This window comes from Dermochelys coriacea, chromosome 10 (assembly GCF_009764565.3).
Source record: "Dermochelys coriacea isolate rDerCor1 chromosome 10, rDerCor1.pri.v4, whole genome shotgun sequence".
Lineage (NCBI taxonomy): Eukaryota > Metazoa > Chordata > Testudines > Dermochelyidae > Dermochelys > Dermochelys coriacea.
The window spans coordinates 51030157-51142080 of NC_050077.1; the positions used below are offsets into that span (position 1 = coordinate 51030157).

Sequence of the window (111924 nt, forward strand, 5' to 3'; positions counted from 1 at the left end):
AGCTTGAGTATGACCTGGCAGGCAGCTAACACCGGGCACAATGGGCTTGTCCGTGTTTGGACGCTGTGCTGCACATCTGTGGTCAGATGGGGTGTATGCCATGTGTATGAGCTTATGGCAGGCATCACAGGTGGCCTTATGTTGGGACATCATGCCAGACGTGTACCATCCTGTTGCCCCCGGGCTTTGCTGCTCTGAGCAGCATGCTAAAGGTGGGGTTGGATAAGGGGCAAAAGGTCCTGGGGGACAGGGAGCAGGGGTAGCTGGATGGGGGCGGAGGTTTTGGGGAGGGCAGTCAGGGGACAGGGAACAAGGGGTTTGGATAGGCATGGGAGTCCTGGGGGGGGCCTCTCTCGGGGCAGGGGTGTGGATAGGAGTCGGTGCAGTCAGGGGACAGGGAGCGGGGAGGGTTAGATGGGGGTGAGATCCTGGGGGGCAGTTGGGGCAGGGGTGTGAATAGGGGTCAGGGCAGTCAGGGGACAGGGAGAAGGGGGAGTTGGATGGGGCTGGGGTCCCAGGAGGGAGTGGTCAGGGACAAGGAGCTTTGGATGGGTCTGGGGTTTTGAGGGGGGCGGGAAGTGGGAGGGGCAGATAGGGGGCAGGGGCCAGGCTCTTTGGGGAGGCACAGCCTTCCCTACCCAGCCCTCCATACAGTTTTGCAACACCGATGGGCCATTGGGCCAAAAATTTTGCCACCCCTGAGGTAGACCCTCCAAAGCCATGAGTACTTTAAAAACATTCTACTCTGAGTTTTGCTTTTTGGTCTCTCTTCTGTTTTTTATTCCCCCTGCTCCTCCGGTGTATGTGTGTGAGAATTAATGTGGCTGTCTCTCCCAGATGTTTTGATTTTGAGCCCCACTGCAGCAGCTGTCCCTCTCACATCTGTCCATCTGCCTGCCCAGCAATTAATTCTGCCCCCACAACCCCTGATCAATCCTGTCTCCCCAGCCCCCACATCAGTTCTGCTCCCTAAACAACCCACTAATTCCATCCACACATCTGATCCTCCTGCAACTCCAGTGGGCCTCACTCTCCTCCCAGCCCTGAGTGGGGACTTAGCAGTAAAACTGATTTTTAAATGCTTTATTGATTTTTCCTTTATCAACATAATATATACTTTTTAAGATACATATGAAAACAGAAAATAGAAGTAACTGACATACTCAAACAATATATTTCTGATGTGAGGTATGACCTGATAATACTTTTCAGTTTGTCGAGAGAAGGAGAGAAAAAAATAGGTTAAATGACTTTAAACACAATATTTATTAGCCACAATGTTTATTAACCATTATGTTAAAAGTTGTTTTGGGTACTAGTATGAGTTGTATCTACTGTGTGTATTTGTGTCTCCAGAGACTCTACTCTCAGAAAACGAAGAACATTTTTAACTCATATCATTTTTAGCAATTCTTTATCTCCTTTTCAATATGTTTATTATATGTGTTTGGGATTTCATTGTTATACCTATTGTCAATGATCAAAACTATATTTTATATCAATTATTTGTTTTAAAGAACAGATCAGTGTGCCTATTTGTACACATCATAAAATTTTTGGTCAGAGTAGCAGCCGCATTAGTCTGTATCCACAAAAAGAACAGGAGTACTTGTGGCACCTTAGATACTAACAAATTTATTAGAGCATAAGCTTTCGTGGGCTACAGCCCACTTCATCGGATGCAAATATTAAACAGTACTTCATGATGTCAGACACTGGTTTACCTTAATGAAAATCAATACTTTAACACTTTTATATTATTTTTTTCCTGTATGCTCTTTGTTTTAATATGCCGAATGTCATATTGAGATTATTCACGTCTGCAGAAGGCATAATGCAGTCAGCATAAGCCATCCAAAGAGCGATTGCTTACATGGTAGTTTTTCCAGTGTAGTCGTCCAGTGGCCTGTTACATGGATTAGAATGATCTGCAGTAAAAAATGACATTTCATACATTGGTTTCAGAGTAGCAGCCGTGTTAGTCTGCATTCGCAAAAAGAAAAGGAGTACTTGTGGCACCTTAGAGACTAACAAATTTATTAGAGCATAAGCTTTCGTGAGCTACAGCTCACTTCATCGGATGCATTTGGTGGAAAAAACAGAGGAGAGATTACCCTCTGATCCCACTGAGAATTACCAAAAGAAACTACAGCATTTGCTCAAGAAACTCCCTGAAAAAGCACAAGAACAAATCCGCACAGACACACCCCTGGAGCCCCGACCTGGGGTATTCTATCTGCTACCCAAGATCCATAAACCTGGAAATCCTGGACACCCCATCATCTCAGGCATTGGCACCCTGACAGCAGGATTGTCTGGCTATGTAGACTCCCTCCTCAGGCCCTTCGTTACCAGCACTCCCAGCTATCTTCGAGACACCACTGACTTCCTGAGGAAACTACAGTCCATTGGTGATCTTCCTAAAAACACCATCCTAGCCACTATGGATGTAGAAGCCCTCTACACCAACATTCCACACAAAGATGGACTACAAGCCGTCAGGAACAGTATCCCCGATACTGTCACGGCTAACCTGGTGGCAGAACTTTGTGACTTTGTCCTCACCCATAACTATTTCACATTTGGTGACAATGTATACCTTCAAATCAGCGGCACTGCGATGGGTACCCGCATGGCCCCACAGTATGCCAACATTTTTATGGCTGACTTAGAACAACGCTTCCTCAGCTCTCGTCCCCTAATGCCCCTACTCTACTTGCGCTACATTGATGACATCTTCATCATCTGGACCCATGGAAAAGAAGCCCTTGAGGAATTCCACCATGATTTCAACAATTTCCATCCCACCATCAACCTCAGCCTGGACCAGTCCACACAAGAGATCCACTTCCTGGACACTACGGTGCTAATAAGCGATGGTCACATAAACACCACCCTATATCGGAAACCTACTGACCGCTATTCCTACCTACATGCCTCTAGCTTTCATCCAGATCATACCACTCGATCCATTATCTACAGCCAAGCGCTACGATATAACCGCATTTGCTCCAACCCCTCAGACAGAGACAAACACCTACAAGATCTCTATCATGCATTCCTACAACTACAATACCCACCTGCTGAAGTGAAGAAACAGATTGACAGAGCCAGAAGAGTACCCAGAAGTCAACTACTACAGGACAGGCCCAACAAAGAAAACAACAGAACGCCACTAGCCATCACTTCAGCCCCCAACTAAAACTTCTCCAACGCATCATCAAGGATCTACAACCTATCCTGAAGGACGAGCCATCACTCTCACAGATCTTGGGAGACAGACCAGTCCTTGCTTACAGACAGCCCCCCAATCTGAAGCAAATACTCACCAGCAACCACACAACAGAACCACTAACCCAGGAACCTATCCTTGCAACAAAGCCCGTTGCCAACTCTGTCCACATATCTATTCAGGGGATACCATCATAGGGCCTAATCACATCAGCCACACTATCAGAGGCTCGTTCACCTGCGCATCTACCAATGTGATATATGCCATCATGTGCCAGCAATGCCCCTCTGCCATGTACATTGGCCAAACTGGACAGTCTCTACGTAAAAGAATGAATGGACACAAATCAGATGTCAAGAATTATAATATTCAAAACCAGTTGGAGAACACTTCAATCTCTCTGGTCACTCGATCACAGACCTAAGAGTGGCTATACTTCAACAAAAAAGCTTCAAAAACAGACTCCAACGAGAGACTGCTGAATTGGAATTAATTTGCAAACTGGATACAATTAACTTAGGCTTGAATAGAGACTGGGAATGGATGAGTCATTACACAAAGTAAAACTATTTCCCCATGGTATTTCTCCCTCCCCCCCCACCCCCGCCCCACTGTTCCTCTGATATTCTTGTTAACTGCTGGAATTAGCCTACCTTGCTTGTCACCATGAAAGGTTTTCCTCCTCCCCCCCCCCCCGCTGCTGGTGATGGCTTATCTTAAGTGATCACTCTCGTTACAGTGTGTATGATAAACCCATTGTTTCATGTTCTCTGTGTGTGTGTATATAAATCTCTCCTCTATTTTTTCCACCAAATGCGTCCGATGAAGTGAGCTGTAGCTCACGAAAGCTTATGCTCTAATAAATTTGTTAGTCTCTAAGGTGCCACAAGTACTCCTTTTCTTATTTCATACATTGGGAACATATATCTTCTTGTTTAGTCTTGACAATTTCTTGCTTTACATATGCTGAGTGATTGATTCTGCATTCATTGCACACCAGAATTCCCATTAATTTTAGGTGTTCAAAATGTAGGATTTAATCCTTAGTTTGCAATTTGTAGTTTACATGCAGATTTCAACATAAGATTATAAAATTAGGCATTTTGGCCTAATGTGTCATGAAAATATGTGCTGTTCTCATGTTTAATATCATTAATATAAATTTGGAGCAAGCAATTTTCTAAGCACTCCAAAAATCAGTCAGCAACATTTCTATTGTTTATCACAAATTTAAGGTTCTGACTGCGATTGGTCTTTGACCACATTGCACTGTCTGTGTTCCTAAATCAAATTTGCTTTTTAAGAGCTATATATATATATACTAACCTTATGTAGGAATTGCATGAAAGATATTTTATTATGGTAGTTTCTGGTTAAAGGTATTGGATATAGTTTATTGACTTTCCAGCACATAAAAGACAAATTATTTTTAATTCATACCCATGAATTCGCTTGCAAATGGGTACCATTTGGGTAAAATAGATGTTGCAAGATTGAAAAGGATTAAAGTCTAGGTACATGCCCAACATTATGCTAAATATATCAAGGGTCATCTGATCAGTGGCGGATATAGAGTTAGTGGGGCTCTCTGTGCAGCTTCATTTTCGGGGGGCCCCCCCTCAGGACCAGCTAAGAAAAAGAACATTCTCTCTTATCTCCCCCGTTTTTCATTCTTTTTTTCTTCATCCTCCTCCTATAAGTAATGGGAAATAAATGAAAACAAAGTGAGGTACCTTGACTGGGACAGGGAGTTGGGTGCAGGAGGGGGTATGGAGGGCAGGCTCTGGGAGGAAGTTTGGGTGCTCGGTGCAGTCTCTGGGCTAGGGTGTGGGAGGAGGGGTTAGGGGTAAGGGGTACAGGCTCTGAGAGGAAGTTTGGGTGCAGGCTCTGGGCTGGAACAGGGGGTTGGGGTGTGGGAAAGGGTAAGGTGTGCGGGCTCTGGGAGGAAGTTTGGGTGCGAGGTGCAGGCTCTGGGCTGGGGCAGGGGATTGTGGTGCGGGAAGGGGGCAGAGGGATAGCGCTTCACTCGGGCAGCTTGGCTCCCAAAGCGACCGGCACACACACCCCTCCAGCAGCGGCTTCTAGGTGGGGGAGGGGGACAGGGTGTCTCTGCGCACTGCTGCCTGTAGGCTCTGCCCCTGCAGCTCCTATTGGCCACAGTTCCTGGCCAATGGGAGTTGCGGAGTCAGCGCTTGGGGCAGGGGCAGCGCGCAGACACACACACACACACCGAGGGACCGCAGGGACATGCTGGCTGCTTCCAGGAGCGAAGTGGCGTGGAGGGAGGGAGGCAGAGCAGGCAGGGAGCTGCCTTAGCCCTGCTGCTCTCCCCTTGGTGGGAGGGGACAGCAGGTCTCCGTGTGCTGCCTGGGGCAGGAGCAGCATGTGGAGCCACCTCCCCTACCCGCCAGGATACGCAGACACATACCAGTAGCTGGGCGCTGTGCGGCCACCGGCCACGGCATGCAGGCAGCGTGCCTGCCTAAGCCCTGCTGCACCACCAGCTGGGACTTGGGGGCAGGTTGTCAGATATTTGTCCTGCATTTTGGAGGCCCCCATGTCATTGGGGGCTCTATGCCACCACATGGTTGTTTCATGGCAAATCCACTCCTGGATCTGGTGAATGTGTAAATATTTTTATGATAGTAAATAACATATATAAATAAGAAACTAATTTGCCACTGGTGTTTTGAACTTGAACAAAATGTTAATATTGCAATAGCTAGCATTAAGCATATAATTGTGCATATCAAAATAACTGCATAAGTAATACCTGAAATCAAAGTTTCTTTAATAGGGTCCACTTAACCAGAAATGGAGATTCTTAAAGTTCCCACTAAAGTGACTTCTATGAATCATCCACCAGAGCCAGTAATGCAAAAAGTAAATTGGAAGTTAATTACAGATAAAAATAGCAAACTGCTCAGTTCTATTAGTAAAATGTTTTTCACAAAATTCTATGAAGTGCATTTTTTTTTTCAGACTAAAGCAAAGTAGTAGGAAATTAACAAATGGGATACTAAAATCAATCCTTTTAAAATGCTAATTTAAAAGCCCTGTCTGAAAAATCTGTTATAATAGAAGTGAATGAAACAATTAAAACTTGAAAAGCAGAGGTCTTTAGAGTTTGAAAGTCCTGATGGAGAGTATTTTAAGTTTTTGAAAGAAATTGGGAAAATGTTTGGATGACATTTTTTAATTAGAAGTCTTGTTGAGACTATAAGAAAGAGAGAATATTTGTACTACAATTATCTGGAAGCATAATCTCATTGCGCCAAGGTGATATATACTACTCACTTGTCAGTAGGTGTAAGGGAGTTTATTATCTCTCTGTTTAGGTACTTGCATAGTCTCCATTACCATATTATCTGTGTGCCTCATGATCTTTAATGTATTTGTCTTCATAGCACCCTTGTGAGGCAACCAAGTATTATTATCCCCATGGAAATGAGGTATTATCTGATGGAAATGAGGACCATCAGACTTAATCACTTACCCAAGGGCAGACAGGTGGTTTGTGGCAAAGCGGGAAATTCAACCTGGTGCTCCTGAGTCCCATGCTAGTGCCATAACAACTGAACCATCATTCCTCTCCTTAATCTGACATTAAAGATCTAATTCTGCAAGATAATCAGTGCAAATGGTCCCCTGCATCTGTATTGAGAGCCACTGAGGTCAGTGGTGTTCTGTGCAGGTGGATCCCTGTACCCATGCAGAGCTCCATTATAATCAATGGGTCTCCATACAGGTAATAAAAGATCATCTGCACAGATCAGCCTGCAAGATCAGGGACTTAACTGCTGTAACTCACACATTAAGTGGCAAAAAGGGAGAAGTGCAGCAGTAAAGAAACTAAGACAGTAGGATACTTTCAAGTAGTTCTTCTCTCTCACTTAAATTTAACTTTCTGACATTTGTTCAGCATGTAAGTTACACCAACATAGGTTGCTCTTCAGTCATTTATATTCCTTACCCGCACTTACTTATGTGTAACTTATACCACCACATGATTTCTGTATTTTGCCTCTCTTTCTTAATGCAAATACCTATTGATTTTGAATCATATAGTTGAATAGTTTTGGCCTTGATAGGGGATATGTACTTCCCCAGTATCAAAGGGATTAAACATGATTAATAAGAATAAGTCAAATAATGGACAATGTTATTTTCATTATTTATATAGCGTTATGATATACATGACTTTACAGATTTATATAAGTTGCTGGGGTGGCCTTCTTAATTTGTATGCTTTTATAATTAGATACCAAATAGATATTTGATTGGACCAAGAGAGTATATCTGAGAGAAGTTCTCGGTCATCTACCCAGGATACATTGCTATACACAGGCAAAATACAGTAGGTCAGACAAAGAACGTCCACAAAAGTGAATAGAGCATAAAAAATAAAGAGAGCATAATAATCTGGAGAACAAGTTTACTGAGCCCTTGGCATTGCTCCTTTTTCTAATTATTACGGTACCGTTTCTGTAGAGGCCAAAGACAGTAGAGATATTTTAGGAACGATTACAAGGAAAACGGGAAAGGTTGCATTTTATGCAGATGATATACTGATTATAGTTAGTCCGAATTTGCTACTAAAGAATTTAAATAACTTTTGTATTACAAAAGGACCCTAAGATTTCTAACAATTCATTAGGGAATACTGACTCTAACCAGTTCCAGCATCCACTGAAATGAAAAATACACTCCATTCTATTTTTATATATTATTGTTCAGTATCATCATATAATGCAAACATTTCATTTGAAACATGAACCTTAGCAGACAACACCACATGAACTTACATGTTGGAAAATAACACTAAATTTAGAGGGACAGCTAAATAGAATACTTAGGTACTAGTATATTGTAAACTGTTCCTATTTTGTGCACTAAAAATAAATATGTAAATAGGTAGAAAGACAGTGTGGATTATTAAACCTGAAATAAACATATTGTTAAAATCTGTTTTTGGTATTTATAACCTGTCAAGGTTCCTTCCCCACTCTGAACTCTAGGGTACAGATGTGGACCTGCATGAAATACCCCCTAAGCTTATTCTTACCAGCTTAGGTTAAAAACTTCCCCAAGGTACAAACTTTGCCTTGTCCTTGAACCGTATGCTGCCACCAGCAAGTATTTTAAACAAAGAACAGGGAAAGAGCCCACTTGGAGACATCTTCCCCCAAAATATCCCCCCAAGACCTATACCCATTTTCCTGGGGAAGGCTTGATAAGAATCCTCACAAATTTGTACAGGTGAAAACAGACCCAAACCCTTAGATCTTAAGAACAATGAAAAATCAGTCAGGTTCTTGAAAGGAGAATTTTAATTAAAGAAAAGGTAAAAGAATCACCTCTGTAAAATCAGGATGGTAAATACCTTACAGGGTAATCAGATTCAAAACATAGAGCATCCCTCTAGGCAAAACCTTAAGTTACAAAAAGACACAAAAACAGGAATATACATTCCATCCAGCACAGCTTATTTTACCAGCCATTAAACAAAAGGAAATCTAACGCATTTCTAGCTAGATTTACTAACTTTACAGGAGTTGTAAGGCTGCATTCCTGATTTGTTCCTGGCAAAAGCATCACACAGACAGACCAACCCTTTGTTCCCCCCTCCTGATTTGAAAGTATCTTATCCTTTCATTGGTCATTTTGGGCCAGGTGCCAGCTAGATTACATTCGCTTCTTAAGCCTTTACAGGTGAAAAGGTTTTGCCTCTGGCCAGGAGGGATTTTATAGCACTGTATACAGAAAGGTAGTTACCCTTCCCTTTATATTTATGACATAACTCATTCCTAATTTAGCTCTGAAAGAGGCACAGATACTGTGGTCGGTACAAGAAATACATTCTTGCAAGGCTAAGGTATGTAGACGGTAGGTTTAGCATGGTCAAATATTAGATATACTTCTGGGAAAAGCAGGTAAGAGTCAGGGCATAGTGTTAATATACCTGTACAAGGTTCTCTGGCATACATTTAGTGTTGAATATACCTTTCTACTTCTGATCAAAATACAGCCGGAAATTGACTCAAGTGTACTATAACTTTTCGGACAGGTTTCAGAGTAGCAGCCGTGTTAGTCTGTATCCGCAAAAAGAAAAGAAGTACTGTGGCACCTTAGAGGCTAACAAATTTATCTGAGTATAAGCTTTCATGAGCTACAGCTCACTTAATCGGATGCATCCAATGAAGTGAGCTGTAACTCACAAAAGCTTATGCTCAGATAAATTTGTTAATCTCTAAGGTGCCACAAATACTCCTTTTCTTACAACTTTTCTGTATATTTCAGAAGTTAGAGGACTGCTGGTTATTGAATATCATGTTGCTAATGCTGCAGACCTACATCCATTTCAAAATGTTAAGGGACATTAATAGAATATTGGCCTTCTCTGTTACTATAACAGTTTAAATAAAAAAAAACAACTTTTAAAAATGTAGTATTACTCATCATTTTATTCTAATTATTTGCATTACTATAGTGCCTAGGAGTCCCAGTCATGAACCAGGACCTCATTCTGCTAAGGTGCTGCACAAGCACAGAACAAAAAGGTAGTCCAAACGCCAAAGATCTTATAATCTTATAACATGAGACAGTATACGAATACTAACAAATGAGAGTACAAGGGAAAAAAGCAGACATTTGGTCAATGGGATTTAGGCTGCTAAGTGCCTAAACCTCTTTTGGAATGAGATTTAGGCTCTTAAATCAGCTAGGCATTGCAATGCTGAGAGCAGTAATGTCCAAATACTTTTAAAAATCTGGGCCAAAGACTTTTATCAACCTTATAAAATGTTATAGGCATATTTATGGGCTTGTTAGTGATTGTATTCCTGGATCAGTGGGTGAGCTAATGGACTTAAAGATACTTGGGGGTAAATAATGCAAATTCCCAATACTGAAACAATGCAGATTAAGTCTTTTGAAGCTACACCCCCTGAAGCATATCTTGTGGGCATGGGGCGTGCCTGGCTTCAGGACATGTTTGCCTTGGCCCGCAAACATGCCCCCTGCATCCTGTTAATTGATGAGATCGACGCCGTCGGCCAGAAGAGGGATTGGGGGAACTCAGGAGGGCAGAGAGAGCAGGAGAACACCCTGAACCAGCTGCTGGTCGAAATGGACAGGTTCAACTCCCACACCAATGTGGTGGTGCTCACAGGAACAAATCGCCCCGACATTCTGGACCCTGCACTGATGAGACTGGTTTGACCTGGTTTAAGATGACTGAGACAACAAAGGACTTGAAACTATAAAATATCAGCCCTGACCTTAGTATATGGTCCTTAACACCAGCTGGTAAACCAGGCATGCAGAACAGCTGTTGGTTGTTTGTAAAATGTTCTCTCTTAAATGCTTGGTTCTAAATAAATAGTACTTTTCTTCATGAACCTAGTTTGGTCACTGAATAACCCTGTTATTGCCCGGAGAGACAAGAATTGCAGCTGCTGAAGTCACACCTGCTTAGATGATCACAATGAACTGCAGGAATCTGGAGCCTAAAACCCTTGGAGGGAGACAGACATTTTGTGGGATCCCATCCTGAGAAAGGTGTGAGTTAGACTTAACACCTGACACTTAAGTGGGGTGCCCTTAACTTCAACTGTGACAGCCCCTCCACAAACTACTATATTTATGCTAAGACAATAGTTGTGTGTACGTCATTTATAGAGCACGCACACAAGCCAACTGCTGCATAAGATTCCCAGCAGCCAGAGAGAACACTTACTGTGCATACCCTATCTTTATCAGATGGTGTTAACATCTTCAAAAATAGTCCATTACTTTTGGAACTATCACTATTGTGAAATTAGGTACTTATAAGGCCCACATTACTGTAATATGTGCGCTTCTGTGAACTTAAGTGAAAAGGCTCAAAACTTCTGGCATTTCTTCACTAGTCTAGATTAATGCACCAGGAGCAACTCCATTATGTACAAGAGTTTAAGCTTCATTTTTATAATGCCCATATATAATGAAGGGAATTTAATTCTTTGCATTAGTCTACATATAATGAGCAGTTTTAGTCAGGATTTCATTTTTTCAGCAAACTTGCTCTTATGGTTAAAGGTGAAACAGAACATCAAAAATTCTTCCTAGTCTAACTACACTTAGCTATAGTTAATAGTAAATCAGTACATAAATCCAATTAATGTAAAACCTTGGGATTAAAATATTTTTAACTCCACTTTGATATATAATGTGCTACTAAATGTTGAAATAATTCAGTATAACGTACAGTATCAACTAGGTTTCAGAGTAGCAGCCGTGTTAGTCTGTATTCGCAAAAAGAAAAGGAGTACTTGTGGCACCTTAGAGACTAACAAATTTATTAGCGCATAAGCTTTCGTGAGCTACAGCTCACTTCATCGGATGCATCCGATGAAGTGAGCTGTAGCTCACGAAAGCTTATGCTCTAATAAATTTGTTAGTCTCTAAGGTGCCACAAGTACTCCTTTTCTTTTTTAGTATCAACTAGATAAGTCTTAAAAAACAAACAAGAAGAATGTCATCTATTAGATGGGCACAAATGCCTCATCTTAAAATAAATTATAGTTATGATCCCCAAACCATTTAAACTTTTAAGGCAGGATGTTTGGAAACAATCTGACAGAATTCTATGTTCCTTTGAGGCAACAGGCTATATAAATTTACTTTTGTTCAGACTGCGGGCTGTTTTTGGCCACATTTGGAGGTGGTACTTTACCAGTCAAAACTATCTGGGATAGATTATACAAAATAAAATGACACATGAAACTGAACTCAACTTTTTTCAGATCAAATTCAATCCTGTGAACCTGGTTTCCTTTAGAGGAACAATAAGAGATACTGAATATTAAACTAAAGGCCCAACGATCAATATTACAGCTTGAAATGCATCCGTTAAAGCCCCTCAGTTAAGGAACAATCAGTTAGTCCTATTTTTTAAAATTACCCGTGATATTCTGGGATGTGTCAGAGAATTGAGACTATTGAATAGAAAGGACAGTAAAAAGGCACATCACCACCTATACAATACCTATTTGGCTGTTTACCCTAGATGAAATCCCTTTAGCACTGAAGGAAAAGTTAGTTGTTCTAAGTCATAGGACTTCATTATATAATATTTGTTCCATATGGATTTTTATTTCATAGTGTGTTGAACTTTAAGTTTAGGCTAGTTCTTTTGGTTTTGGTTTTTTACCTTTCCCAATAATTTAAATGTCTGGTTTGTCACTACTTAGTGAGGAGTATTAAAAGGGGAACTGCACATTGATTTAAGCTTATTCAGATTTTTTAAAAGTATTTTCATAACATTTTAAAGCAAATGGACACAGCTGCTGGGAGTGATTTAATACCTCCCTGCAATGTCAGAAAATCCAATAGCATCAAGCTAGGGCATGAAAACAAGACAAAAGTATTTAATGCCCTTGGAATACAAAAAACAAACAGTCAAACAGCCCAAGTTCTGTGGAAGTGGTTGATTTACAGATAGTTTACTTTTTCTTACAAATTCTTACCTTCCTTAGGGAGGGCCATGTTCCTTTCTTGTGAGAAAATAGCTTATTTTGATATCTTAGTCATTTAAACTTGGGCAATTAGTTTATTTGAAAGTGTATACTTTTCTGGAAGATTACGTTAAACTAACAGTATTTACTACTAATTAGAAGTACTCTTGCTGCTTACAGGAATATTAGTGGAGCAGCCTTAATCGATATTATAAAATTTAATATGCCAAAAAATTATAGATAATCTTGTGTGACAAGTCTACTTTCATTCAGTATTAGAATTTTAAATAGGAAATGTTCTATAAACGTGTTCTAAACTTCTGAAAGGCTTTATTTTTCACAGTAGTGTCATAACTCTGTTATTTACCAAGTAGCCACATCTAGGCTCTAGACTGATTTAAAATATTTAACTTCCCTCAAGAATCAGTGTATTTAGATGTTACTGATGAAATAAAATTCCCATTACTATTCTTTTTACATTTTATTCTTTAATACAAAACGAAAAGATGTAAGAAATAAATGAATCCAGAATTAAAGTAATAGTAAGAAGCGGTAAATCAAGTATTAAATTTTATAATGATTGAGGGCCTGGCTCAATAAATATTATTTCTGGCTTTTCCACTGTATCAGATTTGCAGGCTTTCATGAAGTGGAAATCCAAATCTTTCATTGAAGCAGGTCCTATATAATCTATAAAATGCCTGATTTCAAGTTCTATTTATCTTTTTCTTTTTGTTCTTTTTCTTTCTTTTCACGCTCAGATTTTGCTTCTTCCTCCTCATGTTTTTTTATCAACTGTTCCACCTCTTTTTGCTTTAGTACTCTAATTGTTGTCTTTCCATTCTCTCTTGTCAATGTTGCAATTTCAACTGAAACAGACGGAAAATATTTGCATTGTCACTTTTATCTAAAATCAGTAATATTTAACAGCCAAGGTTCTTTATGGTTATGATTGTCAAAGGAGCCCAAGGGAGTTAGGCACAAAACTCAAAATAGTCTCCTTTGAAAATCTCAGCCTAAGGCCTTGATTCTGTCAACACTTTTGTACATGTTACTCACTCATGTGAGTAGTAAAAAAATAAATGGACTACTCTCATATACAGGGCTGTCCCTAGGGGCGTGCAGGTCCCGGGACACAGGCACAAATTTTCTATCTGCTGGGGGGTGCCCCCCCCGCCCCTTCCCCAAGGCCCTACCCCACCCACTCCTTCCCACCCAGTTCCACCCCCTTCCCCCAGCACCTCCAGACACTGGGAAACAGCTGATTGACTGCGTTGGGAGGGAGTGGGAAGCACTGATCGGCAGGGCCCGCTGGCAGGCCAGAGGCACTAGGAGGAGGAGGGGAAGGTTGATAGCAGGGCTCCTCCTTGCCCCCCTACCATGAAGCAAAGGGCCCCCCAAAGCACGGGGCCTGCAGCGGTTGTCCCAATTCACCACACCCTAGGGATGGCTCTGCTCATATAAACAAAGTTAAGCACGTGCTTGTTCGAAGGCTCAAGGTTGAGAGTAAGTAATTCCTGCATCTGCAAAACTGGCCATTGTCCACCATCTCTCTCTATTATACTGTCGAAACTGAGTGGCAATATAATAGAGAGAGAATGTGGGAGAGGTAATATCATTTATTGGACCAATTTCTGTTGGTGAGAGAGGCAAGACAGAGCTGTGTGTGGCTCAAAAGCATATCTCTCTCACCAAAAGAAGTTGGTCCAATAAAAGATATTACCTCTCCCACCTTGTCTCTCTAATATCCTGGGATTGACACAGCTACAACTACCCTGTGTGGCAATATAATACACTAGTTTGTTCTCAAACTCCATCATCACAGACTTATTTTTGACTAAAAAGCAATTGTTTGAAACACATCCAGTTTATTGTAATCTTTTTACAGCAAGCGTTTGGGTTTTTCAGCAGCAAGGAGTTAAAAGCAGTTCACCTTTAAATATGAGAGAGCAATATTGCTTACCTTTCTCTGCAGAAAGTTTGCTAACATCCATGGTTTTGTTTAGCACTTTAATGGCTAAAGCAAGTGCAGATTTCAAGGTCATTGCTCCTTCTTTATAGTCTTGTTTTAACATTGACACAGCTGCCTGTAAGACAAAGAATGGAGATTTATTTAATGCAAAGCAATGCATATAGGCAATTTAAAGTTCTGTTGTGTCAGACGTCAGAGATCATTAATACAGCTGGCATTAACATTACTGTAGGAAATGTTTACAACTATTTCTGCTTGTAGTAGTAATGAATATGGAATTGTGGTTAGTACAGTCCAACTGTAAACCTATTTATCATGGACAAGTTCATTTATTTTGTTTTATTAAGAAAAAAATCTTACAGCACTATTATTCCCAATGCATGTAGCTTTCCATCCTCCATAGTTTCCACTAGGATCACTCTGATACAACTGAAATCCATAATGCTTATCCCAGCCAATGTACAGCAATGAAACACCAAAAGGACGTTTTCCTGTTAAAATACAAGGGTATTAGTGATCTAAATTTAGTAACAAGATTGGTCCTGAATGCTGCTTTAAAAAAAAGCAGTCAAGGAAAATGTTAAATCCTTTCCTCGGAGCTAGGATTTAATAGACTGCTCTGTACTTCTGGTATTTTAGATAAGCTCTACTATAAATCCTTTTATTGTTTACTTCTAAGATGTGACGAAGAAAAGAATGCTTTTAGAGTCTTATTTCAATCTCTTACCCTAGCAGCAATTTATTTCCATGTAAAGAAACTGGAATTTACCACCTTAGTATCTTAAAACAAATCTTCAATGAACATCCTTAAATTTATAGCATAAGAGCTCCAGAAACCAAAAGTACATTAATGGTCAAGTCACACTACAAATATAATGGAGGTTATCAGCCAGCTAGGGCCGTCTGTGTTTTATCATTGTTATTGCTTGTGTTTGGGGAAACATCACAGTTCCATGTATGTGGAAACACTTCATAGGCCATAACATTGTTGTCTAACAGTCACAGAACCATGTTGTCTCATCCGCACTAATAATTAAAAAAAAGCGTTTGAAGACTGATGCCCCTAGCCACAGCTGCTGGTCCATAGTTACACTGGTACAATATATGGGTCCTAGATTTAAATAAATAAATAAATATTCCTGTGCTCAAAAAGCCCTACATCTCAGCCACCAACTTTTCAACAGTGATTAAGGGCTGTGTCTATATCAGCAAATTTAGTATCTATAAATTTATCATCATTGCAGTGCCATCATTTGGAAACAAAAGTTAATTCCTTCGGCAATTTTTCAGCGGTCATTTGCACTTAGCAATTTTATAGGTCAGTAACCAAGTTATGTAAATAACTTCATAAAATCATTCTTTAGAAATTTAAAAGTTCAAATATGTTTCATTTATTACCTCCAAACTGTGTATAAGCTTGCTTGATATCACACAGTGCTGTTACCAACTGCTCACAAGGAATTGGTTCTTGATACTGCAATAGATACCTAATATTCAAAAGAAATATCAAAAATAATATATTTTTCAAAATACTCCTTTTGTTTGTTAGCTCCATGATTCAGGTACAGAGCTCAACACAGCAATGCTTAAGATATTATTTTGATTCACAGTTTTATCAGAATGAGAATGGAAATTCCAACACACACACAATTGGTACCACAGCATAAAGTATTAGGCCTCCCTATTATTTAGTAATTCTTATCAGCCAATTTGCAATGTGGCTGTGATAGCAACCTCCATGGAAACTACTTTTTTGCAAGAGGAGAATGAAAAGTAAAATTAACTAGTGGAAGGATTAGAATAAACAGAAGGTAATAAAAAACAAGTCACTGAACAAAATCCCTGGCACTGGTGTCTTTATTATCAAACTTTATGAATGGAGAATGTTTGTCAAAGTTGTTTCACAAGACTTAATAAAAAACAAATCACTTTGAATTTTTCCATAATGATTAGGTTGTACATTTCTCACAAGAGTGAGTGGGCTCAGTATATTACCTGATGATGGCCCATGAGCAGAGACCAATGAATCTGGAACTATCTTTTTGGAGCAGGATAAATTAGGAGAGAAAACATGTTGGCAAGACAGGTGTATTGTAAAAATTAAAAAATAAAAGCAGCATGAATCTTAAAAGAATGGAACAAGTAATCAGTTATCCAAAAAGGATTGAGATTAGCAATTTAGTAAAGAGCAAAGCAATTTAGTAAAGAGTACACGCCTGTAACTTTAATTTTCAACAAAAAAATGTATTACTTGTGACATTACCTGTAAATTTACTATAAGACTACATATATAATAATAAATTGAGAAAAATGTATTAAAAGAAATGGACCAGATCCCTGGGTATAATGAAAGTGTACCCTTCCACAGTTCTGGGTGATAGTCTGCAAACGTAGTTTAAAATATATGAATGGCTTTGTACTCCATGAGGTGATATGGCAAATAAAATGTTTCTTTAAAAGAAACCAAATTTATATTTGAGAACACTTTCTGTGATTACACATTATTTCCTTATTTAAGGAATCAGACAACTTTGAAGCTGCACACGTTTATTAGGTCTTTACCTAGCTTTCCAGTAGTTAAAGGTATTTCATTTTTTAAAAAGGACATTTCTGAAGTAAAGTACACAAACTACCTCTAACACATTAACAATAAATTGATTAGCATTTCACTGGAACAGGCTAAATCTTTAGTGGACGTAATCCAAGCATTTTGGTTATCTATTTTATTCAATGTAAACAAACGGGGGAAATGATACTATTTCCTTTATTGCTTTAAATGACTAGAGATTCAGCTATATACTGAAGCTGTCTGGAATACATAAGAGAATGTAAAATGCAGTTTGACAAATTGTTATTTTCCATTTTCTTGGCTTGGTCTGTCAAATCATCTAAAACTGAATAAATCTATCTTCTGCTAGTATATTTAATTATCTGAATAGTGTTAAAGTTGGGTATACACTCTATATATATAGGCCACAAAAAGGAGGCTCACATGCAAGGCATTACATTTTATAACATTTATACAATTGGACCAGAATAGTAAATAAGAATTATAAAATAAGCAGATCCAGAGTTCAATTTGTTGACTGGTATCAAGTATTCATTAAACCATCGGTTAGGTTCTGGTAAACGTTAAAGCTCTTTTAGAGCTACTCCTTTTAGTTCACATAAGCAAACCATACATGAAAGTAAAAGCAAAACTTAATTTGGGCAGGGGCTAAAATGTAGAACATTTATTCCTTTTGATTAAGCTTTAAGACATATACAGAGAATAAAAAAGAGAAGCATTTTCCTTGTTAGAGGATTGAATTTGAAGTCAGGGTTAGTCTTAAATCCTTATTGCCACACATTACAGCTCTTAAGTAAAGCTGCAAGAATATCTGTAACCATACCTTTGTGCAATAAGTCTCAGTTCATTTGTTAGAACATTAGCATCTGAAGTTATCCCTGCAACACTGCAAGCCATATCCCTGAAATATAAATACACAAGTTCACTGGGTTGTTATTCATTCCCGAGCAATAGTTATATCATTATGCAACATTTCAGAGGAAGAACACAGTTTCATACCTATGATCAAACCCACACACTGTAAAACAAAAAAGGCCATAAGCTCTTGCCACTGCATTATGTCAGACACATGTTGTAACCACTCCCATAACACTACAACAAAACAGCAATCTTGAAATGGTTCACTAAGTTATACATTTACTTATGATTCTACAAACATGAGGATTAGTTCACGGATTATTAAATTACAGATACTGACAATACACTCTGGACGTGTCTAGAGGAAACATATATACATTACCATTTTGCAGGCCACCTTTAACATTCTGACAACCTTTTATTTGGGTCAAACATACTGTGCAATGACCAACTAAAACAAAACTTTAAATTCTTATTAAATGGAGAATCTAGAGCAGCGGCGTCCAATAGAAATTCAGTGCTAGCCACACTCGTGGTTTTGAATTTTTCTTATTAGCCACATTATAAAAAAGCCACATGCATTAGCCACAGTTCAGTAGCCTATTAGTCACATGTGGCTATTGGCGAATATATTGGACACCACTGTTCTAGAGGATATTCAGTGTGTGCACAACTGACAATCTGGTTAATTGTTACTGGAAAAACAATTTCAGAGAAATAACTGATTCAGATGAGAACAGATGAGAATTTTCTTAGCTGTATTTATTTCTAACAAAATATATTGCATATCCTTAACTGTGCCAAGTAGCTTAAATTTAGTGTTTCTCCTGCTGAATTTGAGATGGCTATAAAATATACACTGCTCAAGCAGACAGGATCAAATACAAAAGTAGAAAAATAATCCAGGTAGTGGATTTAGAGGAAAAAAAAGTAGGAGCAGACACAAGTAATCACTCCTTTGATTGTAGGAAACAGGATTCCTGAATAACCCAGTTCTTTCCCCCTGCTAAATAAACCCCTGGCTGCCCCCGGGATTGGGGAAGAAAGGGTGGGGGAAAGAGGACAAAGTCACTTATGCCTCACATGCACCGAGCAGAACTCCAGTGAACATGAGTATCCAGACCTTTATTGGGCGGAGTGGAAAACAATCCACGGTATGATTCTTGTTGATAACACTGGTAAAAAAAATCTGAATAATTAGAAAGAAAAGAGACTGAGAAATGGAGATATGGATCATCTCTACTAGAGTTATGTCATAGACTATTAATGCATGCTTTACTCATAACCACAGAAAATACAAAAGATAGAACAAATGTATGATTTGAAATGTGACTTACAGCCTATACGAACTAAAGATTACATTTGAACAAGACAGGGACCAATTTATTGCAGAAATAATGAGCAGAATTGTTCAGTTTTAAAATAGAACAGAGAGCAAATGAAGAAAAACAATGGAAGTGGAAGGTAATGTACGTAACAGAGTGCACATCACTGAAATATGAAAACCTATCAGCAATAGAAGCAACGGATAAATTTGTTCAAGAGCAAATCTGAAAATTAGGAGAAATGAGGGAATCAGAGCACTGCTCTTGATTAAAAGATTAGGGGATTTTTTTGCAAGACTTTTTGCTTTTTCATAGTACTTGGTAAGGCTGGGCATTATCACATAAATGCTAATGCAGTGATAGCACCTTGTATTGGGAAATACGAGCTCCCATTATGAAAAATATTCCCAAATTAGCTTTAACATATGGGTTATTCTGTCTAGAAAAGAAAAAGGTTTTGCTTTAACCATAATTTTTGAAAGCTGTTAAAGTTAACACTGAAAATAATTTCACTCAAAACTCCTCAAGTAACAAAGAAAATCAGTTTTAATTATGTTGTTTGAATGACAGAGGTAATTAAATACCCTATTAGCAATTATAACAGCAGTAAACATCTTTCACCAACATCTCAACTTACTCATTAAGCTTGTATATTTTCTCTGAAAAAAAGACTTCATCAAGAAGCTTGTGGATGTTGCGCCGTTCTGCTGCTAACAATACACCATCATTTGCTAAAATTCCCAGGCAAGTGCCTGCATGCCCAATTGCTTCCATAGCATATTCAACTTGATACAAACGACCTAGGAAGAGAGGTTTCGATTGGTAAATTCAACCATTTAACTTTGAAGAGGGGCAATCCTACAAGATGTTGAGCACTTCATACAACATACTAAGAAAGCATAACTCAACCAACTCTCACTGAAGTCATCACATCACAGGATCAGGTTCTAGGTCTGTCACTGATGGCAAGTTAATTGGTCAGAATCAAGTAGGAAATCCAATGAACACACACAGTGGCAGATTCAGATAGAAACAAGCATTGCCCAATTTACAGAGAATTTTAAATGCAAGTTATCTACAACAGCGGTTCTCAACTGGCGGTCCACAAATCCTTTTAGGGGTCTGCAGGGCTCCACGGATAAAATCCAGAGCCTGAGCTCCAGCACCTCCTGCAGGGCTGAAGCCAGGAGCTGCCGGGTTGAAGTCCCAATCCGCAGCATCCCCCCACAGGGCTGAAGCCTGGAGCAGCAGGGCTGCATTCCAGAGGGGCAGAAGCCCTGAGCCCATGGGCAGTGTTGGAGGGACACAGGGGTGTTCCCCCCCCGAAACGACAGTGCAAGAGCAGGGCACTCCTGGGGCAGCTACACCCCTCTCCTGCTGCCCTCTGGCCAGGTAGGAGGTGGGAAGCCAGAGCCAGACAATGTGGGACAGCTGCTGCTCTGGCTGGTGCCATGGAGCAGGCAGCTGCAGTGTTCCCTCATCTCCTGCTGCTACTGGTGCAGGGGGTTGAAGTTGCTTCTCAGCTCCCAACCCCCTTTGCTCACACAGCTGGTCAGAGCTGCCTGGGCTGGGGGACCTGGCTCCATTCCTGGCAGAGCCCTTGGGAAACAGACCACAAGAAAGGCCTCGTGGCACACAGGCCCTAGCTATCCCCTGCCCTGCACCCTAAGCTACTTCTCTGCCCACACACAGCCCCTATCTACTACCTCCCTGCACCATGACTGGTTTTCAAACTTTTTGAGCTGAGCCCCCACCTTTGAGTTATAATTTTGGTTGCGCCTCCATCCCCACAATCTATACAGGCAGGTGGGTGGCCTGCTGACCTGAGTCAGGGCGTGGAGGTGGTGCTCCCTCTCCAGACCCTACTGTGCAGAGCTGGCTCGAGCTTCCCTGCCCAGAGCCCCCTCCTCTCCGCACTGGGCCCTGGAGTTTTTAATAGTATGTTGTGGCGGGCCTTAGAAAAAAAAGGGTTGAGAAACCCTGATCTACAAAACTAACTGAAGAAGAAACTGAGACAAAAAACATGGATTTTTCAAGATTCAAAAAGGAATTTTAGACACTTCCATGAATAAGTAGTGTCAAATGTTACACTAGGTAGGATAATATTGTATGGGCTATTAATACTCATGTGTCAGGGCTTAGCCAACAGCCAAAAGATATTTTCCTTGTATCATTCCATTGCCTAGGATGTACAATCTTTTTTTAAACACAAATTTTCCAGTTTAAATAAAGCATTTTGTTAAATGTCTGTGCAGTGTTGTTCAATTAGAATATTTCAGGCGGGATTCTTGAACGGGTACTTTTGAGGGGCGGGGGCAGGTCAGTGTACTTTGAGTATTGAATAAAAGGTAACCAAATTTTTTAATATATAAAATAAAATAGTACTGAACAATGGTTTGAATTTTGGAAGGTTAACACCTTCCTCTGATGCATTCAGCATTAAACACTGTTGACAAAAGAAACAGGATACTGAGCAGATAAACCTTTGGGTCTGTTCCTCCATGAAAATTCTTATGGTTTGCAATTCATACTTTTCTGCATTGTTTCCATAGCTATAAGGATGAATGAAGTTGTCTTTCTGGAAACTGGGGATGTATCCAGGCTGGCACAAGCAACTCTCCAGCTGACAAAGTTTACTGCAAAATCTCACTGAACTTTGCCCAAAGCTAGACTGAAAAAATGTACTCAAACTTACTACCAAAAGGGTGGTGGCAGTCAGCCCCTCTGGGCATGAGCATGTAATTCACTGCCAATGGAATAGGCAAGAACCATATATAAATTAAGCTGGAGAGCCTTCAAAAAGAAATGTAAAGAAGCAGATCTCAATTAGATAGAGGAACTTTTATACTTTATTCTTAAAATTATCTCAATTTGCATTAAAATTAAAAGCATATCTCCACTATAGTCATGAAATCCCTTATAGTTTTGGGCGTTCCTCTTAACGTGAGGATCTGACTTCTGTGTCACAGATGAATTCAGGCAAATTGTCAACACTCAAGACTTCTACATATTTCAGTTGCTATTTAAAATTCTTAGGGAGGCATAAGGAAAGAAGTTGATCGGTCATGTGGTTCCCATTTACAGAACAATACCTTCTGGAGAAAATATAGTAGTTCTGGAATCATATCTTCGAGACTGTAACAAAAACATAACAGAACTCGTTATTTTTTCCCCTTTAAACAGAAGAAACTTTATTCAGTAATATTGGCAATCATGTTCAGCAGTAATAGTGATTTCAGTTTAATATCTCAGACGTATAGCATTATAGGTAGTTTTGTTACCATTATTGTATTAGTTACCTTTTGTTACTAGTCAAGGGACGAGTGCTCAATTTACATTTACTTCAATGCTTTTTCCTCTTATCCCTATCCCTCACAAAGCTTTACAACTAATGCTGTAAACACTTCTGCACATGCTTAATTTATGTAAAAAAATCCCAATTTAAAGTGGGTAAAGTTAAACATGTGTATAAGTATTTTCAAGACTGGAGCCTCTGTTATTTAAAGTCATTTCGCTGCAGAGAGCTTAATGATACTGCTGAACTCAGGCAACAAAAGGGATATATTTCATGCATAGTAACTCACCATCTTGCTTGTATGTTACACTGTAAAAAAAAAAAAAACCCCAATCAATATAAAGAATGGGTTTGTAGAACATAACTACACATATCTATCACTTAGACATTGAAAAACGATGTACAAAAGTACTAATTACAGTAATTAGCCCTCAATAATAGAAGAAGGTTTTTTTAAAAAGTTTTCAATACACATGAATCTCACTGATGAGATAATTAAAAGGGGGTCGTGGGAATCACCTTGACAGCTGGTAAGTAAACCCGATTAAAAAGGTCCCTTTTAATGAATTATATCAAAGTAGAAGTCGTTGTAATGGAGCAGATCAGTGCCTCTACCTACTGGGCAAGTGTTGAGGCTGGGGCAGGTTTCTCCCCCTCATTCTCCTTGCAAATCCTCCCTATTCCCAGAGAGAGAAATCTTGGGACAGAGAAGACCTCATCCCCCGCACGAGAGGAACTTGGGAGCTAAGTCCCCCCCCCTACATCCCGGCCCACTGAGAGGGCGGGGGGAAGAGAAGCAGCCCCTGCCCAGCCCCCCTTACGCCCCGACCTATCGAGAGGGGCTGGGGACAGCCGTAGTCCCGTGAGAGAGGCTATGGGGTCCCCCCAGCCCAGGGAGGCCGGCTTGAGCCCGGTTCGCAGGCGGCTGCACTGCAGAGTCATCCCCCCTCCCCCCGCAGCACGGGCAGGCCTCACCGCCCCGCCCCCCCCCCACTTCACACCGGGGGTTGCTACTCTCCTCGGGCCGGGCCCGGCCCGGCCCTGCCCCTCGGGCGGCCGCCCCGCACTCACCGCCGCACTAGCGGGGCTCGTCCGCCGGGAAGAGACCGTCCTGCCACCGGCCACTGACTCAACCCTCACCGCTCGCCAAAATGGCCGCCGCGCAGGCGCGCTAGCGGGGCCTGGCCCGCGGGTCGGGGCACTCCCGAATCCCGGCTCGGCGAGGCGCTGCCTGGGGAGACAGGGCCCGGTGGGGGATCGCTCCGCTCCTAGCCCAGGCCTTGCCCGGGCCAGGCGCCTCCGAGCTGGAGCAGGGAGCGCGCTGTCTCAGCGGCAACGGCTGGGCTCCCGCCTCGTCATTGCGGCAGCTCCGGAACTGCCTCGCTAAAGCCCCTTGTCGCTGGGAACGCGCCAGCCCTGGGGGGGGCCTTGAATCTGCGCGGCCACCTGGGCCTGGCGCCAGGGCACTGCCGGCTCCTCAACTCTTCTTCGGTAACCAGATTGGAGAGAGAGAAATAGGGGTGTCCCCGGGGGCCTGACCTGGGCGCAGTCCTGTCACTATATTCATCAGTGATCTGGAAAAAGGGGTAAACAGTGCGGTGGCAGAGTTTGCAGATAATACAAAGCTACTCAAGGTAGTTAAGTCCCAGGCCGACAGCGAAGAGCTACAAGAGCATCTCTCAAAACTGCATCCGATGAAGTGAGCTGTAGCTCACGAAAGCTTATGCTCTAATAAATTTGTTAGTCTCTAAGGTGCCACAAGTCCTCCTTTTCTTTTTTCTCAAAACTGGGTGACTGGGCAACAAAATGGCAGATGAAATTCCATGTTGATAAATGCACAGTAATGCACATTGGAAAACAGAATCCCAGCTATACGTATAAAACGGTGGAGTCTAAATTATCTGGTACCACTCAAGAAAGGTCCGGGAGACGTGGTGGATAGTTCTCTGAAAACCTCCACTCACTGTGCAGTGTCAGTCAAAAAAGAAAAGGAGTACTTGTGGCACCTTAGAGACTAACAAATTTATTAGAGCATAAGCTTTCGTGAGCTACAGCTCACTTCATCGGCTCACGAAAGCTTATGCTCTAATAAATTTGTTAGTCTCTAAGGTGCCACAAGTCCTCCTTTTCTTTTTGCGAATACAGACTAACACGGCTGCTACTCTGAAACCAGTCAAAAAACAGAGTGTTGAGAATCATTAAGAAAGGGTTAGATAAAAGGACAGAAAATATCCTATTGCCTCTATATAAATCCCTGGTATGCCCGCATCTTGGATACCCGTGTGCAGATGCGATCGTCCCATCTCAAGATATATTGGAATTGGAAAAGGTTCAGAAAAGGGCAACAAAAATGATTAGGGATATGGAAAGGCTGCCATATGAGAAGAGATTAATAAGACTGGGACTTTTCAGCTTGGAAAAGCGATGACTAAGAGGGGATATGATAGAGGTCTATAAAATCATGGTGTTGAGGGCAAGGGGTTGGGGCTGAGGAGGGGTGTGGGGTATACAAGGGGGCTCAGGGGGTTGGGGTGCGGAGTGCAGGAGGGGGCTCAGGGCAGGGGGTTGGAGTGCAGGAGGGGTTTGGGGTGTGGACTTCAGCCTGGCACCACTTACCTTGAGCAGCTCTGGGGTGGCAGCAGCACACGGCGGATCTAAGACAGGCTCCTTGTCTGCTCTGGACCCAGGCTGCTCCTGCAAGTGGCCGGCACCATGTCCCTGGAGTGGGGCATGGGGGCAGAGGGCTCCTTGTGCTGCCCTCCCCTGCAGGTACCTCCCCCAAAGCTCTCATTAGCCACGGTTCCCTGTTTCTGGCCAATGGGAGCTGTGGGGGGCGGTGCTGGCAGCCGGAGGCAGCACGAGGAGCCCTCTGTCCCACCCAGTCCCACAGGAACCTCAGAGATGTGGTTCTGGCTGCTTCCGGGAGTGGTGCGGGGCCCATGGTGCCACAGGGGTGACAATCCTGCGGGCTGGATCCAATGCCCTGACGGGCCAGATCTGGCCCACAGGCCATCGTTTGTCCACCCCTGCCCTAGGTTCTGTTTCAAAAAGCTGGGAATGGGCGATGGGATGGATCACTTGATGATTACCTGTTCTGTTCATTCCCTCTGAGGCACCTGCTATTGGCCACTGTCGGAAGACAGGATGCTGGGCTAGATGGATCTTTTTTCTGACCCAGTGTGGCTGTTGTTATGTTCAGCAAGGTTATGCCAGCAACCACGGTATTAGTGTGAAGGACTGGCACCTTGATACCACTTAATTTTGGGTGTATCCAGGCGGAATTACTGCTGTGTCCTTGCAGTACATTTGAATTCTCCAACAGACATTGTAAAAAAGTCCATATGAAATAAAATCTCAACTGGCAAAGATTAAAATGATAAAGTTTGTGTATTATGCCAAAATTAAACATGGGGAATTTATCTGAAAATACACTTTATGTGATCAGGCAAAGATGGACAAGTAGGATTAAGAACTAGATCCAAAATTCACTGAAATTTAGGAGAATATTTCCATTGATTTCAATGGCAATTTGGCTAGACTTAGAGAGTATCATAGAATCATAGAAGATTAGGGTTGGAAGAGACCTCAGGAGGTCATCTAAACCAACCCCCTGCTCAAAGCAGGACCAACACCAACTAAATCATCCCAGCCAGGGCTTTGTCAAGCCAGGCCTTAAAAACCTAAGGATGGAGATTTCACCACCTCCCTAGATAATCCATTCCAGTGTTTCACCACCAAGTGAAATAGTGTTTCCTAATATCCAACCTAGACCTCCCCCACTGCAACTTGAGACCATTGCTCCTTGTTCTATCATCTGCCATCATTGAGAACAGCCAAGCTCCATCCTCTTTGGAACCCCCTGTGATACATGAAGTGGGGGGAGGGAGTAGCTCCCTTTGATGAACACCCAGCCAGCCAGTTGGCTATAAAATCTCTCTTGGTCTGTTTTCTGCTTGCTTTACCTGTAACAGGTTAACAAGCCCACAGGTAAAAGAAAAAGAGTGGGCACCTGACCAAAAGAGCCAATGGGAATGTAGAACTTTTAAAAATTGGGGAAAAGAAACTTTCTCTTTGTTTGTTGTTCTCTGGGCTGCAGGGACAGAGCACCAATGCTGTGTAAGGCTTGAACCAGGTATGAAAATTCATCTTCCATACCTAGAAGAAATTATTTGGATAGACAAAAAGAAAAGGAGTACTTGTGGCACCTTAGAGACTAACAAATTTATTTGAGCATAAGCTTTTGTGAGCTACAGCTCACTTCATTGGATGAGATGAAGTGACTAAGCTCACAAAAGCTTATGCTCTAGTAAATTTGTTAGTCTCTAAGGTGCCACAAGTACTCCTTTTCTTTTTGCGAGTACAGACTTACATGGCTGCTACTCTGAAACCTGTCATTATTTGGATACGGAATATTTAGGTAGACACAATCAGGTTTAATTTTATTTTGGTTTGTGGATCTCCTCTATGCTAACCCCAGATGCTTTTGTTTGCTTGTAACCTTTAAGCTGAACCCCCAAGAAAGCTATTTTTGATGTTTGATTTTTGAAATTGCTCTTTTAAAATCTAGCAAAGCCTAAATTCCAGATGTAATTTTAAATAAAATTTACCTTTTTTAAGAACAGGGATGGATTTTTGGTGTCCTAAGAGGTTTGTGCATGTTGTTTGATTAGCTGGTAGCCACAGCTAATTTCCTTTGTTTTCTTTCTCAGCTCTTCCCTGGAGGGAGGGTGAAAGGGCTTGAGGGTACCCCACAGGGAGGAATTCCCAAGTGCTCCTTCCTGGGTTCAAAGGGTTGGGGGTGTTTTGCATTTGGGTGGTGGCAGCATTCACCAAGCCAAGGTTAGAGAAAAGCTGTAACCTTGGAGTGGCAAGTATTAATTTTTAAAATCCTTGCGGGCCCCCACTTTCTGCACTCGAAGTGACAGAGTGGGGATTCAGCCTTGACACCCCTGTTCAGGTAGTTGAAGGCTGCTATCAAATCCACCCTTACTCTTCTCTTCTGCAGACTAAACAAGCCCAGTTCCCTCAACCTCTCCTTGTAAGTCATGTGCCCCAGCCCCTTGATCATTTTCGTTGCCCTTTGCTGGTCTCTAATTTGTCCACATCCTTTCTGTAGTGGGGGGCCAAAACTGGAGTAGAGACATGTTGTTACCAGCTTTGCCCATTACTTTGGGGTATGCTCATTTATTAGGATTACTCTTCTGGGGGTGGGGTGTGTGTTCTGTAATTCTATCAATGTATTGCTTGTGTCACTTGTGTTCTCATATGGAGCTGTACTTCTCCCTGCTGCAAGATCCCTCTCAATGGACCTATCCTGCAGGACCTAGGTTCCCCAGGGCTGGGTTCTTCCAGCCCCAGAATCAGACGAACACACACACATTAACAGAGCACATCCAAGAGGACCGGGTTACCTCCCAAGCTGACCCCTTATATGTCCCTGGACTCAGTAGGCCGGGTCAAGCAGCATTTTCAAACTGTCACCCTCATAGGCCCTTGGATTCAGTAGGCTGGATCGAACAGCACCTCCAAGCTGTCACCCTCATATGCCATGGGCACCACACCGGAATAGAGTATACATGAGCAGGTTGGGTCGAGCAGCACTTTCAATCTGCCACCCTCAACTGCCCCTGGATTCAGCAGACTGGATCAAGCAGCACTTCCAAGCTGCCACCCTCATATGTCCCAGGTTCAGCACATCCCTATCCCCACTTTCACGTTACACTTGTTCTGGTAGTAACCCATTTGATGAGCAATCCCCACAGGATTTTTGGGCACTGCAGGGATCTTTTAGCTTAGGTATGAGGAGTGTTGCTACAGAATGAATAAGGAAACCAAAAAACACCCATGAGGGGGAGAGAGAGAGAAACAACCAGCTTAATCATGAAAGTTATTTATTGCCAGGTAATAACCATAGGGGAGCCAAACAAACAAAAGAGTTATAATATTAAATCTAACTTAAATTTGATTATAAAAGTCAGGTTTAGAAAATGATAACTAATCACACAAGTTTCAGGGTCAGAAGGCTATACCTAGAGAGAGAGAGAGATGGGTTCTCAGCACTCCGTGAAGCTTGAATTGATCAGGGGTCCCAGAAGGTGGTGGTAGTTGAGGGTCCGGAGTGCTGGAGACAGGCAGAGGCCCCAGCACGATCTGTCAGGAGAAGATGAAGTCCCAACAGAACTGATTCAGATTTTGGATCCAGGCATCAGAACACTTACTTGGGCATGGGTGGGGTTTTTGTAGAGAAACAACAATGGTTCAAGGGAGAATTCTAAATTTATTTGTAAACTGATAGCTCAAGGGAGTATACCAAAGTTGTTTTGTTAAGGCTATATAACGGGAGCTGATCATTCCTGGCTAAGAGTGATGGTCCTTGGAGGGAGCTCACAATGCAATTAGGGAGCTTCACTATTTTGGATACCAATAAAGGATTTATTCCTAGAATTGGTCTGATAACTACTGAGCCGAGTGTGTGCAGGCGTGGGTTCATTAACATCTGGAGCAGAGATCCCCTGTCATGGAGTGCTTCTCTTTTTTTCTGGTCCCAGAGTTCCCTGTGATTCTTGCCTTGGAATCTCTGTTCTCCATTCTGTATGCTTATGGAGATGCCTCCTTGTCCTATCTTCGATGTAAATGAGGCAAGGGGAGTTTCCTTAATCCTGTCACCCTTATCCCAGGGGTTTAGGTGTGTCCCCCACTGCTTTTTCATTGCTTTTTGTAAGTCTTTCTTCTGATTGGTTTTGATTCAAGCAGATGCGGGGCAACGGGGGGAAGGTCTTTCATGAGTCAGACAGGCTGGGTACTGCGCCCTGGTTCCCCAAGTACACAGAACTGCCAGGTAACAATGTTAAGCCCAATTTTCTAAACAGTACATGGACAATTACCTGTGAAAAATGTACAATTTCAATGCACATTTACCAAACCAAGTGACTGTCTTTAGGTGTATCCATGACTGGCTGTTTGGGTGTGTAAGTATTCAGTGTGCATGCATCACCCTGGTCTCTGAACATGAGCAGACAACTTGTAGTTTTTTTAAAAAAATCATTGTCTTAAGAGCCATTGATGCATCTATGAAACATTCTCAATGCATTATTTTATCTTAAAATTGCTTTAAAAATGTTGTGAATAAAAATTGTACAATTACATAAATTGTCAAGTGCATCTTTACTTGTAAGTATATGAACATTTGTGTCTGTAATAAAGGTATGAAAGCTACACGGGTTCATTGTTCATATATGCCTTTGCAGTCTCAAACCAAATCTTCTCTACAGCTTCTTGGCCCATGTCAAACATTCTTAATAAGTGCTTCCATCCAGTTTTTGCTGTGATCATTAGGTATTCTTTGTTCTCAGGATACAAGAGGAAAGTGTATGAGGCTATTACAAGTGACTGAGAAAATCTACTACTCACCAAGAGAAACAGGGCATCTCTCTCCTCTATTGTCAATGGTACAATGCTTTCAAACCCTGCAAGAACATGCCCTCCCACACTGAGAGGATCCTTGCTCTCAATCATCATGTACATGATAGTTATTGCTAATTCAAATACATAGTAACCATAGCTCATGTCACTAAAGTCCAAAATACCGGACACTCTATATTGTGGATTCTCTGGTGAAGCAGTGTTGGAATCTAATAAGATATTATGATCATTAAGGTCCCCATGATTGATACCTAAATGCAGAAAAAATGGAAATAGTATTATGAATAAATAATAAACAAGAAACTTTCTTCTGGTTTTTTTCATTCTCTTAAGAAAACCACACTGAAAATATGCACTTGATTTCCTCATCATATGTGAATACTCAGAGTGTAAACAGACACATACACTGATCTATCTCAGAACTAAGGCATGATAATATTCCTATAAGCCATCATGCCTTGCTAGGTCTCACTGCTTCCTAATAAGAACCTTATATATGAACCTTAGCTTCATTAATCCTATATAATAGCTGACTAGATGGCAACTGGCAATGGGATTGGAATGATTTATTATTTAGCTTGTTGTGATACCCACAATATGCTAAGTGCATTCCAAATGCAAGGGATTGCACAGAGAGCTTCAAAGACATTGCTATCACTGGCAATGTTAAAGAAGTGGTTCGGGACTATTTAGAAAAGCTGAACGAGCACAAGTCCATGGGGCTGATGCGCTGCATCCGAGAGTGCTAAAGGAATTGGTGGATGTGATTGCAGAGCCATTGGCCATTATCTTTGAAAACTCATGGTGCTCGGGGGAGGTCCCGGACAACTGGAAAAAGGCTAATGTAGTGCCCATCTTTAAAAAAGGGAGAAGGAGGATCCGGGAAACTACAGGCCAGTCAGCCTCACCTCAGTCCCTGGAAAAATCATGGAGAAGGCCCTCAAGGAATCAATTCTGAAGTACTTGAAGGAGAGGAAAGTGATCAGGAACAGTTAGCATGGATTCACCAAGGGCAAGTCATGCCTGACTAATCTAATTGCCTTCTATGATGAGATAACTGGCTCTGTGGATGAGGGGAAAGCAGTGGATGTGTTATTCCTTGACTTTAGCAAAGCTTTTGACATGGTCTCCCAAGTATGGGCTGGATGAATGGACTATAAGGTGGATAGAAAGCTGGCTAGATCGTCAGGCTCAACAGGTAGTGGTCAATGGCTCCATGTCTAGTTGGCAGCCGGTATCAAGCGGAATGCCCCAAGGGTCGGTACTGGGGCTGGTTTTGTTCAATATCTTCATTAATGATCTGGAGGGTGGCGTGGATTGCACCCTCAGCAAATTTGCAGATGACACTAAACTGGGAGGAGAGGTAAATATGCTAGAGGGTAGGGATAGGATACAGAGGGCCCTAGACAAATTAGAGAATTGGGTCAAAAGAAATCTGAGGAGGTTCAACAAGGACAAGTGCAGAGTCCTGCACTTAGGACGGAAGAATCCCATGCACCGCTACAGACTAGGGACCGAATGGCTAGGCAGCAGTTCTGGAGAAAAGGACCTAGGGATTACAGTGGATGAGAAGCTGGATATAAGTCAACAGTTTGCCCTTGTTGCCAAGAAGGCTAACAGTATTTTGGGCTGTATAAGTAGCGGCATTGCCAGCAGATCGAGGGACGTGATCGTTCCCCTCTATTCGATATTGGTGAGGCCTCACCTGGAGTACTGTGTCCAGTTTTGGGCCCCACACTACAAGAAGGATATGAAAAATTGGAAAGTGTCCAGCAGAGGGCAACAAAAATGATTAGGAGACTGTAACACGTGACTTATGAGGAGAGGTTGAGGGAACTAGGATTGTTTAGTCTGCGGAAGAGAAGAATGAGGGGGAATTTGATAGCTGCTTTCAACTACCTGAAAGGGGTTCCAAAGAGGATGGATCTAGACTGTTCTCTGTGGTAGCAGATGACAGAACAAGGAGTAATGGTCTCAAGTTGTATTTGGGGAGGTTTAGGTTGGATATTAGGAAAAACTTTTTCACTAGGAGGGTGGTGAAGCACTGGAATGGATTACCTAGGGAGATGGTGGAATCTCCTTTCTTTGAGAGTTTTTAAGGTCAGGCTTGCCAAAGCCCTGGCTGGGATGATTTAGTTGGGGATTGGTCCTGCTTTGAGCAGGGGGTTGGACTAGATGACCTCCTGAGGTCCCTTTCAACCCTGATACTCTATGATTTAACGTGACTTGTGTAGTCGTGGCACAGCACTGGGAGAGAGCTTTCCCAGCACGCTAAAAAAAAAAAAATTACCTCTACGAGGGGTGTAGCTACCAGCGTTTCTATACTGGCATGTTATAGTGCTGCAACTTGCAGTGCTCGGGGGGTGTTTTTTCACACCCCTGAGCGAGAAAGTTGTAGCACTGTAAAGTGCCAGTGTAGACAAGCCCTGAGACTGAACTCCCCTTTCATTCTTTGAGATGATTCCCTCCCCGTCCTGTTTCTGAGACATGTTCATGGTGCATTGTGGGGAAATTTGTACATGTCCTGTGGATAAAGTAAATAATTTCTGCCTACAGTGCTCTGAATTTGCCATCTCTTACAAACACTCACATTCCCTTTTAAAAATTTCTTAGATCACATTACAGTATAATTGTATTAAAAATACTCACAGGCTCGAAAATTCCTTAGCTTGGGTACTATTTTATCTTTGAACTGCTGAATAACTTGCTCCACAACTTCACGATAACTGTTCTGGCCCAAGGCATGAATATACTGCTCTAGAAGAGGAACATTTGCCAAGTTCCAAATGAACTTCCCTCGATGCAGACTTTTTATTGATGGATGATGGAATTTCTTAAGAAAAACACAAGAAAGGAAAAAAAAAGACTGTATACAACAGCTCTGCTACAATGAAGAAGTGGCCTGATCCAATGCTCAATGAAGTCAGTTAGAATGCATTGACTTTAATGCGCTTTGGATCAAGTCCATGGAGAGGGGGCTTTGCTTTGACAGTCATTTCACTCCATGTGAAACCTTGTGATTGTCTGAAATTAAAACCTCATTCAAGCTGATGTGTGAAAACCCTTCCCTTAAGACAGTTGTAAGGAACACTTAAGGACCTCACCTAAAAACAAGGCCTAATATAATCTCTCCAGAAACTAGCACTATGTAGGTGAGAGGGTTCCGCACCCATTCTGACTCTGTGGGTGTGCGTGCGCGTGCACGCATTAGAGAGAGAAGCAGAGAACACAGAAACTGAGGACAGACAAGAACAGAGAGAAAAAGCAAAAAAGCCGAGCAGTAGCATCTGAGCAGTGTCATCCTGGAAAAAGCTAGAGAGAAGGCTTTTGGGGCTGTTGACTAAAGAGGCTTGGGCAGTAAGCTAAGAAACTACTCCTTTTGTTTTTTGTTCCTCCTGCATTTGAAGAAGCAGGACTTGGTACATTCCTTGTAAATATACAAGATTACATCAAAGAAAATACCAGACTCTATCAATTTCTACTTTCACCAGGAACACCCCCAGCACCCCAAAATTTGACTAGCAGCTCAGGGAACAATACCAATGATGTCCTGGAAGAGGATTGGTTTCAGTACATTGATATCCACCCAAATCTTTTAGTAAGAAAGATTAATTTAAGCAATTCATCATTCTTTAAAATATTATAGAAATGCTGGTGATGATAATATCTTACATAGATGTAGAAACTTTAATCCGTAAGAATCCCACAGTGCCTCTCAAATTGCATACATCCAATAACACTTCTTGGGTACAACAAGCTATACATACAACTGCTGCCAAAGTGTAAAAGAGACAGAACCTGAAGGTACTTGCCAAAAGTGGATACAATCTGACCACTTAAATGCAGCCACTTCTGGGGTAGAGTCAGCCAACCAGCTGGCTCTCAGCATACTGCACAACAGTGCAAGGGATAGGAAGTTTTGGCCAATAATAATGGAGCAAAGCTCTAAGCTTATAAAAGTGTCATGGGACCTTTAATGTCCATTCAACACAGGCAGACACTCACCCATAAGGTCTGCATGCAGTAAACTAATTGCATCTCATTTATTTACTTGGAAAAAATGAACAACCAAATCAACAGTACTCTGACTTGACCCTGTGCATCCAGGGAATCTAGGTATTGTCAAACTTAATCTATAGGTCATGAAGCCATTCTCTCTCTTGCACATGTGCAGGGAATTTCTGAAAGCAGTATAGAGGAGGAGTGGCATACCAGTATGTAGCGGGGTGATCACCCCGCTCCAGCCCTGAAGGGGCTGCAGCTGAGGAAAAAGAGTTAAAACAGCCAAGCTAGGCTGATTGGAGTAGCAGCCACAGCTGTGGCCAGCTTAATCAGGGCCCAGCACGCCTGTATAAGAGGGCTGTGGGCCAGAAGCTGAAGAAGTCTCACTCTAGCCCTGGAGTGGGGAGGGCTAGCTGCTTGAGAGCATAGCTCCAGCCTGATAAACCCCCAGGTTGCAGGCCTTGGTAAAGGCCCAGAAAGGTACAGGGGCTGCAGAGGGGCAGCCTGGGAATAGGCTAAGGCTGCAGGTCCTAACCTCTTGCCAATGATGAGTGGCCATTACACTGCCCCAGTGAGTGGGGGGCTAGATGATGACTGGTAGTAGCCACTGAGGCAAGGTGGGTTTAGAGGTTGGGGGTTCCCCTGGAGGGGAGACCCAGAGTGTGGGGGGTACTGCTGGGGCAGAACCTGAGGTAAAGGGGCACCGGGGTCCAGGAGGGACATGGGGGCCATCAGCAGGTGAGATACTGGCCTGCGGAGGGTGCTCTGGGCTGGAAAGAGCTAATTTCTGAGATGACCAGCAGGAGGTGCTGAATCAGTGATGCATCACCTCACTACGCTGTGCCTTAATTTTTGCCACTCTTATATTGGCACAATCGCCTTGGTGTGGCTTGGCTAAACTGGCTTAGGGGGCAGATTCTGCCAGTGGTGCAGTGCAAAAGCACACTGCAGTGGCAAATCTAGCCCCAGGTTGATTTGGTTTGGGACAGCTGAAAGCAGAAGTATGGATGAAAATCAGATATGATAATGAACAGGATATTGCCTCAACTAAATGTGATTACATACTATTACAGCATCTCCATTGCAGTAAGAACAATGCCAGTTGGTGATCAAATATTGCAATTTTAACCTTCTATAACAGGCAATGTCCTCTGCTCAGGAGAGAGGGATGCCATCAGTGTGAAACCTAGTCAGTTTTAAAATACAAGTTACACGTTACTCAGGTTCCTACACCTTCCTATGAGTAGCCCCTGCTAATGTTTATGGTTTTACAATAACATGTTGCTATTTTAAATATTTTTTCTCTCCCCTGTGGCTCTGTAAGACCCACAGGCCAAACAGAGAATCTAATGGGGAAATAGTGAAACTTGCTATACACAAAGTGCTGTCAAATGTACAAGGAAACTAACTGGGGGGGAAAAAAGGGAAATATTTTTCTCTTTCATCTCTCAGCTAAAGTAATCTTAGATTTTGTGAGTCCTCTTGAGTGACAAGAAGAAAATTATACAAGTTTAATTTATATAAAAGGAATAACTGAAGTTATATGGGGCATATAGATTTTTTTTCCCCCATTCTCCATTAAAATCATCTACTTTCTCTCTCTCTCTCTTCAGATAATGTAACATTCATATTCTGAGAGCAGCTTGTCTATTTCAATTGTTTCAACCATATTGCATTTTAACACCCATGGACTCTGGTAACACTAAATTATCTTTCCCACACTGATAAATGCTCTTAACATTTAAATCATGGGTAGTAACACTAGCAATTCAAATTGCTGTAGCACAATTATCTGAAATCTGTGCGCAAAGAAAAATGAGAGACAGAGGTTAATGAAAGTACTAACAGTGCAAATTCTTTTATGTAACAAACTCAATTACTAGCTGATTATTGGACTTGTTACTTTGTCTAATCAAAGATGAAAGGAAACCTTACTTTGCATTTCATGTCTTTAAAATGTAATTTGACTGGGCAGCAGCACCTTGATGGAACTGTCATAATGTCTCCATATTAAGCACAACTGTCTGTTACAAGTCTACCAATCTGTACCAGTGTTAACTGGTCATGGTTCAAATGGTTACTATAAAAGAGTCAGGTCAAAATGAATTTTCAAAAAATTTAGCCAGCTGAGCCTCTGGGATGTCTACTTCAACTATTAAATAATAATAGTAATACTACCTGGCCCTTCTTTAGCACCTTTCTGTGAGGATCTCAAGCAACAGTACAATATTAATGAAATCAGCCTCACAACACCCATTAGTAGCAATAGTATCTCCATTTTGCAGGTGAGCCACACAGAAGTTAAGGTCAAGCAGCAATTCTATTATGGAGGACAGTCTATTAATAGAAGAAGCTCTTCCTACAGGAAGGGTTATGCTAATTATGGGCCATGCTAAAGCCCCCATAGCTGGATTCTGAAGACAATCAGGGGGAGGTTAGCACTAATAGAGGAAGGAGCTGCAGACAGACACAGTAGTTGATTCTGTCCTGTTTTCCTTTGCGTGTGTTTATTTCTCTCTCTCTCTCTCTCTCTCTATTTAAAACGCATCTAAATCTACCTATCTTAGATACTTTTATGGCTCCGTTTATGAGTATCTGAGAACCTCACCATCTTTAATATATTTAATCCTTACAAAACCTTTGTGAGGTAAGGAAGTACTATTATTCTCATCTTACAGATGGAGAACAGAGGCAGAGAGTGAATAAAAGTGGCTTGCTCAAAGTCACACAGGAAGTCTGTGCCAGAGCGAGGAACTGAACTCTGGTCTCCTGGAGTCCTATTCACTGCATCATCCTTCCTCTCTAACAATATTGTCCTGTTTGTTAGCTTTATTTACTCACAAAAAGAGCATGCCTCTGTTCCGATGTCTTCAGAAACCATCTCTCAAATCATCTCTCATGCACTGGGCAGCTCCTGATATAGCTGTAATAATGAGTGAAAGTAATTTTCAGGCTGCAGGTGTACATGGTCCCAGCCACTAGCTGCTAAAATCCCTAAGGATGGCTGGCTCATGAGCTGCAAAGTTTGGACTCAGATCCAAATTCTCACAAAGTCCAGAGGCAATTAGATCAGAGTTTTTATCTGCCCCATCTGAAAAAGGTCCAGGACAACCTGGGGGCACATTGGGTCTGAAAGCTTTTTGGCCTCCAAAGATGCAATGAACTCCATAGAACAGTGTACTAATCATCAGCGGACATACTCAATTTAAAAGGCATTTTAAAGAATAAGGGGGATTCTCTTTTGTTCTTATTGCCAGCTGTAGTTATGGTTAATGATTCTTTGGTGTAGTTAAGGGGAATTGGACTAAGTCATAAGTAGGAAGGTGTGTTGCTGAAGAAATGTATAGACTCCATCATACTGGCATGTGGCCAGTTAGGGCACATCTACGTCACAATCGGGAGGTCTGACTGCAGTTCATGTAGACATACCTAAGCTAGCAGAGCTGGCGCTAGGCATAAGCAGACTAAGCAATTGTTTAGAGCCTCGAGCAGCTCAAGGAGGGCCCCCTATTTGCTTTTTATTATCTGTTATGTGTGGGGGTCCCCTACAATATTCCTGCTTAGGGACCCCAATGAGGCAGCACTGCCTCTGCAAGCTAGCTTTGATTCACCTAGCTTGCTAAAAAGAGGCAGTGAAATCAAGGGTGGAGAGACACTTGGGTCTGCCTACATATGCAGCTATCACACCTCCTGATTGCAGTGCAGACATACCTTCACATTCACACTCATAATCTGACCCACCAGTCTGGACTCACTGCCAGGGGAATCATTTAACAATAACGGTATATTTGAGAATTCCCATAGGTATTTTTCAGCTGAAAGCCAAATTAAATTGATGAACAGGAGCAAAAAGTAAGGATGTTCTCATTAGCTGGCCATAAGTGATTTTGCCTGAACATCTCTCCACTGGGAGGAAAGAAGAGAAGGAACAATTTGTAGTTTAAGTGAGGGAGAGGAGATTAAGGGGGTGGAGAAGGAAAGGAAGTGTATTTGGAGGTGAAGTGAATTTTCATGCGGTGTCGCAAAATGACTGCTCCCTGAGCCGCTGTGTCACACATTAGACATGAATCACTCCTACTTAATCCACTCTCCACTGCTAATTCAGGATACATCAAAACTGAAAATAGCTGAGCTGCTGGAATCATATTAAAGAGCAGACACCAACACTTTTGCTCTGTTCAGCACTTTGAAAATTCAAAGAGAAAAATACTTCTCACTCTGAATACATAGTGAAGTGTGCTTCAAAATACAGTGACTTCTGTCATAAAAGTACATCTAAAACTGGGAATGTACATATTTAAACCATCAACAAAGTTACAGAACATAGCCAGAAGGAGAAGGCAAATAACTATAAGTAAGAAAGTGTAGTTGCAGCCGTGTTGGTCCTAGGATATTAGCGAGTCATCTTTTATTGGACCAACTTCTGTGAATAGGGCTAAGAAGAGCTCTGTGTGGCTCGAAAGCTAGTCTCTCTCACTAACAGAAGCTGGTCCAATAAACAATATTACCTCACCCATCTTGTGTCTCTATAAGTAAGAAAGACACATAGGACAAGATTCTGAGACACAGCCTAAAATGTGCAGCCCATGCAGTAGGGGTCTATGGTAGCTTTAAGCCACCTTTGTATCCTCTGTCCTGTTCCTGGATTGCCCCAGGAGTTGTAGAGGCCCTGGAATAAGGCAGACGACCATTCCCTGTAGGATGCAGCATTGCCCAGAATCTCCACACTACTGCATTCTGAAGCACCGCCCCTCTCCCACCATACTACATGCCAGGGCTTGCAAGGGAGTTTCATAAGCAGCCTTAGCACTGCCTGCAGCAGTGATTCTGCCAGGGGAATCATCCCCTAGCCAGAATTCAGGCGTTTAGGACCCATTAATGGTGCTCTGGCCCTTTAACTGTATGTAAAGGGGCCAGAATGGAGGGGAGAATCTCACTTGTATCGTTTGTGTGCATCGTTATGAAGCCTTCTGCATTTCTATATTGCCTTCCATTCAAGGGTCTCAAAGAACTTTACACACATTTATATATTCAGCTTCATAGGTCTTGTGTGCGATAGGTAAGAAAGAAGCATTCTCTCCATTTTACTGAGAAGGACAGGGAAGTGAAGTAACTTGACCAAGATCACAGTAAGTCTGTGGCAGAGCTGGGAATAGAACCCCAATCTTTAGACTCCCAGTTGTGTGCGTTAATCACAAGAGCATCACACCTCCCCTAATGTATAGGGTAAAATAATGGGCAGACATGCTCTTAATCAGTAAAGCCACAGGTGGGCTTGAGGACCTTGTCTAATATCATCCACTATTATGTTCGCTGAGGAACATGGCTGAAGGCCAAGGACATTCCATTTTGCATTTGAGATCCACTCAACACAGGACTGGGGGAAGTTAGATATAGCTCCCCTGTTCTCTGGGCTGGTCTACACTGCACCAGTTCTGACATAAAACAAAGCAGCCATAGGAACCACAAGCTATTTGAGGTGAAGACAGCTGGTAGAGGAGACAGCTCAGTCAGAGCAGGAGGATCCATGTTCTAACCCTGGCTCACTGAGACATTCCAGTTGGTCACGATATGCAACATAGTGACAAACGCGGAGTCCAAAGTGAGCACAGATTTGTAGTACTTAAAGTGATTGTGTTCTCCTTTCAAGCCTCGAAAGAATAAGGGAAGCCATGGCTAGGGTATAGTTACGTACTACAGAGTCACACACAAGAGCACTGTTGTGTGTTGAGCACTCTATGTCTGCAGTATTCAGGCTGTGTTTGCAGGTAGCTCTGAAGCTGCAGGAGTTATGTGAATGTCTCTGATGTAACTGTGAGATGCCACTAGTTATAGTGTTATGAAATGCATAAAATACTAGGTGGGAACAAATCACTCCCACTTGCATGCTGAGAACAAAAAGTCCTACCTCTGTGAGAGTTTTATCCAATCTGGCAGCTAGTTTCCCAATCTCGTATAAAATGTGAGGATTTGTAGAGATGGTTGCCACGGTCATGCCTGGGAGGTAGGTCAGCAGTCTCACCATGTACTTTTTTGTCACAGAACCTGTACCTAATAGGCAAAGAGATACATTGTGAATCATTTCAATATACTCCATTGAAGGTCATTGTGTGTAAGGATAAGGAGGTTTCTCCCATCATAAAAGAAATCAAACTCAGATCATAAAAGAAACAATTCAAAGAACAGATTTACTAGATGACATTAGGAAAGGCCAACGCTCAGCGCATGTGGAGTGTAAGTGCAACTCCTTGCCTTTACGTAGGAGAGTGACACACCTTGGGAAGGTTCCCCTTTCATGTGCACAAAGGGCCTGATCCAACACCAATGGCAGTCTTTGCATTGATTGCAGTGGGCCTAAAGAGAACCTAAAATAATAGGTTTCTTTATCAGAGGGATGAGTCTCAATGGCGCTGGTTACCCTATTGAAATTACAGTGTTGGGGGAACCAGGTTCAACACAGTATTCTCCCACCATGCATGTTCTTGCATTGTAGATGGGTCTGAACTGTGTTTGAAACTACATCCCCAAACCATGGAGCTGTGGAAATAATTTGTAATAAGATTTATTTAATGAAGTTTGACTTTTTTTGTTTGTGATTTGCCTGCAAGCAGATCAGTGTTTTCTCACATCTATTAATTTGAATGTTTTCTGAATAATTTTTATGGCTAAGTCTTTTTCTGTTCTGTTTCTACTTGTGAGCAGTTTGATGCATTCACTATTTGAAGTTCAAGCTATTTTGATTGACCACATAGTTCACATGGCATGTTTCTGTTCCCTTAATGGATGAGTAAGTCTGTGGCAAAGCTGGGAATAGAACCCCAATCTTTAGAATCCTAGTGTGTGCTTTAACCACAAGAGCATCACACCTCCCCTAATGTATAAGGTAAAATAATGGGCAGACATGGTCTTAAACAGTAAAGTCACGGGTGGGCTTGGAGGCCCATAGGCTTAAGTTTCTGGTATGAATACTCATGATTCTGAATTCCAAATTCCTTGTTGGTGATTCCTTCACTGCAGTATTTGCTAAAATTTGCTGTTTCTACAAACAGTCCTGCCAGAAACACATTAGAACATTTGCAGAAAGCAAATACAAAAATGGCCATGACATGGTCAAAACAAGTTCACTGAAAAATTAGAATTAATATGTGCAGAAAGTCCTTTGGAGAATTCACAGTTCTCTGTTGAACCATGCCATGACCCTGTATGACAAGGCATCATTCCACTCCTGTCTTTTTCCTAGACATAAACTGCTTAGAGACAGCGATGCTGGAACAATTTTTATTGTGGGGGTGCTGAAGATGGAAAGCACGTATTTGGGTTGTTGTTACTACTTTAAGCCAGGGGGTGCAGCATCATCCCCTGAACCCCTAGTTCCAGCACCTATGCTCAGAGACCTTCTTCTGGTCAAATACCTTGTGCCATCTATTTACAGAATTCTCCCCACCATCTTTACAAACTCATGCAACTCTGTATTTACAAGCATACAATCCTTAGCTCACTCAGCCAAGTGACAGAAGATATCCTTCCCCTGAGAGATCTCTCCTGGCTCTGGCTCTGGCCCTCTCAAGCCTGCCAGTCTGTCTCTTCCCCCTGGCCTGGGCATTTCATTCCCATGCCTTTTTTCTTTCGGGCTAATGGGCTAATGTCACCTAGGCTTTCCCCAGCCCACCCCAAACTATCAATTACACACAGCTTTGTCCCTCAAGTTTACTCCAGGGCAATTTAACTGGTGATTCAGAGATCAGAGGACTGGTACAACTGCTGTTGTCCAGCACCTTGTCACACCCTGCTAGAGCTACCAAAGAGAATTTTAGCCTAATTACCTGAACGTCTCTTTTAATACACTTCACCTGCCTACACACAAAAGTGCTTGTAGTGGTGCACAAGCATTTTATCAGTGCTTTTGCAATTGCACTTATTCTGAGCAAGACTCACCTAAGTTGCCTCCTGCCCTGCGACTCCCTGCACCATGGTAGTGCCAGTGTGGGACAGAAAGCACTGGCATTTCACTTGCATAGGTGCAATTGGTCTTCCTAGCATGGTTCTACAGTGCACCTGATATGCTGGCAGTGAGCTTTCTGGTCAAGGTTCTCCTCTCTAGAGCAGAGGTGATATTTCACCTATAAAGTTTAAGTGCTTATATTTTAGAAATAGAAAATTCAATGGGGGAGTGGACTGGAAGCAGTGTCTGGACCCGTAGGACAGGTACCTACAACACACTGCTACTGCAACAGTTCAGAGAATGCTATATGTGCAAGCGGAGCACCTGAACGAGGGCAACTGTTGCAGATATTCTGCACTGTTGCAACTGCTCTAGGTCACTCATGCTGGTGTGGATTTCAGTGGCATTACTCCAGATTTATACAAGTGTAACAGAGCAGAATGTGGCCCAATTGCTATCACTGGGACAAATTGGGATACTCAGTCGTAGCATGTTTTGACACAAGAATGACAAAGCAGAGAGTAATTTTTTGAAGGATTTCGTAATCTCTCACCTAATGATTCTAGAGACATTATGTTACCATCTTTAGTAAGATGGGGCGTAGCTGAAGGAAACCCTTCAACATTCAAAAATATCATGATCTGGGTCTGCACTTCAATGAGTTCAGGATTCTGGCTGTCTTCACAGTTGGTGATTTTGAGAACATACTTGTCAGCACAGTCTGCTGTTCCCTCACTTCTTGAAACGTGCACGTGAAAATTCTGATCATCATAGCTTGGGAGTGATCTGATCACAGATACTTTTAATCCAAATACCCTTTCAACTAACTCAGTGGCTTCTTTTTCACTGAATGCTGGTTTAATTAATGTCTGGGATCCCTGGATGTTTCCAGAAGACATTGTGTAGCTAGGAGAAAACAGAGATGAGAAGATTTCAATTGTATTCTGCCATTTAATATGGGCATAAATTAGTGTAACAAAACATAGAGTCTTGGGTAGAAAGCTTCATACATTTATTAGCAAGGGGGAAAAAAAGCTTCCATATTTAATGAAAATTTAACTATTCAAGATTCTCCATGTGCATTCTCTCTTTCTTCACCAGCTTCTTGTTTGCAGAAAGAAAAGGAGTACTTGTGGCACCTTAGAGACTAACAAATTTGCCACAAGTACTCAGCTTCTTGTTTGTAACCCCACTTCATCCTTTGCTGCAGTTTCCAGGAGAAGGCCTAATTTAAATATATACACACGTACACAATTTTAGTTGAGAAATAAAACATAAAAATGAACAATTTAGTGGATGCTAGCTAATAAAATTCATAAGCATGAAATATAAAATATCACCAATCCATGTTAAGGTCACCAGGCATATTGCTAATATACCAAGGATTTCCTAAGAAAGAAAGGGATCAAAATGCTATCCATGGCTCTTAAATTCAGATCCAGGATCAGATAACCCTTTCAACCAACGTGAACTTGTAAAAAGTAAGTGTAATCCCTCTGCCAGATACTATCATTCAAAATTCAACTAAATATCAAGAAATATTCAGTGCCAATAAATCAATAATACATTCAAAACCGCAGGACCATTAAAAAAAAAAATCTAATCCATTCCCAAAAGCAGGGGCGGGCAAACTTTTTGGCCCAAGGGCCACATCGGGGTTGCTAAACGGTACGGAGGGCCGGACAGGGAAGGCCGTGCCTCCGCAAACAGCCCGGCCCCCGCCCCCTCCCACTTCCCACCCCCTAACCACGCCTCTGGGACTCCACCGCGCATCCAAGCCCCCCGCTCCCTGCCTCCGGACCGCCCCCAACCTCCGCCCCATCCAACCGCCCCTTGTCCCCTGACTGCCCCTTACGCAACCCCCCCACCCCCGGCCCCCTTACCATGCCGCTCAGAGCGGCAGGACACGCTTATTGCAAAGCCTGGGAGGTGGGTGGGCGCAAGCCGCGCTCCCCGTGCGGCGGCGTGGCTGCAGGGGAGGGGGGACAGCGGGGGATGGGCCGGGGCGAGCCTCCCCGGCCGGGAATTTAGGGGCTGGGCAGGACGGTCCCGCGGGCCGTAGTTTGCTCACCTCTGCCCAAAAGGTTCCTTTCCGGTTTTTTTCCGATGCCCGGTGTCAGTTTTCCGGTTGGAAGTGCTAAATCAACAGTTCTCCTCACAACCCCAGCCGAGCCTTGCTGACCCTTGGACTCTGTTGAAGCCAGCGGCCCCATCTGGTGTGGGATGGGCAGATCCGCCCCACCGGGGACAGGGGGAGGGACAGGAGAGCGAGTGCTTCTCTAGGGCCCAGCCACAGCAACCGAACTATGCTCCCCATTTACAATCTTATTAGTGGCCCACTCCTGATACACACCAGTTTGGTCTCGTGTGATAGACAGAACCAAACGCCGATTTAGCTCCATTCCCGACCTGTGCCACAGCCCTGGCCTGTCTCCTATAACCTACACGGGCTCTGGATTCCCTGGTTCTTACACCTGCTAATGCCCAGGCTTCTGCTTGCTCCACTTTTCAAACGGGTTCTTTCACCGCGCTTTCCTGGGGGGAAACCCGCGACCGCTGCCCTGCAGGAGGGAATGCAGCTTTCACAGCAGCTGGGAAGTCCCAGCCCGGAGTACAGCCTCTGACAGCAGAGTGCCCCACGCTTCCCAAACGCTTCCTCCGAAGGTGTTAGACAAGCCAACGTGGACCAAGAACCAGTCTAGGTTACAGCAGGGTCCCAACTTCCTAGCAGCAAACGACGTGGGAACAGATCCGAAAGAATCAGACACACGGGCCAGGACGTTGCGTCTATTCTGATCCCGGCCCATTACACGCGACAAAGCGTCCCGTGTCCTCTCACAGCGCGCCCACCCCGCACCGCTGCCGCAAAGCGGAGTGGCTCCGATTTCACCGGAACGGTTCCATACCGCCCACAGCGTTCGGCTCCGCTGGCCACCGCGGAAGCTTGAGCCGGACAAGTTCCTCCTCTCAGACCAGAAGCGGTCAGCTCCTCGGCTCGTCGCCACGGCCGGATTGGAAGGAAATGTCTGATTGGCTGCTGGGCGTCAGGTATAGTGTATTAAACCGCTCCGCGTAGGAATGTGCCACGGGCAGCAGTTACTGGCACGCCATACATGGCAAGAAACTACTATTGTAGTAAACCGCTACCTGATGTAGCAAATGCCAACAGGTAGCAGTTTCTTGCACTGTGGTCTATGTGAAATTGCTACTGGTAGAAATGTGCTATCTGTAGCAGTGATGTACACGCATTGATTGTAAGAATCAGCTTTGTAAAAAGATGCTACTTCCCTCATAGGTCATGTTTTCTAGACCTTACAATTTTTTCCCCTCTTCTCTGGACTCTCTCCAATTTGTCCACATCTTTCCTGAAATGCAGCGCCCAGAATTGGACACAATACTCCAGTTGAGGCCTAATCATTGCAGAGCAGAGCGGACATCCCAGAGTGATGTTCTGGTTTTTTGCGGCAGCGTTATGCTGTTCACTCATATTCAGCTTGTGGTCCACTTAGTGCTCCTAGATCCCTTTCCATGGTACTCGTATTCAGATTGTGGTCCACTATGACCCCCAGATCCCTTTCCGCAGTACTCCTTCCTAGGAAGTCATTTCTCATTTTGTATGCACGCAGCTTGTTATCATTCTCAAACTTTAAAATTGTATTCTCTATGCCATTATCTCAATCATTGATTAAGATTTTGAATATAAACTTATCCAGAACTGATCCCTGGAGAACCCCCCTCGTTATGCCCTTTCAGCCTGACTCAGCCCTTTCAGGCTGTGAATCGCTGATAACTTCTCTCGGAACTGTTTTCCAACTAGTTTTGCACCCATCTTATTTTAGCTCCATCTAGGTTGCATTTCCATAGTTTGTTTATGAGAAGGTCATGGGAGACAGTATCAAAAGCCTTACTAAAGGCAAGGTAGACCATGTCAGCCACTTCTCCCCAGCCACAAGCCTTGTTACACTGTTAAAGAAAGCTATCAGTTTGGTTTTACATGTGAGGCTGCTTGAATTAGCTACATCAGATATCCTTTTTTAGCAAAGTAGGACCTGTCACTGCTGCAGATAGCCTGGTCCTACAGATAGTATTTTCTAAGAAAGTGCAATCTGTAGGGATGTGCTACCTGTAACACTGCAATCTGATGAAGCTAATTCCTACAGCTAGCAGTTTCTCACACCATCCGCACGTGAGACTGCTATACGTAGCAATTAGCTACATCAGATGGCCTTTTTTAGCAAATTAGGACCTGTCACTGGCATATGTTCTGGATGGTACAAGGCCCTGGAATCTAAGCATAGAGTCATAGAGTATCAGGGTTGGAAGGGACCTCAGGAGGTCATCTAGTCCAATCCCCTGCTCAAAGCAGGACCAATCCCCAACTAAATCATCCCAGCCAGGGCTTTATCAACCCTGACCTTAAAAATCTCTAAGGAAGGAGATTCCACCCCTCCCTAGGTAACGCATCCACTTGATACCGGCTGCCAACATGGAGCCCGACGATCTAGCCAGTTTCTATCCACCTTATAGTCCATTCATCCAGCCCATACTTCTCCAACTTGCTGGCAAGAATACTGTGGGAGACCATATCAACAGCTTTGCTAAAGTCAAGGAATAACACGTCCACTGCTTTCCCCTCATCCACAGAGCCAGTTATCTCATCATAGAAGGCAATTAGGTTAGTCAGGCATGACTTGCCCTTGGTGAATCCATGCTGACTGTTCCTGATCACTTTCCTCTCCTCTAATTGCTTCAGAATGATTCCTTGAGGATCTGCTCCATGATTTTCCAGGGACTGAATGAGGCTGACTGGCCTCTAGTTCCCTGGATCCTCCTCTTCCCTTTTTTAAACTACATTAGCCTTTTTCCAGTCATCCAGGACTCCCCCGATTGCCATGAGTTTTCAAAGATAATGGCCAATAGCTGTGCAATCACATCCGCCAACTCCTTTAGTACCCTCAGATGCAGCACATCCGGCCCCATGGACTTGTGCTCATCCAGCTTTTCTAAATAGTCCTGAAACCACTTCTTTCTCCACAGAGGGCTGGTCACCTCATCCCCACGCTGTGCTGCCCAGTGCATTAGTCTGGGAGTTGACCTTGTTCGTGAAGATAGAGGCAAAAAAAGCATTGAGTATGTTAGCTTTTTCCTAGGTCTCCTCCCTCATTCAGTAAGGGGCCAGCACTTTCCTTGACTTTCTTCTTGTTGCTAACATACTTAATGTATACACATTAACCCTCACAAGGCACATCACTATACAAAAAAAGTTTTGTCTGGGCCTGTAGTGGGGCGGCTTCCCCACTCTCATAAGCAGGGGGTTAAAAGCAGCCGAGATAGGCTGATTGGGGGAAGCAGCCAATCTGTGGCTAGCTCAATTAGGGCCCAGCTGGCCCTGATCAGAGGTCTGTGGGCCAGAAGCTGGAGAAGTCTTACTCTAGCCCTGGAGGGGGAGCCCGAGCCCAAGCCCGAGCCTGAAGTGTAACAGTGCTGGGGAAGGGCAAGGGGAACTGGGGAGCTCCAGCCTGGTAACCCCCCAGGCTGCAGGTCTTGATGGAGGCCTATGAAAAGGTACTGGGGCTGCAGAGGGGCAGCCTGGGAATAGGCAAAGGCAACCACTTGCCAATGATGAGTGGCCATGACAGACTGCAGTCTGCCCCAGTGAGCGGGGGCTAAATGATGACTGGCAGTAGCCATTGAGGCAAGGTGGGTTTAGGGGGATGGGGGTTAGACATAGTAACCGTAGTGATTCTATGCTGACATAACTTGAGTTAACACGCACTTAAAGTGTAGATATGGCCTTAGGTTTATTAAATGTTTGGGAGAGGTAACAGGAACAGTATGAGGGTAGACTAAGATTCATTCAGGTGTTTAAGCTCAAGGCATTGGAACTAGCCTTACTGTACTCTATGGCTCAGGAACAAAGAAGCACATAAAAAAAAGATATAATTTATTTATTAAAATTTCTTGACTTGAGGGTGTATAACTCATGATTTTAGAATTCTTGGGGTTATAGATATGTTCATTATATTTTGAAAGGGAAAACTATGAATGGGTTGAACAAAGAATTAGATCAGTCCCTCAGGATAAGTACATTGTCTATTAGCCAAGATAATCCGGGATGCAAGTCCATGCTCTGCATGTCCCTAAACCGACCTTTGACTGCTAGATGCTGGGAGCGGACAATGGGATGGTTCACTGAGTCATTGCCTGGTCTGATCATGCCCTTAGAAGCACCTGGCATTGACCACTATCACAAGACAGGATACTAGATTAGGCGGACTATTCGTCTGACCCACAATGGCAGTTCTAATTTTCTGCAAAAATTACAATAGATATTTTTTCCAGGGAGACAGATGTTATAGGAGATAGTATACTGCCTTTATTGAATATTTGAGAATCAAGTTGTACACAATGGCATGCGAAAAAACACTAAGGGCTAGACTGAGAGGCAAAATAACAGTTGCAAAAATGCAATCCCCACTGGTGGATTGACTCAAAACAAAGTTTTGACACTAAGCCAGAAATTCATTTAGCTCTAAAATGAGAAGAAAAAATTAAATTTAAAAATGCAGGGAATCCCAGCAGCAGATAAGACAACTTGGGAAACTGCTAGGAGACTCTATGCAATCAGATATAGTGATAAGGGATTCTTTGTTTCTGAGGGTATAGATGTAAAATGTTTCACTGAATTAAGTCTCAGGGATTATCTATAATGGCAAATTAAAGCGCTTTAACTTACTGGCTCAGGGGTGTGAAAAATTCCCCCCCCCACCAATGCAGCTAGTTTGAGTGCTTTGCTAGCAAGGACAAGCTCAGCTCCCAGTTGCTCAGAGCTAATCCTCTCGTTGAGGTGGATTACCAGGAGCACTGGCACCCAGGGCAGCACTTTGAACTTTGTAGTGTAGACATAGCCTCAGTCGGTTGATAAGACAAAGAGGAGCTGCACTGACTAGACATTGGGATGCCTGTGACTTTAAAAACCCAGCCCTGGGAAGCCAATCCTGAGAGGTGCTGTCTGTGAGAGGGAAAGTTAAAAAAAAAAAAAAAAGCCCCTTTTCCCCCACCATTTTGGCAAACACTGATGTCTCAGTCCCACTGGGGTACCTGTTACCCCCTGTGCCCCGCCTGTGCCAGGTTTTGCCCTCGGTCAGCACCTCAGACTGAGCTTAACTCCTGCCCCCCCCGCCGCCCTGATTTTGCCCTTTTAGCCCCTCTCCTTATCCTGCCTCCAGCTGCTTGACCCCCCCCGACCAGTCAATTTCCGTCCCCTGATCAGACTCTGGCCACCGCCGTGCTCCAATTCACCCCTTTGCCCCTTTTAACCCCTGTAAATAGCAGTCAGCAGAATTTGATGGCTAGTAAGGGCAGGGTGAAGGGCAGTGGGTTCAGCAGATGTTACTGAGCATGCTAAGTTCGTCTGACCATACAAAAAAGCCACTTAGCTCAAATAAAAAAAGTCTCTCGCCCCCCCAAACTTTTGCAAACATTGGTGTCTCAGTGCCACTGGGGTAACTGCTACCCCTGTGCCCCTGTCTGTGCCGGGTTTTGCCCTCTGACACCCTCTGCCAGCACCTCACTCCTGGGCTTAACTTCGCCTCATTCCTGATTTTGCCCTTTAGCCCCTTTCCTAACGCTGCTCCCAGCTGCTTGACCCCCCCCGACCAGTAAATTTCCACCCCGCTCAGACCTTGGCCACCCCCCTGCTCCGATTCACCCTTTGCCACATTTTAACCCTTTCAAAAGCTGTCTGCAGAATCTCAGGGATAATAAGGGCAGGGTGAAGGGCAGTGGCTTCAGCAGATGTAAGTAGCACATTACTATGGAGAACAGTTTTAATAATTTTATTAAGATAATGTTGAAGTAAAAAGGAAACGGTACAGAGTTTAGGCATAGAAGTTTCTGGTTATCAGGGAATAAGGTACAGATTATCAAGGAGTACGAAATTCAGTTTAGGAGCGGGTGGCGTAAGGAATACGTAATCTGCAATCTCCCTGATTGGGGATAAAAGTGTAACGGGTCAAAGTACAAACATTGAGATATGGGGGTATGTTGTCCATATAGTGGCTATGTTCATTGTGGAATATAATGAGTGGATACGATGATGAGGATGGATCTACCCTCATTTGGTGGCATTTAATGTTCAGTGAGTTTATGGTTCCCGTTCATATGGTCCAATGGAAAAAGTCTCTCGGTCCCTTTCCCATAGTTGATGCACAATGTCGTACCGGCTCACACCTCCTGGTATTGTCGGTGGCCAGTGATGTGTTCGATGCTACACTCCACCACATGGAGTGAGCAGGCAGCAAACGGCTCAGCTCCGCTGCACTGACGGTGGTTGGTGGGGCCCCCGCGGCCGTTTTAAATCACCCAGGGCACACGCTGGGGGGAGCGCCTGGGGGCGGAAGGCAGGGCCGAGGGAGAGATCAGGCACTACGGGCCCATGGTATTCGCTGCCTATGCTCGTTGGTTGTAAAGGTGCGGGTGCAAGGCTTATAAGTATTGCTATTATTGCTGCTGCTGTCGGCGGGGGACAGCTGCCTGTGCTATTGCAATGCCCTGTAACAAAAATTCCCAAGGCAGTTTATGGCCACAGGGAAGCAGTTGTCTTGAAAGTAGTGGAGGTGGATAGTACTGGTTCCTGTTCAAATGCTAAGCCAGCCTTGAACTGAGCTCCAAAGTAGAGGCAGGATGATCTTACGGTTAAGGCAGTGGAGTGGGACTCAGGAGATCTGGCTTCAGTTCCTGGCTCTGCTGCTGATTTTCTGTTTGATTGGGGGCAGGTAACAATCAGGCTGTGGCTCAGTTCCCACCTATAAAATTGAGATAATAATCCTTTCTTGAAAAAAGAAAAGGAGTACTTGGGGCACCTTAGAGACTAACAAATTTATTTGAGCATAAGCTTTCGTGAGCTACAGCTCACTTCATTGGATGCATTCACGAAAGCTTATGCTCAAATAAATTTGTTAGTCTCTAAGGTGCCACAGGTACTCCTTTTCTTTTTGCAAATACAGACTAACACGGCTGCTACTCTGAAACCAATCCTTTCTTGTGCATTGTCTAGGTGGATTTTGAGTTCTTTGGAGAAGGACTCACTCATACCTGTTTTTACAGCTCTTAGCACAATGTGGCTGAAGCCGCTCTAGGCACTATTGCAATACAAATCAGTCAAGGAAGATCTAGGTTGTCCTGGCCCATGTGTCAGTAGTTCTCTAACACACTCACACAGTCAGTCAGTGTCTTTTCTACTCAGTGACATTGTGATACATGGCTAGAAGAAACATCCTGCAAAATAAATAACCCTCAAAAGACATGTGGGGAGATAATGTTTGTGTTATTGTGTATTTACATATGTATGAGTAGGGTCCACAATGTAATCAATAGTCCCTGTCTATGCTGTATTCTGATAATTGAGAGGTCAAAAGAACATCCTATCATTTAAATGAATTGAAACATGGGATATCTCAGAGACTAACAAATTTATTTGAGCATAAGCTTTTGTGAGCTACAGCTCACTTCATCGGATAAAGTGAGCTGTAGTTCACGAAAGCTTATGCTCAAATAAATTTGTTAGCCTCTAGGGTGCCACAAGTACTCCTTTCTTTTTGCGGATACAGACTAATACGGCTGCTACTCTGAAACATGGGATACCTCAGTATTCATCTCTCTTGAAATGTGCTGTGAATGGTGAAGGAATAAGCAAATGGCTTTATGTTAATTCTAGGACTGTCAAGTGATTAAAATAATCGTGATTAATTGCATTGTTAAAATATAGAATATCATTTATTTTAAGTATTTTTGGATATTTCTACATTTTCAAATATTAATTTCAGGTACAATACAGAATACAAAGTGTACAATGCTCACTTTATATTTATTTTTTATTACAAATATTTGCACTGTAAAGAACAAAAAAAATTGTATTTTTCAATTCATCTCATCAAGTACTGTAGAGCAATCTCTCTACCATGAAAGTTGAACTTACAAATGTAGAATTATGTAAAAAAACTCCAAACTGCATTCAAAAATAAAACAATGTAAAACTTTAGAGCCTACAAGTCCATTCAGTCCTACTTCTTGGTCAGCCAATCACTCAAACAAGGTTGGTTTCAATTTGCAGGACATAATGCTGCCTGCTTCTTGTTTACAATGTCACCTAAAAGTGAGAACAGACATTCACATGGCACTGTTGTAGCTGGCGTTGCAAGATATTTACGTGCCAGATGTGCTAAAGATTCATATGTTCCTTCATGCTTCAAACACCATTCCAGAGAACGTATGTCCATGCTGATGACGGGTTCTTTCTATAACGATCCAAAATAGTGCGAACCAATGCATGTTCATTTTCATTATCTAGTCAGATGCCACCAGCAGAAGGTTGATCTTTTTTTGGTTTGGATTCTGTAGTTTCTGCATCAGGGTGTGCTCTTTTAAGACTTCTAAAAGCATGCTCCACACCCCATCCCTCTCAGATTTTGGATGGCACTTCAGATTATTAAACTTTGGGTTGAGTGCTGTAGCTATTTTTAAAAGTCGTACCTGCTTTGCGTTTTGTCAAATCTGCTGTGAAAGTGTTCTTAAAATGAACATGTGCTGGGTCATCATCTGAGACTGCTAGAACATGAAATATATGCAGAATGCAGGTAAAACAGAGCAGAAGATGTACAATTCTCCCCCAAGGAGAACAGTCACAAATTTAGTAGTCACATTATTTTTTTAATGAGCATTATCAGCACGGAAGCATGTTCTCTGTAATGGTGTGAAGCATGAAGGAGCATACGAATGTTTAGCATATCTGGCATGTAAATACCTTGCAAAGCCGGCTACAAAAGTGCCTTGTGAAATCCTGTTCTCACTTTCCGGTGACATTGAAATAAGAAGCAGGAAGCAGTATTTTCTGTCAATGTAAACAAACTTGTTTGGCTTAGCAACTGGCAGAATAAGAAGCAGGACTTAGTGGACTTGTAGGCTCTAAAGTTTTATACTGTTTTTTGAGTGCAGTTACGTAACCAAAAAAAAAAAAAAGTTACACTTTCACGATCAAGAGATTGCACTTCAGTACTTGTATGAGGTGAATTGAAAAATACTATTTCTTTTATCATTTTTACAGTGCATATATTGTAATAAAAAATAATATAAAGTGAGTACTGTGCATTTTGTATTCTGTGTTGTAATTGAAATCAATATTGAAAATGTAGAAAAACATCCAAAATATTTAATAAATTTCAATTGGTATTCTATTAGTGTGATTAATAGTGATTGTTTTTTTTAGTTAATCGTGTGAGTTAACTGATTAATTGACAGCCTAATTAATTCATATAGCTAAGTACCTCCTTCAGAGTCATCCTAATTACCTTTTGTTCCCTGAGGAACTCCAACTTGTCAAAAGACATGAAATGGTATAAAAGATCCTTGGGACCTGATTCTGTCATCTCAGATCTGCTTAGGCTTCATTAGGGGAAGTTTGAGTCACAAGACTGAGGTCCCAGTTATGTGGTACGCCTTGAATATATTTGGACATTGGACTATAACCTATGAACTATTTCTGAAAGAACTCTTTGCAACTACAAAGCTCGCCATCTCTGCTAATCTGCACCTACATGAATTGAACTCATGTCTGTATGTATTGTGCAGTATGGCCAGAGGGCAGCAGAAGAGTGTTAGAAGGGAGCCTTATTCCCTGTAAAAGGAAGAAAGTTTGCTATAGATTAATTAAAGCACCTGAAGCCAGTCACCCGAAAAACCCTCTGCTTCAATCAGACAGGAGGAGGAGTTGAAGCAGAGTGGTTTGGTGTTGGAGCAAAGAGCAATTTGAAGGAGTTGAAACAGAGTGGATTGGTGTTAAAGCAGAGAGCAGTTTGGAGGGAAGCAGAGGAGAGTTTGGAGAAGTGCTGCGGTGGGCTAAGAAGACCAAGACCCTAGGTAAAGGGACACCTGGTTTGTGCAGAGGGAGGGGCAGGAAGCCCCACAAGCTGAAGGGCAGAAGAGGGAAGTAGCCCAGGGGAAGGAATCACTAGTTCAACCACTATCCCTAGGGCCGGGACCTGGAGTAGAGGGCAGGCCCGGGTCCTTCCCTCTCCACTCCCCTCCTCTAGGACACTAGTGGGCAGTTAATACCCCAGTTCAGGGGCAAGAAATGGTACTCTGAACCCCCCTCCCTCCCAAGAGGAGAAAGCGCAAGACCCATCATAGTAGTGCCGGCAATTTGCCACAGTATATTGATCTTTAAACATACTCTTTTGTTTTTTAATTAATTTTAGCTTAGTTAATAAGAACTGGCTGTAGTGTGATTTGGGTAAGATCTGAAATATTTAATCTGGAAGGTAATATGTCCAATCCTTTGGGATTGGTAGAATCTTTCTTTTATATGATGAAATAAGATTATAGAAATTGTCGTCATATTTGATGTGGACACCTGAATGGAGGCCTGAGGCTGGATCACTTTAAGGGAACTGTGTTGGGACTTCTGAGTAACCAGTAAAATAATAAAGAAGCTGTTTTATGCTGGCTTGGTAAATCTAAGTATTGGAATATCCACCAGCTTTAAGGGGATTGTCTGCCCCATTCTTTGCAGTTCACCCTATTGAGTGACCATTGAGTTGGCTCCCCCTAGGACCCTGCTCACAGACATCATACATGAGTAGTTCCTCATGGGTATAGAGTTTCCTAATTTTGTCAGTTGTCAGATTCCTGAAAGGCTCTGAGTTCATTTCCTGGATGTTAACATACAGGCAGGAAATATGGGTTTATGGAGTTCAAATACCCTGTGTTGAATCCAGGGGATTTGGGAGATATGGGTTTTCTAAGCCCCTGCAGATTACTTGTAATAGAACCTCGGGCAAGCTACTTAAGTCTCTCTGCCTGTTTCTGTTCTGTACAATGGGGATAACAGCACTTTTCTACCATACAGGGTCATTAGGAGGACAAGTACATTAAAGACCATAGTACTACAGTAATGGGGGCTAGATACCTAACAGCTAGACTGAGGCACTTACCGGTTCATCCCCTTTTCTAAACTGACTGAAGACTCTGGGGACTCAAACATCTGTATCCTTAATAATCGTTCACCAGCCAGTTGGGGGCACAGATCAGCGTTCACATTGCACTCCCTGTCAATACCTAGCTCAGGCTGTGGAAGCTAATGATCCAAACAGCGGACCAAATTCAGTGATGATTCCTGGTCATGTGCGACCTGAAGCATGTTGTGTACGCTAAAACCAGCCAGTTGTGATGTTGACAGCATAGAATATGGACTTAAGTGATTATAATACGGAACTTGCCAGTAATCTTGAGCCTACTTGAGGCCCAAGTTTCTAAAAATGTTAGGCAGAATACTGAGCATTTTGCTGAGTAACCCTAACAAGCCAGAAGCTAATTAAGAGGGTAGGAAGATAAAACCAGCCACACTACTATGATGTGATAAGCAGCACTATGGCTAACTTTTTTTTTTCTTTATGTGCTCAGTAATTGAGGGTCTATGTAATAAGCAGATTGTTATATTTGATACATCATTAAAATTTGTATTAGCACGTAAAAAGAGATAATAAATGATCCAGCTAAAAGTGACCTACAATTGTGCCTTTTCACATTTGAGGAAGTTTAATTGCCAAAGCAACCTTAAATTACCATGTGTTACAAGTTGCTTGGACAATACTATTTCAGTAGGAATGTGATCAAGGTCATATACACAACTGATAATTAAAGATATTAAAATATATTTGTTTTATAGTTTTGTTACACTTTGCACATTAATACCCTGAGTTAAATTCATTTTTTAAACTTTAAAGCATCATTAATCTTTATTTTTTTTCTGTAATTTCTTTTATTCTCAAATCTATTGTGGCTAATAAAATCTATACATATAAATAATTTCACCAGTCTGAATTTTAGACTGAACTTGAAGGTAACTGGTTAATTAAAATTACTTAATCAACAAATCTCACACAATGTTGTTTGCAGGAATACACACACAGTCTCTCTCCCTCTCCCAGGGGGATGAAAAAAGGCGAAAAAATGTAGTTGGGATTTTAAAGAGTGCTCAACAAATCCCGCTGACTACAGTGGAAACCGTATTGCCAACACTGCATGCTTGAAAATCATACTTTATGAACAAGGTTAACATAAGTCCCAAAGACAATTCTGTGAACTGGAATATGGTGTCCCTATAACAAATCTGAGGCATCTCGTATGGTTAGAGTGCCTAAGTGTTCCAATTCAGAGTACACATCTACTCTAGTTCAAGTGACTGGTCATATTTGATCCCACATTTAGGTTTTATGAAAACAAACTTTAACAGTATTTTAAAATTTTACTCACATACAAGACTCTCTCCTGAAGATGGGTAGTTTTTGCTTTTGAAATCTCAAAGAAATCTTAAATAATAAAATAAACATTCCCTGCAATGTTTACAACATCAGTGTTGCAGCATTGAGATTGTGAGAAGAAAGTGAAGTTGATTAGAAACAAAAGTGAAAAGGACAAAAAAAAAAAAAAAAAAAAAAAAAAAAAAAAAAAAAAAAAGGACTCAAAGGGAAATGCAATCCACCCATTAAGAGCATGCATTTTGAAGTAAACCAGATTTTAAGAATTCTTTCTTTAGGTACTCTAAGGGTTATTTCTAATGTTAAGGGTATTTATTTTAAAATGTAGTTTTTAATCTGAGTTCCCTTCCTTTAATTTAAGAGAAGGAAAGATGAATCTCAGAGGCATTTGCCATAAGAGAGAGGGAAGCAGTCCTTTGCTTATTTTTTTTACTATTTCTGAGCTCTTCAGTTCACTGCAGACAGAGTACTCCAAACATGACAGCTGCAGTTTGCATTTCCAGTGATTTAATGTATAACAGTTCCAAATTTTGAGAGAAATATCCTTGCCTCCTTTTATAAAGAATTACGGTGGCATTTGAAACACATTTTATGTAATTTGTTTTAAAACAGATGGTTGCATACAAGTAGTGTGTGATACAATTTTCTTTATTAAAAATAATTTACAACATCAGTAACATTTTATGCACAGTTGTCAGCAAATGAACTTTGTCTCAAGATAATATTTCTATACAATACTTAACATTATTGAACTTAAAACTGTTATACTGTTTTGTTGGCTTTAAACAGCAGACACTGATTTGCAGTTGCTTAAATGTGTTTAATATACATTTTGTTTTGTGTTCCTATACGTATGTGTAAATTTATAAACATCAACACTATCCCGAAGTTTTGGGGGAAAAAAATTATAAGTTAAATATGTCTAACACTTGGAGAGTCACTTTATTTTTTCCTCCTATGCTTTAAAATACAGGAAAGAGAGCTTACTGAACATTGTATTTATATGGTGAAAGCAGTCCTTTAATTGGACTGTATCCTGCCACTGCTGTGAGATGGATGTCATTTAATCAGGCTATCACATCTCAAACTACTAGATCCTAGCACTATGTCAAAATTAATTTGTTTCCCCTGCTGCTGTGTTGAGAGGGGGTTATGTAATGCCTGTGATCACATGCATGTGATGGGGGGACAGGGGAAGACAGCCAAGCAAGTTCCTTCATTTCTACAGCAGTTTGCTAACTTGTGACAAGCAAAACAGATAGGTGCCATTTTCCTCAGCATTCACCATGCTTCAAACTTGTGGGCACTGAGGACCTGATCCAAAGTCAACTGAAGTCTAGGAAAAGATTCCTATTGACTTCAATGGGCTTTGGATCAGCCCATGTGAAATAGCAATGGCAGGACCTCAACTATGAAAACAGAAGCTTATTTTGAGGCGTTCATAATATTCTTTCAGTGATTTTAAAGCATAAGAGCAGCAGAATTAAAGTAATCACTACAGGACTGACATTGGAATGCCTCAACAGAATTTACTGGTTTTAATGCTGGAAAAATTGTAGGTTGATAAATGTCTTGTTAAATTGCATTTTCTCTCACAATATTGATTTACTTCTGATATGTCTTATATCACTTCTCTTGAGTTTTATTGTTGCAGCAACAAGTGTTTTATTGCAAGACTGCAGAAGTTGGGAGGTTGTGTGCTGAACTCAAGCAATGGTAGTTGGACAGAGATGTTTAAACTAAACTCTTTCGTGCCAAATAACAGGATTCCACTTATAGTAATGGCTGGGGGGACATCTTTATCGGTTAGCATAACTGTTTGCTTCCCAATAATGAACACACATTCCCCTTCACTTGAACCCAGAGAGAATATACCACTCAGCTGAAAAACAGAGTGAGATTAAGATAGGCCAGTTTTATACAATAAACAAGATTTGCTCCTCAATCACAACTGTCTTACAAACATCCAAGATAAAAATGGATCTTTGAATACTTAACTCAGACAGTCATAGAGCTGAGTAGTTTTTGTCTTAAATGTATTAAATTAATTTACTGAGCAGTGGCAATTGTCAATGGTTTTTATCTCTGCTAAAAGAAAGCACAGCTCAGCTGGTAAAATGTAGGAAAAGATTACATAGGATTTTGGAATTTGTATAGAAAAACTTTCCTTCTTCAAAAAGCATATTACACACAAAGGTGTTTAAATGTCACTAGGGTTGTGACATAAATGAAGTAGCCAAGGAATTCAAAGTTCAGTTTGACAGCTATGTTATCTCACATCATGAAATTATTACCACCACCTGAAAGTGCTATAAATTTGCCAGTTTTAACCATGTCTTTTCAGGACTTTGTCAAAACTGTAACATGGTTTAAACAGGTTTTTTTAAAAATTACTTTCATGTAAAACTTGAAAGGTATTTTTATGCCCTATTTTTTTGACTGAAAGACCACGACAGTCTATTGCCTGAGTATAAGTTAGTAATTTATATTAAAATCCAACCCCCCATCATACAATAAAGCTGAAATTGTTCTGTCACGAGTTTTGATATACATGTTATTTGCAGTAGAAATCCTGAAGCATAATTATGGAAATAATTTACTGGGCATATGCAGAGGACTAGCTAATATTTAATGGTAATAAATGTTATTCTCTCCCCAAGGGAACTATAAACATAATAGATAATCACAAGCCGATTTTTAAAATGTAATTTGAAAAGAGCTTTAAGAGGGAAAAAAGATCAGAAATTGATTTATACAAGTGATTTAAAAATTGTTATGATTTAAAAGTTGTAAAATGGTGTTTTAAACTAATGAAACCAAATAAGTTCCTGTGCGGAGATAGTGTATTTCCAATTGTAAACTCATGGAAAATAGGCTTTTAGCATGGAAGTGCTGACACAACCAAAACTACAGCAGCTCAAAAGGCAATGCAATAACAGCTAACTTTGGTTAGAAAACTGGGATCTCAAGCAGAGTTCTAGTGTCATGAGAAGAGCATTCAGAGGACACATTAGAAATTTTAAAAGACATATGGTTATCTCAGCCTTGTAATGCTTTACAATGTAATTTAAGAGGAACAAAACACAGTAATCGTAGGCCACACTTAAAAGCAAAGAAGAAAATCTAAAAGCCTAATACATTTTTTAAAAGTAGGTTTTCACAACTCAGCTTGTCAGTACTTTGTTAGCGACATTGCAAACAGTACACTAACTCCCAGGATGACACAAGGAGGACAACCATGCTGCTCCAGTTACAGCAAAGATGGGCAAGCTACCCACTTGAGGGACATAGGAACTTGCCCAAAGTTTCAGAGCTGCATCTTCCATGAAATAGAATTTATTGCAACCATCCTCATTTTTAAATACAGAGGTGTGGCCCATGGAGACTTCATATCCCCATCATACAATATTTCATTATTCTGATGATGTTTGATCTGGATCAGATGGAGCACACCATCTCCACAGTGAAGGTAAAGAAAGCCACGGCCTATGTTTACAGAACTCTTTGGGCTTCGTGTGGACCTTCTTTTGGTCAACCCCCAATTTAAAGGATAATGAATTCAAACCTTCGGATCTGGATTCTTAGCTACTACCATGGAAGAATCCATCTCTCTTGCCTCTAACATTCCATATCATCTGCTACCTTTAAACCAACAAATAGCAGTACACAGATTTACAGGTGCAAAACTAAGTGAAAACAACTGCAGGAGGAGTCATCTTAAAGAATAATCTTCAGCACAATTCAGTTTTGGATTTCACATCCTTTATCTACAAAATGGTGTGATAAAATATCCCCCCCCCCATACTTACAGCTTTCTGCCACAAAACACGTATGTCGATTTTAGCAATGTTAATAGCACCATTTGAATATTATTTAAAATCAGGAAGGATCTTGTTGCGGTCACTACAATGATTCACAATCTTCTACATCCATGGACGAAATAACTTTGAGCGGACTGGGACTGTTTGCAGTTCCATAGTATGGATTCCTGGGTTCACACAAGGCATTTTCAGAATTACCAATTATGCAAGGTATCCATATAGTCAGTAGCTACTATAAGAATCTTCGAGCCACATAGTTTAGAATTCCACCATGTTTATATATTGTTGTTTCCACATCATTTTCAAATGAGGCAATCACCCTGAACACTTTGCCAGTGTTAGTCTTCAAAATAAAAACAAGAACAATTAGTTTTAATTACTTTTAAAAACTTGTCTCCAATTTTTGAACTCATACTCTACCCACAAACCATAAATGAGACAGACAAAAACTCTATCTGCATATGCCAACCATTCCAGATGTTCACATAGCTAAGGCCACGATTACGTTTTATATTAGTGCACAATTTTAGATAATTTTGGGGAGCATATTGTGCTGCATTCTCTGCTGGAATAGGAGTGATTTCCCATGGATGTGCGAAGTGTGTCATAGTTGGCATTGAACGCGATGTCTAGGTGGAAAGGAATCATGCAGACTGTTGCTTTAATCCCTTAGAAACAAGGCAAGGGCAAGTTACGTGAGTGAGATTTGATTAAACTTTAATTGGCTTTTAACAAAGTTTCTATGTAGGGGGAAAACTGAAGTGATTAGGGGCTGCACATGCAGACAAGTAATGGAACAAGGCGGCAACTAAAATTATATGTACTTTCAAGATATTCTGGCAAATTATGTTCACTAGCAGTTTAAGCAGAAGGCAAGACTATGTTTGCTTTTTCAAGTAAATCAGCATATTACTTCATAATTTCAATGGTCTGCACCTTGAAATAGAGATGATATATTTTAGAAATACCTTAATATCCAATGTGATTCCTGGAAACAGCTCTTGAGGAAATGATACAGAAAATTGTTCTTTGCCAGTGAGGCCCAAAACATTTGCATTTTCCCCCGGAAGGAACTGAAGTGGAGCTATGCCAATTCCAATCAAATGACCTTTATGAATCTTTTCGTAGCTTTCAGATAACTGCCTTAACACCCTATAAAATGTAAATAAAATAATTGGTTTCCGATTTCAGCCAGCAGTCTGCATAATAATGAAGATTAATGAAAATAACTATTAAAACGAACACCAAATATTTTTCTGATTAACACAGAGGCAGTGACCTCCAGACTCCTGTATCTTAAGCTGGTGGAAGTCTGGTTTATTGGACATACGTCGTTATTGGCTCTGCAGTGTTAGCAGGGGTAAAATGCAGTAACAACTTATTTTTGGCACTAAAACAAACAGATGGCAGTGAATAAACCCAGGAAGCAGACCAGTGCAATAAGGTGGTGTCATTTTTAGTTATTTTTCAGAACATTACTGAAACTGAAATCTATTAGCAGTGCAGGACCGAACACTGTCCACCAAGGGCTTCAGAGTCTGTTGTTGTTTTGTAGTAATTAGGGGGATCTTTTGATGTTTGAAGGCAAAAGGAAACACTTCTCTGAGCGTTTTAAAAAAATGTTTATCTGAAGCTGCTGAGGGGCATGGAATGCTAGATGCTTTCCCAGAGACATGGAGAGTATAGATGGGCAGGGAGCAAGTGACAGACAAAGCTATATGATAAATGCAGTTTATCAGAATAGTCTGCAATGTATCCCATGGCTGTCACCACCACATGCACAAACTAAACAGAGAAAACTTTCATCAAAAATGCAGAGCATTGGTAATGAGAAATATTAGTTTGTCTGGATGTTTTCCTTTCTTGAGAAAGAGTTGCAGTTTTACAATACTCAGCTGAAAATTGGCAGTGATCTAGCTCACTAGTGAAATTCAACCCCAAATAATGGTGTGCAGCTTTTCCACTCACAAGACTCCAAAATGTGGATTGAATTTAAAATTGAAAATCAAACATTTAAAAAATATGAACATAATTTTAAATAAAGCTGCCGGGGAAAAAAAAAAAAGGCAGCACGTTCCTCTTTTTGCTTAAAAAAACATTAACAGAAACTAAAATGGGAGAGCGACGATTCTGGGAAGTGATGGGAGAGAATGAAACTTTTAAAAGTTTAAACTAAACTTAAGAAACCACATAAAAGGTAAAGGATAATTAGTAGGTTAGCCAACCTCAACATGCTTTTTACCCTAGTTACTTATACTGCAGTCAAAGCAAGCACAAAAATAAGTGGATGGCACTTACCTTAGCTACTACAAAGCCCGCCCTTCATTCCCCCTAACCCCTATGGGAGCTGGGTGGTATACAGAGCACCCCCACAGGACTGGGGCCCTAGACCAATAGTATATGTGTGTGTCATTTATCTAGCTAAGTCTAGAACCTCTTATGTTGGATCCCCATTTTGTGGGCCAAACTTGATAAATTATACATTTCTGAAGTTTTATAAGCTGGCCGTCTAACCACCTGTTCTCTTCTATGCAGATTCTACCAAAGAAAAACTACAGATTATACATTTTCAAGCAAACAATATTTTGCAAATATTTAAATTTAAACTGAAGGCAGCTTCTAACATGAATTGATGCTTAAAGACATCTTCTTAAAACAATACATTTGAAACTAACTTCATGAGAATATAACAGTACCAGTAAAAAAGGCCCCTTTGCAGTCCAGTCTCTAGAGTTACCCAGTCCATACTGCTTCCCTGCTAAATAATCAAAGGAATGCCTTCTTTCTGGTACAACTCTGCTGCTTCAAACACATCTAGCTGCAGGAAAAAAGAAAAAGTGAAATCATTAGACGAGCTCTAATCCATAGCTCTTAACTAATAGAGTCATTTGAACAAATACATGCTCACCGTTTGTCCTGATGGGAAATGAACTGTTTTTGGAGCTGGTTTTCCTATGAATTTATTCAAAAGCTTCATATTTGCAAAGGTACCTCTGGTCATCACAGCATCATTACCTCTTCGAGCTCCATAAGAGTTGAATTCACGAGGTGTGAGGCTACAATATCATAAGACAGTATTTACTATTCAACAGAAAGTCTACTGATATTGTTTTGGAGGGTTTTTACCATTAGGTGGTATGGAGCACTAGCTAATGAGCATTACAACCGTAGCTGAACTGAAGTTTTAAGTGGCTTTTTGGTGACAATCTAGAGGACTAATTTTCTAACAAATGTTGGTTAAGCAGTCTATAGAAGAAATCACCATGAGCAGTATCTACAAGTTCTAGTCTCATGAGTGAGATAGCTGTGTTGGCAGTGAGGGTGAATTCATTTTTACTTCTAGAAAGTACCCTTCATTTAGACTGAAGGAGATAGTCATGAGTAAACAGTGGGCACTGGAAGCCATCATTTTGAGATATTCGGCTAATAAACTGGGGTTTGTTGGTGCAGTACCGTACAATTAGTCCGTGTAAAGTGCTACCAAATGGAAGGTCTGATTCTGTGAGGAGCTCTGCACCTCCTGTGAAAAGCTGGGTACCCTCAGACTTCACTGGGAGTTGAGGGTGTTTAACATCTCACTGTATTGGGTCCAGAATTGTTTTCATCTCTCAAATAAATCAACATCAAACCTTCAGCCAAATTCACATTCATACAGGGGCAATTCAGTCTTTAAACGAGGCGTGTTATGAACAAGCTGGTCTCTGATGTGTTCTGTGCATCTATTTGCCAGTCTGCCCTCTTTGCCAAGGACAATAATTTTGCAACAGCAGTGGAGTAAGCAATTATCCCTGTACTGTATTCAACACCCATCAAACTAAATGAAAGCAACATTATCATTTCTTATGTAAAATCAATGGACATAGAATAGAACATTAGCACAAGATTCGTGCTATCTGCTTTGTAAATTAACAATTCATCTTTGTTTTGAGATGGATTTGGCAGCAGACCATTATCTTTTTACAATGGTCTAACCTCATTGATGTGATCATTTAAAATAGATTTCAGCTGTTCACAAGGCAAAAGAGCTTTCAAATATATTTCTGGTGATGGCCTACAATCACAGCAATGACAGTTTACATGTTAGCCAGGACATACACAATTAATTTCTCTAATGCATAATGGCATTTACAGAACAAAACAATTTTTGATGATCAGTTGTTTATTTGGTAAATTAAGTTCCCCACTGAGACAAAAATAAAGCAGATTCATTTGCTTCATAAAATATATGTAAGGCCCTTCGTTTTCAGATTTGTTTTTATTTAATTTTTCCTAGGAATTTATCAATGTTTATTACTACAACAACAAAAAAACTGGTGAAAAATCAGTGCAAAAATATTTTTCAGGGTAAATATAGGGGTTTATTTTGCTGGACAGAAAAACAGGGAAAAAGTATTCAGTAGAATAATTCTTTGAATTCCATTCATCAGTGTGGTTTGCTGCAGAACTAAAACCGAACTCAAAACACAACTTCACCTCTGAGTTTAAGAAAATAATACATCTCTTATCCCCAAATAAAACTTTTCAATTGAATCAACAGTTTACTGTGGTAGAGTTAAATATTACCTATAATATTTACATTTAATAATTGGACCACACCATTTGCAGCGCGCACACTAGACTTCTTTTCTCCTTTTGAATACTTCCTTGTGTTCTGAAACGTATTCTGACAGATTTTTGTTTTCTTCCCATTTTAGTGTGTCAAATCTTTAAACCATTATCTGCTAACAGTTTGAAATGTGTACATGGTGGGCGTGAGACTCATCAGTACATTCAGATGCACACACACTTCAGAGCTTGCATGTGTGCCTGTTTATTATGTGCATCTTCTAGAGTAGACTAATACATAGCCTTACTTCTTCAACAGTCAGCTTTGCATGTATACACAAACTAATGTATTATTGTAATACATATATCTCATGCAATGTATTGTATTTTCCTAATAAAACAAGATTTTTAAAATATATTTGAAGGATAAAAAGTAGGATGAAAATCAGAAAAAAATGAATAATACTTTTTGTAAAACCTGGGACATTTTTGGTAAAAATCAGTTAAAAAATGAAAATGAAGGGGCTTAAATATACGTTACGATCCATACCCTTTGTTTGTCAGATACTTTGCAGCGGCGCTATTCCTTGCAATGCTTCCAGCAGGTGATATGTGATCTGTAGTTACAGAATCTCCCAAATATAGCAAGACATGGGCATTTTCAATTGGTTGTAGTGAAACTGACTCTTTAGCCTATTGGGGGAAAAAAGAAAAAAAATACATACTTTTCCCTCAGGATTCCTAGCACAAATCTTATTTAAACAGGTTTGTTCACGACAAAAACTGAGCATCCATCCATGAGCTCCAGTCATTCCAATGGGGTGAACACCAGTTAGAGACAGTTAAACAAGGTTAATGCTACACAACTTAATCAGATACAACCAAATCTTACTGAAACACAACTTTCCCCTTACTTTAGTATTTAACACTTCCCAAAATATTATTTTAGATGGAACTACTGTACTTACAAGCTTATCAAAAAAAGAAGGACATCGGATATATGTGGACTTCAAATCCCATGGAAACAAAACTGACTCTGGTGCTTCCAGAAAATTCCATCGCTTATTGCCTTTCTACAAAAGCAGAGTATATTAGCCAATTAGACTATCAGGAAACTGATTTACAATTATCTTATACTCTCAAAATTTTTTTTTCTGAGGTTGTACTACTATACTGTGGGAGATACCATCATAACGTACACTGTATAAGAACCCCAGTATAACAGAATACAGGTGGCCATATCTTTGTCACTTAATCTTACTTACGGTAACAGAACCCTCCATAACGGCTGCTATTTCAACCAGAAGATACAGCAAAGCTATACAGAAATGCACTGTCTTCTAAACTATTTAAAATGACAGACCTATCTTACCTCAATTTTTTCTTTCAATTCTTTAAACATGGATGATATCACATGCTCCTCCTCAACTTGCTGAAGTTCTTCTCGAGTGGGCCAAACATCATGCAGGTAGATATTTTTGCCATTAGGATCAATACCTATGTAAAAGGTTTTTTTGTAAGCAAAAACAAAAAACAAACAAAACAAACAAACAAAACCCCCCATATATGTTGAGACTTTATTCAGAGATGCTACAGCCGATTCCAAAAAGGTAATCAGCTAAGTGATTTTTTTATTTCTTTGCGGCTAGGAATGAAAAGCATGGTCAGTCTTTGTCTAGTGCTATAATAATGTAATGCTCTCTGCAGGCTTAAATCCCAGTTAAATGAAACAAACGTGAAAAACTGAGGAAATATGTAATTTCCCCTTCTCTCATGAGACAAAATATCTGAGTATAATAAAAGAAGAGATGAAGTGGTCTAAGGCTGATAGTCCTGTATCAAAACAGAAAATGCAAAAGTTGCTGCCCTTTAACAGGCAGACATTTTAAGCCAAAGCACCCAAAGAAAACCTGGTATTATTCTGAAATATGAGATAAAAGAAATAGTTACCTAAAGGCTCAGTCTGGAAATCTATATTAACAGTGCCTGCTATAGCATAAGCAACTACTAAAGGTGGAGAAGCAAGGTAGTTGGCACGGACACAATCGCAGAGACGGCCTTCAAAGTTTTTGTTTCCCGACAAAACTCCACAAGCAACTAAATCACCCTGAAAGGTAGAAACAAATACATTTCTCAGCACTCCTTACAAACTTATAGGTGCATTAATGAGAGTTTGCTTAGATTTCTATTGTCTAAAAAAAAAAAAAAAAAGCTAAAGGCACCCTAAGTACTTATGGAAGCCCCTAAAAGGAAAGGTCATTTGCTCTCTACCACTACTATTCCCACTCTGTCTCCCAGTCACAGAACTCCCTCATGTCTCCTCTTAGTCAGCTGGACTAGTTCTCCCCTCCTTTTTTATCCTTCTTCTCCATCATCTTTTCCCAGGCTGATGCCTCTATTACTCCCTCATTGCTAACAGCAGCGTTGAGGAGTGAACAGCTTTTAGCACTGACAAGGCTAAAAGCAGCTTACCATTTAGCTGTCTAAAACTGCTCACTCTCATGACTTTTTTTAATATTCCAAAACACATTTGTGCTTCACAGAGTTACTAGATATACAATAAAGAAAGTATCAACCAGTGGCTCATTTCTGTATCATTAACCTTATTTTGCCAATGACAAGAAAATAGCAGAAACTGAGGTTAGCATATGTATATATCATACACAATATGACTAACTCTTGCAAGAATACACAAACTTCATCTTACAGCTGAGATTTGTGTAGTATAAAGTTGTATTCACTATGACTTTATTATTATTTCAGACACCAAATTAGTCACTTTATATACTCCATGTGGCATGCAAAGATGCATCTCCAAATGCACTGCAAAATTCCAGCCAAGGACAAAGTATATTATTTTATACAGATTCTTTTATTTCCTGACCATTTGAGTAGAAAAGAATCTGCTACATTGTATATGCACTGTCAGAATCTTTAAGCTGTACCTGTTTTATTGCATTCCGAATGGCTTCTGGCAAGGGAGCAGTGTTTCCAACACATGTTGAACATCCATATCCAACAACCTCAAACCTGCATTGAAAAACTGGAGTAAGTAGCACATTCAATTATTTAAAATGAGTGTTAGTGAAACATTTGAAGCTGAGGGAATTTGTTTTGCTAACTGGGCATTTTTTATACTGAGTACACTGAAAAGAGATAATAATCCCATTACTTCTCATTTGTCTTGGTGAATTACAAAAAATAAGTCAGGTCTCCAGAGTATCTCCTGATGTATTGCCATTACTTAGTGAAATGTAAGCAAGGACAATAAAGTTCATGCATAAAACAAAGCTAATATACAGCGTGATTTGATTATGATTATTATTGCTACTGAGCAGTCAAAAGTATAGTAGGTGTCTCAGACAACCAAGCCAGGGCATTTTGTCCTGAAAAATTTACAATCCAAGCCACCATTCCGGTGGAGCTCTGTTAAATAGGCTTCTGCTCAGGCACAGGAGATCACCTGCACCTTGTAAATTGTATGTGCAAGGGCCAAGACCTGATCCAACGTGCACTTATGTGTATGATTAATTTTAAGCATGTAAGTTGTCCCAAAGTCAATGGGACTATTCACATGCTTAAAGTTAGGCACCTTGCTGAACTGGGGCCATATCTAAAGACTATACATAAATCCACTTACACTTGCACCACTTTTCCCTCTGTCAGTATGAATAAAGAAGTTAAACTTACCCAAGTTTACTGAGGTATGGTAACACTCCACTTGAACTGAGGTAATGTGTAACCATCCCACTACCCGGAGATAAACTTGTTCTTATGTAAGGTTTAACCATCAGTCCAGCTTCGACAGCTTTTCTGGCCAAAAGACCTAAAGAAAAACAAAACAATAGTTAAATAAGACTTGTGCATATTTTTGGAAGAGCAATTGGATTTATAACTACCAAGATGGTGTCAGGTAGGTAAATTACTGTGACGAGGGGAAAATAAGGGAATCACAATTTACTGTCTCTTAAGGAAACTGTTTAAACTGAGTATATTTGTAATATTCCTTAGACAAGTAATATAACAAAGTTGCTTTATCAATAATAAAAAGTCATACTTGTTTTCTTATTCAGATCAAACAGATGCCCATTTTCTTCCCCTTACTTGACAGAAAATCTCTTCTCCGTGTTTTAATGGATGGTCTAGCGGTCAGAGCATGGAAGGGTGGTCTGGTCTGGGTTTTATTTCGAGTTCTGTCATTGACTTTTCAATTCCTGCTGTTAAAGCTCAGCTGGCATCTGATTATAGGCTAAATTTCACCCTTTCATTCAGGGATCAAAACTTCCTGACACTATCAATGGTTATGTTGATATCCATAGCTTTTTGAAAGGAGCTCTATACAGACTGCTTACTTTATGATCTGACATTAGCAAACACAAACTTATTAGATCTACCTTCATAGGCATCTAGTTTTTATAGATGTCTGATAAGGCCACAGAAACTTTGAAATTATACAGCACTATGTACAATAAAGGCCACTTCTCATTAACACAGTTCTCAATACATATAATAGGAATTCAGGCCTAAAAGTACAATGAACAGTCTAACTGAGTTAAAAGGTCTGGACACTGGGAATTCCCTGCACTAAGCATTTGCAGAATTGGGTCAAAATTGACAAAGACCATGTAAACACCAGATTGTAATAGTAAACCAAAGTTAGTTGTCACCAGTCACAACATACCTGCGGCAAGCATGACAGATGGATTGCAGTTATTTGTACAACTGATTACTGCAGCAATGACAACAGATCCATGAGACAATCTGTACTCATTTCCTTCATACTCAACAGGCACAACGTCATTTTGTTTCTCAATAGCAATCTGAAACCCTTTAAAGCCAATCTAGATGACAAAATATATAACAAGTCAAGAACAGAGACAATGCAATAACTACAGATCACACTTAAACAGGTATGTATCTCATCATAGCATGATTATGTGAACCTTCACTTAAGACTCATGTACTCCATGAAAGTGCTTATCAGTCATATGAGTGGATTAAAATCTAATAGGTTTTCAAAGAAGTCTTCAGAGATGAGTGCAAGGACTCATTTCCCTCAAATGAACAGTGATGCGCTCATCCATATACCTTTATAACTGCCATTGTTAATAGTACAAAATGTGTGGCAATAAGTGCCTATGTATCAAAAGCAGGATCAAATCCCTAGAGTATTTCCCCCTTCTTTTAGGTGAATTCCCTTTTTCAAGGAATAGGCATTCATTCAGGTATATGTAGTTTGCAAAATTAGAAATGTGTGTATCATGTGGCAAGGCGCAAGACTTCTAATATAAACCATAATTGGTCCATTAAAAACAACTCCTCCAGCATCATGTACAAGATTCTACTCAGTACCAGGGGTGGGCAACCTATGGCCTGCAGGCCGGAGCCACTTTAAGCCAGCCCGCGGGCTCCCGCTGGGGAGCAGGGTTGGGGGCCGCACCATGTGGCTCGGCCTCACTCTGCCTGGGACGCTGGGTTGGGGGCTGGACCATGTGGCTCATCCCGGCCCCAGTGCTCTGGCCAGGGCGCTGGGTCAGGGGCTGGACCACGCAGCTTGGCCCTACTCTGGCCAGGGCGCTGGGTTGGGGCTTGGCCCCATTCCAGCTCCTACGCACTCAAATGCCCCTCTGGCATGCCAATGGGAGCTGCAGGGGCGGTGCCTGCAGATGGGGCAGTGTGCAGAGCTGCCTGGCCATGCCTCCACGGAGGAGCCAGAGAAGGGACATGCCACTGCTTCCGGAAGCTGCCTGAGGTAATCACTTCTTGAAGCCTGCACCCCTGAGCCTCTCCCCACACTCCTGCCCCAGCCCTGATGCCCCTCCCGCTCTCCAAACCCCTTGATCCCAGCCTGGAGCACCGTCCTGCACCCCAAACCTTTCATCCCCAGCTGGAACCTGCACCCTGCCCCAGCCTGATCTCCCTCCTGCCCTCTGAACCCATCGGTCCCAGCCCAGAGCACCCTGTTACACCCCAAACTCCTCATCCCAAGCCCTACTCCAGAGCTCACACCCTGAACCTGCGAGCATTCATGGCCTGCCATAGAATTTCTATTCCCTGATGTGGCTCTCGGGCCAAAAAGTTTGTCCACCCCTGCACTAAACCTAATTAATTATATACATTTCTTCAGCATTATTTTATAATGGTCTGAAATATAATAAAGATGAGCTAATCAAACAGGAAGCTGTCAAACCAAGTTTGACTGGGAAAGGATTAAAGGTAAACAGGGCCTGGATCTGTAACATTTAATCTCCCAGAAGTCTTCATGGCCCACCCAGACACACCATTCCCAGTCAGTTCAAACAGCTTCCCCGCGAACATCTCTTTTTTTCCACTATCAAGTCTTTGATTTTTCTCTCTTGCCATAAGGCAAGCCTACCACAGCTGATTGCTACACACTATGGTTCTTATCCAAAGCCCACTGAATCAGCAGACTCAGAGATTTTAATGGCCTTTGAATCAGACTCTATGCTACTTGCAATTCTACTTCTGACTCGGTGCTGTAACCAGCTCCTCTTGAACCCTGAACTTAACAGTACATTTAGGATTGAAAATTCAGCTCCCATTCAAAAGCATTGGAAATTGGAGGCTCATGGTTGTTACGGCATGTTCTATATTTTTATTTTTTTTTAAGTTTTGGTTAATTTAACAATTGATTAAAATCAACGGTTATATTAAGCTGGACTAAACTGAATTTACCTCCCAACAACACTGAGAATCATCGTTTCAATTTCAAACAATGAAGCTGATTTAGAAGGATTTTTAATTCATTCATAAGAAATGGCACTGTACAATAATTTTTGCCCCAATGTTTTTAAAATAGAAATTCTCAAAAAACCCTCCCACTCATGTGCCTATCCAATTTAGCAATTAAAAATGACTTAAATGGAAAACTGTTGAAGTTTGGAACATCTGATTGCTTAACTTTTTCACTTTTCTGCTTAGTAGATTCTTAGGTACATAATATGAATTGAGGCTTTTTGCAATTTTTATTCAAATTTTCTACTGTTTGAGGCCCAGTAACATTCCTATGATGGTTAGCACACAGAGCTATGCCCAAGGGACACTCATTGAAGTAGTGAGTATTTGTAAAATAAATGCTTTAGATTACGGACTATGACTTTATAAACTATTGTGTTCAGTATGAAAGCCAAAAAATGAGTTACAATACATCTATCTACCAAACCACTAAAAGTAAAGTTGTACAAACCTTCTCATTTAAGCAGGCTTGGAAATCACTCTTCATATTAGTAATAGCCACTCTATCCTGTGGCCTCTTTGGGCCGCTGACATATGGCGTTATTGAACTCAGATCTATTTGTATTATCTGGAAAAGAAAAAAACCCCAGTAACACGTGCTAGGAAACATTGCCCAAAACATTTAGCCCTAGTTTTTCAAGGCAATTGGGCCCATCTGGTTTAGTAATCTGAATATTCTGTGATGTTTTTCCATTAAAAAGTGAGGCTTTCATTTTCAAGATGGAGTATTACTAACAATGCTTTATCATGAACAATCCATGAGCTTTGATGCCAGCTGCCAAAATTTCTCATGAAGTTAGACTTGCATGATACCCTGAAAGAGTTGGTTGATGAAAGGGGAATCCCTTTCCTTTCCCTTTGCCGATCCTATACTTATATAGTGCTTAAGGTTGTCAGTGGCGTAGCCAGGTGGAGAAAACAGGGGGAGCGGAGATAAAAAAAAAAAAAGGCGCCGCCGCTTGTACTCACCGGCAGCGCTCCAGGTCTTCGGCGTCGGGTCCTTCACTCGCTCCGGGTCTTCGGTGGCACTTCGGCATTAGGTCCTTCACTCACTCCGGTCTTTAGCAGCACTGAAGGACCCTCCACCACCCCGGACCGAGTGAAGAACCTGACGCCGAAGTGCTGCTGAAGACCTGGAGCACTGCCTGATCTGCTGCCGAAGACCTGGAGAGCCACCGGGTGAGTACAAATTAAAAAGGCACCACTTCTGCTCAGTGGGAGAGCGACCGCTGTCCCGCTCCCCACCCTAGCTGCGCTACTGAAGGTTGTTGGGTTTTTTGGTAAAGTATCTAACTATCCAAAGCTATGAGTTAAGATATTCATGTACAAATGTCAATTAAAAAGTGGCAACAATTACAATCATAAAAAATAAGTTATGAATAATGAATACAAATAGTTGAAAAAGTAAAAGTCATTTTATAAATACCTGGGTATACTCAGGTTCCTCTGAAGAAATCTGATCATTCTGAAATAACTTCACAGCTTTAAGATATGCTTCCATGGACTCAAGTTTGGCCTTGTCAAAGCCTATGGAAAAAATTTCCAGACATGGGAAAAGGTATGCTACTGAAAAAGAGCATAACTTACTTGTAACTAGGGTTCTCAGAAATAAATATTGTGACAAATTCACACAATCTGTGTGCTGCCCCATGGATTCCATGAATCAAGCACTATTGACATGCATGACAATTCTGACTTTGCACTTTAATAACTGCCCTGAATATCAGTCTTCTTGCCATATAATCGTCCCTATACATTCTACCTCTGTCCTATTAGCAGCTTGTTAAACCCCCACAAAATCTAAAAGTGAAATACTTCAATCTTTGAAACAAGGACTGACAAGCTACACAAACTGAATAGTTTGCTGAAAGTATATGTACTATTAGTTCATAATTAAGAGCTTTTTTCATTTTCATCTGATCACCTCACTGCAGTCTAAGATGGAACTCGGAAAAGGAACATCCATTCAGCAGGTACCCTTCTCATTATGACCTGGTTTATGGGGAGCAACAGCAGAAACTTCTTGATCCTATGAGCCAAATTAGGAAAGTGGAGCGACTGAATCTCACTTTCATAGGAGGTGAAAGGGGAAAAACCAAAAGGTAACTCAAAACCAACGAAGCTGAGACGCACCAAAATAATCCTGCAAAAGACCATTCCCAGCAGCCACCAAACTCTGTCTGAACTTGTTTTTAAATTGTTATAAACCATATTAAACATGTTTCTCTAACACTGTCTCAAACACTGGTTAGATGAAAGAAAAGGAGTACTTGTAGCACCTTAGAGACTAACAAATTTATCTGAGCATAAACTTTCATGAGCTACAGCTCACATCCGATGAAGTGAGCTGTAGCTCACGAAAGCTTATGCTCAAATAAATTTGTTAGTCTCTAAGGTGCCACAAGTACTCAGTTCTTTTGTGAATACAGACTAACACGGCTGCTACTCTGAAACCTGTCATTATGGTTAGATGAAGTAATGGCTTGTGAGGTCTGCAATTACCAGGCAAATCATGTTTAACCCATCCTGGCAGAAACTACTTTTAAATATATGCTCACAAATATTTTCCCATAATATAAAAAGAAGATTTCATTAATTGTCAAGAGGAACCACTTTACCATGTTGCCATTCCTGGCCTTATAGAATAACTTATGGAGGGGCAGAAAATGGTCTGTCCTGACAAAGACGACCTCTGCATGCTCAACAATAAGCTGACCCTGAACAGTGATGGCAATGATCAGACTGATCACAGCAAACATAATATAACCAGATTTGGTACAAGCTTCAGAGGCTCGCCAGCTATCCATCTGTCAAGATTTTAATTTTAAAAAATTATTTCCTAGCTTAACTAGAAAAACAGTAATTAATGAAATGTAGTGCATAAGGAAATTTACATGCTAATAAGCTCCAAGGCCCAATGGCCACTTCCACAGAAAAAGGTAGCTGATAGTCATTAAAGCAATATAATTTATTAAATTTAAAATTCCTTTGTGTCAATGAGGCTATTCATGGGAGGGATCTGCAAAGTAGCTCCCCATGATACAGAATGTTATTGCCAGCAGAACTTACTACATTACCTCCATCAAGCAGGTTATAATCCTGAAGAAAAATACTGTCCAAATGTAACACATGATGCAATTTTAGATAAATATACTTGCCATGTGAGTTTAAAATGCTAATATGCTGAATCATGTGTGTTTTACCTTAATTTCATCCTTACCTGTATGCTTTAAGTGCTTTAGCGTCACATTATCAACAGGGAAAAAGCTCAGAATAGCACCATATTCAGGACACATATTTGCTATTGTGGTTCGGTCAGCTACAGACAGCTGGGAAACACCAGTTCCAAAAAACTCAACAAATTTTCCAGCCACTCCTGCTTGTCTGAGTTGCTGTTAAAAATGAAATACAGAATTATAAAACATCTGGAACATAAGAAGATATACTACAAGGAATGTTTGGTGCAACCGTTTGAAATTAGTAACAATTACTAATTTTACAAAATGAAATACAGAGCAAAACTTCTTTATATCTAAATCATGTCCACAAACTTCAAACGTCAAAACTTTTAACACTTAAATTGGACTCTGACAGAGGTAAAAACCCTCAAGATGCGTCTCCCCACCCACTCAGTTCTGCATATTTTCAAGCAGTGAGTGTACCATGCTTTTTAAAGTGTTGCTAGGAGGAGTCAGGAATTCACAAGGCAACGTGTGCCTTTTCATTTGCTAGTCAAGGTGACAAAGATTCAAAGGAAGGAATTTAAAACTCAACTCTAAGCCCAGTGAACTAGTGATAGTGCTTTGTACTATCACGAGGAAAGCATAGTTAGACACTATTACCCCTCTCTTGTTCCCCAAGGTACCCTAGCTGTGAAGGCAGTGAATTTTAGAGAACAGTGGATGGCAATGAAAAGAATGGGGTAACTACTTGAAGGAAAAGATATTTGTAGAGGTCAGGATAAGAAGACAAATAACAAATATCTAAGCAGCAACATGTGTCACTGGAACAACTTTTGAAAATAAAACCACCATACTGGAACTAACAGACAGTTAAGCAAAGCAACACTTCTGGTTTGTTGGGGGTGGTCACTGAAGAAGTGAGCTGTAGCTCACGAAAGCTTATGCTCAAATAAATTTGTTAGTCTCTAAGGTGCCGCAAGTACTCCTTTTCTTTTTGTGAAACCTAAGTGCTGCTTTATCCTTGATGGTCCCCCAATTTCCCTGGAAAACCCCCATACATTCTGAGGCACTGTACACTGCCTCATTAATCCTTTCAGGATGCCAACACCTGTCCTCCTTAGGCTAGCATAGCTGCTTGTAAACAGTGTGAAACATTACACTCTCATCTCTTGGAGCCAAGCATGCTGCATTCACAGCTAGGGTATCCTGAGAAACAAGAAACTGGGAACAGAAATCTAACAAGGCTTTTCTGTGTGATTGTGCACTCCACTGTAACTAGTTCACTGGGCTTAGAGAGCAGGGATTCATTGACATTTACCCCCTTACACTTTCCACTTTATAAGGACAAAACTCCAAGTGCAGTGAAAAACTGAAAAATAGAAACTGATTAAATCTTGATAAGGATCTAAACAGAAAGGAAGCATTCACCATACTGACACAAATTACTCTGACACCATTTACCACATAGCCCAGGAGTGGAGATCCAAAGAGACAGATATCCTCTCACTACATTTCTATTACACTACTGTAACTACTGACTTCAGTAAAGTTACTCCTGATTTACCCCAGGTTAAGAGCAAAAGCAGGGTTTTGCAGGAACACTTTGGAGCAAACAGGAGGGTTTTTCCACTGCAGAGACTGTAAGTGCTCTCACTAGGGAACACTGACATTAATTACATTTATAAAATGTCTGTAAATACTTAGTTATATGTAAGGCCTCTAAGGGACCAATGGTAAAAAGAAAATAAATAGGACTTAAATGAGCAGTTGCGTACTTAGGAGGTTAATAGAAATGTTACCATTTCATATAGCTACAGTTAATGATGCTGCATCAGAGACTGCAAGAGTTATAGAATATCAGGGTTGGGAAGAACCTCAGGAGGTCATCTAGTCCAACCCTCTGCTCAAAGCAGGACCAGTCCCCAACGAAATCAACCCAGCCAGGGCTTTGTCAAGCCTGACCTTAAAAATCTCAAAGGAAGGAGATTCCACCACCTCCCTAGGTAATGCATTCCAGTGTTTCACCACTCTCCTAGTGAAAAAGTTTTTCCTAATATCCAACCTAAACCTCCCGCACTGCAACTTGAGACCATTACTCCTTGTTCTGTCATCTGCTACCACTGAGAACAGTCTAGATCCATCCTCTTTGAAACCCCCTTCAGGTACTTGAAAGCAGTTATCAAATCCCCCCATATTCTTCTCTTCTGCAGACTAAACAAACCCAGTTCCCTCAGCCTCTCCTCATAAGTCATGTGTTCCAGTCCCCTAATCATTTTGTTGCCCTCTGCTGGTTGCTTTCCAATTTTTCCACATCCTTCTTGTAGTGTGGGGCCCAAAACTGGACACAGTACTCCAGATGAGGCCTCACCAATGTCGAAAAGAGGGGAACGATCATGTTCCTCGATCTGCTGGCACTGCTCCTACTTATACAGCCCAAAATGCCGTTAGCTTCTTGGCAACAAGGGCACACTGCTGACTCATGTCCAGCTTTTATTTCACTTCCCAAGCATCTCTGGTAGAACTCCCACAATAACAAAGTCTGCTTGATTTAGGATAAACAGAATTCTAAATTACCTTAGTAATGCTCAGAACAACATCTATGGATGTAGCAAGTGGGCTGGCTAAGCCTGTCAGCTCACACCCAACTACCTCAGGCAAAGTGAGTGCAACTGGCATTCCCAGCATTACTGCTTCTGTTTCAATACCGCCAACACCTAGAGGTAAAATATTAAACTGTTTTTATTGTGCTAATTAATTAACATAATAAACATTTTGAAGTGCATATTCAAGTCCAATGAAGTTCCTCCTATTGAAGCTAAAGGCTATACTAATCTGTACAATAACACATGCTTATTTGTATCTGACTCCAACTGAAAGACAATATGTACAATACACGTGTCTTCTAATAAAAAGACGGACATGAAAGAATCTTGCAAAACTACTGCTCAAATTATCACATTTTAATCCTGCTGGTGTACCATATCTACTACTGATTTTATATTAAGGTGTTAGATAGACGTTTTCTGTTCATCCAGAGCACACATACAGCATGGAAACTTCCTCACACTGCCGTGCCAATGTGCATCTAACTACAGTAACAAGAGCTTTGCAATATTATGATTTCCTTCAAAACCCTTCTCAGGATACACCGTTCTTGACTGATTTCCAATGACAATATCAAAACACTCACCTATGCATTATATAAATATCTTAAAAACCCAACCGTTTAGGTTGTGAATCACTATTATCCTGGGAATGAAACTGGCCTTACTATATGGAATCTCTCTAGTTTCTTTTAGAATATGGGTGGGCAAACTATGGCCTGTGGGCTGGATCCGGCCCCACGGGGCTTTGGATCCGGTCCGCGGGATTTCCCTGTGGTGCCACAGGCCCGCGCTGCTCTCAGAAGCGGCCTGCACCATGTCCCTGGGGGGGCAGAGGGCTCAGTGAATTGCCCTTGCCTCCAGACATCACCCCCACAGATCCATTTGGCCAGGAATGGGGAACCGCGGCCAATGCGAGGTTCGGGGGAGGTATCTGGAGCCGTGGCAAGGGCAACACATGGAGCCCTGTGCCCCCCCCCCCCCGAGGACGCACAAGGACGTGGTTCCGGCAGCTTCCTGGAGCGGCACGGCGTGGGGCCAGGGCAGGCATGCAGGGAGCCTGCCCTGGCCCCGGTGTGCGCTGCTGCCACCCCAGAGCCGCTTTAGGTAAGTGGCACCAGACCAGAGCCCGAACCCCTCCTGCACCCCGCCCCCCAACTCCCTGCCCTAAGCCCCCTGCCTGCACCTTGCACCCCAACTCCCTTCCCTGAGCCCCTGCAGCACCCTGCACCCCTGTGCACCCCGATCCTTGCCCTGAGCCCCATCGCACCCCGCACCCAAACCCCCTGCCCTGAGCCCCCTCCCACAATCTCCACCCCAACCCTCTTCCCTGAGTCCCCCCCATACACCCCGCATCCCTCCTATGCCCCAATCCCTTGCCCTGAGCCTGTTCCTGCACACTGCACCCCCTCCTATTCCCTGCACCCCAACCTCCTGCCCTGCATACAATTTCCCCACCCAGATGTGGCCCTTGGTCCAAAAAGTTTGCCCACCCTTGTTTTAGAAGAACTGCAAACAATTTCAGTCCATTATTCGTATGTCATTAAACTATCTTCAAAATATGTTTCCCCTAAATAAAATTTCAAATTCTGAAATGCTATTAGGCTTGAAATAGAGAAATATCCAATATAAAGAAAGTATTAAATAGTAATTATTTTCCATTTATATAGTAAAAAAACCTCTTACAATGCAATTGAAATTATCAAGTCATGTACAGAATACTTACCCCATCCCAAGATCCCCAAACCATTTACCATAGTTGTATGAGAATCTGTGCCAACTACACTGTCGGGATATAGGAAATCTTTAACTTCAAAAACAACTCTTGATAAATATTCCAAGTTCATTTGGTGTGCCATTCCCGTTCCAGGTGGAATTACAGCAACATTCCTAAAAACCTTTGAACCCCACTAAAGTTTTTTGAGAGAGAATAAAAAAAGGTTATCGTGTTATATTTAAATCAACCAGGGTTTTGCATTTGTAAATAAGGTGTACTAAACTGTGTTTAGTGACAAAGCCAAATAACTTTAAAGAACACATAATAAAGAATTTAAAAAATGATCATCGTACTTGCTCTTCAGATATGATTGGCTGTTCAAGTAAATTGGGAAATATGCAATATACATAGTTCTACTCTGAAAAGTGACACTGTAAAAATCCACAAATTTGTTTCCTGTGGGTATAGAGACACTTTCTGATATTCCTGGCTGTGGTTTTCACTCCTTCTGTTAGTACAGAAAAGTCATCACAGCTATGAGAGAATCAGTTGGAGTCTATTCCTTCTTGTTCATCAACAAAATTTACTAAATTCTTAATCACTTCTATGTACAAATCTAATGAAAGCAATGGGCTCACACAGATATCACTGAACTGAGACAACAGAGAAGCATAAGTGTAACCAAGGGCAATACTTGGCCAGCAGAACCTTCAGTACAGATTATGTTTTATGAGACTGCAAAATATACAGTTTGATTCTCACAAACTTGGTTGAGATTGCAAAGCTGACACTTAGAAAAACATCTTTTCACTAGGGCTGTCAAGTGATTAAAAAAATTAATCGTGATTAATCGCGCTGTTAAACATAATAGAATACCATTTAAATTTTTTGATGTTTTCTACATTTTCAAATATATTGATTTCAATTACAACACAGAATACAAAGTGTATCGTGCTCACTTTATATTATTTATCACAAATATTTGCACTCTAAAAATAATAAATTAAAGAAATAGTATTTTCAATTCAAGTTCTGTAGAGCACTGGTCTCCAAAGTGCGGTGTGCGCACCCCAACGGATGCGCATGACGATCGATTGGGGGGCACAGCAGCAGGAGTGCCGCTGGAGCAAAAGGGTGGCGTGGCAGGAGGAGCACCGTGGAGGGGAAAAAAAGGGGGGGGCCGCCCTGAGTCCTCCAGCCTGTGGAGGAGCAGGGGCAGCCGCGCAGCCAGCGGCGGGAAAGAAGCGGCACTTTCCCCTTCAAAGCCGGCTGGAGAGAACCGGTGCTTTGAAGGGAAAGTGCCGCTTCTCTCTGGCCGCTGGCTGCATGGCTGCCCCTGAGTCCTCCAGCTCGTGTTTGCAGGGCCACATTCTGAAAGGGGCTTTAGAGCTGCAGGCCAGGGCCCTGGGGCCCCCTTAGCCCAAGGCCCTGAAGCCCCTAAAGCCCCTGCGTTCCAGGTAGCCCTGCCTGCCAGGGGGTGTGGGGGTGGGCGGCTCCCAGAATCGTGGCCATGGGGGTGGGTGCTGCGCTGCGCAGAGCCACCTGCACATCCTCTGCACCAAACAGGAGCTGCCCCAGGTAAGCGTTCTGCACTCCTCCGCACCCCCGCCCTGAGCCTCCTCCCGCACCCCGCCCTGAGCCTCCTCCCGAACCCTAACTCCCTCCCAGACCCCGCACCCCATCCGGAGTGCCCACTGTATCGAAGTGTTAAACCAAGATTTTCAAAATAATAAAGCATATTCAATCACATTGCTCTCATTACAAATATTAATAATAATTTTTAAAGTGAAAGCAAAAAGGTTTTTTGTACCATTAATAATAAATAAAAAAAATGTAAAAATATTTCACCTTTATCGCGTTTTTTAATTTCTATTTTTTGTGTGTATGTTTTATATTTACACAATATATTAGTACAGTAGGACATATATATAATTTATACATAAATAAATATACATATATTGGGGGGTGGGCTCAAAAAGTTTTATGATAGGGATGCGTGATCAAAAAAATTTGGAGACCACTGCTGTAGAGCAATCCCTTCATAGGCCCCTTCGTGCTTTGGATACCATTCCAGAGAACATGCTTCCATGCTGATGACACCCGTTAAAAAAATAATGTGTTAATTAAATTTATGACTGAACTCCTTGGGGGAGAACTGTATGTCTCCTGCTCTGTTTTTTACCCTCATTCTGCCATGTATTTCATGTTATAGCAGTCTTGGATGATGATCCAGCATGTTGTTCATTTTAAGAACACTTTCACAGCAGATTTGACAAAACTCAAAGAAAGTACCAATTTGAGATTTCTAAAGATAGCTACAACACTCAACCCAAGGTTTAAGAATCTGAAATGCCTTCCAAAATCTGAGAGGGACAAGGTGTGGAGCATACTTTTAGAAGTCTTAAAAGAGTCTTAAAACACTCTGATGCGGAAACTACAGAACCCAAACCATCAAAAAAGAAAATCAACCTTCTGCTGGTGGCATCTGACTCAGATAATGAAAACGAACATGCATCAGTTTGCACTGTTTTGGATCGTTATCAAGCAGAACCAGTCATCAGTATGGACACGCCTCTGGAATGGTGGTTGCAGCGTGAAGGGACACATGAATCTTTAGCGTATCTGGTACATAAATATCTTGTGACACCAGCTACAACAGTGTATGTGCACACCTGTTCTCACTTTCAGGTGACATTGTAAACAAGAAGGGAGCAGCATTATTTCCTGCAAATGTAAACAAACTTGTTTGTCTTCTCAATTGGCTGAACAAGAAGTAGGACTAAGTGGATTTGTAGGTTCTAAAGTTTTACATTGTTTTGGTTTTGAGTGCAGTTATGTAACAAAAAAGTCTACATTTGTAAGTTGCACTTTCACAAAGAGATTCCACTACAGTACTTGTATGAGGTGAATTGAAAAATACTATTTCTTTTGTTTATCATTTTTGGAGTGCAAATATTTGTAATAAAAATAATATAAAGTGAGCACTGTACACTTTGTATTCTGTGCTGTAATTGAAATCAATATATTTGAAAATGTAGAAAAACATCCAAAATATTTAATAAATTTCAATTGGTATTCTATTGCTTAGCAGTACAATTAAAACTGCAATTAATCGTGATTAATTTTTTAATTGCGATTTTTTTTTTTAGTTCATCACGTGAGTTAACTGAGATTAATCGACAGCCCTACCTTTTACTTGTAAATTCAGATCACAAACATGGAAACCCAATTTTCAGAGTCACTTTTCAGAGGAGAATTGCACTTTGTTAATTTCTTTCTCTCTTTGTTGGTTGTGTTAAATTACAGTAAAAGCGTTTTTATCCAGCATGTTGAGGGAATGGGGGGTGCCGGTAAGTGAAAAATGTGGGTTAACTAAGAGGGAGGGAATTTGGGTATGGGAGGGGGCTCAGGGCAGCAAGTTGGGGTACAGGGTGTTGGATCTGGGGGTGGTCACCTCCCCCGCAAACAGTGACCTGTCCTGGCTGCTCCTAAATGGAGGCACAGCAGGAGGCTCGGCGTGCTGCCTCCGCCTGCAGACAGTTCCCAGACAACGGGAGCTGTGGAGCTTGTGCTTGGGGGGGCAGGGGCAGAGCACGGAGCCGCCTGTCATGCTTCCACTTAGGAGTAGCTGGGACAGGTTGCCACTTGCAGGGAGCTGCCCAAGGTGACAGCCCCCCGGATCTGACATCCCTGCCTGCCAACCCACTGCCCCGAACTTCTCCTGCACCCAAACTCCCTCCCCCAAAACCTGCCCTCCGCACCCCCTCCTGCGCCCCAGCCCAACCAGACTCTAAACCAGAATTTCAATGAAGATCAGAAATGCCAGTTTATAGACCTTTCCAGTTGGTGAAGTGCTGGATAAAACAGCTTTTACTGTTATATGTAATGGTATTACAGAAGAAAAATGCCCTAGCCAATCAGCAACATACATCGTTAGGTATCCTGTCTGTTGATTGAACAGCAGCATATCATGCTGCCTTAAAGGGATCAGAGTTCGGGTAATAAATTCCTAGGCTAGCAGCAAGCACTACAGAAACACACTGAATCAGAGGAAGGGAGAAATGACTTACATCAGTAAAGCAACCCCACCACAATTACCAACTGGTAATCAGAGTGGCATTGACTTGTACTCAAATCCCATTCAGAAGTGGTCCCACTGATTTAAATGGGACTATTGTCTTAAACAAAGATTTGCAGGATCAGGGCTTTGTCTAGGGATAAGGCTGGTGTGAAACTCAGCTGTATTTAGGCTTTGAAATCTCTCATATATGGCACCTCTTTCCAATCCTCTTAAGGCTGAGGATTGTTGATTCAATAGACAGTACCAACTTTTAAATATATGGGCTCTATTGTCTACCTACTAAAAATTCCTAGACACTTTAGAAAACCGTTTTGGACTGAGGAAGCAGTTAACCTGTGGAGATGCAGACAGATAATCTGCAACAGATAATTCTGAGGTGCTGAGTGCTCTCAACGCACATTCATTTCAATGGAAATTTAGGATGTTTGGCACCTCAAAGTATCAAGTCATTAATGTCTGGTCAGTTTCACTTTTGTTTCCAGTTAGCATCACTTCAGGTTCTCAGGTTTGAACATACTATTGATATTTGGGTTACAAATACTTGGGAAATGTTTAAATCCAAATAAATCCACTGTTTCAGTTAATATTAGCTTATTTACTATTTCTATTAGCATTTTGTACCCTTCTTCCTTTAAAAAAACCCCACACACCTTAATTAGGGCTCTACAATGCCCAAGAGTCATTAATTACTTGGGCATTCTTCCAAAAAATTGTATTATCATGGTATGCACTAATCAGCTGTACTAATATACACTCAAAAATTCTGACCTGAAAACCTGAAATTTTGAAAGGGATACAATAAATCCCCCCCTATCATCATGAACTGCCAAGGCCATTTGAAAGACTGACAAAACATCAAATCAAATAAAAAATATAATAAGAGGGCTGTAGAAAAAAAAATGGCATACCTTAAAAAACTGAAGCCTCTCTCTATTTCTGCCAAATTCCACCTCTTGGTTTTTTAACACTGTTTCAGGCCTAGAAATAATTAAAATGAATTGATAAACAATAAGATTTGGTTTTTGCTTCTATTTGCTGGAACTCTCATTCATTACTGCAAATAACAGAATTTTTTTAAATTCTTTTAGATAAGACTGAGGCAATTTCTTGCAAACAAGGAAGTGAGGAAAGGAGAAGATGCCCTCTGAAAACAGCAGAGAAAGGGACTGGTCTTCTCATCACACACAGTATAAATGAGAGCTTTTAGCTCTAATTTGCCTGAACCAAATAACCTCAAAAAATACCGATCAGAAAAAGATACCTTCCCAGCATGTGAGGGACTACAATAACTGCACTGTCAAACAAGGAAGATATTTCTTCTAACTGATATTCATAGGAGTTGCTTACCTCAAAATTTGATATTGAGAAAGAAATTAGGTATCTGATTTATGTTATTGCTGGCAAGAGAATTGCTCATTTTCAACTCTGGTCCTCTAACTGCTGACTAGAACACCAATAAGATACTGTATAATTTATTTGTAAATATCTTCCAGGAACTGTATTCATTTACTTATGTATATGCGTTCATCACCACAGTGTCTAAACATAAACGCAGATGACTAACTTTCATATGTGTTTGTAATGAAAAGCATCGTTTTATTAAATGAGTGAAATTCATTGCTGGATTGTGTTTTTATAGCTATTGCTTCTCTGGGAGATTTTTTGTGAGAGAGAGTAATAAAAGCTCTTCTCTAAATGATATTTGAGGGCTGCATTTTACAACCAGACCTTTCCCCCTTTCTCTTCTGCAATAGAGGAAGGTCATATGGTGTATTGTTTTACAAAACTCTAAGGGATAGTCAACACTCAAATTGCAGTTTAATGAATGCCACTTCTGGTAGAAAAGGATGTACTGGTATCAGCAACATCCAAATTGCAGAAAACATTTAGCTTTTCTCATAACATTTCTATTTCTGCGTGGAAAAAGCAAAAGAGGACAGAAATAATTTTTTTAAAATAAAATTTGCAACACAATCAAAATACTGTATTGTTCGATATAGCACTGAAATTCTAGATATGTCAGCCACAGAAAGACAGAGATCTAGTCAATCTATCAGAGACGATAGGTGGCAGTTGAAAGATGAGGGTCATTACATGTAATTGTCATAGACAGAGTGCTGCAAATGGACCTATAAATAAATGAATCTTGGGAAAAGGCAAGCAGATGAGGCCTTTGTGGGGTGTCACATACAGCCAAGATGTAATGCTGCATTTCAACTCAGTGACAGATGGATTAGAGGTTATTTGTGGCCTGGGGGATAATATATAGACTGCTTTCTTAGCTGGTATGGGATGTCCAATTCTTATCAGGAAAGAAAGGAGTTTAAACCTTCTGTAAATCATTTAAATGAAATATAAAACAAGAGAGACTTTCAGATTTAAACCAAAGTTTCAGCAGTGCCTTATTACATTTACATTACTAATTTACAGAGCACTGTTCCTATGTATCACTGCCCTTACAAGGAAATGAGGCAAGTCTCTAGCTCAGATTTAAAAAGACAATCAACCACCAGATAAATGACCCTCTACAGAACGCTTTACCTAAGTTCTTCTCCTGTTTTAGGTCAGTTCAAACACCTATGGTGTTAGACATCATCCTAAATGCTCCGGCCTGTTTGTGGGTGGAGTAGATGAAGATGCAGAGAGGTACATTTAGCATGGAGCAGCATCTCTGTCAGCTGTTGCAGGCATTCTGGATGTCAACCAAGAGGCCCCTTCAGTGCAGCTTAAGGAGCATTGCCGGCTTTGTGGACGACAGACAGCTTACTTTTTTGTATTTTGGAGGCAAGATTTAAATTTTACAATTAACTCCAAAAAGCTAGCTGTAATTAGCCAACAGGCTTTCACAAGGCAGGCCAACACTTTAAAAGCTGTACTGTTGCTCTGGGGACAACCCTGCATCATCTGATAGCAAAGTACAATTGTTCTGCTCCACCTTAAATTTAAACCAAAAGCACTGCAAACTAAAAGGAAGTGCTGAACTAGGAGACAGCACACAGAAAGAGCCTGCCTTCCAGTCACTAAAACACAACCATAATTCCCTCCAGCAAAAGACAGATTTGACAATTAAATGCTAAGCAATAAAAGCATTTCATACTCAGGCACTGGTTGAAGATGAAATGGACAGAGGATAGGGGTATTCTCAATCTGCGCAGAAAATTTTCCTGAGTTACGACTTGATTCTCCAGCATCACATGGCCCTTTGCAGCCAGTCTGGCCCCTGCAAGGTACCTTCCGAGGCTGCACTTTAAGCGGAGAAACCTTTGCCAATGGCCTCTGTAAGTCACCACCTCCAGGATTCGGAGCATTCTGTATTGCACTGTCATTTTAAACAGAAAATAAAACAAGTGCATCAAAACATTTTCCTACTGAAAAAACACCCCCAACAAATGACCAACTGTATCTAAAAGGTCACCATTTTATTACAACCCTGGTGAAAGTGAAGTGTCACTGGGTAAGTATAGTTAATCAAAGAATACAGCACGGTGATCACACAAAAAGAAGTTGTACTGACCTTTTCTAAAAGGAACTATATTATCTGCCATATAAACTACTCACTCACCTGATTGGTCTGCAAAACACCACATTTATTAACAGGACACAGATGGTCCTTGCACTGTTTACTCAAGGTCTGAAGGACAGGGATGCGAGGAAAGTCTTGTCCCAGGGAAGGGCTGGGGATTGTTTGGTTTTATTCTCTATTGCAGCACATCGACATTTGTTAGATCCCTGAGGAATTGTCTCTTGCTACAGTTTACTCAAAGCAGCAGTTGTGATATTTTATATTTAATTGTGTTTCTGAAATAAGGGCTCAAGCAACAAACACATTTTATTACTACAAATATAAAATTATTATACTTCAGGCTCAAGAAAATAATGTAAGTACATACATAAAACACTGTAGGTAAACATTTTTAAAACCTTCTACACGTTTACCATACTACACTCTATTTACACTACATTTAACCTTAACATGAACACACTGGAAAAACCCACTGTGAAAGATGATTGACTTTTTACCTATAATGGTTACATTCAGTAATTTGCCACAATGATAAATACAGCTATCTATGTTTCTGCTGCTCTAAAAGAAAAATTTCTATTGTCTAGTGGCAGGATACCACACCACCTCACAGGGTATTTTGTCTGAATCTAAGCTCAGTTCACAATCCCTCAGCTAGTGGGATTTGGAAGCTATGCAGAGGCAGCACATGCAGCACCTTGGGGAAGGGCCTCATATCACACTTTAGCAGATGCTGACAGACTCCTGTGGACCTTCCAGCAGTGAACTAGCAGAACTGGATATATCAGTACAAAGCAGCATGTTGAGATCTCTTGCCAACATTTGGCCTTTCTGATAATTTCAGACTTAACTAATCACAATTTGGGCTTTTCCCTTCAAACACGAGGAAGGGTAAAAAAAAGAACTGGACTGCTGGAGAAGCAGTATCACCAAATAATCTTCATTTCACAGCGATACAGTGGAACCCCGATTATCCAGTCTAACTGGGCCCACAGCCCGATAGGATAACCAAAAACTGGATAAACTGGAGAATGGGTGGCTGGGGCTCAGGCTAACAGCAGGAGCCCCAGCCACTGTCAGCCTGGAGTGGCTGGTGGTTTGGTTAATACTGAGAGCTGGATGATGGAGGCTTGGTTAACAGGGTTCTACTGTACTTTCCTGTTTTTCATTCTTCTAAATTACTATTGCCAAAATTGGAGTTGTGTATGTATTTAAAAGGTCCATGCAAATACCAAATATGCACAAGACTGTCTTTCATAGCAGTTCTGAACTTTTTCAGCTCTCCAGAGACTGAAATCACTATTACACAGTTTAGACCAGTCAATATGCCCTTTGGGAGGCTACATGCTTTGGAAGAAGAAAAGGAGCTGTAATCACTTAGGGTATGTCTACATAGCAAAATCCATGCATGGGCTAGCTTACCCAGGCTAGCTTCAGTCCATCTAGCAGGGTTACAAAAGCAGTGAAGACTTCAGCATGGGTAGTACAAGCCTGGAATGGCCCCATGGTACATACTCTGCTTGCTACCCTCACAGTGATGTCTTCCCCACTATTGTTAGTCATGCTAGTAGATTCAAGCTAGCTTGAGTAGGCTAGCACATGCACAGCTTTTGCTGTGTAACATACTGTTACATGAGTGAGGCAAAAGATAAGTGTAATTTAAAGATTTTCTTTTCCATGCTGTCAAAACTTCCAGACATAAAGGAGAGCCCCAAACTGATCTCATGACATCACTGCCTCGGACTCCTTTTCTAGTCTCTCTGCATGCACCTCCTCAGGTCTGAGGTCTTGTGCCTCAACCTGCCTGGGCTGGGATTCTGCCAATCTTATACCGGTCTTGGGCTACAGCCCTGCAAACCACATGATTTTTCAGCAGGCCCAACTGCAAGTCTGCCCTTCAGGAGGTATGACCCCCAGTTAATACAGGACCAGACAGCTTTCTGAGGGACCAGACAGCATTTCTTCACACAATGCACAGTCAACCTGTGGAACTCTTTGCCATAGGATGTGAAGGCCAAGACTATAACAGGGTTCAAAAACAAATGAGGTAAGTTCATGGAGAATAGGGTCATCAATGGCTACTAGCCAGGATGGGCAGGGATGCAAAACCACGCTCTGAAGCGTCCCTAGCCTCTGTTTGCCAGAAGCCGGGGATGGATCACTTGATGATTACCTGTTCTGTTCATTCCCTCTGAAGCACTGAGCATTGGCCACTGTCAGAAGACAGGATACTGGTCTAGATGGACCATTGGTCTGACCCAGTATGGCTGTCTGTATGTTCTTAAAACAAAGTACTGTTTAAACTTAACGATCACTTGGAAGTTTACAAAAGGTCCAATGGCTTCAGATGACATCCTTAAGGGTGTGTCTGTCAGCCTCTTGCTCCTGAACAGCTCCTGACAACTACTGTCCTCCCCACTTGAGAATGTTTTGTTCCCCAGGAAGCCCTTTGTCTTAGGTTTCCATGCATCTACAATCTGTGATCCCCTACCCACCCAATAAACTGCTCCATGGAGCACGATATGGATTTGAGTGGGGGGGTTAGAAGCAAATGGGTCTAATATTGTCCCTCAAATGTGGGTAAATGGGTGGCTATCTCAGGCTATTGTCCTCTTTCCTACATATATGCAAATGACCCCGCCTGAATTCACTTTATAATCATATAGCAAACCCTCTTACATAGAGCATATGATATTCGTAATTATTAAATAGTAACTCCATGACGGTTACATAGGCTACCTCTATGCTACCAAAGGAGCAGTGAACAAAGCACAATGGAGAATATTGACCACCCCCTGAAATTTAATCATTAAACAGAACTGGCTTTTGTAGATTAATTACCATTTACTGAAGTCTATCTGCAAAGAATGGTCAACAGTGAGATCAGTTGGGCAGGCAGGATGGACTTTCATAGGATCTCCTCCAAGATTTTTCACTGCTTCCCTCATGGCGGCAAAATCCACCATTGCAGGAATTCCACTAACAAAAAACAAAGAAATAGCACTTTACATATATTATGATGCATTGACAATTCTCTAAAATAAAGCTAACTGTAGAGGCTTGTTTTTAATTCACCCTCCATAGCAGCCTATTTGAATACCATCTCATAATGCTTATTTTACTTTGTCTACCATGTTTTAAGGAATATTAAGTATTCACGTGCTGGGTTTGTTTAAATATATCTAAATAAAAACTGTCTACCATCCTAACTCCAAGCATAACCACCACCGCATTTAAAGTCTGTGTCAACTAGGAATATGCAAAATCCTTGGCCAACTGATTACATTTGGTATTTGCCCTTTTTTCTTGGTAGCTCCTGAACTGTGAGAAAACCTTGGCATAATGCCCACTTCTGGATGTATGCTACTGTACACCACCACTTTGCTATACAAATGAACGTGTATGATATTCTATACTACTTTGCAATTTGTATTTTTCACTTATATATAAGAGTATTCATTTCAGGATCTAAAAGTGCATTACAAAAGTGGTTAAGTACTGGTATCCCCATTTTACAAATAAAAAACACTCTAAGGACAACATACAAAACTGAAGGAAAGGATAAGAATACTGATATAAACTGAAATGTTATGAAAATCTTATGATTTGATTTGTTAACTAAGCACTTAAATCGCTTCCATATATTTTATAAAACTAGGATATTCTTAGAGAGAAGTTGGGTGAATTAATACTTTTACTGGACCAGCTTCTGTTTGTCAGAGAGATGAGCTTTTGAATTTAAAGAGTTCTCCTCTATTCTGCATGGCTACTTGACAAATAAATGATTGCCTAGCTTGGCAAAATTAAATGTGCTTAGTTTAATATTCTGTAGCTACTTAAGGATTACCCTTTTAGCCACCTCACATCCACAAATCTTAATAATCCATAGGTAACATTCTAATGGACAAATCCTGCTTTTCTTATTCATGTATGTAGTCCAATTGGGTTCAATAGGCTTATATGTACCAGTAAAACAAGCAGGATTTTACCTTAGGTTATCACAAGTAAGATTTCTAAATATTTCATTGCACCATCACACAATCCGACTACAGTTAAAGTGCCACCAAGCTGATTCTTTGGCCCTTATTCTGCAAGTTACTCCATGCAGACAGAAACCTTCACCAACATGGAGTCCCACTGAAGTTAGCAAAGCTCCATGTGGGCACAGGCATCTGCCTTCTTGGACCAACTTGCAGCATCAGAGGCTTTATTTACAATGTAGAAACATCACTGAAGGTGCACTAACAAACAAAAACTATGATTTTTATTCATTAATGGGATGCATAAACTTCACAAGGGCCACCTCATTTTGTTTTCTTTCAGGCCTGATAAAAGATTGGTAATCTCACTGAGCACGGTGAACCAAGACAGATTTTGAAAACTTTGTTAGAAAAATGTAATTAAAAAAAGAAAGTATCTCACTTACGTAAAGTCTTGAAGAAGAACTCTGGCAGGATAGAAGGGCACTTCAACATTGTTCTGTTTTGTTTTCCAGTCTAAAATATTCATAACATCTTCCTTTTTTACTAAGAAGCCATCACAGTTACGGACAGCAGTTTCCAACAGTACCCGTATGGAATAAGGCAGAATATCTGGTTACGGGAAAGTAAATGAATTAATCAAGGAAACACTTTTAGCCTATACATGTTTTAACTAAATGCACCTTACTATACTAAAGAGATTTGACAAATCATGCAGTGAAATTCATTCTGACCCCATAAGAGCACAGGAATACAATACAGTTACAAGGAAACACTAAATCAATGTGCATTTGTTCTCTATTATTATTTTATAGCACTCAGAAGGGTGCAACAGTGTTTCACAGAAGAGAGGAGGACCTGGCCCTTAGTATAAAAGCTTATGAAAAATGGCCTTGATTGTATAATGATCATCATTGAATATGTGAATCCAGGCAGAGCCCCACTGAAGTCAAAGGGATACCGCCCAAGTGTAGAGGTCCAATCATACAGAGTTCATTTCAGGGTCAGTACATTATTATAGATGGACCAAAATATGTGAGAGTGACAAACAGTTGAGTTAGGATGAGGGCTACAGCAATATGATTAGGCGTGTGCACATCTGGGAGGGTTGGGGATTTTTTTTAAATATATAAAAACAAACACTGAATAGTGAGTCACTTATTGTAGGCACTAGAGAAGAGGAGTTTTAAGAAGGATTTGAATGGAAGAGAATAAGGGCTTGATTGAACACAGAAGCAATGATACCCATGTATAGGGTGAAAGAAAGAGAAGGCATGGAGAGGCTGGTAGGAGAAATGACTGTAGGGAGTGCCAAAGCTGGTATCACTGACAAAGCAGAAGAGGTGACACAATGAGACTATGCTGCTAACTATTAATACAGATAATTTTTGGAAGCCTAAACTTGACCATTTAATTACTTTGTGATATCAAGTCAGAACTGACTTTTATGACGAATATGGATCGCTATGTGCAGTTTCCCCTTCGTTCACAGAAGGTGACAGTAAGACAAGAAATAATCTCAGTGTGGGCTCCAAAAGCGGAAGAAATCTAGACCTAAACTGATTAATATAAAGTAACAGCAAAGTAAAAATTGGGAGAAGCTTTCAAGGAAGGGAAAATGTTGGGGGGGGGGGCAGATTAAAAAAAAGAAAGGGCTGCCAGTCACCACCGAAGGCAGTAAAGGAGCTCTTAGGTACTAAATTAAGAGCACTCATTCGCTCACAAACATCATTCCATTCAGCAATAATTCAGGTGGTCAGATGAGAGTACAGTAATGGGGCAAGTATAAAGGGTGCTAGGTAACGGGTCAAACAGGTTCACGTACTAGTGTTTCAGCTCTAGAGACCAAAGCTCAGATCTAAAATGTTAACAAACAGATGAGTTTGGCAGTTTCAACCAAGTCCAAGGACTTTGTCTGCCTACAAACTATTGCTTCAGGGTTTGGTGGCTTCTGTTACATTAGATACATTTTACAGGGCAGTCACTGTAATTCTCTAATTAGATGATTCATATAAAAAGCAAATTGTAAGAAATCTGATTAAAATAAATGTGGTGTAATGTCAGCAGTAAGTGTGTTTAATATTCAAATTACCAGAACAAAATGATCTTATATCCCTGTCAGTTGTGTTCTTCCCTTTAATGAAGAATAAAGGCATTCCAAATGCACTACCACATATATATATATATATATACACACACATACAGAGAGAGAGAGAGCACTGACCAGAAAAGGTCTTTCAGTCTCAGTCACCTAGCTGCAATTTTTTCATAACTGAATACCTCTGCTCCCACTTTAAATATTAAGACAATCAGACTCTCTATAGCAATTTGGAACCAAAGAAATCAAACGAACCTTTAAACTGCAGGACAGAGGAGTCTCAAAGGAGATCCAGGATGGATGACTTAGTAAGATGCAGGGGCTAGGATTCCTATCAGAATGCTGTCTTGGGGCCCTGCTTTGGAATTCTATCTTTCATAACAACTCTGGCTGTTTTAATGCATGTTGATAACTTTGAAGGCACCCATATTTGCTGGAAGAGAGGGTTTTCTCTCACAACTCAGCACTCTGACTGTTGGAGTCACATTAGTTTCTCCTCGATAGTCTCCACTTACACAGTCTTTGCTCTAAATAGCTTCAGTGATTTCTGCTGCTCTTCATAGCTTTCCAAAGCATCCAGACAGAAAGTGAAATAATTCTGTTCAATTTCACTGCTGTCCTTAAGGTTCTGAAGAGAACAGGTGAAACTGACTGGTTTTCTTAATTCTATTCTACTGATGCTGCTGAAAAGCTATGAGTAGAGACAGAGGAGCAGTCTGTCTGCCATTCACATTTGGAAGATTCTCTTTGCTGCCAATCGAACTAGAGATTTTTTTTTAAAGCACAAGTTTAAATGCTACATATGTTGATGGTCTATGTCTCTCTACCGGGAAGTGAATTTTTTTCAAGCCCTGAAGCTATATTATACATAAACTTCAAACCAAAGAAAAGTAACTACTTTACTGCTCCCAAACATATGTTGATTTAAATGAAACATCCATTTGAAACAGAGGCAAAGGAGTGCATTAATGGTCCAGTGAGCATATAAGTATAATCCCACCTCCCAAAAAAGCCCCACCAAAGAGCCTCAAACTCCTCTATTTACTCAGAATTTGATATGCCTGGGGAGATCATGATGGAAGTAACTTTTACTTAAATTTTATGGGGAAGTTTATTTCAAGTTGTCATGATCAACAATATTCTGTGTTGTATTTGCATTGTGTAAGTGTATTTTTATTTAATTATGCATCAAGGGAGACAGGCCTAATAGGTTCATTTTAGACATCTAAAAGTACACACAAATAAATATATTATACAGTAATTTATCTGCTGAGATGAAATATTTGTCTACTTCACAAAAACTTCCATACAGTTCAGTTCAACTGAACCCTCTGCAGCAACTGCAATAAAATTATGCCCTATCTAGCAACACTTAGTAAACAGGGCATTATCCATGGTTGGAATTCCAGAAGAGAAGAGATATAGGATAGCAAGAAACAGTGCAAAAGAGATAAGGCTAACAGCAGTAGTCCTACTGAACAGAACTGGGCTTTAGGAAAGTCGCCAGCAATCAAGACTATTGGACTAAGCCCACTCCCCTGACAAAGTTCACTCCACAAAATACATGAAACCCAAGTTTTCTACTTATTAGATGAACAGGCGGGTGAGCCACAGCTGGAGAGAAGTTAACTGTGTGTCAGGACAAAGATGTATCTGAAGACCTCTATGAGAACACTTTCATAAGGCCTCTCTGGCTCTAGCTAGTTTCATCATTTTCATGAACACCAAGTTCACCCAAAAAATTAAAATCAAGATGCGACACTTATGATCGTATTCTGCAATATCATGGACAAATCTTAGGGAATTAAACCTTACTGAACTACATTTAATACCTTTTGGGATCCATTATATTGAAAATGCTAATGTTTGTGCACTATCGTGGAATTGTATGGAAATTCTTTAGGAGGCAGAAGGAAGGTGAGTGCAATCTCTGGGAGATATTAGGAACTTCAAAGGACTTTTTGGAACAATATATGTGAAGTGCATTACCTAAGAAATACTTGGGAATGAGAGGAATGCAAATGACCCACATGAATCCATTCTTTTGAAGCTAAGCCCTGGGGAGAGAATTGTCTACTGACAGATTTCAGAGTAGCAGCCGTGTTAGTCTGTATTCGCAAAAAGAAAAGGAGTACTTGTGGCACCTTAGAGACTAACACATTTATTTGAGCATAAGCTTTCGTGAGCTACAGCTGTAACTGGTGCATATTTACTAGTGGAACCATACTACTAAAAAGCTATTAAAAAGTAGCATTACCATACTTGGTGCCTCCAAGTTTAGGGATATTGTAGAACTTCTTCTCTGGATTGTCATTTAATGTTTCAATTAAGTACTGGAACGGGCATTCTGAAAAATAATGCAGCAAAATATTAAGTGGAAAGAAAGGATGGTGCAGTGGTTCAGGCAGTAGGCTGGGGCTCAAACAAATGCAGTTCTATTCCCTGTTTCACCAGAGATGTCCCTGTGTGACCTTGGACAAATCACTCAGGGCCAAATATTTAAAGATATTTAGGTGCCTAAAGATGCAGATAGGTACCTAGTGGGATTTTCAAAACCTCTTAGGGAGTCAGACACTCAATGGGAGTTAGACACCTAGTAACTTTTGTAAGTCCCACTAGGTACCTAAATACTACTAAAAATCTGGTATCTAGTCTCAGTTCCGCATCTGCAAAATGGTTGTTCCCTACCTCCCAGGGGAGTTGTGAGGATAAGTACATTAAAGATTGTGAAGTACTATGGTAAGAGGGGCCATATAAGTACCTAAAAATAATAGACAGAAATGCACTTTAACACGGACCTTATTAAAAGTATTTGTAGAAAAAAAATCTGTAGAAAAGAACTGCATATTAATTTTAAATTCTTTTCTGAAGTAATGGAATTTACAAAAATAATTTATTGCCACTCAAATACTATTAACCTAAATGAACAATGTCAGTAACATCTCTTAGGAAGGCCCAAAGAACTCAATATAGTGCATGTTTAAGAAATTCAAATTTGGTTTTAAAACAAAAGTTAAAACTGTGACACCACCCACTCCGAGTCCTACAAACATTTACAATGAAATTAATGGAACAACTCAGGTGAGTAAAGTAGAGTATATGCGTGTTTGCAGGCAGAGGGCCTCTGTTGATTTTAAAAGACTGTATCAGCAATAAAAGCTTATCTTTTTAGTAGGTTGCCTTTTTCACCTAGGCATCATTGGTACTTTACAAATTCTTCTGCCTTTATGGTAAGGTCCTGAATCTGCAAACATGACTCAAGTAGCCCATTTATGGGCATAATGTTACTCATGGCTTAACTGTTCGCCCGGATAACGAACTTAAAGAGGAACCAGAAATAGTCAACAAAAATAACTAAGGATTTGGAGTGCTAGTTGAAAAAAGGAAGTGAGACTTTCGTGAGATAGGGTATCTATCACAAATATTTAAAGTGAGACAGCTAATAAATAGTAACACCATGAACCTATGCCCTTCAACTTCTGAAGTAATGAACTACATAGGACTCAGATATCTACATGGTGGGCTTTTGAATTAAAGATTAAAAAACAAAGCCCCGTCTGCTCTGTGCCTATCTATTGTAAAAGGTACCCAAGAAGAGTACAAGTATGAAATCCATTGTTTTCAACCCATTTTTGATCCATGACTTGGAAAAGAGCCTACCAAAGAGTGAGAGGCTTGGGTCACAGAAAGGCCTGTCTTGAGAAATTTGGGGCCCAATATATCATGTTCGCTGGGACTCCACCATCCCATTTCAGGTTTCAGAGTAGCAGCCGTGTTAGTCTGTATTCGCAAAAAGAAAAGGAGTACTTGTGGCACCTTAGAGACTAACAAATTTATTAGAGCATAAGCTTTCGTGAGCTACAGCTCACTTCATCAGATGCATTTGGTGATGAAGTGAGCTGTAGCTCACGAAAGCTTATGCTCTAATAAATTTGTTAGTCTCTAAGGTGCCACAAGTACTCCTTTTCTTCATCCCATTTCACTTCACCTACACAGACATAACAAGTGTTTTGAGGCCCTTCTCAGCTCAGGGTCCGGTATAGCGGTCATCCCCCCTCCCGCCAAGTCACAGGACAATTTTTTGGCCATTTTGTTGGGGGGGCAGCTGCTGCTGCGGGGCGGGGGCATCCCCTTGGAAGCACCGGGTCCCCTACCAGGCAGCTGAAAGGTGTGCAGACAAGGGGGGACGGGGGGGGTGTGAAGGCTGAACGCTACCCTGGGATGGGGTGCGGGGCAGCAGCAGGAGCCGCTACGCAGCGCCGTTAGATCTACACGGAGCGTGCCAGGAGCGAGGGGGCAGCTGCTCGCGGTGCCGCTCAATGGTGCCCACTGGCGGCTCTCCACGCCGCCTTAGGCTCGGCCTTGGGCCCTGCCCAGCGGAGAAGGGATTCGCCCTGACTCGGCCGAGCCCCCCCGCCCAGGGGCTGCGAACATGTCAGTGCAAGTCGGGGATACGGGAAAGAGGCTGAACAAAGGACGGTAGATAGCGAAGGCGGCTGCGGGGGGTAGGGGGGGAAGCGACGGCTCGAAAGCGGAGCCGGTCCGGGGCGCGGGGGAGGGATGATGAGGCGATAAAGACAGCGGGGGGGGGGGAGGAGGAGGAGGAGGGGTGAACCATCACTCCGGGGGCACCTGTCGCGGCCTCAGGCCAGGGGACCTGGGGCCGAGGTACAAGCCAGGCCGCTAACTGCAGGGGGGAGGGTCGCACCAGACCAGGAACGTGGGGGCGCTCGGCGGGAGCGGGATCGCCCTTCCCCCACCAAGCCTGGCTCTCACTGACCTGGCCTTGCAGGGTCCATCGCTGGCGACCATATTAACCCTACGTGGGGAGGGGGACGAGGAAGACTCGGGGAGGGGGCCGTCGGGGCGGAGCCAGCAACCAACATCGCGAGACTAGAAATGAGCTCCGCCCGTCCGATTGGTTGACACAGTTCTCGCGAGATTTTGGGTCACGGCAATAAAGGAAAAATAGGGGGGATCTCGCGAGAATTAGCAGGGGTTGTGGGGGAGGGTGCTGTGTGTGGCCGCTCTCGCGGCACTTCCAGGCTCACTAAAGGAGGGGGTGGGGTGTTTGGGGGAAGTGTTTTTACTAGTCGCTGGGTGCAGGTCGGGTCAGCCTCAGTCTGGGCGTGAGCTCAGCTCCCGGCGACTCTCTTGTTCCCTGCCCTGGGGTCCCCGCGAGACCGTGGTCGTGCTAGGCTACGCGGGAGAACGAGGCGGGCGGGAGCAGACTGTGGGTGACTGGGACTGTCCCGCACGGGGGCCCACAGGCGCTGGTTGCGAGGCTTGGCGTCCCAGGGCAAGGGCTACGTGACACCCTGGGCTGTGCCCCATGCAGGGAGAGTTGGGGGCACAAGGGGTGGCTGGCCCGGTGGGCAGCACCCAGGTCCTATCCAGCTGGGCCATTCAGATGGGGCAGGGTAGGGGCTCACGTTCATTTCACGCTTCCCTGGGGAAATTGCGTTTTAGTGCCCCTTCGGGTGCGGTTCTGCTCAATATTGTCATCAGTGATTTAGATAATGGTATAGAGAGTATGCATGCTTACAAAGTCTGTGACGGATACCAAGCTGGGAGGGGTTGTAAGTGCTTTGGAGGACAGGATTAAAATTCAAAATGATCTGCACAAATTGGAGGAATGGTCTGAAGAAAGTAGGCTGACATTCAATAAGGACAAATGCAAAGCACTCCACTTAGGAAAGCACAATCAGTTGCACACATACAAAATGGGAAATGACTGCCTAGGAAGGAGAACCGGAAAGAGATTTGGGAGTCATAATGGATCACAAGCTAAATATGAGTCAAACAAAAAAATTGAAATATTCTGGGATGTTTTAGCAGGAGTGTTATAAGCAAGACACAAGAAGTAATTTTGCTGTACTCTGTGTTGATTAGAATCACAGAATATCAGGGTTGGAAGGGACCTCAGGAGATCATCTAGTCTAACCCCCTGCTCAAAGCAGGACTAATCCCCAATTTTTGCCCCAAATCCCTCAATGGCCCCCTCAAGGATTGAACTCACAACCCTGGGTTTAGCAAGCCAATGCTCAAACCACTGAGCTATCCCTCCCCCCTTAGGCCTAAACTGGAATGTTGTACCCAGTTCTGGGTGCCACATTTCAGGAAAGATGCAGACAAACTGGAGAAGAGCAACAAAAATGATTAAAGGTCTAGGAAACATGACCTATGAAGGATGATTGAGAACACTTTGTTTAATCTGGAGAAGAGAAGACTGAGTGGGGACATGATAATAGTTTTCAAGTACATAAAAGATTCTTACAAGGAAGAGGGAGAACAATTTTTCTCCCTAACCTCTGAGGATAGAAAAAAAATAAGTGGACAATTGCAGCAAAAAGAAAAGGAGTACCCGTGGCACCTTAGAGACTAACAAATTTATTAGAGCATAAGCTTTCGTGAGCTACAGCTCACTTCATCGGATGCATTTGGTGGAAAAAGCAGAGGAGAGATTTATATACACACACACACACACAGAGAACATGAAACAATGGGTTTATCATACACACTGTAAGGAGAGTGATCACTTAAGATAAGCCATCACCAGCAGCAGGGGGGGGGAAAGGAGGAAAACCTTTCATGGTGACAAGCAAGGTAGGCTAATTCCAGCAGTTAACAAGAATATCAGAGGAACAGTGGGGGGGGGGGGGGGGGGGGCGGGAGAAATACCATGGGGAAATAGTTTTACTTTGTGTAATGACTCATCCATTCCCAGTCTCTATTCAAGCCTAAGTTAATTGTATCCAGTTTGCAAATTAATTCCAATTCAGCAGTCTCTCGTTGGAGTCTGTTTTGAAGCTTTTTGTTGAAGTATAGCCACTCTTAGGTCTGTGATCGAGTGACCAGAGAGATTGAAGTGTTCTCCAACTGGTTTTTGAATGTTATAATTCTTGATGTCTGATTTGTGTCCATTCATTTTTACGTAGAGACTGTCCAGTTTGGCCAATGTACATGGCAGAGGGGCATTGCTGGCTCAGGGGCATTGCTGGCACATGATGGCATATATCACATTGGTAGATGCGCAGGTGAACGAGCCTCTGATAGTGTGGCTGATGTGATTAGGCCCTATGATGGTATCCCCTGAATAGATATGTGGACAGAGTTGGCAACGGGCTTTGTTGCAAGGATAGGTTCCTGGGTTAGTGGTTCTGTTGTGTGGTGTGTGGTTGCTGGTGAGTATTTGCTTCAGATTGGGGGGCTGTCTGTAAGCAAGGACTGGTCTGTCTCCCAAGATCTGTGAGAGTGATGGGTCGTCCTTCAGGATAGGTTGTAGATCCTTGATAATGCATTGGAGAGGTTTTAGTTGGGGACTGAAGGTGATGGCTAGTGGCGTTCTGTTGTTTTTTCTTGGGCCTGTCCTGTAGTAGGTGACTTCTGGGTACTCTTCTGGCTCTGTCAATCTGTTTCTTCACTTCAGCAGGTGGGTATTGTAGTTGTAGGAATGCATGATAGAGATCTTGTAGGTGTTTGTCTCTGTCTGAGGGGTTGGAGCAAATGCGGTTATATCGTAGCGCTTGGCTGTAGACAATGGATCGAGTGGTATGATCTGGATGAAAGCTAGAGGCATGTAGGTAGGAATAGCGGTCAGTAGGTTTCCGATATAGGGTGGTGTTTATGTGACCATCGCTTATTAGCACCGTAGTGTCCAGGAAGTGGATTTGCAGCAAAGGCAGTTTAGGTTGGACATTAGGAGAAACTTCCTAATTGTCAGGGTGGTTAAACACTGGAATAAATTGCCTAGGGAGGTTGTGGAATCTCCGTCATTGGAAATTTTTAAGAGTAGGTTCGCAGGGGACTGGACTAGATGAGCTCTCAAGGTCTCTTCCAGTCTTATGATTCTATGATTCCCTTGTCCCTCTGACTGGATGCTTTATTGTTCCTCCAGCACTGAGCATGTTGGCAAACCAAAGAGCTCTGTGCCCTGCTGTCATCTGCTTGAAGAATGACGCATGAAGTATTGCAATGTGGTTCAAGCACCTGAGATCCCAGATCCGGAGCTGATGCTAAATACAAGTGAAATTGACTAGTCCAGTCTCATTGGCCAAGCTGAATTGACTGTGAAAAGTAATCAGGATAGATAATAATTAGTAAATTAGGCTTCATTAATTCTGTAATTTAATAAAGTGGATTAGTAATGCAGCAGAGGAGAGGTTTTTTTAAATAAAGGGACACAGTCATCTTGAAATCAAATCAATAAACAAATTTAAAATAGTTGGTGGTGTTCCTTGTAAGGCCAGTAAGAATTGAAATTCAGTCTGAAGAGTTTCAGAGTAGCAGCCGTGTTAGTCTGTATCTGCAAAAAGAAAAGGAGTACGTGTGGCACCTTTGAGACACAGTTGTGCGATGTCCAAAATCAAATATTTGACCTAGGTAGAAAAGATTGGGATAGATCTGTTTTTCCTGGAATAGCAGATGTAAATTACACCTCCATGCAACTGCCTGTCTACTGTGCCCCAGCCAAAATTCAGGCAAAGGAGAGCAGGTCACTTGCACTGGTTGGGTTTTCCCTCAGTATATGTAAGTTTCTTTACTTTTCACTGAGGGTCCTACCAAAGTCCTAACAGCATGTGCTGCAGTTAGGATACACCTTTCGCTACTCTAGTTATGCCCCTCACTAACCAACGTTGCCCATTTTTTGGACATCCTCCCTGACCAACATTGTCCCCTGGCCATTTTGGGTCCTCTGGAGTATGCAAGAGTGTGGGTTCTTTGCATAATTGAAATACTCCCCAGTGAACTTTTTGTCAATGAGGACCCTGCACCTGCAGTTATGGAAGGTGGCCCACAGGAGACTATGTACCAGCTATTCCATTGTTAGGCTATCTGAAAAAACATGACTTGTGTTCCTTGTTTGCTGGGTTGTAGGGCACCCTGTTGAAATGAACAGACACTTGCTTAAAGGACTTCGCCATCTCCACTCTACTCAGATTCATGTCTTTAGACATTTTATATCTTTAGGACCTCAGATGATTTGCTGTGGTCTTGAAATCCCATTACTGGCTTCTTATCAGAAGAAACAAATGACCATTGCCTTTTAATCTTCTTGGTCAGTGTAATTTTGGAGTTTTAGCTCCCAAAGAACAGCAAATATGCTGTAGCAAAGACAAAATGTGTTGCAACTAGGAACTCATCCTCTCCCCCCCCCCACTTATTTTGACTATTGGGATTTATTTTTCATTTTCTCTCCCTTTTTTGAACATATTACACAACATGGCTTTTGGTTGTATCTTTATTTCAGATGATAATATATGGATACAAGATAGGAATCAGACTCCTCTATGCACAATTTTTTCCCACCTTTTGTTTTCAGTTCAAAACTTACTTTAAAAATAGATCTACCCTTGGTTGATAGGTCTGTATGCATTAAACTCCTCCTCCCTCACCTTCTGAAATGTCTGACACAGTTTGCAGAGTGCGGAATTATGTTCAGGAGAAGGGGTCCAAACAAACTCCGCTTTTATAGCTCTTATAACTTGTATAGCCCCTTATTTATACTAGTGAATAGTAATGTATGTGAATAATTTCAGTGGAGTTCAAAGTCTGGCCTAAATAGCTGTTGGGAACAATGGAACTAATGTCATGAGTATAAAATACTCCTACATACATCTTATAGAGTGCTATTCATCAGTGGATCTCAAAGGACAAAACCATTACCTGCATTTTTCAGACGGGAAAACTAAGGCACAGAAAGGCATAGTGACTTGCCAAGGTCACCTATAAGGCAGTGGCAGAAATAGAACCCAGTCTCCTGCATCCAAGTCTAGTGCACTGTCCATTGGTCAACATGGCCTGTCATCCATACTGCTACTTGAAGTTTGCATTGTTACCCTGGAAAATCTCTTATTCCTGGACCAAAGTGTGAAAAAACAAGTTCTCTCTACTGGTTACAAGTTTTTGGCAGAAACTCATATAAGAATCAGTTTACTCAAAGCCATGCAGCTAGTTTGTGCTTTCTAACACAATTCATCTTGGCACTTGTTCAGACTGCCTCTCAATTCCTCCACCTAACAAAGATTTTTTGTGACATCCCAGGCTGTTCCAGATTCTGTCACCTGTGCTAAGGTAACACAAAGGCTGATGGTGTTTGTCCGCTAAGCATCCAGACAAATAAGGAGAGGTTTAGCCAGAATAGAATGTAGCTGGGAGGACAGACTACTGGTGGGAGATAAGTGAGATCATACCTTTACAACTCTGCATTCTCAATTTTTTCCAAAGTCTCCCATCACAGTGCTAGCAGCTGCACTGGTGGGAGCACTAGTGTAGACATGGGTCTAGAATTCGCCAGCATCAGTAAACTTTGGATCACTAGCACAGCGTTAAAATGCTGGTGGCCAATCTACACTAGTCCTCCAACCATTGCTTATGGAAAATTCCAGTGCAAATACAGCCTTAGCCCTGGTCTACACTACGAGTTTAGGTCAAATTTAACAGCATTAGATTGATTTAACCCTGCACCCGTCCACATGACAAAGCCATTTTTGTCGACTTAAAGGGCTCTTAAAATTGATTTCTGTACTCCTCCCCGACGAGGACACAATTTGACAGTATTGGCCTCCGTGAGCTTTCCCAGAGTGCTCCATTGTGACCGCTCTGGATAGCACTTTGAACTCCAATGCTCTAGCCAGGTACACAGGAAAATCCCTGGGAACTTTTGAATTTCATTTCCTGTTTGGTCAGCATGGCAAACTCAGCAGCAGAGGTGACCATGCAGTCCCCCCAGAATCGTAGAGCATAGAATGTTTCTACACTCCCCCTATCATCTCCGTCCCTGAGGTTATCGCAGATTAGAAGGCGAAAAAAACGCACTCGCGATGACATGTTTTCCGAGCTCATGCAGTCCTCCTGCACTGATAGGGCACATCTTAATGCATGGAGGCATTCAGTGGCAGAGGCCAGGAAAGAATTGCTGTGTTTGCTTAACAGCAAAAGTATCATGCCTCGCTAGCGATCCTGCCTGAGCCAGGTCACTGTGTCACATACACTCCGCGCTGTGTCAGCCTTGGGCGGCGGCATGACCACTTTGCAAGCAGGAAGGCCATAGATATAGACATTGCATTAGGTAGCTTCTGTAGCTAGAGAAAACATTCCTGTGCATTTGGCAAAGTCTGTGGCAAAAAAAGAGAAGCCCCATGACATACCAATCATTTAATAATACACAACCACACAGTACATAAAGTATAATAGGGACCACGCGAGGAATACATTCGAGTTGGGTTTCTGTAGTGTAGTGGTTATGACGTTCACTTAACACATGAAAGATCACTGGGTGGAAACAGGTCACTGTTCCTTTTTCTGACTCCCCTCCTGCATTTTTAGTCTTAGAACAGAACACGCTGTGAAATTTTACTTTGAATTATATCAATTATAAGTTAAATAATATGGAAGCTCTCTCTAAGTTATAGTCCCGGGTTCCTTACCCTTTCAGCTGCTCTGATAAATTAACATTTTTTGTTAGGGGTGGGGGAAATTTTCATGAAGCCCTTTATAGGGACTAAATGCTATCTAGGACTCTGAAATAATCTTAACATGGCCCATAGAGTGCAATCCTTCGTTATGGATTTGTCATTCCACAAGTTGAACTGCTCCTTACTATTGTCCAGGCTTCATGAGCCATGGGAGCAAGGAGCAGGCTGGGGTAGGTGCGACCGCGCAGTGCTGCTGGCTGGGAGAGCAGCCTGAGGCAGAAACCTCCAGCTCGCATGATATTCCAGGCAGGACTGAATCTCCATAAGACGAAACTTAAAGAAGAGAATGACCTGGAGTCACTCCCATTCAGTGCTCTAAGAGGAGGATATCCATGTCTGTCCAGGCGCCCCTGATTGACCTCACTGAGGTCTGCCAGGAGCACCCAGGAGACGTACGATGGCTATCAGTCCTACTGCACTGTCTGCCACAAAGGCAAGGAGCTGCTGCTGTGTAGCAATGCAGTACCGCATCTGCCAGTAGCACCCAGGAGACGTATGGTGACGGTGAGCTGAGCAGGCTCCATGCTTGCCATACCACAGGCTGAGTGACGGTGACAGTGGGCTGAGTGGGGCTGGCGGCCAGGGACCCTGGCTGGCAGGAGCCGGCGGACGGAGCCCCAGACCGGCAGTGGGCTGAGACACTCAGCCCGCTGCCGGTCTGGGGCTCCGTCCGCCAGCCCTGCTCAGCCCACTGCCTGCCTGGGGTTCCGATCATCCAGGCAGGCAGGTAGGCAGCGGGCTGAGTGGGGCAGATGGGACTCCAAAAAAAAGGCGTGAAACGCTTGTCTGACGTTACTTTCACGGAGGGAGGGAAGGAGGGAGGGGGGCCTGATGACATGTACCCAAAACCACCCACGACAAAGTTTTTGCCCCATCAGGCATTGGGAGCTTAACCCAGAATTCCAATGGGCAGCAGAGTCTGTGGGAACTGTGGAATAGCTACCCACAGTGCACCGCTCTGCAAGTCGATGCTAACCATGGTAGTGAGGACGTACACCGCTGACTTAATGTGCTTAGTGTGGACATACGCAATCAACAGTATAAAATCCAATTCTAAAAATCAACTTCTATAAAATCAACCTAATATCATAGTGTAGACATACCCTTAGGGCCTTATTGGGTATGTCTACACAACTTGAGGTAGTGAGCCTTCCAGCCCAGGTTAATAGACTTGGGCTAGCAGGATTCATGCTAGTGCTCGAAAAATAGTTGTGTTGACAGCACTTTGAAATTGTGGTTCAGGCTGGAGCTCTGGCTCTGAAGCCAAGTCAAGGCTCCCTAGATTTCAGAGAATGAGCTGCAATAGGTCTATACTAGGGCTATCAAACAATTTAAAAAATTGATTGTGTGATTAATCGCATTGTTAAAACAATAATAGAATACCATTTATTTAAATATTTTTGGATGTTTTCTACATTTTCAAATATATTGATTTCAATTACAACACAGAATACAAACTATACAGTGTTCACTTTATATTTATTTTTGATTACAAGTAGTTGCACTGTAAAAAAACCAAAAGAAATAGTATTTTTCAATTCACCTAATACAAGAACTGTAGTGCAATCACTTTATCATGAAAGTTGAACTTACAAATGTAGAATTATGTACAAAAAGACTGCATTAAAAATAAATTATAAAAGTTTAGAGCCTACAAGTCCACTCAGTCTTACTTCTTGTTCAGCCAATCGCTCAGACAAACAAGTTTGTTTACATTTGTAGGAGATAATGCTCCCCCTTTTGTGTTTACAATGTCACCTGAAAGTGAGAACAGGAATTCTCAGGGCACTGTTCTATCCAGTATCGCAAGATATTTATGTGCCAGCTGTGCTAAAGATTCATGTCCTTTCATGCTTCAACCGCCATTCCAGGGGACATGCATCCATGTTCTGTTCGATAACAATCCAAAGCAGTGCATACCAACGCATGTTCATTTTCATTATCTTGGGTCAGATGCCACCAGCTCAAGGTTGATTTTTTTTTTGGTGGTTTGGGTTCTGTAGTTTCCTAATCAGAGTGTTGCTCTTTTAAGACTTCTGAAAGCATGCTCTACACCTTGTCCCTCTGAGATTTTAGAAGGCACTTCAGATTCTTAAACCTTGGGTTGAGTGTTGTAGCTATCTTTAGAAATCTCACATTGGTACCTTCTTTGCATTTTGTGAAATTTGCAAAGAAAGTGTTCTTAAAATGAACAAAATGTGCTGAGTCATCATCTGCTATAACATGAAATATATGGCAGAATGAGAGTAAAACAGAGCAGGGGACATACAATTCTCCCCCAAGGAGTTCAGTCACAAATTTAATTAACACATTTTTTTAAACAAGTGTCATCAGCATGGAAGCATGTCCTCTGGAAAGGTGGCCAAACATGAAGGGGCATACAAATGTTTAGCATATCTGGTATGCAAATACCTTGCAATGCCAACTACAAAAGTACCATGCAAATACTTATTCTCACTTTCTAGTGACATTGTAAATAAGAAGAGGGCAGTATTATATCCTGTAAATGTAAACAAACTTGTTTGTCTCAGCAACTGGGTGAACAAGTAGGACTGAGTAGACTTGTAGGCTCTGAAGTTTTACATTGCACTCAAAAACAAAACAGTTATATAACAAAAAAAACTACATTTGTAAGTTGCACTTTCACGATAAAGAGATTGCACTACAGTACTTGTATGAGGTGAATTGAATACTATTTCTTTTGTTTATCATTTTTACAGTGCAAATATTTGTAATAAAAATAATATACACTTTGATTTCAATTACAACACAGAATACAATATATATGAAAATGTAGAAAAAACATCCAAAATATTTAACACATTTTAATTGGTATTCTATTGTTTAACAGTGCTCGCAATTAACTTTTTTAATCATGATTAATTTTTTTGAGTTAATCACGTGAGTTAACTGTGATTAATTGACAGCCCTAGTCTTCACAGCTATTTTTAGCACGGTACATAAGCTTTGTGAGCCCAAGTCTATCGACCCGGGCTGGGAGGCTTGCTGCTGTGGGCTATGTAAGTGCATAGGCGCCAACTTTCCCTCTGCCCTGTGGGTGCTCAACCCCCAGCCCTCTCCTGGCCCCGCCTCTGCACCACCCTTGCCCCACCCCATCCCACCCCTTCCCCAAAGTCCCCACCTCACCTCTTCTCTGCCTCCTACCCTGAGCGTACTACGTCCCCGCTCCTCCCCCTCCCTCACGGAAAGTCCTAAGTGCCGCCAAACAGCTGTTCGGCGGTGGGAAGCACTGGGGGGAGGGGAAGGAGCGGGGACGTGGCGCTTGGGGAAATGGGGGAGAGAAGGAGGGGGGAGCTTGGCTGCCAGTGGGTGTGGAGCATCCATTAATTTTTCCCCATGGGTGCTCCAGCCCTGGAGCACCCACGGAGTTGGCGCCTATGTATAGGTGTATCTACACTGGCCTGCTTTTCCCTGTAAAGGAGAAGAGAGCACATTAATTCCTCCTGTGCAAACTGGTTATTTACCTGACTCATTAAAAGTGGCCCATCTGTCACCAGGATCAAAGGAATTGTAAAGGAGCTCTTCTCCACATTGGTGGGACCTACAGGTGGTAAGTGCTGGAGGTGGGATATTGTCTGAACACCCTGCTCCTTTGAGTTGTTCTCTGCTGGGCTTGGTCTCCCTCTGTCCCCATGGTAACCCACAGGACTACAATAACTCTTGCAGAATATCTGTTAGAAGAGAAAAGGGTTTCAGGATGACTCCCTGGCTGTAATACTTGTCCCTGACTGTTTGTAATACTTTAAAATCAAACGGACAAAAAGCAGCGAGAAGGCATGAAAATTCAATAGTTTCTGTTCTTTATGCAGGTGCTTTGTAGTGTACTCGTGAACAGGCACAGCACTTGGCTCAGCCATCTTTGCTGAAAGGTTGTTGAAGTGGCAGGGTTTTTTTTACTTGAATATAGGATTTGTGGAGAAGCAAACTGTAGATTAGTAAGGGTCTAACTGTATTAAACTGGCCACAAGAGGGAGTTCTGTGACTATAATATAAGTAATGTTAGGTTTCAGAGTAGCAGCCCTGTTAGTCTGTATCTGCAAAAAGAAAAGGAGTACTTGTGGCACCTTAGAGACTAACAAATTTATTTGAGCATAAGCTTTCATGAGCTACAGCTCAATTCATTGGATGCATGCAGTGGAAAATACAGAGGGGAGATTTTATAACCACCAAGAACATGAAACAATGGGTGTTACCATACACACTGTAACGAGAGTGGTCAGGGAAGGTGAGCTATTACCAGTAGGAGAGAAAAAAAACCTTTTGTAGTGATAATCAAGGTGGGCCATTTCCAGCAGTTGAGAAGAACATGTGAGGAACAGTAGGGGGGGACAATAAACATGGGGAAATAGTTTTACTTTGTGTAATGACACATCCACTCTCAGACTTTATTCAAGCCTAATTTAATGGTGTCCAGTTTGCAAATTAATTCCAATTCAGCAGTCTCTCGTTGGAGTCTGTTTTTGAAGTTTTTTTGTTGTAATATTGCCCCTTCTGTAAGTGACCAGAGAGATTGAAGTGTTCTCCAACTGGTTTTTGAATGTTATAATTCTTGATGTCTGATTTGTGTCCATTTATTCTTTTACATAGAGACTGTCCGGTTTGGCCAATGTACATGGCAGAGGGGCATTGCTGGCACATGATGGCATATATCACATTGGTAGATGTGCAGGTGAACGAGCCTCTGATATTGTGGCTGATGTGATTAGGCCCTATGATGGTATCCCCTGAATAGATATGTGGACAGAGTTGGCAACGGGCTTTGTTGCAAGAATAGGTTCCTGAGTTAGTGTTTTTGTTGCTTGGTGTGTGGTTGCTGGTGAGTATTTGCTTCAGCTTGGGGGGCTGTCTGTAAGCAAATCTGGCCTGTCTCCCAAGATCTGTGAGAGTGATGGGTCATCCTTCAGGATAGGTTGTAAATCCTTGATGATGTGTTGGAGAGGTTTTAGTTGGAGGCTGAAGGTGATGGCTAGTGGCGTTCTGTTATTTTCTTTGTTGGGCCTGTCCTGTAGTAGGTGACTTCTGGGTACTCTTCTGGCTCTGTCAATCTATTTCTTCACTTCAGCAGGTGGGTATTGTAGTTGTAAGAACGCTTGATAGAGATCTTGTAGGTGTTTGACTCTGTCTGAGGGGTTGGAGCAAACGCGGTTGTATCGTAGAGCTTGGCTGTAGACAATGGATAGTGTGGTGTGGTCTGGATGAAAGCTGGAGGCAGGTAGGTAAGTATAGCGGTCAGTAGGTTTCCGGTATAGGGTGGTGTTTATGTGACCATTGCTTATTAGCACTGTAGTGTCCAGGGAGTGGATCTCTTGTGTGGATTGGTCCAGGCTGAGGTTGATGGTGGGATGTTGTAGCTGTTTAGAGACACAGGCTGGGTGAGGTAACTTCTAAGTTGGTCCAATAAAAGATATTACCTCACCCACCTTATCTCTATAAGCAAACTGACAGTGATCAAATTATTGACAATGACCAACATAAATGAATGCTGAAACATCTCTAAGTTTTAGAGACTTCAAAGTGCTTTCTCTAGTTCGTAATAAACTTCATATCTATGTATACAAAAAACATAAATAATTGATTCTCTTATGTTTCCTCAAATAAAAGCAGTAGTAGAAGGAAAGAAAACTGGCTAAATTTTTGTCCAGAAACTTGCACAGCTTTGAAATTAGTTTGTTATGTGTAATGCTAGAGTTGGGTTGTATTCAATCATCAGGACTGATTATGATACACAGCAAGGTCTATGTATGACTTGAGCCCCACTTAAGTGCTTAACGTAGAGTTTAAAATTTGCACTGAGGTGAGATTTACCCAGTCTCTAGACATGTATACAGTACGAGCAGTAAAAATATCCAGTGTGTCAGCAAACCTACATTAGTTAACCAAACCACCACTCCTCCAATCCACCAAAACAATACATGGAAGTAAATATATCCCTTTCCCATAGAGAAACCACTCCAGAGCCAGTTTATGAGAGTGTCCAGCTAATGTGTGGCACCTTTAGCACAGCACCCTGGAATTCCCCTTACCTTCAGTGTTGCATGCAGTGATTCTCAGTGTTCTTTCTACACTTGTCTACTGTCACCGCCATGGCTCTCACTGGTAAACAATAGCATCTAGGGAGAGGGTCATGTAATGGCAAACCTCTTTGGGAGGCATAGTGCTGAAAAAACCCCAGAGACAATTCCTGATGTGGCTTTCAAAATGGGAGAATGCAGAGTAAGTATTAGCTATACAAATGTTTAGATCGCATGTTTCACAGTTCATCCTCTAGTGTCATTGCTGTTGGGAAGAAAGATTTCAACTCATCTTAATCATTCATCAGAGCTGTTGACATCTTTTAAGTGAGTTTACTTCCAGTGGAAGATGCTGTACTGACAGCCCTGAGACTGATGACCGTTTTTTGTCCTCAAAACAGGAACAACCAAGTATAAGAAAGTCATTAATTAAGCATGTACAAAGAGGGAAAGTTTATCATACATAATATATTATAAAGGGATCTATTTTTGTCATCAGTTCTATTGGGCAATCAGTGAATATTTTGAAACATATTGGGTGATATCCTGGCTCCACTGAAGGCAATAGCATAACTCCTAGTGACTTCACTGGGGTCAGGATTTTACCCTTATGTTTGTTATCTGAAACTGAGCCAGCTAGTAAGCTTAGGGAGGACTAATGACCTACCAGCATTTGGCAGAAAGCAGCATGTTTATTACACTGATAGCTAAGCTCAAAAGAAAGGGGGAGGGGGGTCACACTCATATACTCATGCTCCCAGAACAGGCATGGCACTGGAGGTGTCAGGATCCTTCAAGGTAAGCGTCCCACAGTGCAGCGATGGACAGGGCGATGAAGGTAAGTCTTCCCAAGGCACGATGGAATGCAATGCAGCAAACCACTGGCCAGGCGGTCCAGGCGAAGGGCCTTCACGGGAGGTACAATCTTGTGAGTGCACTGCCGAGCACATGGCCCCTTCCCCTTTTAAGGACCTGCTCCTCATGGCCTGCAACTAGAGATGACTTGGCCGCATCTGGTTGGTCACACTCCACCTCGGACAGTGTCCATGCATTGGGTGTGTGATTGCTGCCTAATTAGAGTTCCAGACACCTGGTCTACCTGGGAGCTCTTCTGATCTTCCAGCTACTCAAGCAGCCCATTCATTCCACAAGCATTCCAGGAGGGAGGGGGAAAGCCACTTCACAGGTATTCAAAGAGGGAGAGGAGACAAAAGGGGGGAGGGAGGAGGTGTAACAGACCTTTTGAACATACAGGTTATACAGAGCATACAGATCAGTGCTGCTCCTACAACAATGTTTATATATCATTTAAGATTGACAGGGCAGATTAGGTGAAACAATGTGCCTCAACTGTGGTTTGAAGGAGCCATTCTTCAATTCTCTGCTGAGAGTGCTGGTTGTGATGCTGGTTTTTGAAGTATGGACACCTGCCCATGAGAAGCTGAATGGAGACCAGAAATTCATTTAACCAAGGCCTCCAAACCCCTAAGAGTAGCCATTTGCAATCATTGTAATTGTGGGCAGGATTCAAACTGACAACTTATGGCAAAATGCTCATGTGAGCAGGTATCATTCCCAACCTACTCTCAAACACAATCCCAAGTCAACTGACCCGGGCCAGGCACAGTTTTTTTTATTCCTGTGTCGATGTGCCCAGAGAAATCCAGGCTGCCCACATGT

The 111924-nt window shown here is 41.8% G+C and overlaps 3 protein-coding genes across 12 annotated transcripts; all 3 read right to left on the reverse strand.

Annotated features, from left to right (window-relative positions):
• Positions 1-13197: 13197 nt before the first annotated feature.
• PSMA4 (proteasome 20S subunit alpha 4) lies at positions 13198-30879 on the reverse strand. 3 transcript variants are annotated; one of them, XM_038419281.2, is made up of 9 exons: positions 23820-24212; positions 23038-23057; positions 22546-22588; positions 20091-20253; positions 18094-18171; positions 16100-16188; positions 15062-15192; positions 14693-14816; positions 13198-13598 (listed from the first exon to the last, which is right to left on the reverse strand). In XM_038419281.2, exons 2-9 carry the CDS (start codon positions 23038-23040, stop codon positions 13444-13446), a joined length of 786 nt encoding a protein of 261 aa, XP_038275209.1. In that variant the 5' UTR covers positions 23041-23057; positions 23820-24212; the 3' UTR covers positions 13198-13443. The 3 variants fall into 3 exon arrangements, with proteins under 3 accessions (XP_038275209.1, XP_043349524.1, XP_043349523.1); XM_043493589.1 differs by lacking the exon at positions 23820-24212 and adding an exon at positions 23368-23385; XM_043493588.1 differs by lacking the exons at positions 23038-23057; positions 23820-24212 and adding an exon at positions 30875-30879 and having other exon boundaries at positions 22546-22610.
• On the reverse strand, positions 28623-49013 carry HYKK (hydroxylysine kinase). Of its 8 annotated transcripts, none has more exons than XM_043493586.1 (5): positions 48265-49013; positions 42668-43020; positions 40081-40223; positions 32820-33003; positions 28623-30421 (listed from the first exon to the last, which is right to left on the reverse strand). In XM_043493586.1, exons 2-5 carry the CDS (start codon positions 43011-43013, stop codon positions 29961-29963), a joined length of 1134 nt encoding a protein of 377 aa, XP_043349521.1. In that variant the 5' UTR covers positions 43014-43020; positions 48265-49013; the 3' UTR covers positions 28623-29960. The 8 variants fall into 8 exon arrangements, with proteins under 8 accessions (XP_043349521.1, XP_038275557.1, XP_043349522.1 ...); XM_038419629.2 differs by lacking the exon at positions 48265-49013 and adding an exon at positions 45021-45146; XM_043493587.1 differs by lacking the exon at positions 48265-49013 and adding an exon at positions 44836-45129 and having other exon boundaries at positions 28623-29632.
• A 10817-nt stretch (positions 49014-59830) lies between these two features.
• IREB2 (iron responsive element binding protein 2) lies at positions 59831-97639 on the reverse strand. The gene is given in 24 exon segments (XM_038419037.2): positions 59831-60593; positions 61219-61384; positions 61386-61402; positions 62947-63014; positions 63017-63068; positions 63159-63306; positions 65346-65488; positions 65764-65868; positions 66168-66292; positions 66746-66902; positions 67741-67825; positions 68486-68621; positions 69477-69636; positions 72003-72119; positions 72978-73078; positions 74772-74943; positions 77308-77447; positions 79063-79246; positions 84043-84112; positions 86232-86453; positions 89499-89636; positions 91084-91249; positions 94993-95082; positions 97516-97639. Coding segments are annotated over 24 exon segments (2979 nt in total). The 5' UTR covers positions 97622-97639; the 3' UTR covers positions 59831-60482.
• Positions 97640-111924: the final 14285 nt, after the last annotated feature.

What these genes read in the sequence shown, in the direction of transcription:
- HYKK (XM_043493581.1), bottom strand. Translation starts at nt 44,921, where the DNA reads ATGGGCCGGGATCAGAATAGACGCAACGTCCTGGCCCGTGTGTCTGAT. An exon ending in ACGTCGTTTGCTGCTAGGAA is followed by an intron (nt 43,021 to 44,835) that starts GTTGGGACCCTG and finishes GTTTTCTCCTAG; the next exon opens with CTACACAATGTCTTCTGGAA. An exon ending in GCTAAGGAATTTTCGAGCCT is followed by an intron (nt 30,422 to 32,819) that starts GTGAGTATTTTT and finishes TTCTGCATTTAG; the next exon opens with GTATCAATCATGGGGACCTT.
- PSMA4 (XM_043493588.1), bottom strand. Translation starts at nt 22,603, where the DNA reads ATGTTTTTGTTACAGTCTCGAAGATATGATTCCAGAACTACTATATTT. An exon ending in TACTATATTTTCTCCAGAAG is followed by an intron (nt 20,254 to 22,545) that starts GTATTGTTCTGT and finishes CTCTCTTCCTAG; the next exon opens with GTCGTTTGTATCAAGTTGAA. An exon ending in AGCTTATACACAGTTTGGAG is followed by an intron (nt 15,193 to 16,099) that starts GTAATAAATGAA and finishes GTATTTTAACAG; the next exon opens with GAAAACGTCCTTTTGGTGTT.